At 35.1% G+C, this 144,179-nt stretch overlaps 1 protein-coding gene across 1 annotated transcript; it reads left to right on the top strand.

Annotated features, from left to right (window-relative positions):
• The first annotated feature begins 27,222 nt into the window (after positions 1 to 27,222).
• On the top strand, positions 27,223 to 126,650 carry LOC143252072 (sodium/calcium exchanger 3-like). The gene is made up of 8 exons (XM_076503678.1): positions 27,223 to 27,601; positions 69,157 to 71,270; positions 109,156 to 109,247; positions 112,217 to 112,368; positions 113,994 to 114,093; positions 118,128 to 118,244; positions 123,152 to 123,310; positions 124,547 to 126,650. Exons 2-8 carry the CDS (start codon positions 69,538 to 69,540, stop codon positions 124,921 to 124,923), a joined length of 2,730 nt encoding a protein of 909 aa, XP_076359793.1. The 5' UTR covers positions 27,223 to 27,601; positions 69,157 to 69,537; the 3' UTR covers positions 124,924 to 126,650.
• The last annotated feature ends 17,529 nt before the right edge of the window (positions 126,651 to 144,179 follow it).

Here is a 144,179-nt window from a genome sequence, read left to right as displayed (position 1 = left end):
CGTGCTTTTAAGTTGTAAATCACTCAGGGAACGTGCAGCTCACTTTATGCTATCAAATTACATTATCCGCGAACAATTAGAACTACTACACGCATCTCTCACGTGCACACCCTTTAAACATTTTTATTTTACTTAACCTAATCTTAACTAACTAAAAATATTATATTTACATTTTAGTTGCTTTTATAATTATACATAAGGAATGAACATGAAAAACAATAAATAAAATACTTATCAAATCTTCTTTTTTTGCTGTCAGTTCTTGAAGAGGGTTAACCCTAATATTTATAGTACTCATAGTATTGCAGTTAATAGTTCGTACTTAATTAAATAATGCTCCAAACAATATAAATTAATGACATACCTTTACTTTTACAAAAAACCTTGCAACAAATAAGTTAAAATGTAAGATTTTCTGATGTCCTCTGCCAGAATGTTCAACCTTTGTGATAACTTTTGCTGTCGGCTGACGTTTTTCCAAACTTGTTATGTTGTTCCCAGTCGATGACTATTCATTAATGTGAATATTGCAATGCCCAATTTACCGTGTTATATTTATTTATATAATTAAATTATTCTTTTTCTTTCTATTCTTCTTCTACTTGTTATCCATTTAAACATAAATGAACTCTTTTTTTACAAAGATTGTCCTTGTTCTCATGCCATTCTTCACTAATTCATACATTTCCACGTTCCTTATACGATATCAATCGTTAATTTTATTGCATCTCTTGCTCCAGAAGAGGACGTAATCCTGTGGTGGCCCGCCAACTATTTGGGTTATAATTAAATCAGAAGTAAAACATACATACAAAAAAACAACTCTGGTGTTTGACAGGAACCTCCCGAGGTTTGAATTCTCCCTCATTTCTATGCATTTATAATGTCTTACTGTGATCTCGTCTGATATATGAATATTCAGCTTGGATATCTGCTCCCTCGTACTACTACGAGAAACTGCTGGTTTTAAAGCGCTATGCACTTCAACAACTTTATGACAGTCATCTTGTATTTTTTCCTACATATTATCTACGTATTCTATGCTAAATTCATCAATAACTATAGGGTTCACTGTTACCATATATTTTGAAAATTGCTACATGATAATATATTGGTTTTTGTTTTGAATTTCAGCCAAAGGTGCTCAACGGCGATCTGCATCAGCTGTTCCTAATTTAAAAGTGATTACTAAAGGAGATACATCTAGTCAACACTACCAGCGTTTAGACTTCTCTTTTACTAATTATGAGTAGGATCAAACGTAACATTATAATGCTCCCGTCGGCTGAAAGGGCGAACATGTTCGGCGATGGATATTCCAATCCAGGACCCACAAACTGCCAGTCTATAGTCCTAACAACTAGATTTTGCCAGGTTCATCCGTATCATGACCGAAGTGCTGTCCTCGTGGGAGACTTGCCACTGCATATATTTCCTTTCTAAAGGCCTGGCATGGCCATATGTTTAAGGCGCTCGACTCATAATCTGAAGGTCGCGGGTTCGAATCCCCGTCCACCGAGCATGCTTGCTCTTTCAGCCATGGGGGATTTATAATATTACGGTCAATCCCACTATTCGTTAGTAAAAGAGTAGCCCAGGCTGAAAGGGCGAACATGTTCGGCGATGGATATTCCAATCCAGGACCCACAAACTGCCAGTCTATAGTCCTAACAACTAGATTTTGCCAGGTTCATCCGTATCATGACCGAAGTGCTGTCCTCGTGGGAGACTTGCCACTGCATATATTTCCTTTCTAAAGGCCTGGCATGGCCATATGTTTAAGGCGCTCGACTCATAATCTGAAGGTCGCGGGTTCGAATTCCCGTCCACCGAGCATGCTTGCTCTTTCAGCCATGGGGGAGTTATAATATTACGGTCAATCCCACTATTCGTTAGTAAAAGAGTAGCCCAGGAGTTGGCGGTGGGTGGTGATAACTAGCTGCCTTCCCTCCAGTCTTACACTACTAAATTAGGGACGACCTGTGCAAATAGTCCTCCTGTAACTTTACGTGGAATTAAGAAAACAAAATAAAACAAATCCTTCCTAAATTTGATTAATTACGCTTCTGGTATGTTCGATATTTTCTATACATTGACCTTTTGCCCTCATTTAACTGAATCATGAGCAACTCCTTCTTCATCATCAGTTTCCTGTATCCAGCCAGTGCACGTGCAACGGTACTGAAATTTCGTGAACCTTTGATGAATCATCAGCCTTCTAACTGGAATACAATGAAGATTAAAAAACAAAAGAAAACTGCATCATTAATCAATTTCACTGGACTAGTAACAATCGATGTGGGTTGAACACACAACTTTCATTTGATAAAGTCATGTAATGTTTTATTCCACATAAGTTTGCTACAAAGACGGATTTACGTGGGTATATCTTACACTAAAAATTTATTAATTTGAATCGACACATTAAACTTATATTTGTAAAAGCCATAGTTGCAGCAGGTCAGAGTGTGAATCCGGTTGCAATGAAAATCACGCAATGCATATTTCAGAATTGTGGGAACGTTTTCAGAGTGATATTAAGAGTGAAAGTAAGTTGGCGGTGGGTGCTACTGAATACTTGGTTTCCGTTTAGCTGGCGAAGATAACGAATAACCAAATAAGCGTACAAAATATCTTACTTTTATTACACATCACGATATTAAAAATAAAACCTAATTAATGGAACAATTAATCTTGTATTATGAAGCTACCAGATTAATTTATTTTTTATTATAACCACCATGTAGCTTCTTCTTGTAATTAACACATATAAATATCTAAAATGGAAATCGACCTGTTTGTTTGTTTTTTGAATTCCACGCAAAGCTACACGAGGGCTATCTGCGCTACCGTCTTTAATTTAGCAGTGTAAGACTAGAGAGAAGGCACCTAGTCATCACCATCCACCGCCAACTCTTGGGCCACTCTTTTATCAACGAATAGTGAGAATGACCGTAACATTATAACGCCCTCACGGCTGAAAGGGCGAGCATGTCTAGTGTGACAGGGACTCGAACCCGTGACCCTCAGATTACGAGTCGAGTGCCTTAACCACCTGGCTGTGGCGGGCCAAGAACATTTGAGAATTGCTAAATTTCAATTAGCAAAATTCTGCAATACTTTTCCACTGTAAGACTGACTGTTCCAGTTAACAAATAATTTACATGTGTTGTAAAAGTTGAAGCATGACTCGATAGACGAACCGTGATGAGTTATGAATGTTGATCTAGAAGTGTGTCAATGAAATATGAAGTCGTATGGTTATAGTATGATTTGATTTCTGGAAAGTTTCTCGTTCATTTGACTCACTACCTTTAACATAGAATGTGAATTTTGAATGGCTAATTGGAAGTGTTAGAATGGTAAGGTCTATCTTTTTTTTGTTTTGATGCTTTAGCTCTAGTTCGTGGTTTGCGTGCGCAGACTGGGAACCAAAGAATTCATGGTTGACTTGTAAATGTAACAGTAAGATTCTTCCTTTCCTAGAGACAGTAGTAACCCAAGAATTAACTGTGAGTGGCATCGACTAGCTTGTTTGTAGTTAAGCAAAAATGCCACACAATGGACTATCTGTGCCGTGTTTGTTTTAATTGTGAATCTTGAAAATAATTTCTAGCATTAAAAGCTCGCAAATTTGCTGCTGTGCCACCGAGGGACATTAATTAGTTGTATTCTGTTTAGTCTAGTGGTTAAAAGTTAGTGATGGGTGTCAACAAAATGTGTAACAAACTAACCGAGATGTGTAAAATTAATTTTTCTGTATATTATATAAAATAAAGACTTAAACCTAGACACTGTTGACGGAAGAAAGTGTTACTGAACATATAAACAGTGATAAAGAATAAAACCGATAAAGGGCGGATCGCATTCTTCTGTCTTAGAACGGAACTCTATCCACCCCTCATTCACGTCATTATGCTGGCTTCCTAAGATGATCTTAGCTTTAAGGATCATAATTTCATATCTTTTCCTAGTGTAATTTTTGAAACCATAATGATATGGTCACATAAACTGTCATTTTTTTCTATAATCGAAGCACGTCTTCTTGTTTTTCATGTCTGTGAATACGATTTATTATTGTTTTATTACTTTTATTATTGATTTATTATTGTTTTCATTATTTATTTATTATTGTTTTTATTATTGATTTATTATTGTTTTTATTATTGATTTATTATTGTTTTCGTGACAATGTCCAACTTTTTTCTTCTTTCGTTTTAATACACCAAATATTTAGTAATTTTCCTTAAATGTTTTACATTCAATAACAATCACACTGTAAAAACAAGAGCTTAATCATTATGAAATTACTGAAGGACATACAACAAAAATAACAAAACAATTTATTCAAATAAATAGATGAATAAATCCAGAGCCCCCGAATGTGTAAATGTATCACGCAATTGTTGTGCCATCTGCTGTAGCATTTGGAAAGTATTTTATTATGTTTACACTAAAAAGGCGATATATTACAGTGTTATAATAAAGGAGTTAACAGCAAATGTAGTTAGAAGTAATGTAGGTAGTTTCGTCCCACATAGAAAAAACTATAGTTGTATTTAAAGATATTGTAACATCCTACAGTGATTAATAGTAGTAAATAAAGATATATTTGTAGAATATTATGTTTTTCCCCGTTCGAACCCGTGTTAAATAATAAAGTAACAGTCTTAAAATCTCACCACTGTCTTCAACTGTTTTTCGTGTGGTTTAGATACGAATAAGGGAAGTTAATGTTCTTTTCGTGAGAGTTCTCAAAGCCTTTCATGGTACGAGGGTTAAATGTTTTCCACATTTGCTTCAGCCTATAAACAGAAATTCCTTGTGCTTAAAGAGGTTTTTACGTATTGTAGATTAAAAAAGAAGACATAAAAGGTTAGCCAGAGAAGCAGTAAGTCTTGACAATGTAGTCATTATATCCATCTGGCTTTACATAACGTCATCAAACTGGACATGCTAATTCCTTGTGGATGAAACTCATACATTTCAAAAACATTTTTGAAAGAAACCACAGGGCCTGGCATGGCCAAGGGCGTAAGGCGTGCGACTCGTAATCCGAGGGTCGCGGATTCGCGCCCGCGTCGCGCTAAACATGCTTGCCCTTCCAGTCGTGGGGGCGTATAATGTGACGGCCAATCCCACTATTCGTTGGTAAAAGAGTAGCCCAAGAGTTGGCGGTGGGTGGTGATGACTAGCTGCCTTCCCTCTAGTCTTACACTGCTAAATTAGGGACGGCTAGCACAGATAGCCCTCGAGTAGCTTTGTGCGAAATTCCAAAACAAACAAACAAACAAAGAAACCACAACTTCAAGTTCTACTGTTTGTTACATATAAAATGTGTATTAAATATTATAATCCTTTGAAGAGGGATCCAAGGTTAAAGCGATTCAACATAAGAATAGGCAAACGTAGTATGTTTTTTACATTATCAGGCCCGGCATGGCCAGGTGGTTAGGATATTTGACTCGTAATTTGAGGATCTAGGGTTCGATTTTCTGTCCTACCAAACATACTCGCCCTTTCAGCCGTGAGGGTGACAGTCAATCCCACTATTCGTTGATGAAAGAGTTGGCGGTGAGTGGGGAGGGCAGCTAGTCATCACCAATGCTAAATTAGGTGTGTGTTTTTCGTATAGCAAAGCCACTAAGGGCTATCTGCTCAGCCCACCGAGGGGAATCGAACCCCTGATTTTAGCGTTGTAAATCCGGAGACATACCGCTGTACTAGCGATGGGCTAAATTAGGGACGGCTAGCGCAGATAGCTCTCGTGTAGCCTTGCGCAAAATTCAAAACAAACCAACAAAAAAGCAAACCGATATTATCTTACCTATAACGTTTCAGAAGTATTCAAGTATGATATCAGTACATTGTGCCCATAGGTTTATACTTGGAAATAATCAGTCTGTACCAACTGAAATTAGGGTTAGTGGGTTTAAAAAAACAAGAACACGTAAGTATATTCACTCCATTCTAAATGTTCTTCACATACTGTTCTTTCAGGGAAAACATTTATAAATAAGAAATAGAATTACAGGAGTCTGCACATGAGATTTGGATGTGATATTTCTTGTTCTTTATAGAATACACAATTTCAATAAAAAGTAAAATTGATAACATCTCGAACTAGATTTTCGAGCTAGGTTTTCAGAACTCTTCGGAGAAGACGTCGACGATTTTGAAAAGTAAGACGAAATCATAATGTGCTATTTGTTATAAATATAACGTTAATATTTTGCTACGTATACTTTACATTTGAAAATTTTGGTCGTGATAGGCTATGGAATAAGACACAAAATCATATAAGATCGTTGAAGAATAATAGTAACCTTTTGGAATAAGTTTTAACGTCTGGTTAATTAATGAAAGAAAAAGTATGACCAGCACGTGATTCCAACAAACTTTTAAAAATGTAAATTCATGTTTTTTGAATTTCACGCAAAGCTACACGAGGACTATCTGCGCTAGCCGTCCTTAATTTAGCAGTGTAAGACTAGAGGGAAGGCATCTAGTCATCACCACCCACCGCCAACTCTTGAGCTACTCTTTACCAACGAATAGTGGGATTGAAAGTCACATTATAACGCCCCCACGGCTGAAAGGGCGAGCATGTTTGGTGAGACCGGGATTTGAACCCGCGACCCTCGGATTAGGAGTCGAACGCCTTAACATACTTGGCCATCCCAGACCATGTAAATTTATAAACAGAATGGAAGGTTATATAAGTGAAGATATATATAAGACTAAAAAAAATAACTGTTTATATTAAGACAATTTTATGATTATGAAAATTTATAAATATAAGTGTTTTACAGAACAATAAATACATATATACAAAATGTATGCATTCACATTTTTTTCGTATTATATCTATATTGATTTCTTAAATATTACTATTTAATATTTCGAATTTTCTTGTGATTATGAAATCACTTTTGCTAATAAAGAGTGTGAAAACAGTGTTGGTTAGGATTTCAAAATCAATTCAGAAATTTGGTTTGTTTTTTTAAATTTCGTCCAAAGCTACACGAGAGTTATCTGCTCCAGTCGTCCCTAATTTAGCAGTGTAAGAAGGCAACCAATCATCACCATCTGCCGCCAAATCTTGGATTACTCTTTACCAATGAATAGAGAGATTGACTGTAACATTATAACACTCCAACGGCTAAAGGGCGAGCATCGTTTGTGTGACAGGGAACCCGCGACTTTCAGTTTTCGAATAGAGACACCTCCCCCGATGCCGGGCTACTATAGTTAACCCTGGTTCCCCAGTGGAAAAGCGGAATGTACACTGGCTCACACAGCTAAAAACCGGGTTTCGATACTCGTGGTGGGCAGACTTTAATTTAAGAAACAACTGAGAAGGTGAGATTATTTGAGGAAATGAGTTTAAAATAAAACCATATGTCAGCTTAAAGGCTCAGAAACGTAAGTGAAATACAACATATAAGAAACATTACCACATCCTCTTGACTGTTGTTCATGTAATATTATATACGTTACTGAGCGCAATTTTTGTGGCGTTAATTAATCTGAGACGAACTATATGTATGTACAATTTAATGAAATCTTCTCATGTAAAATATTCACTGTTATTTATAACCAAGTACTTTAATGCTAGCTACAGCCAGAATATCGTTCAAAATTTCCCTTTAAAATTTATAAACTCAGTGAAACTAAACAAAATAAGTTTACACCTACCATACTTGTTACATAGTTGATTATATAATGATATTTCAATCTTTAACAGGGGCTTTATTTAACGGATGTGGGTCGAACCCTGATCAGAATACAAGGAACCTATGATATCAGGAACGACTAACATTAGCGTACTCTGTTTTAGTAAATGTGAATCATTAGAAGCAGAAACAGTTATATTAGTAGCGCATAGTTACACACCAGCGTGAAATACAGGCATCGCTAATAACTGACAGGTGAAAGAAAGCTTTATTGTGTGCACGTGTGCCACTGAACTAATGCGGTGATGTAAAAATATTGACTTTCTTCACGGAAAATGGCTGGCTTTTCTACCGAGTTATAATGTCTCACTGTGCAATATTTTGTATCACGGGTGTTACTTTCCAAAGTAAGTAATTTACTCAGGAAATTACAATGTGGTTGAGATTTAGTTAATTACATATTTCAACGCACATTCGTTTGTAGATGAACAATGTGAATGACCTCTACAAAAATCGACATACAGTGAAAGTTTTCCTATTGTACGTATTCTACGAAAATAAAACAACACAATTTGAGCTAAAACTATGAAGCCATGCAAGTAACAACTTTTATGCGAAACCTTGGACTGAAATAAAAAGTACGTTTTCATATTTTCTGTTACATGATTTAAGGTCGTATTTATTTTAATATGTATATATATATATATATTGTGATTCACCCTTGAGCCATCGGCAAGTCGTCGGACTTTTCTTTGTTTGTTTGTTTTTGAATTTCAAAAAAGCTACTGAGGGCTAATTGCGCTAGCCGTCCTTAATTTAGCAGTGTAAGACTAGAGGGAAGGCTAAAAGGGCGAGCATGTTTTGGTGCGACCGGGATTCGACTCGTAATCCGAGGGTCACGGTATGGCCATACAACGCTAAAATCAGGGATTCGATTATTTTCTGTGGACACAGCAGACACCCCGATGTGGGTTTGCTATAAACACACACACACAGTGTATTTTGTGCTTAAAAATTTTTCAATAATTTTACAGGGATAAATAACGAAATAATCAGATCTGAAATTAAGATGTCTTAATCAGTAAAACTCAGTAATCAGAGAAAGTGATAAGTGTTAAGTGCAATGAGAGTACATGATAAGTGTTAAGTGCAATAAGAGTACACGTGTTACCTTCTTATAATGCTTTTTTTTTCTTATTTTCTTATGTCTCTACCAGTTATGTCAGGTAAATTAAATCATCAATTAATGTATAATGAGAAACGTTTATAATAGGAATATGCCAGTCCCAGAGTGTCGGGCCAGCATGGCCAGGTGGTTAAGGCACTTGACTCGTAATCTGAGGGTCGCGGGCTCGAATCTCTGTCACACCAAACATGCTCGCTCTTTCAGCCGTGGGAGCGTTATATGCAACGGTCGCTCCCACTATTCGTTGGTAAGAGAGTAGCCCAAGAGCTGGCGGTGGGTGGTGATGACTAGCTGCCTTCCCTGTAGTCTTATACTGTTAAATTAGGGACGGCCAGCGCAGATAGATGGTCCTCATGTAGTTTTGCGCGAAATTCCAAAACCAAACCACAGTGTCGCAAGTTTTCGTAACTATAGACATACACATGCCATACGTTTGTAAAGAAAATTTGAGTTAACAACGTGTTTGGTATTTTAATAGGTGTCGCATGAAACGTTTGTTATCAGTGAACATTCACAAATATTAGTACAGCTTTCTCATTTTATCATATGCTTTTCTGAAGTTGATAATAGGTTATTTTAATTAAAAGGTAATTTTCTGTTCTTGTCTCGTATTAATATATCCTGGTTATTTTCAAAAACGACCTTTCGAACTCGAGTAACGGTTATTAATATAGTAATGTCTACTCTTTCCTCCTTTTTCTGTAAATAAAATACAGCAGCTTGTTTTACTATTTCTTTCACCCTTTATACTTATTTGATCTGCTTTTTATGGAATCGGTTTAGCAGTTTTTACAACTTTTCAGCTCGTTTTATTTTCAACTTCAAAACAAGGCACTTTAAAAATAAAACTCTCTTTTAAAACTTGTTTTAAACTATATAATTACAATTTAAAATTTCTACAACTTGTATAATCCCTGTTCAAAATCAAAGATAAAGATTACTTCATAAGAAAATATGTCTTGTTTGATTCTGTTATACCTTTCTGAATATATTTAAAATTTACAATAAAGTTAAAAATTATCAGTTATATACCTCACATAAAATAAGGTGTTTACTTCTTTTTGTCTTGCATTAGGATGAATTTCCGGCACCGGGTTTTAGGTCGATGAGGACCAAGGAGGGTCAGGTACTTTTTAGACCTGTTCCTCCCTCCTTAGTGCCTCCCGGTAGTACAGCGGTATGTCTCCGGATTTACAACGCTAAAATCAGGGGTTCGATTCCCCTCTGTGGGCTGAGCATATAGCCCTATATGGCTTTCTTATAACAAACACATATAAGAAACCCTCCTTAGTTAGGCCAAGCATGACTAGATGTTTAGGGCGCTCAACTTGTAATTTGAGGGTCAATGGTTCTAGTCCTCTTCATATTAAACATGCTCGCTCTTTCAGCTGTTTGGGCGTTATAATGTGGCGGTCATTCCCACTATTTTTTGGTAAAAGAGCAGCCCAAGAGTTGGTGGTGGGTGGTGATGACTAGCTGCCTTCCCTGTAGTCTTACACTGTTAAATTAGGGACGGCTAGCGCAGATAGCCCTCGTGTAGCTTTGCGCGAAATTCAATACAAGCTCTCCTTAGATATTGATAAAAGCACGCACAAAAAACAAAACAACTGTTAAATGCTGATCATAGGATTCCGCGAAGCAAAGCACTGATTAACCTTCGACTTTTCAAAACTGAATCCTTGAATAACATGCTAGCAGCACTTAGTGTGATATTAATTTAATTTTTTTTCTTTATTTGGTCACACGCATTAACGAACAGTTCATACGGAAGTATTTTGCTTCATTTGGTTGTGTATGGTCACAAACAGTTCCGATATTAAATCACGTGTTCTCAAGATACATCCACAAACTCGTATTTACACATGAATACCCTATTTAAATACATCAGTGGTATCTAAATCTTAGTGACAAATTTTGACGCCTTGGATACGTGGGCTTAATCTTAAAGTAGAAATTTAATGGAGAGAGATGCTTAGTCTAATGAATATCGTCTATGGTATAACGATGCATTTCTATTAACAAATCAGTTTTGTATAAATGTTAATTAAAGTAGCGAAAAGAGGAATCGACCACTCTGTCTTTGATTAAGCTTATGTAATTATGTAAAAATGTCGAGTTTCTTCATCTTGGTACTCTGAAAGCTGTAGTAAGTATTGAATTTTCTATGATTTGCAGTTTCTTGAGATTTGTTTTGCTGCATCCAACCATGCTGGTCTAATATATTTTTATAAGTTTTGATATTTTTTCTGTGATGCTTCTGTGTTTCTGTCTGTTAATATTGTGAGATAGTTTGCTCTTTGCCACACGTTTTCCCTATCTCGGCAATATGTCTGATCCAAGTTAATTTTGAATCATACATTAATCCTAAAGATGTTGCTAATGAACTGGTATGAATAAGAACTCCGTTTAGATATAATTTGGGAGAATTTTTACGTGTTCAAGTGATTTTGTGAACAAAAGTAATTTTATTTTTGGTATATTACTTTTAGTTCTATATTTCTGACGGTACTTCACTATTTGATTTAAAACTGGCTGTAAAGTGTTTGATGCTAGTGAGGATGTTTGAGCCCTTCCAGATAGCCACATTATTAGCAAACTGTGAGGTTGAACTACATACATCATGAACAGAATAGGACTAACTATCTCTCACTGAGCCCCAGCTTGGCCAGGTGGTTAAAGCACTCGACTCATAATCCGAGGGTAGCGGGTTCGAATCCCCGTCACACCAAACATGCTCATTCTTTCAGCCGCGTGGGCGTTATAATGTGACAGTCAATCCCACTATTCGTTGGTAAAAGAGTAGCCCATGAGTTGGCTGTGAGTAGTGATGACTAACTGCCTTCTCTCTCTACACTGCCAAATTAGGGGCGGCTAGCGCAGATAGTCCTCGTGTAGCTTTGCATAAAATTTAAAAAACAACAACACAAACTATAATATGTCGTTTGTGTCTGTTACCTACTGCTGTTTGATTTTGGCCGGTTGCTCCCGTGTTCTAAAGGTGTATTCTGTTTGATGTGTGTTTAAGATGTTTGGGTTTGTGGCTGGTTTCCTTCAAGGATCGATGCATACGTCATTTGAGCGGGTTATTTATTCTGTGGAGTTGGCAATATAGTTGTTTCTGTGTTAGTGTTTATTGTACCTGTCTTAGAAATGACTGTAAAAGAGAAACCAATTTTAAATAACTGTACAAGTTAAGAGAAAGAATAGAACAAGTTGTTATAGGAAATATAATATCCAGATAAAGTGAAATTTCTATTGTAAAATGTTATTATAGATATATACATGTGAAATAGCTGAAGGAAACGAATATACGCTGAGACTACTGGGAAAGAATTCGGTTTAGAAAACTGAACTAGTGAACGATTGCTTGTCATGTATTTATTTTAAATGTTTTTACAACCTGCGCTCATTTCTTTCCCAAAGTGTCTTTATATGGCTCAAGAAGGAATTTAATATCATAAGCTATCTAACAGAAAACCATAAATAACAAACCAGTTCTTATGAATAGAAACTGTGTCTTTTGAAGTTGCGGTCACTGTCTGATAATGTCACTACCTTCGTCATAAGAACCACAATTTGTAGTTCAGGGACTGTCATTTGTATTTCTACACAAGTGTATCTCCACCAGCTCGTGAAGAATAGCAGACAGATTCGCCCTCATGGAAAAAAAAAAAGATTCAGATATAACTGTTTGTGTTCGTGTTTGAAACGTGCCATTCCAAACAAAACTTCCTTCCGAACCGAACACGCTGTGGAGAACAATAATTTCTATAATGACGAAGTCTGTTTCAGTGGTGGTAAGAAACAAACAGTTTTGAATCCATTTATATGCAAAAACGGCTCGTTTGGGTTGAGAAAATATTTTACATAGAAGAGCAAACAACGTTTCGACCTTCTTCGGTCATCATCAGGTTCACAAAGAAAGAGGTAACTGACTGGAAGCTGACCACATGTTTGAAAGGGGTTGTGTAACTGAGTGTCGGAATGTAGAGGGCGGTATTAGATGTTGGAATATATAATTTTATTTATTTTATTATATTAATATAGGTTTTATAGGTGTTCCTTTATATTGGTTTATTTTGGGTTTAAGTTGTTGTATAAGTAAGGCTTCTTTAATTTTGCGTTTGTTTATGTTTGTTTCTTTATTTAGTATTTGAGTGTTTTCTATGGTTATGTTGTGTTTATTCGACTTGCAGTGTTCGAAAACGTGTGAAGGTGACTTTTTATGTTCTTTGAATCTGGTTTTCATTTTTCTACTTGTTTTTCCAATATAGAAGTCGTGGCAGTTATCACATTGTATTTTGTAAATAATGTTGGTGTGGTGTTTGTCAGTGTAGTTTTTACATGGTATAGACCTCAGTTTTGTGCCGGGTTTTTGAATAAATTTGGTATTAACTGGAATGTCATATTTTGTTACTAGTTTTTGCCAAATGTTGGTTATTTGTCTGCTGATGTCAGGAATATATGGTATACAGCAGTATATGGTTTCGTGATGTTTTGATTCGTAAAATATATTTACTTTTGTTGGTTGATTTTGCTTTCTGTCTAGGTGTGTGCGTATAATCTTTTCTACGGTTTGTGGAGGAAACTTATTGATGTTGATGAAGTATTATTTTATTTTGTTTAATTCATCGTTAATTTTATCTGGTGAACATAGTTTTATGGCTGTGTTTATTTGGTTTCTTAGTATGTTGAGTTTTTGTTTTGTTTCATGTGCTGAGTCCCAAGGAATGTATAGTCCAGTATGGGTGATTTTTCGGTGGATTTCTGTTTTGAATTGTGTGTCGGTTCTTGTAATTTTGAGGTTAAGAAATGATATTTGATTGCTTTCTTCCTGTTCACATGTGAAGTTAATGTTGGGATGTATAGAGTTAATGTGATTGAAAAAATTAAGTATGTGTTCTGTAGATTTGAATCCCGCAACCGTGTCATCTACATATCTGTACCAGTATAGTGGTGGATGTAATGCTGTGTTAATTGCTTGTGTTTCAACTTGTGTCATAAAACTATTGGCTAGAACTGGTGATACTGGGTTGCCCATGCTTAGGCCATTTGTTTGTATATAGTTTTGGTTGTTGAACATGAAGTTTGTCTTTATCGTGGTGAATTCTATGAGGGTTGCTAATTGGTTACTGGGAATGTCAAAAGTTGGATTAGGGTCTCGGATATAGAGTTCTAAGGCTATCTTGCAGGCTTCAGTGGTTGGAACTTCTGTAAAGAGGGATATAACATCGAAACTGGCCATTAAGGCTTTATGATTAAGTTGATTTATATTAGACTTGAAATTAAAAGAGTCTTTGATGAATGAGCTGGTTGATGTTACATATTTGAAGAATGTCCATGCTTTGTATTTACCAAGATTGTAATTAAACGATTCATATGTGGACATTATTGGTCGTAATGGACAATCTGGTTTATGAGGTTTGGGGATGCCGTATATTTGCGGTGTGCGTGAGTCGGTTTTACGTAGGTAGGAATAAAGTGTTTGTGAAATTGTGTTGGCTTTTTTCATTTGTAGTAGTAATTTGTTCAGTTGCGTCTCGTGTGTCTTTGTTGGATTTGTGTGTATTGGTTTAAATTTGTTCGTGTCTGATAGGATGTTTTTCATTGTTTGGATGTATTCATTCGTGTTCATTATGACTATAGCGTTACCTTTATCTGCTTTTAGAATTTTTATGCTTTTGTCTTGTTTTGGTTTTTAATGGAATTAATGTCTCTTTTTGTAAGGCTGTTTTTTAGCTTTCTGTTTTGTGAAATTATGTTGATGGTTTTGTGAGAAAATTCTTTGAAAAAATCGTTTAAGATGTTGTTTTTAGGTGTTTCTGGAAAATATAAATTTGTAATTTTACCTGGGAAGTTTGGCTGTTGGATGTCAATAAAATTATCTAAGTTGTCTTCTTTCTGTTGGTTGTTTTCTTGTTTTTGTTCTCTGTAGAAAGTATCACAAGTCTCCTGGCTAGGTTTTCTAAACATGTTTTGATTTCTATGGTTGGAATGTACCTAGGTGCTGTTGCGAACTTGAGTCCTTTGTTAAGTAGTTGTTTCTCGTCTGTGTTTAATTGTCGGTCGGATCTGTTAATTATGAGGTTAGTCAACGGTTTGTCGTTTTGGTGTCTTTTCTGTTGTTTGCATCTTAGTTTTTCTAGTTTTTTTGTTGTGGCAGATCTTTTGTCTCTGTCGTTCTTAGTGTTGATTTGGTTTATGTTTCGTTGTATAAGTCCGTAAATCTCTGGTTTAATGCAGCATGCCAGTTGATGGTCCAGGTTCATTTTTTGTTTTTGTAAGTCATGTAGTTCTTTGTATTTCGTGTTCAACATGGCTTTAAGTAGTTTCTTTCTGTAAATTTTGAATAATGTTTGTGTATTTATTATGTAAAATATTTTCTCAACCCAAACGAGCCGTTTTTGCATATATATTTCTCTACAAGTGGGTTTTCTCGACATCACTGAGTTTTGAATCCAACCTCGGTGGTTTCATTGTGATCCAGGGAATTCTAATAACAGCTTTGAATTTCTTGTAACATGTTTTTGTTTATTTGTTTTTTAATTTCGCGCAAAGCTACGTTAGTGTTTTCTGTGCTAGTCGTCCGTAATTTAGCAGTGTAAGGCTAGATGGAAGGCAGCTAGTCATTACCACCCACCGCCAACTTTTGGGCTACTCTTTTACCAACGAATAGTGGGATTGACCGTCACTGAAAGGGAGAGCATGTTTGGTGTGTTGGAATTCTAACCCGCGACTCTCGGATTACGAGTTGAGTGCCTTAACCACCTGGCCATGCCGGGCCGTCACATGCTTTACAATGATAAAAGTGTAAAATAAGAGTATTATAACCAAAGAAGGAAGATCAACACAAGCATTTTAAGCCACATGGTGTAGCATGTTGTATCAGGTTGAAACTTCTTTATCGGCCCGATGGTTAAGACACTCGACTCGTAATCTGAGGGTCGAGGGTTCGAATCCCCGTCGCACCAAACATGCTCGTCCTTTCAGCCGTGGGGGTGTTATAATGTCTCGGCCAATCCCACTTTTCATTTGTAAAAGAGTAGCCCAAGAGTTGGTGGTGATGACTAGCTGCCTTCCCTCTACTCTTACACTGTTAAATTAGGGACGGCCAGCGCAGATAGCCCTCGTGTAGATTTGCGCGAAATTCAAAACAAACAAAACTTCTTTACTAGCTTACATGTATTAAGATAAGCAATAAATTACGAGGATTGTTTGAATTTATCAACGAATAGTGGGATTGACAGTCAGATTATAACGCCCTCACGGCTGAAAGGGCGAGCATCTTTGGCACGACGGAGATGCGAACCCACGACCCTATAATTACGAGTCGTACGTCTTAACACACTTGGCCATGTTGGGCCTAAATTTGGAGGACTAAAAACTACTTATTTACTCATTTTTATTCGAATCACAGTCTCATGTAATAACGTTTGTTGACTTCTGTTAAAAGATTTATTGAAGAACGATTCTATGAATTTATCTTCCTATGCTTGGTAGCAAACTATAAATTATGATCAAGATTTTTATATTATGCATTATTTAATTTTAGTGTAAAAGTAAATATTAAAGAAACTCACCTAAATATCTACTCATGTGTCACAAGGTATGTTGAACGCAGCACTGGTTCAAATGAAATGTTTGTTTGTTTGTTTTGGAATTTCGCACAAAGCTACTCGAGGGCTATCTGTGCTAGCCGTCCCTAATTTAGCAGTGTAAGACTAAAGGGAAGGCAACTAGTCATAACCACCCACCGCCAACTCTTGGGCTACTCTTTTACCAACGAATAGTAGGATTGACCGTCACATTATAACGCCCCCACGGCTGAAAGGGCGAGCATGTTTGGCGCGACGAGGAGGCGAACCCACGACCCTTAGATTACGAGTCGCACGCCTTAACACGTTTGGCTATGCCGGGCCAAAATGTTTGTGATGTCAAATTTATGAATTATAAACACAAATTGCTGATATTGACAAGTTAGAATACAAAATAAAAAGCTTCTATATTTTCTATTTGCTGAGCTGTCACCGTATTTGGTGAATTCAACACACTGAGCATCGTTCGCCTTTCTTCATTTTTGGAAATAGCCCTTTCTTCATACCTACTTATACATATGACATGTTAATAACCAATCGGAAGCTCAGAATGCTTGTTCTCTTCATAATTTCACATTTGTTTTATTCAAATACAGGTTAGTGATTAGATTTGATAAGTTATAATGGTGTTCTATGGTATCAGTGAAGTAACTCCTAAATGTTTGGTTATTAACACGCACACACACACATATATATATCTAATAAAATTGTTCCACATTCTCCAAGTGCGAAGATTCTTAAGGCTGAGCAAACTAAGACAACCAGCAACCTGTACGAAGGTCGAACTATAAGGCCCTCAGTGGTATAGCGGTATATCTGCGGACTCACACCGTTAAGACCGGGTTTCGATACCGGTGGTGGGCAGGGCACAGAAAGCCCATGGTGTAACGTTGTGCTTAATTCAAATAAACGAAAACAAACAGTAACTAGAAGAGATAATTGGGTGCTTCATTTATTTATTTAATGTTCTATATCTTAAGAAAAATATGTTCAAGAACCTGTTTGTAAAAGTAATAATGTATATAAATATACAATTTGTAATAATTGAAATCTAACTCTATTTTCCCAAATAATACTACACTAACACACCCAAGATAGGTCACTTTGTAAAAAATTAAAGATAAGTTTTATATCATTTAATAGTGTAACATGGATGCACGTGCGCCGCGTCATTGCAACTTCTGTATTGTTAGCCAGACAGGCTGAAAGGTCAATTTAATAAAATAAATAAATGAATATAAATATATAATGTTATAAGATTTAACCTATTCAGTCTAAAATTTATATTTTAGTTTTATAATTTGCCGTGATTCCAGAACGAAAAAATACATAATTTATATTCACTTCCCAATTTTATATGGTGGTTACAAGATCGGTCGAATCGACTAAACCCATACAAAGATTTATTAGTGAAAATATCATAATATATAATTTTTTCTTAAGAATTGTTTCATAAAACTACCTGAATATAATAAAATTTTCATGTGAAATTTGACATTTTTCTGATGCACAAAAGTACTTTTAATCTTAAAATGAAAATTACCTTGCATGTCGAATATGCAACATGCTAAAATAAAAATAGCACGAGAAAAACATTGTTTAACAAACCTTAACACTTAATAAAAATATATGACATTTAGCGTATGAAAACCTTGTAACGTTTACTGCTAACCTACTAAATTTTGGGTACATACGATTACTAATTTTAAGTAACAGAATGAAAATTATAACAAGCATTATAAAATGGTAATGAGGTTTCTCATGTTAGTTTTAAAATTTTAAAAGCCGGCAAGTTCTGATTTCTCATACAAAGTTTCAACATTTTACGAAGTGTAGGTCATAATTTCTCTTATCCGTTTTAAACACTTGACGACAAATGTATTTTAATAGCTCACCGCAGTAGCTCAGTAGTAAATCTGCAGGTTTATAACGCTTAAAATCGCGTTTCGATACTCGTGGTGGGTAGAAAACAAAGAGTTCTGTGAGTAATACCAACGACTTAAATATCTAAGTTTATACAGATTAAATAAACTTATACAGGTTAAATATGTTTTATTTATATGCAAGTGACTAATCCAGTGAGAAGGTATTCACTTTTTTTCTGAGAATTCATTTTACATAGGAGATATTTTGTAAATATTGCTAACAAAAATTATAATTTATTTGAAAAGTTTAAGATATGGTTCGTATCCTCTGTTAAGTAGCAACTGTTTATCCTATTAGTTAAATTAATGGTTTTAATCATTTATTTATAACAATTAATAAAAAATGGTACAATGATTAAACTGATGTTTGAATAATATGCGTAGTATATTAAAATATAATTATCTTTACAAATTTAGCATTTCATAATTTTTTTTTGTATTTTCAGAATAAATTGAGATTAAAGATTAGATACTTTTGTTTGTTTGTTGAATTTTCGCGCAAAGCTACTCGAGGGCTATCTGCGGTAGCCGTCCCTAATTTAGCAGTGTAAGACTAGAAGAAAGGCAGTTAGTCATCACCACCCACCACCAACTCTTGGGCAACTTGTTTACCAACGAATAATGAGATTGACTGTCACGTGATAACGTCTCCACGGGTAAGAGGACGAGCATGTTTGGTGCGACCGGGATTCGAACTCGCGACCCTTAGATTTCGAGTCGAACGCTCTGACACGCTTGGCCATGCCGAGCCGGATAGGTGTGTAGCTTTCATATATTATTTCTTTGAGACACAAGATGTTGGTTGTCTTTTTAACTTAAAATATCTTAGTTTCAAGTATTATAGAACTATTGTACTATTCGTGTACTAAAATATTTTAAATTTCTTTATATCGAATATTTGTAATTTTTATAAAGAAAATAAAAAAATATTTATGGAAAAGTAAAATGAGTTCATCGAAATTAATCATTACTTTGAAAAAGGCAAAAGATATTCGTTTTCTTTAACTAAAAATATCTGACCGTTTGAGAAAATGAAAAACATTTTAAAGCTCACCAGTCTGAGTGAATCTCAATGTAATTTTCAATGGTGCTCTTTCCAAAGAATATCCTCCCAATAATTTATGCTTTGATAAGCATGCCAGCCTCGCCCTTCGTCTTTGCTGCAGCTCTACCTATGTATAAAACGTCATTTTGTAATTTGGTTTTAAGCCACTTTTTTGAGGTTTAATTTTTAAAGCATTTATATTTTAGGCTCACTTGTAAATTTTTCGAAGGAACGAACATATTAATTTTATATTTTTCCGATTTCAAATACCCAGATAAACGCAAGCGAGAGAGACGCACAGAAAACAAATGTTGAGCTATTGTGAGTACTTGTCTCGCGCGAGTTCCCCGCTGGTATAGAGGTAAGCCTTCTGATTTACAACGCTGAAATCAGGAGTTCGATTCCCCTCTGTGGACTCAGCAGATAGCCAGATGTGGCTTTGCTATAACAAAACACACACCACACGTGAATAGATCAAGAGAATGTTTAGGGTTATATGTTAATAAGGCTCCACACGTAAAGTTAACATCAGTGAGTCATTATAATTCCAAGTAAATGTTGTTTATCGTGGAAGGACCACTAAGTGTCCTAGTTCAGAGTCTTGACGAAGATTGGAACTATATAATAATCTCCCGTATTTTATTGAAATATCCCGTATAATAGGTAATAGTGCCAGAAGTTCATGAATGCTCTCGTTTAGTGAAACTTTCTTTTCTGATTCTTTTGAAGTGTTCTCAAGACGTTTATTGTAAAAGTAGGCTTTCTTTTCTGGTTTGGGTTTTTAATTTCGCGCAAAGCTACACGAGGGAAGGCAACTGGTCATCACCGCCCACCGCCAACTCTTGGGCTACTCTTTTACCAATGAATAGTGGGATTGACCGTCACATTATGACGCCCCCATGGCTGAAAGAGCGAACATATTTGGTGTGACGGAAATTCGAACCCCCGATTCTCGGATTACGAGTCGAGCGCCTTAACCACCTGGCCATGCCAGGCCAACGTAGACTCACTTTACGGTTGTGAAGTTTCTAAACATAAAGGCAGAGAAATATCTTTCCACTGTTTTCGTTTCTTGCGTTCACAAACATGAATATTATTAACTTGATTCGCAATAGAAACTTTGTTGATAAATATGTACTGTAAAGAACAGGAAATAAAAATGTCATCCTTAAATTAAGTTCACAGGTTAAAAAGTTAGCTGAGTTGCGTAAATAACGATCATATTGTTAAGTAGTCTGTTTGTTTATTGTAGATAAAGACCAAATTGAGCTTTTGTCCATCACGTGGAATGTAACCCCGAGTTTCAGCGTTGTAAGTCCTTAAACTTCCCGTTTTTCTACCTTGGATCTGTTGAGTATTATCGAATATTTCTATAGAATATTAAATCTAAAGATATGACTCTACATATTCACCTCTTTTCTCTACAATTTTGTGAATGTTACATGAACATAATTATTATCAAAATATTTCGTAAAAAAATAACATTTGTTATATTTCAATTATTTGTTTTTATAGTTGCGTTCATGCCAGGAGTATTTTTAGTAGTCTCAACTAAACACAGGAGGACTGTTTAATGCCCGCGCATTTTGTTCAAAACCTTCGTATACACGCTGTGTTTTGTTTTCAGGTTGTCGAAAGGCGTTTGGAAGTTAAATTATTTTCAATAAAGGAAGAACTGGTAGGTTATAAGGTTTCATTTTTTTTGTAGTTTACTATTAATGCAAATACGATTAAATCATTCGAAACTCAAATATCGTTTTCGTGTCTAATAATAATTTAACATTCAAGCTGTTTCCACCAACTGTTTCTCAAAGTGTCTTTTCACGAAATGGTTTTAAAATGAGAAAAAAAAAACAATAAACAAAAACCTTGTTATCCATAGAAGAAACATTACCTTTTTATGTTTTGTTTGTGTTTGCTGTGAAGGTAACAACAACAGAGCTTTTACTAACTTTATGTAGTTTTATTTCTTAAACAATAAAAAATCCAAACAGACTGTCTTCGTAACGTTCACTGTCGGCTATATAAAAGTTTTAGCGAAAAATTCAAACAGTGAAAGTAATTCCATAGCGTCGGGGTATAAGTTTCCCATTTAATGTTTTATCCGTCACATAGAAATTATGGAAAAATGCGGAAGACGCGGACTTGATATTTATAAAACGTGAATTTTTAATGTTTCTTTTTGATAAAATGCTATGCTTTCTTTATGGTTTTATTAAGATAAAAACAAATGTAAGTGTCAAGTTTCTTGATGGGACAGCGGTAGGTCTACAACTCTCAACTGTTTGATTCCACTTGGTGGATACAAAAGATATCCTGATGTGGCTTTGAACAACAACCACAAAAAATACGAGCACACACCCAATTGTAATATTTTTGGTCACAATATCTAAACAGGGATGCTTCAAAGAGTTTATGTGTATGCTTAATCTTTCAATAATAAGTTATATTTCTATGTTATACACATTGAGTACGTCATGTAACAACGATTTTGAGTTTGCAAAGCAATAAATCATGTGACCACAGCCGATAAAAAGTCGTAATGGAATAGAATGTACTGGATGTGAATTTGACATGATTCACCTACCCACGTGACGCCACCCAGAAACTAATCACTTTTAGAGAGTGTGTAACAGTATTCATGCTCTCATAAATACAATACCCTACAATCCGAGTGGTTTTGAAAGTTCGACCTTTCTTCATCAGGGTCAATATTTAGAATTTAAATGGAAAACAAAGGACATGGATCAAGTACGACAACAGGACCATCGAGAGAGAAATATTAAAAAAAGTCATACCTTAGTCATGATAAGTTAAATGTGGCGTCTTATAACTGGTTGGAATTCGTCGACACTGATATTTGAGGCAAAGACCATTCAGGTATCCAGTCATTCTTCCCGTTTAACTGTTGCATACCTGAAGTACCTGGAGAATAAAACGTGTATTTATGGTGTTCAAGCCGCCGAGACGCAGTACTTATGAACTTCATTTTGATCAGAATGTTGAAACAGCTGTTACGAAACCACCATTTTCGTACAATATATATGGATTATTAAAGGTTAAAAGGGAGGAGTGGTGTGCTTTGAACATGATCGATTTACGAAGAAGGATTTTGTAATGGAAACTACGCTAGAGGGGTACTTGTTACGTTGCACGGTTGTTAAATGAAGCATGACACGAGCAAACGTGGCAACATGGACTGCAACGAATTAGCATACAAAATCGTTTTAACATAACCTACTAAACCAACTAGGGCTCGGCATGGCCAGGTGGTTAAAGCACTCGACTCGTAATTCGAGGGTCGTTGTTTCGAATCCCCTCGCACCAAACATGCTCGCTCTTTCAGCTGTGGGACCGTTAAATGTGACGGTCAATTACATTATTCGTTAGTAAAAGAGTAGCTCAAGAGCTAGCGATGGGTGGTGATGACTAGCTGCCTTCCCTGTAGTCTTACACTGCTAAATTAGGGACAGCTAGCGCAGATAGCCCTCGTGTAGCTTTTGCGCGAAATTCAAAACAAAGAGACAACTATACAGTAACGAAATATACTAAAACATGTCGAATAGTACTGCAATACTTTTATGGTAACAAATGTCACAATGTTTTTTTTTTGTAATAGAAATTTCTGAGTGGATCGAACCTCCATTGTTATTCAATTTTGATGATGGATTTTTTACATAGTTATGAGAAAGTCAGCCTTTACTTATTGACGAAAGTGATGCGAAAAAGTGTAAATGACTGATAAGTACTACTATTATTTTAACTTGAAATTTTAAAAGCACTTTTCTTATAAAACGCCTACTTTCTCGAAGATTAGACGTTTTCACCAAAAAATCACATTGTTTTGAACTGACGTGCTTAATTCCCATAAAATGGATGTACAATATTTATGTACTGATATTTATCATGACGTATGAAAGTTACAGTAGTCCTAACACGAAATCTTCACTTGTTTCGGAACATAGTTCACACTAAATCCTTGAAACATTTTCTTCCCTATGAATAAACAAAGTTTCTTTGTTTGATAATTTTGAGCAAAGCTACACAAAAGGCTATTAGTTAGTTAGTTAGTTATCACCATTAGATTCCATCTAGGAACATAGGGCCGCAATCTCTTGCGGATTCTTCAACAAGTATTTAAGTGAGTAGGTTGTTAGCCCACTGCACCGAGCCGTCCCTAATTTAGCAGTGTAAGACTAAAGGGAAGGCAGCTAGTCATCACCACCCACCGCCAACTCTTGGGCTACTCTTTTACCAACGAATAGTGGGATTGGCCGTAACGTTATAACGTCCCCACGGCTGGGAGGGCGAGCATGTTTGGCGCGACGCGGGCGCGAACCCGCGACCCTCGGATTACGAGTCGCACGCCTTACGCGCTTGGCCATGCCAGGCCTCAAAAGGCTATTCTCACCCTAAATTTGAACTGACATTTGGTCAACATAACTCACCGCAAAATTGTGGAATATTTTTGTCTGATAGAACAGTAGTATTTGATAGTCAATATTTTAACACATGCCTTTCCACAAGAGCGAAGCACATTTGTTCAGACACAACGAGACACGAGTAACGTGTTACAGTATTACAATGGTTCAATTAATTTGTTTACCTCTTAAATTTAACATATCTCTTTAATGATATTTAGTTGTTCAAGTGACAGGGTATATTTGTGTGTTTATATCTTCTGTTAACGTGGATCTCTTTAATGAAGCTTATATTGATATTTAGTTATTCTAGTGACAGGGCTTATTTGTGTGTTTATATCTTCTGTTAACGTGTATCTCTTTAATGAAGCTTATATTGATATTTAGTTGTTCTAGTGACAGGGCTTATTTGTGTATTTATATTTTCTGTTAACATGTATCTCTTTAATGAAGCTTATATTGATATTTAGCTGTTCTGGTGACAGGGCTTATTTGTGTGTTTATGTCTTCTGTTAACGTGTATCTCTTTAATGAAGCTTATATTGATATTTAGTTGTTCTGGTGACAGGGTTTATTTGTGTGTTTATGTCTTCTCTTAACATGTATCTCTTTAATGAAGCTTATATTGATATTTAGTTGTTCTGGTGACAGGGTTTATTTGTGTGTATGTCTTCTGTTAACGTGGATCTCTTTAATGAAGCTTATATTGATATTTAGTTGTTCTGGTGACAGGGCTTATTTGTGTGTTTATGTCTTCTGTTAACGTGTATCTCTTTAATGAAGCTTATATTGATATTTAGTTGTTCTGGTGACAGGGTTTATTTGTGTGTATGTCTTCTGTTAACGTGGATCTCTTTAATGAAGCTTATATAGATATTTAGTTGTTTTAGTGATGGAGTTTTGAGTCTTTAAATCTGATGTATGGAAACAAAGAATTAACAAGGTATTTAATAAATATAAGACAAGCTTTCAAACGTTCTGTTTTATGACTAGCCTTTTTTTTTGTATTTGTTTGAGTGTAGTTGAGGATATTTTAATGGTTATTTCTTCTCTGAAACCCATGTAAGCAAGATGAGAACATTGTGTAAGCCTTCGTGATATAGCTTAGACGTAGGTCAGACCGTTACAGTTGAGTGCCCCAGACTGTATTTAAGGAGCATATAATGTATGGTTTGATTGATAGCTTGTCGCAGTTGGAAAATTGGCACGATTTTAGGATATGTTGTCACATTTAAAAGGTTGGTATGATTTGATGGATACATTGTTACCGTTAACAGAATGGCATGGCTTGAGGGAAATGTTGTGACAACTAGTAGTTTGGTATAGCTGTGTGGATATGTTAATACGGATAACAGATTGATATGATTTGATGGATATGCTGTCACAGTTAACAGCTTAGTATGGCTTGAGGGATATGTTCTCACATCTAGCAGGTTTGTATGATTTAATGGATATGTTTTTATAGCTCGCTGATTGGTTTTTCGGGAATATGTGTTCTGAGTTTTGTTTGTAAGTAAACCCAAAACTACACAACTGGCCATATGTGCTCTTTCCATCACGGTTATCGGAACCTAGTTTCTAGAGTACAAGCCCTCAGATATACCGCTTTGTCAATAGGGGCTCGCTTTTGTTTGTTTGTTTGGAATTTCGCACAAAGCTACACGATGGGCTATCTGTGCTAGCCGTCCCTAATTTAGCAGTGTAAGACTAGAGGGAAGGCAGCTAGTCATCACCACCCACCGCCAACTCTTGGGCTACTCTTTTACCAACGAAAAGTGGGATTGACCGTCACATTATACGCCCCCACGGCTGGGAGGGCGAGCATGTTTAGCGCGACGCGGGCACGAACCCGCGACCCTCGGATTACGAGTCGCACGCCTTACGCGCTTGGCCATGCCGGGCCATAGGGGGCTCGTAAATATGTATGTTCAGAAGTGAAATTAAACTAGAACTAAAGGAGGCTGATAAAATAGTGAGTATAGCTGTCCTACTGCATGGAGTGGAAAGGTACTGGACCTTGTCTTCTAAAACAAAACGAATATTGCAAGTATTTGAAATTTCATAGTATAGACGATTAATGAAAATCAGCTGGTTTGATTGAAAATAGTACTGATGTGACATTGGAAACTACACAATTGTTGGATATATGTTAGAAACGGAAGATGTTCTTATGTTTAATTAGATCTGAGAGAAGATCTATGGAGGTTGGTAATGGATAAGTTGAAGGAAGAGCGAGAGACAGGCAGATTAGAGATCTAGAACTTGAATGAGGAAAGTTGGTGCAAAGAGCGAAAAATAGAAAATGATGAAGAAACCATAGTCTCGTGATTGAGGATGACGTCATGCTCGATTGATTCCCTGATCTATTGTCAGCGTTGGGAGATATCTCTATTTCGTGTTGCAGAATGCTAACAGGAAGCCACTAGGACATCACTGAATTCATTTCAGTTTCGGAAAAGATAGAGAGAAAAAATTAATAGATTTAAAAGTAACGATAAAAAGGATATAAGTTTAATTTGGCTTTTGTTAAGAGCTACACAATTTTTACTTGTGTAGAGCGGAAAAGTGATCGCGAATGTACCAGTTCTACGCCGCGCCAGTACAAAATTATTGAAAACTCCAGGTACCAGAACGTTCTACAAAGTCGTGAGAAGATAGGAGACACGGTACGTGAAAGAGTGGCAGAAGCGAATGTTCACTCTGGTACGTAGTTAGGTGTTTGAATGTCTATACATAAGTTATGTTAAATTTGGATTTTATATCTGTTATAGTTTTTTATGTTTGGTTTATACTTTTGTTTATTTTGGCAAGCATTTAATTATTAGGTGTGAAACATTACCTTAAGAAAAACGTTTAGTTTAACGTAGAATATACTGTCATATTCAGGTTTTGTAATTAAGTTAACGAACTAGTATTTTCACCAGCTAACATGATTGATTAATTTATTGTTTTGAATTTCGTGCAAAACTACTCAAGAGCTATCTGTGCTAGCTGTCTCTAATTTAGCAGTGTAAGACTAGAGGGAACGCAGCTAGTCACCACCGCCCACCGCCAACTCTTGGGCTACTCTTTTACCAACGAATAGTAGGGTTGAAAGTCACATTATAACGCCTCCCACGGCTGAAAGGGCGAGCATGTTTGGTGTGACAGGGATTCTAACCCGCGACCCTCAGATTACGAGTCGAACGTCTTAACCCACCTGGTCTGCCAGCTAACAGTATTCAGTGACAAACATTCACCTCCGCCTACCCCATTAACACGTCTCATCGACTGACTATAAATAGCACACGTGACATGGCTCTGCGTGTTCCCCCTTTTCACATTTGGTTGCTTCCAATCTCCCATGATACCCTTCACGCAGGTTTTACTGCTTTACTTCCCTCAGGTTTGAGCACAGTCCAATAGAAGAAGTTACCTGGCTATCGTTTCTTTGCTTATCTACTGCCTGTGAGACGGAACAAGAAATGCTTCACATAAAACTGTCGGGTCCTTCCAACTTCAGCAAGTTACCACTTAATGTCTGGTGACATGTGGTTCAGTTTCCACACTTGACGTGTTCACTTCTCGTGAATCTAATAAACTGTTCATCGTTGATACGGAGCAGTGGATAAACTGAAATATCAGAGATGAGCCACTCAAACAACGTCTTACGAAAGTAGTTATGAGAAGTTACTCCAGTAAAACTACCATCAACGTATGAGTTTCAACCCACCCGATACAGCAAGGAAACTTTGTTTAAAGACTTTTAACAAGGTAAAAATGTTTCTTTGTCAACAGCTTGTAGCCTTAGCAGAAAAATACAAACGTGCAGGTTTTTAATTGGTTTCAAATAATGTCGGTCTGGGCATAATGACAAAACGAATAGTAACAATATAATTATTCTGTATAAAAGGTTAAACATCAGTTGACCTACTCCAAAATAATTTCATTCCTGATACTGTACATTTAGTTTAAGAAACTGCTTTTTAACATGTAGTAACTGGTAAAACTAGTGCTTTATGACGTGTAGTAACTGGTAAAACTAGTGCTTTATGACGTGTAGTAACTGGTAAAACTAGTGCTTTATGACGTGTAGTAACTGGTAAAACTAGTGCTTTATGACGTGTAGTAACTGGTAAAACTAGTGCTTTATAACATGTAGTAACTGGTAAAACTAGTGCTTTATGACGTGTAGTAACTGGTAAAACTAGTGCTTTATGACGTGTAGTAACTGGTAAAACTAGTGCTTTATGACGTGTAGTAACTGGTAAAACTAGTGCTTTATGACGTGTAGTAACTGGTAAAACTAGTGCTTTATAACATGTAGTAACTGGTAAAACTAGTGCTTTATAACATGTAGTAACTGGTAAAACAAGTGCTTTATGACGTGTAGTAACTGGTAAAACTAGTGCTTTATGACGTGTAGTAACTGGTAAAACTAGTGCTTTATGACGTGTAGTAACTGGTAAAACTAGTGCTTTATAACATGTAGTAACTGGTAAAACTAGTGCTTTATAACATGTAGTAACTGGTAAAACTAGTGCTTTATAACATGTAGTAACTGGTAAAACTAGTGCTTTATAACATGTAGTAACTGGTAAAACTAGTGCTTTATAACATGTAGTAACTGGTAAAACTAGTGCTTTATAACATGTAGTAACTGGTAAAACTAGTGCTTTATAACATGTAGTAACTGGTAAAACTAGTGCTTTATGACGTGTAGTAACTGGTAAAACTAGTGCTTTATAACATGTAGTAACTGGTAAAACTAGTGCTTTATGACGTGTAGTAACTGGTAAAACTAGTGCTTTATAACATGTAGTAACTGGTAAAACTAGTGCTTTATAACATGTAGTAACTGGTAAAACTAGTGCTTTATAACATGTAGTAACTGGTAAAACTAGTGCTTTATAACATGTAGTAACTGGTAAAACTAGTGCTTTATGACGTGTAGTAACTGGTAAAACTAGTGCTTTATAACATGTAGTAACTGGTAAAACTAGTGCTTTATGACGTGTAGTAACTGGTAAAACTAGTGCTTTATGACGTGTAGTAACTGGTAAAACTAGTGCTTTATGACGTGTAGTAACTGGTAAAACTAGTGCTTTATGACGTGTAGTAACTGGTAAAACTAGTGCTTTATGACGTGTAGTAACTGGTAAAACTAGTGCTTTATGACGTGTAGTAACTGGTAAAACTAGTGCTTTATAACATGTAGTAACTGGTAAAACTAGTGCTTTATAACATGTAGTAACTGGTAAAACTAGTGCTTTATAACATGTAGTAACTGGTAAAACTAGTGCTTTATAACATGTAGTAACTGGTAAAACTAGTGCTTTATAACATGTAGTAACTGGTAAAACTAGTGCTTTATGACGTGTAGTAACTGGTAAAACTAGTGCTTTATAACATGTAGTAACTGGTAAAACTAGTGCTTTATGACGTGTAGTAACTGGTAAAACTAGTGCTTTATAACATGTAGTAACTGGTAAAACTAGTGCTTTATAACATGTAGTAACTGGTAAAACTAGTGCTTTATAACATGTAGTAACTGGTAAAACTAGTGCTTTATGACGTGTAGTAACTGGTAAAACTAGTGCTTTATAACATGTAGTAACTGGTAAAACTAGTGCTTTATGACGTGTAGTAACTGGTAAAACTAGTGCTTTATGACGTGTAGTAACTGGTAAAACTAGTGCTTTATGACGTGTAGTAACTGGTAAAACTAGTGCTTTATGACGTGTAGTAACTGGTAAAACTAGTGCTTTATGACATGTAGTAACTGGTAAAACTAGTGCTTTATGACGTAGTAACTGGTAAAACTAGTGCTTTATGACGTGTAGTAACTGGTAAAACTAGTGCTTTATAACATGTAGTAACTGGTAAAACTAGTGCTTTATGACGTGTAGTAACTGGTAAAACTAGTGCTTTATAACATGTAGTAACTGGTAAAACTAGTGCTTTATGACGTGTAGTAACTGGTAAAACTAGTGCTTTATAACATGTAGTAACTGGTAAAACTAGTGCTTTATGACGTGTAGTAACTGGTAAAACTAGTGCTTTATGACGTGTAGTAACTGGTAAAACTAGTGCTTTATGACGTGTAGTAACTGGTAAAACTAGTGCTTTATGACGTGTAGTAACTGGTAAAACTAGTGCTTTATAACATGTAGTAACTGGTAAAACTAGTGCTTTATGACGTGTAGTAACTGGTAAAACTAGTGCTTTATGACGTGTAGTAACTGGTAAAACTAGTGCTTTATGACGTGTAGTAACTGGTAAAACTAACATTTTCCGGACCTAGACGGTTACTTTTAATAAATTATTGTTATTCTATAAGAAGTCTTCACATATTAATAGAATTGTTTTATTAAACTTCGTAAGCATTAGTAGACTTTAGAGCAACCTTACTAGGTCCAATGTATTAACCCTTGTGCATTACCGTTATCATGGAAATAACTTTATGACATTGTTAGAATCATAAAAGTATATTTTATGTATATTTACACGTTGATAGAACTACAGTAATAATCTTTGTAAGCTGCTAAAAGCAGAGTAACAGTATTGTAAACTGCTTAAACTATAGCATTACTCTTTATAAACTGCTAGAACCTTAGTAACATTGCTAAAACGGTAATAATAGTCTCAGTACATTGCTAGCACCATACCTTTACATGCTATGACCGTGACAGTAATCTTTGTAAAGTTCTTGAATCACAGTAGTAGTGATAGAACAATGGTAATAACTTTCGTTTATTTCTGGAACCATAAGGTGTGTGTGTGTTTTTCTTATAACAAAGCCACATCGGGCTATCTGCTGAGTCCACCAAGGGAAATCGAAACCCTGATTTTAGTGTTGTAAATTCGAAGACTTACCGCTGTTCCAGCGGTGGATTAGAACCATAGCAATAATCTTCAGACGTTTCCAGAAATGCAGTAATGACCTTTATACATTGTAAAAACAGTGGGAATAATATTCGTTCATTGCCACAACCCTATCAGTCAGCTTTCATAGTCCAAGAATCTAAATAAATCGTACGCTTGCGTTTGTCTTCCAGGTACTTTTCCCACAAATTTCTCAACCAAACGCTACAAATCTCATATCATTAGAAAGGCCTTTATAAGAGGAATCCGGATTGGATATTGTCTCTTCAATTCTGAATAATCTTACCTGTTTTGTTTAGTCAAGCTTTTTAATGCAATGAGCGTGCCTTAGTGTTAATACTTGACACACGTGCAATGTCCTTACAAAAATTAACATTACACTAAATACAATTACTATGGACATTCTCAAATTATTTAAGTCTAAAATACGCTTTCATAGTTCATTAAAAATCGTATGCATTTTCGTTGCTAAAGCCATAGTAATACACTTTACAAATTGCTAGGTCCGTGATAGCAGCCTTTGTATATTTTAAGAGACAATTTTAATATAAATCATGTTATATATTTATTAACAAGATAAGTATATCAGTAAGTAATAATGTAGAAATACAAAAAAATAAGTAAAAAATTGTTTTCCAACCAGCATGAACTAATCCGGTAGTTTCTTTCACATATAACATCGTACTGTCTTGTCAGATATTTGAGTTGTCTTGTATATCTTTAAATTTGTATATATTATAGTGTTTAAAATGTAATTATACTGATAAATAGTATAGAAGAGTTCGATATCGGTTAAAATTTGCATTTATTGAAATCAGAATTTAGAGGATTTATATCACTTTACTATATAATAAAAATGATTTTTTTTCTATTTCTTTCTCTACAATACTCATAAATACGCAAAATATTTTAATGAACATATGTTGTGAAAATAGACTGATGGGAACTATGCGTAATAAAACTACTTTGCTTTAGTTGTTGTCCCCTACTGGGACAACGATAAGTCTATGGATTTACAACACTAAAATCAGGGGGTTCGATTCGCTTTGGTGGACAGAGCAGATAGCCCGATGTGTCTTTCCTATAAGAAAACACACACATACTTACTTGTTTTGTAATATTTGGATATTTTATTTGTAAAATGTGAAGAGAGGTCACTCACTCCTCGTGGAGAATTGTGTGGGTGCATGCAATGTGAACGTGCTATGCTGTTGACCACGTTTATCTGTCTTAACTCGCTTCTGAAACTGTTGTGAAAAAAACAACAACTTTTCACGTCATGAAGTACATCTTCAAAATTACCACTAGAGGGAGTGCAAAGCTGATCAGATATGACCTGCAGAGGAAAGATGGATACTGGAATAGGAAAAGGAGGAAGGATTGAAAAAGGAGAATAAACAGTTAGGTAAATAGAAACTTAGGTTTAAAAAAAACATCCATCCGAATCATGCTGTTCTCTTACTTGGTCGTTCGGTTGCAGGTCAAACGAATTGGCTTTTGTAAGTTACATCGCTAATGACCTGTCATCTACACAATATTATTTTAACCGGTTTAACTACCTAATGTGGCAAGGGTTTAATTTCATCGCTTACTATTTTCTGATTTAACTGAGCTCAGAAGTGAAGTTTTTCCTATTTTAACATTCGAAGGTGGGTGAGGGCTGAACCAACTGTCTAACATAATAAAACTTGTTATTTTGAATCAATATGGGATAACCTTTGTTCAAGAGACAGCGAATATCATTTTGAGCCAAATATTTCTAAAACCGCAGAAGTTCTTTTTAATCATAGCTTGAACTGTGGTAATTAATTTTATTTATTACTGAGAACCATGGTATTGTTTGAAATTAAGCCATGCTAATCACGAGTATCGAAACCCGGTTTCTAGCAGTGTGACCCCGCAGACATACTGCTGCGCCACTAGGGGCGTTACCAAAATTATGCACCTACTTTCATTCAATATTAGAATTATAGTAATTACATTCGGACATCACAACACTCGAGCATATCTGGTACCATGTGCTACCAGATTCATGGTATTCAATTTCATTTGATTACATTACTAAAACCGATGTAATTACCTGCATACAACGTAGATGAATTACATTTTCCTTCACTTATTATATAATTTAAACTGTGGAAATTACCTTCATACATTGCTAGAATTATAATAAGTAACGTCATGCGTTATTAATAATTGTAACAGCTTCTTAGGACCCTGATAATAATTTTCGAATTTTTCAAATACTAAAACCGCTTTAATAGCATGTTTCCACTGTTAGAATTTGATATTATTTCTATACATTTTACAGACGGGTTAGCTGTAAGTCATTTAATTTTTCTTACAACAACGTGCAAGTCTGTAAGCATCGACTAAAACATTTAATTACATAACTTGTTATTTATTCTGTGGAGATAAAAACATGTTTTTCAGTATACTTATGCAAATTTGCAACATCCATATATTTAGTATAATCGTCACGAGTTCCTTCTCTTTACCTTCCTTAAAAAAATTATGCATTCTTACTCTATGATCTTTTTACACAAGACACACATTACCATCTTTTATTCGTTTTCATACGGTTATAGGCCCGGCACGGCCAGTTGGTTAAGGCACTAGACTCGTAATCTGAGGGTCGGGAATTCGAATCCCCGTTACACCAAACATGCTCGCCCTTTCAGCCGTGGAGACGTTATAATGTGACGGTCAATCCCAATATTCGTTGGTAAAAGAGTAGCTCAAGAGTTTGCGGTGGGTGGTGATGACTAGCTGTCTTCCCTCTAGTCTTACACTGCAAAATTAGGAACAACTAGTGCAGATAGCCCTTGAGTAGCTTTGCGCAAAATTCAAACCAAACTCTACGTTGAAACACGTTTACTTGTGAGCTATCAGTCTTTTTACCGACGCCTTCATTAGCATTGTATGATCCTACATATTAAGTTACCTAAGTTTCTAATATTTAGGAAAGCTAAAGCGTTTTGGTTACACCAAGTTACAACAATGCCTTTTATAAAACATCGCTTAGCAATAAAAGTATAACCTAATATTGCTATTAGTCTATCTACTGAACATATTGAATGAAATTAAGAGACGACAAAACTGGAAAAATATTTGTTGATTTCCTAATTTAGAGTCTCCATTCATTTAAAATATTTATTTTTATTAAAAACACTGGTGTTATAATAGAAATTAGCTTAATTCAGATACGATGAAAGTTTAATAATAGATCGTTATTTTTACTGGCATGATAAATTTTATGTACTTGGCTTTTGATTAATTGATTCCACACAACGTCTCTACTTTGAGTTTCATTATATTAACACTCACTACACTTATAAGGTTTTAACGACACACGCCCCACACGACTTGTACTTTCGTCACTAAACACGTAATGAGCAGACAGAAATAAAACTATTCTCTGTAGATAAATGCATTTTGGCTTTTATAACTCCCCCAATTTCGAGCGACCAAGTGTGACGTGACGTGACACACAGGTTTTTTATGGGCTACATGATATTTTAAAGCTACATGTTCAGTAAAACTCGTGTGGCTAAAGGTTTTAAACTGAATAATTTATAAGCAGTTTCTAAACAGCCTTAAACTACGCAGTGTGATTTCTTCTTAATGCGTAAATTTGTGAAATTATTGTGTTTTTCATCATACACAGCAAAGCACGTAAATAAGCTTCCTAATTTTCCTCTTCTGCAGTGCGCTAAACAGGTGAACTCACTTACTAATAGTTATCCAGTTTTCTTTCTGGGAAGATAGTTTGTAACAATGTGATAGAAACAGCTGTCTTCCTTGTTGACGAATAGGATAATAGGTCGGAGCTGCCTTTCATTTTGCACCACGAAATACGTGAACAAGAAAGTTGTCTGCAGAACTTCAGGCCATGCACAAGCCTTGCTTTGTTCATTGTTTGTGTCACCTGCATATGATTTAAGAAGAGCAAGGGATAGTTTGGTTAGGGCTGTCCCTTCCATTAAAGTGAGCTTATATACTAGGATAAATAAATACCTAAAGCCAGTCCATATCATATAACTATTTATCAGTTCTATCCTTAGTTCCCTTATATTAACTGTATCTTTCACAACTAGATGCATCTCATTCTAAAGACCAATTACCAAAATTGTTTTAGACTCATTCCTCGCAAAAGTTTATACTTGTGTCCCCGAGTTTTATCATTCTCATAGTTAAATACGAAATAAGACAATCCATTAATACAGCTAGTTTCCTAAATAATCTTAAACACCTCAAACCAATATTTTAATGCTAGTAGTATTTAATATTAGGTTTGCTTCGAGCCAGCAGATTTCAGCACACTTCTCGCTTTAGATGTTACTCAAAGAGATTTGAGGACTTCATCCTTTATATAACTTTAACATTTACGGTTCTTGAACTTGTTATTAGCGCTATTTTAATTGTGCTATTACTAAAACTTCAAGTTCTAAGGAAGTTAGAGTTTGTTTTAATTAAATTGTGGTTTAAGCATTTGGGTCTGTTTCATTTTATGTTTTTAACTTAACTTTTCAGGATTATTCTCTTAGTCTATTTCACGTTTAGCTTAAATGACAAGAGAAAACACACCGAAGTGGTAAGAACTGTTAAGTTTCGTTTTTTACGTTCTTTTGACAGCTCGACACGTTCACTAAAAGCCCTTTGTTTTACTTTTTTGTATTAGTGTTAAATAGATAACTTGGATTTTTCCATGTGTGTAACGTCTCTATGTAGGATGGTCAGAGTTTGGGAAGAAGCACTCCCCATACCTTGGTTTAGTGATCCTTTAGTTGACCTTATTATTCTGAAGTAGATTCTGAGCTGGAAAATACACAGAAAAGAAAGAGGAAACCTTGATGACGTAACCAAAAGATATGGTGGTTGCGGAGTCATGTGATCTCCTTGAATGGACAAACAGTCAAATTCTTTTACCTCTGTGAGTAGCGCAAGCTCAGCGCAGAGCAACATTTGTTTTTTGATATAGGATATAAGGCATACAACAAGGAAGAGGCTGAAGTAGAAATTAAGGAAGGTGGCCTACAAGTAGGTCGGCGTGATATGGGGAAGCCATTTTGTACAAAAGAGACTTACCAATGTTTCAAAACACTCTTATTGCAATTATGTTGCAGTTACAAGTCTCAGAAGGGCCACCCGCTAGTACAATGGTAAGTCTACGGATTTACGATGGTAAAATCATGGGTTCGATTCCCCTCGGTGAGCTCAGCGGATAGCTACATGTGGCTTTGCTGTAAGAAAACACACCCTTGTGTCTCAGAAGGAGAATGAATACCACTTGGTTTATCTAAAATGGCGGATGAAGCTCACCTTTCCTTGATAGTTACCGGACGTTTGGCGTAGATAGCCTAGGTGCTGCTTTGTGCCATAAAACACTAAATCAGTCAACCAATCCTTGCTAGTTACCTTACCACTGAGTAGTATTTCAAAATTAGGGACAATTATGCTTGAACCTTATGTGTCCCCAGACTAACCGTGTACTTCAAAAGCTTAAAAGTTTGGAAATATCATTTTTTCATTGGAATGTATAATAATTTTAAAGCTTCAAAATGACATTCACTCAAAAGTTTGAAAATATTTTATGACAAATAATTAGATATTGATCAATAGACATCTGATTCAACTTTACAAGAACCATGCAAGTAATTGTATATAGTCTAAATCCACGAGTTTTACGTGAAAGATAACCGAATATGTCAGTTATTAATTGCTATTTGTACCTATCTGTGGTTCCAAGGTCTCCCATTTTTTAGAGAAATCACTTCAAAAACAAACATATATCTCACCTTCCAGTTGGTGTACAGGTAGTTTATAAAGTAAAAGAAGGTAATAGTTCATTTATTCAAATAACAGGTCATTAACTATGAAATACCGATGATTTTCTTACTTTGTTTTCTAAAAAACTTCAACAAACAGTAAAAAGTAGTTACCTCAAAACGACCATCGTTTATTCAGGTGAAGCTTTCCAAACAGCATTTACTTCAAATAATGTTGTTGTATGTTTGTTTTTTTTTGTTTGTTTTTTAATTTCGCACAAAGCTACTCGAGGGCTATCTGTGCTATCCGTCCCTAATTTTGCAGTGTAAGACTAAAGGGAAGGCAGCTAGTCATCACCACCCACCGCCAACTCTTGAGCTACTCTTTTACCAACGAATAGTGGGATTGACCGTCACATTATAATGCCCCCACGGCTGGAAGGGCGAGCATGTTTGGCGCGACGGGGATGCGAACCCGCGACCCTCGGATGACGAGTCGCACGCCTTAACGCGCTTGGCCATGCCAGGCCCCATTGTTGTATGAAAAGCTTCAAGTTCTTCTGGATGAAACAAACAAACAAACAACAGCACACACAAAATGACGAACTCTGAAAATCCTAGTGCAAAACGTACATATATAGACCCATGACGTCTACAAAAGATGTTTCAGAAATTAATTCGTGCAAAAGTACAAATAACCGTCCATGAATTTGAAGTGGAAGATTAGAGGGCAAATAACTAAACAACAATTCTTGGGCTTTCCTTATCTAATTAAATTGTGGAATTTGAACAACGCTTATGTAGTGCGCACATGGTACAAAATTGCAAAGTATCTTTATGTGACAATTGGCTGTGGACTTTTAGCCCTCCAAATCCCAGTCAGAGCATGCTATGTTCTACACTACACCAGGTCCCTGAGACTTAATAGTTATTTTTAAAACCATTCTCTATCTGTAACTTCCTTTGTTCTGCTCCATTACCAGGGATGCATTAACAGTTTTAAAATGTATAAATTATAATCACTTAATACAAAAAACTTATAAACCGATTCTTCTGATATGGTAATCTTGTAGCATTATATTAATATTTCATACTAATGTTTATAGTACCTTAATAAAATAATCTTCCAACAGTTTAACTAGTTGATTTTTATCATCAAATGTCAATCCATTAGTTGCATTTCTCATGATTTTTATAAATAGCAGGTTTATACTGAAACATTACACTTTGATGATACAGAACGAGAAATTTCATTTTTACTTTCATATTTTCTTTCTACATCTTAACAATGTGCACCAAAGATAGCTTCGCTTCCAATAAGGAAGTGGCTTGGAATGTTTTGAATTTCGCGCAAAGCTAAACGAGGGCTATCTGCTGGCCGTCCCTAACTGTTTGGTAAAAGACTAGAGGGAAGGCAGCTAATCATCACCATCCACAGCTATTTCTTGAGCTTGTATTTTACCAACGAATATTTAGATTGACTGTCACATTATAATGTACCCATGGCTGAAAGGACGAGCATGTTTGATGTTGTAATGATTGAAACGCGCAACTCTCATATTACGAGTCCAGTACCCTAACCATCTGGTCATGAAGGGCCCGTGACGAACTGGGTATTGGTAAGCCGCACTAGACATTCAATAAATATTTAAACCTTAATATGTCTTCACCCTACTTAAAGATATAAAAATATTAAGCAGTTTAATCAGTTTCTTGTTTATACCGTTGTCTTGATATGCGAAGAAAGTAAGAGACAGAACTCAATAAGTTGTTTCAAAGAGCGAGAGATGACTTATCTGTGCTGTTAGAAATAACACTATATCAATATTATCAGGGTAACTTCAAAACACCAGATTATATCAACAATGTAAAGTTGAGTATTTGCTAATGTATCCTACATGTTTTCAACATATTACATCTTAAGAAGTAAAATTTAAAATTTAACCTACGTATCTCCACAAAAACTTTGGAAACCCACAGAAATGATTACGATAAACTGTTTAATAGAGCATAATAACAAAGTGCTAGTGGTGCTTGTGTTACCACAACGTTATTTAAAACAAATGTGGCCTGGAAAGCATCACTCGGGCTTTATACAATAACAGCTTGTGTTAATTCACTCGAATTATGTATGGAGGTTTTTTCCTCCATAATATACTATCAATTAGAGTCAAAGTTGAGATAAAGTTTGTGTTTAATTAAACTTAAAATTTGGAAAGTAAAAGATGAACATGGATTTACTTAAGGTTTTAAAGAACATCCATCAACTAGTCTTTTCACAAACAAATTAAAAGGCAGGGTTTACTAACTTTCTGAAATACCTATCTGTTTATTTGTTTCTGATTTTAGGCTACAAGCTTAAAATACATATACATATAATAAGTAACGGACTTCGTTTACCAAGCACCTCTTGTAGACATTCATTATTTTTTAAAGTTGAAAGGTTTTACAGGTTTCTCGCCCTACTCCAGTTAATGTTTAGAGTTTTTTAAACTTTTTCTAATAAATTTTTAACATTCATCACGTTTATTTCCAAGATCAAAACATCATAGAAATAATAAAATAATTAATATTTCATTTATTTATAAATCTGATTATTTTTTGTTCTTTTTCATGTAATAATGAATAAAGAGAACGGTTATTGGTACATATTCTGTGAAACTCTGGAAGGTACATTGTTGTCCTATCTTACTGTAAAATAGTTTATGAACCACAGAAATTAATAGTGATCAACATTTACTTCGGGCATTTGAAAATTCATTCATCATGGAATTTTTTTTTTTTTTAAATACCAGTGTAGATACTTGTGTTTTGTTGTTCCTTTCTCCTGGAAATGGCCCGGCATGGCCAGGTGGGTTAAGGCGTGCGACCCGTAATCTGAGGGTCGCGGGTTCGCATCACCGTCGCACCAAATATGCTCGCCTTTTAAGCCGTAGGGGCGTTATAATGTGACGGCCAATCCCCCTATTCGTTGGTAAAAGAGTTGGCTGTGGGAGGTGATGACTAGCTGCCCTCCCTCTAGTCTTACACTGCTAAATTAGGGACGGCTGGGGCAGATAGCTCTCGAGTAGCTTTGCGCGAAATTAAAAAACAAACAAACAAACAATTCTCATGGAAACATCTGATCAGATTGTTTGAATATATAAATGTATAAAATCATTTTCAAGAGTTTAGAAACAAAACTGATTATTTTATTACTGACATAATTATTTTGAAGCTAGACATCCGATAAAGTATATTTCGAAAACCCTATTTGAAGTTAAAAATTGGATTACGCGTAATAATTATTATTTTCTTTGTTGAGTGGTTACGTTGTTTGGGTAGGTTTAACGAAGTTAATTGTCTGTTCGAGAGACAAACTTTCATTATCTTGGTTCAAAGGTCAGCTCTCGGCTGTGACTAACTTGGAAAGCAACACTATTTGTCATCTCACGCGACCAAGGTTAAAAGTCGGTTTGTGACAGACAAGGAAAATAATTCACATTCCTCGTGCGCTGGATCGAATTTTGTTCTGAGACGATAAATTTAAAGCTGACTAAGACGTTAAAACGCATAGTTTGAGCAGTGATGTAATTATGGAAAAGTTAATCTCTACCAAGACTCGATTTAGTTTCATCTAAGTGCTAACGTCAGATATTTTGAACGGTTAAACTAAATATTATATGGAATAATTTTAGGCAATTTCAAATTTAACACGAACAACATGAAGATTATCCTGGTGTTCAGATGAGTGAATATGGACTAATTGCATCGTTAAAGCGACTGAATTAGGAACTCAAATCTTCAAGTATACTGACCTGCATGTAGTTTTGCACATAAAACCAAAACACACACGTTTGATCTTTTCAAGGTGACTCTTCAGAATCTTCTGTTTTAACGAGGTAATGTCAAGACACATTTAATGTGTCTGCAGCAAAAACAACCAACATGACACATTGATAGTTTAGCAATTTTCTACTTTATGTAGCTTGAATTACGGTAATACAAATTGTCAGATATTTTTGGCGGGTATGCTGGACCCTATCAAATAGAGGATTTCAAGATAAGTCATTAAGGGATGCACGAGACATAAAATATTCAATTTTGATTGAATTTCTTACTTTTGTTTTTATTCGTACCGACAGTTCGGAAACGTTATTTGATAGAAAATCATATCTAATTTTATAGATTCTTTTCAAATTTCGTACACCGCTAGATCTTTACAAAGTACAATTAGATATCAAATTTAGTCTGGATTTAAACAACATGTGCAAAATTATTCAACAAAATCTACTCAGTTTTGACCAAACTTTTGCGCACACCTATACAAAAAGTCACGTGAACCATCGGTTTAAATTTTTTTCTACAGATCTACCTAAGAGTAGAAGAAAACCATGTTTAGTTTTGTCATTCCGATTAGAAAAGACTGATTTAGAACAGCAAAACTGCCAACTTTTAAGCATAGCTTTGCTATATTTTATGAAATCCTCCTAATTAAAGAGTGTTTAGCATCACAGTATTAACCTAAATACTGTTACTTGACACGACGCTACAAAGTGCTTGCGGGAGATGACGTGAAACTTTAATCTATATTCTGTGGCGTTACTATCAAGGAAGTTATTAACACTATTTTATAAAGTAAACCACCACTATATATTTTAAATAATTTGGTGGTTTTTCAAAATATAGGCTTTTACGAATAATAGAGTTGCAATCCCAAAGCTAATGTTTGTTACTATACAATGTCACTTTGTTGCTTACTGTAGTTTATTGGCGTGTATTGAAAAAGAATCACTTGATTTAATCAAAAACACATCAGATACGGAAAAAAATGTGCAACACGAAAAGAGGACTGAGCATGATATTTAAATGAATGAAATCAAAATTTGTAGTCAAACTGGTAGCTACATTTACAACAAATACCCGTTCACTAGTTTGCAAGGCCTTATATTTTGTTTTACTCACAAGTATGCTTCAAGTTGAACAAATAACTAGGACTAACAAAATAATGAATGAATATCTGCTGTAAAGTTCTTATTAATACTATACGTGCAGCTACCAGTTTGACCACAAATTTTGATTTCATTTATTTAAGTTGCGCATTTATCTTTTTTTGGCTGCACCTTTTGTTAATACTTACGGTGTTTGTTACTATATATATATATATATGAACATATCTTGTACATACCATTTGTTCCAACTTAATGTTTAAGAACAAATAAATCCCCTGGTGGGTTTATAGTAAGTTTATGCACTTATATCATTAAAATCCGGTTTCTGTTTCTTTTTTTAATTTCGCGCAAAGCTACAGGAGGGCTATCTGCGCTAGCCTTCCCTAATTTAGCAGTGTAAGACTATAGGAAAGGCAGCTAGTCATCACTACCCACCGCCAACTCTTTACTACTCTTTTACAACGAATAATGGGATTGACCATCACATTATAATACCCCCACGGCTTAAAGGGCGAGCACATTTGATGCGACGGTGATTCGAACCCGCGACCCTCAGATAGCGAGTCGAGCGACTTACACACCTGGCCATGCTGGAACGAAACTCCAGTTTCACCGTGGTGGATAAAATGTACACAGCCCACTGTGTGTAGATTTGTACTGGAAAAATTAACAGCAACAACAAATATAAACACAACGTCAATTAATAAAATTGTAAAAAATATACACAAATAAATTAAAGTGAAAAACTAGGTAAAATCATTGTATTGTATGAATTAAGTTAGATTAAAATATAACTCAGTTTAAATTTATCAAACATACTTTTCTTCTTGTTCATTAAAACTTTGAGTACGAAACAATGTTACTTGTGGTGGTTTACATTTGAACGCTTAAAGGTTAAAATCTAAAGGCAGTGCTATATATCTATACTAATTTAAAAAATTAAGTGACCTGTCTAGATTGCTAGCGTATGAGGTTAGGTACGCAGAGGTCTAAATGAATTTGATGGTCGTGCAGGGCGTCTCAATGACTGTGAGGTTAAATCTATTCAACAACATGATACCCTCTAATTATCTCCAGTATGAAATACATTCGAGCCAAATGGTGTGATAAAAAAATGGAGCCGATTAAATTATCCAATGAGACACCAGACGAAGCAATTCTTTCCAAACCTAAGTTTCAGGGGACAAGTTTTAAAACTTAAAAGGGTGACGGTACCTAAACTACGAGTGTCTATAAACATATAGAAAATTCCCACAAAGAACTTTAAGACTGATATTTCAGATGGAATGACACATACATTTCCTCAATATATTTTACATTTGCAATGGGTCCGGCATGGTCAGTTGGTTAGGACGTTCGACTATTAATCTGAGGGTCTCAAGTTCGAATCCCGGTCGCACCCAACATGCCCGCCCTTTCAGCCGTGGGGCGTTATAATGTGACGGTCAATCCCACTTTTCGTTGGTAAAAGAGTAGCCCAAGAGTTGGCGGTAAGTGGTGATGGCTAGTTGCCTTCCCTCTAGTCTCACACTGCTAAATTACGGACGGCTAGCAGAGATAGCCTTCGAGTAGCTTTGCGCGAAATTCAAAACAAACAAACCATCTACATCCACTCTCCCTTACGCGTATAGTTACGTTGTCTATACTTCCCTAACTTTAAAGTAATTTTTGCATAGTGTATTGAAGTTTTAAGAAAAGCTTCCCCAAATGTACACATACTATTTTTTCAGTTAAATAAATACCGATTATTCGCTTCACTATCCTTCCTGTTATTCTCAGTGATCCGTGATACCGTTACCTGCCCCCAGCTAGTACAGCGGAATGTCTCCGGATTTACAACGCTAAAATCAGGGGTTCGATTCCCCTCGGTGGGCTCAGCAGATAGCCCGATGTGGCTTTGCTATAAGAAAAAACACAAACACACACGCTACCGTTACCAATATTACTCAACTACTGATACGCCTGTTTTCTTATCTCTAGTTAGTTGAAGTGGAATCAAAAGATTCATGAAATATTACAATAATTATTAATTAATTACATATCCAAAAGAAGAACACATGAAAAACAAGATTATCTTAAAGTTGTACGCAATATATTGTTTAAAGTGTTGGCGGTGTAGGTTTTTTTTTTTTGGGGGGGGGAATCTAACATTAATACATATCTATTGTATATGTTGTATTTTATTTTTGTCCAAATTCGTAAGATATCTAAGAAGGAAATCGCATTCGTTATTATATAAACACCAAAAACAAAGTCTAAAGTCTAAGCGTTCATATTCTGAAAACTATTGTAGAAATAACATTTCCACAGTGCTGTGAGCATCACATTAAGTACATTGGCCACATTTTTTACTGAGACTAGCACAATTATAAAATCTGAGGGTCTCTGGTTCGCATCCCCGTCGCACCAAACATGCTCGCCCTTTCAGCCGTGGGGCGTTATAATGTTACGGTCAATTCCACTATTCGTTGGTAAAAGAATAGCCCAAGAGTTGGCGGTGGGTGGTGATGACTAGCTGCCTTCCCTCTTGTCTTACACTACTAAATTAGGGACGGCTAGCACAGATAACCCTCGGGTAGCTTTGTGCGAAATTAAAAACAAACAAACAAACAAACAAAACAAACAATTATAAAAAGTTATGTTTAGGCCAAAATTGTGAATTTTTATTTCTCAGAAAGCAAACAAAACGTTGAACATAACGTGTCCCTTCACAAAGAGATTTGAGGACAAAGAAAAATAATGTATTTATTGGTGATTGTTTGCACGTTCCAAACATGGTCCAAAGTGTTGTTAACCATAGGTAACCATGATAAAGTGGTTGTTGTCTAGACTTTACAACCCCTTTTTACACTACTGATGGTGTTCTGCGTGACAGCCTTCGTTATGGATTATTGCTCTGAAGGGCATTGTTCATAGGAGGTCACCTTTGTGCAATGCCCTTAAGTCAATAACACCCCATCCTCTTTGCATACGTTCGAAAGTCTTTCATTTGTATTAGTTTCCCTACAAGAGTTCATATGAAATCAAAAAGCCAAGATGCTTGCGAATAAAATATGTATTGTTGTCTGTTCTTGCACATTTCTGAGGAAGTGACATGTTGATTTAGTCTTATGGCTGAATTTTATGTCTTGATGCAGCCATATCTATGAATAATAGGTGGTAATATACTCTGTTTAAAGACGTTAGAATAAAAGACCATTGGTATGCATAATTCATCTTGGCATTTTAAACGACACCTCAGATAAACATTTATCTTGTCGTTATAGCTGTAACCTTTAACCCTGCGTCATGATCTGTACCATTTTGTTTAAATGTTGTATTACCAATAGAATGATAACAATATGTTCTGACTTTCTTGCAGTTACTTAAGCAGCTATTATCCAAAAATATAAATTAACACATACTTATGTGTATTCTTTTATAACAAAGCCACATCGGGCAATCTGCTGAGCCCACCGAGAGGAATCGAACCCCTGATTTTAGAGTGTAAATCCGTAGACTTACTGTTGTACAAAAACTTCTACATAAGAATAAGATTTTTCTAGCACCTAAAAATTACTACTACCATGATCGTGTGCTAATCTTCAATAAATTCGACTGGTCTTCAGCTTGCAAAGTTTTATTTGATGAACAACATAATATTCAACTAGAAAATAAAATAACAATTATATGTTTCTGTTAAATATAAGATCAACTTGTGGCTCGGCATGGCCAGGTAGGTTAAGGCGTTCGGATCGTAATCTGAGGGTCTCAGGTTCGAATCCCGGTCCCACCAAACATGCTCGCCCTTTCAGCCATGAGGGCGTTATAATGTCACGGTCAATCCCACTGTTCGTTGGAAAAAGAGTAACCCAAGAGTTTGCGGTGGGTGGTGGTGACTAGCTGCCTTTCCTCTTGTCTTACACTGATAAATTAGGGACGGTTAGCGCAGATAGCTCACGAGAAGCTTTGCGCGAAATTAAAAAAAATATATATTAAATACATGGTTTATAAAATTAATATTTATATATTGTGTTCAATTCTTAACCGCTTTTTGTATTTTAAAACGACGTGTCAATTACAAATGTAGATTTATTTCTGTAATTTCTTAGGTTCTGTCTTGGTGATACAATAGGTGGTCAGTGGTGCCGCTTTATCGAAGTTTTGATACTTCAAAAAAAAACAAAAAACGCACCACTGAAATCTAATTTATACAATTATTTAATACCTAAATTTTGTTTTGATTGGTTCATGCAAACCGATCGCCATTGGTAAATTCGCGCAGGGAAACTAACTCAGAGCCGCTGGTTTCGCCATTATCTTTACCCGTATCTAAATGCCTGACAGAAACACACCAAACATGCTCGCCCCCTCAGCCATGGGAGTGTTATAATGTAACAGTCAATCCCACTATTCGTTGGTAAAAGAGTAGCCCAAGAGTTGGCGGTGGGTGATGATGATTGGTTGCCTCCAACCTAGTCTTACACTTCTAAATTAGGGACGGCTGGCGCAGCTAGCCCTCGTGTAGCTTTCCTCGAAATTCAAAACAAACCAAACCTAACAGAGAAACGAAACCTTCTATGTATTCTCAATGCTAACTTATGCACTAAAATGTTTAAATATATTCTGCGTGTGTGAACTTTAGTATATATATTTTGTCGGTTATCTTTATTTCCAGGCAACATTAGCTGGTCGGGTTAACTGATTTAATTGGGTAAGAACTGTAAGAACTTGCACATTAGTCCACACTGGTATCAATAGTTCTGGGGGACCTTTAAGCAATGCAAGTAGGTCTGGCATGGCCAAGCGTGTTAAGGCGTGCGACCCGTAATCTGAGGGTCGCGGGTTCGCATTCCTATCGCGCCAAACATGCTCGCCCTTTCAGCCGTGGGGACGTTAAAATGTTACGGTGAATCCCACTATTCGTTGGTAAAAGAATAGCTCAAGAGTTGGCGGTGGGTGGTGATGACTAGCTGCCTTTCCTCTAGTCTTACACTGCTAAAGTAGGGACGGCTAGCACAGGCAGCCCTCGAGTAGCTTTCTGCGAAATTCAAAACAAACAAACAAACAAGCAATGCAAGTTCAGAGACATGCTCTTTGGTTCGAAATACAGCTCCCAGAATGCATATCGAACGGCTTGATAAGTGTTGTCGTTTGGTAGAAACAACGTGATAGTACTTTAACAAGCGCAGAAGATCATCCAACTTTAGTAAGAGAAACAATATGTCAGTCAATAATAAGATGGGTAATAAGTTAAATATATACTGAACAGACACACATATATAAGAAACACATATAAACGTTGTTGTATTTTAATAGTAATTCCAAGAATTCAACAAAGCAAAGTAAAAAATTAAAATCTTACGACTTTATTGATCAAATAAATCTAGGTTTCAGGTTACTATGTTTTCTTTTATGGTGTTTCGTCTTATTTAATGAGTTAATGGACATAAAGTCATCTATCATTAACTATTTTTGTACGATGTCTCGTTTGAATTATTGAGTTAACGGACATAAAGTCATCTTTCATAAACTATTTTTTCTCATATGACGTCTCATTTTTTATATTGAGTTGATGGACACAAAATCACGAATCATTAATTAAGTATGTTTTTTTTTTTTGTATCGCTTTTTGTAACATTCACTGAGTTTACGGATTACAAGACGCATTATTTATTGCATGAATGGACAGTAAGTAATGTACTGTATTCTGTGTCTTTTTCCATGTGTTGTTTTTATAATAACTCATCAAATAAGAATAATCGATAGTGATAATCCGGATTATTTACGTAGGTTTGATAAATTGTGTGAAGATTATTAGGTAATGAAACTTTAACATTACTTTCTTGTATGACGCAAGATAAACATAAGTTGTACTTCTGTCACAAATTGTAAGTATGTTGAGTACAAAAATAGCACCAACTGCAGTGAGCACGAGGTGAGAGAGCTAAATTTTGCGGGAGTTCGGTGATGGATTGTTTTGCTAAACGCTAATGAAGATTTAGAATGTTAGCACGATGGCCAACGTTTTTGGAATTATTAAAGAATTAATTATCTTACACTCGTGCCTCTTTTTTTTTTCTTGTTCACACGTGCAGAAAAAGCCATAAAAATCAATGTTTTATTTACGACATGATAACGAGAGCAGATTAAAAAATACGAATTTAATAAACAGAAAAATACGGTGGAAAATCAAGGAAATAACTCACGAAAAAGAGAAAAATGGAAAATAAGAGAAAAGTGGAAAAAAGAATATAGAAGTAGATTTATAGAAAAGTTATGATGATGGAAGAGCAAATAAGAGCAGGAAAACTAGAACAATGTTAAAGAAAATCGACGCCACCCTAACCATTAAGATATTACTTGAAAAATTATAAGACGACAAAACAATCTGTCAGCAGAAGGTTTAAGACATATTCACTCCACTTTAACTTCATAATAATATATTTGGCATGCGATTTCTTAACTGCAGTTTGATAACTAATCTATTCCATATATTTATCATGTCGCCTTAAACACTTGAAAAAACACTCTTTGAATCGAAATCTAATGAAAATGTATATAATCAGTTCAATGTTAGTTAAATTATGAAAAGTTATTATTGTAGTTTTTTTCATTTTATTTTTATTTAAATCACAAGATTTTACAACTTAAATAATAGCTGTAATAGTCTTCATCAAGTGCTTTCTTTGTTTGTTTTGAATTTCGCTCAAAGCTACACGAGGGCTATCTGTGCTAGCCGTACCTAATTTAGCAGTGTAAGACTATAGGGAAGGCAGCTAGTCATCACCACCCACCACCAACTCTTGAGCTACTTTTTACCAACGAATAGTGGGATTTACTGTCACATTATAACGTCCCCACGGCTGAAAGGGCGAGCATGTTTGGTGGTGCAGTGTTTCGAACCCGCGACCCTCAGATTACGAGTCGAACGCCTTAACCCACCTGGCCATATCAGGTCGATCATCATTGGTAAAAGGAACTAAATATTAGTTCTTGTTTTAAAAAACGAAAACTACAAAATCGTACGTGTCACTTCTTAGGATCTACATGGCATATTTCCATATTTCTCTGCCGCTGTCCGTTTTTTGTTTGTTTCTGTGTAAATTCTGTCAACTAATCACGTTTTACTTTCTATCTATTATACAGATGTGATGCTGTTGCATCTTTCTAAAGTCTAAAAAATATGTAAGAGTTCATATTAGTTCTAACCGAAATACATGACAAAAAATACGTTAGAGTTCATGTTAGTTCGAACTGAAATACATGACCTTGCTTTTTGCTTTTCCGTATTCGCTATTTACCTTCTGTCATATCTTTATATGTCTACCGTATGTTTGTCCTTTTCTTCTCGAAATTCTGTGCATTTGCATTCATGAGACATATTATTCTGTTTGTTTGTTTGTAGGGTGTGTTTGCACACGTTGTCATATTACGTATATTTTTGTGATGTATTACTCTGCTTAAATATAGAAAATGCTTATTTCAAGTATCAGCAACTGTCTCTTAATAATACGAACAACTTGGTATTCTCTGTTTACAGCGTAGAGTGAAACAAGCGCATTGTTTTTTTGCTTCTACACGAAGCTCAATAAATTACAGACACAGGTACTAGAAAATGTTCAGTAACACACACCAGACTAGAACCCTAGTTAGTATTAGAGAATGTCTGTAAAGCAAATGCTTCATAGAAACAGTTTCTCATGACCACCTGGTTATCTTATTTTTCTAAAATGTACCATCTGTTTACAGCACTAGTTGATTAAATGACGTCATTTTCTATTTAGGCGGTAAATTATTCAAGCATCCTATCAGATCGTTTGCTTTGTTCTATATTCTTTTTAGGTAAATAAGTTTCTAATGTTTTGCGTGATAATTTAGTCACATTTCAAAACACAACGATTATATGCATCTGTTACTTGTGTTGTTTTGTTACATTAGTTTGTTTGTTTTGGAATTTCGCACAAAGCTACTCGAGGGCTATCTCTGCTAGCCGTCCCTAATTTAGCAGTGTAAGACTAGAGGGAAGGCAGCTAGTCATCACCACCCACCGCCAACTCTTCGGCTACTCTTTTACCAACGAATAGTGGGATTGACCGTCACATTATAACCCCCACGGCTGAAAGGGCGAGAATGTTTGGCGCGACTGGGATGCGAACCCGCGACCCTCGGATTACCAGTCGCACGCCTTAACACGCTTGGCCATGCCGGGCCAATCACATTGGTTAAAGGTTATTAAATAACACGTATTAAACTTGAACTCTTGAACTAAATTCTGTGAACGGTTTACATGGACTGGATCTAGTATGTGGTAGATACATTTTTGGGAGAGATTATTAGTATAACGTTTGTGCAACTGATGTTAAAAATAAAGTATATTCATATTAGTATTTTGAAAGAGGATCTTTTTATGGTCATATTCTGTTTGTTTGTAGGGTTTGTTTGCACACGTTGTCATATTACGTATATTTTTGTGATGTATTACTCTGCTCAAATATGGAAAATGCTTATTTCAAGTATCAGCAACAGTCTCTTAATAATACGAACAACTTGGTATTCTCTGTTTACAGCGTAGAGTGAAACAAGTGCATTGTTTTTTGCGTCTACACGAAGCTCAATAAATTACAGACACAGGTATATATATATATATATCTAGAAAATGTATATATATAAAGATGTTGTAAAAAACAGCACGATGTTGTAGTACAATATAATGATATATGGAAAAACAGCACGATGTTGTAGTATAATATAATGATATATGGAAAACCAGCACGATGTTGTAGTATAATATAATGATATATGGAAAAACAGCACGATGTTGTAGTATAATATAATGATATATGGAAAAACAGCACGATGTTGTAGTATAATATAATGATATATGGAAAAACAGCACGATGTTGTAGTATAATATAATGATATATGGAAAAACAGCACGATGTTGTAGTATAATATAATGATACATAGGAAAACAGCACGATGTTGTTGTACAATATAATGATATATAGGAAAACAGCACGATGTTTTAGTATAATATAATGATATATGGGAAAACAGCACGATGTTGTAGTACAATATAATGATATATAGGAAAAGAGCACGATGTTGTAGTACAATATAATGATACATAGGAAAACAGCACGATGTTGTGGTACAATATAATGATACATAGGAAAACAGCACGATGTTGTGGTACAATATAATGATATATAGGAAAACAGCACGATGTTGTAGTACAATATAATGATATATGGGATAACAGCACGATGTTGTAGTACAATATAATTATATGTAGAAAAACAGCACGATGTTGTAGTACAATATAATGATATATGGGAAAACAGCACGATGTTGTAGTATAATATACTGATATATAGGAAAACAGCACGATGCTGTAGTATAATATAATGATATATAGGAAAACAGCACGATGTTGTAGTATAATATAATGATATATGGAAAAACAGCACGATGTTGTGGTATAATATAATGATATATAGTAAAACAGCACGATGACTGGATAATGCAGTGATGCTGTATCCAAAATTCTACTTCTAAAAAGTGGGTTTCTCGCTATCAAATCCAAAAGCATCATGATGTGCTTGAAAACAGTTGGTTATTTTTAGAGGTTATGTCATTTCTATAACTGTAAAAAAAAACCAAACTATATTAGCTCAATATTACTCTATTGGATATAGGTAGTGATTATATTTACAATTTTGGAAATGTCTCATAATAAACTCCAAGTTGAATTGAAGAAAGTTAATAATTCAATAAGCCATTATTTTATGTTATAGCAAAGAATCAGTTCATATTTCTTTATTATACAAACGTCAAATTTTAGCATTATCTATGTTTATTGTCACATATCGTTTTTTCTGAAATTCAAAATGTCAGCAGAGGTACCTTAAAAGTGTCTTGAACTCACTCCCATCTATTATTATGTTTCTAGTTTGTACTTAACATGACGCTACCATCGAGAAGGTTCACGTCGTATCTCATTGATGATACATTAACACATTTCCAAAAATATTCAAATTTGTGTGATTTCAAGTGTCTTTTACACATCGACATTTAAGAATAGTTGATGCTATTAAACTCGAATTTGACGTGTTAGTTTCCTTCACTTGTGCCTGTATAACAGAACAGGGCCGCAGCTCACATGTAAGCCTGCTTGTAGTAGGAAGGTCTTGTGTATTATTTAGTGAAAATGTGATATAGGGAAATGACAAATTAGTGGGAAACAACACGATGTAATTTTAAATGACTTTAAAATAAGTTATGTTAATTTAATTGGGTAGTGGGAACCTACTGATTTAAAAGAAAGGTTATGAATCTAAAAGGTACAGTACCTAATAATTGATATATGTACATAGTGTTGTTTGGTATGGTTTGACAATCAGCCCGACAATGAACAATTGTTTCATGTTTCGTGTGATGAAATAAGTTCATTCTTCTTCTGTTGATATTATTAACTTGGTAAGATATCTGTTCATGCTACACGTGTAGCAGTAAGTGTAATCACTTTTGAAACTAAAGTATTATTCGCTGGTATTGTTTTAGACATCTTGCATTACTCGGACTGGTTACCCAACGAAAGTATCCTTTTTACCTATTATTAGGTAGTGGGGTGGGGTTCTGAAAGAGAATTGTTTGATTTTGAACTTCGCGCAAAGCTACACGAGTGCTATCTGCGCCAACCGTCCCTAATTTAGAAGTGTATGACTAGAGGGAAGGACACTTATCACCACTCACTGCCAATTCTTGAGCTACACTTTACCAATAAACAATATGATTTAACGTCACAAAGTCCTCACGACTGAAAGGCTAAGCATGTTTGGATCTGAAAGAGAGTCGTATCACTTTGAAAACAGACTTATGAATGTTGTAGGTAGGTTTAAATAACATAACATTAAGTTAATGTCATATTTTCATTTTATTGTATTCTTTAAAGGCTTTGAGCATTTTCGTAAAAACGAACATTTTGTAATAGTACGTCAAAAGTGAGAGCTTTAGTAATATTATACAACAAATTCTTATTTGGTGATTTAACACCTTCAATAAATGTATGCTGTTTTATATTTGGCTGCTAAAGGAATACGTTCTCTACCTCTGGATTCCAAGGTTCTATAAACTGCGAATTTATCTCAAACATTTTTAATAATTTCTTCCTTCCCAACCTAATTCCGAACATTCCACTTCTTGTCACACAAGAACAGCTGTATCTCCGTGTTGAAGGGGTACAAGTATTTATATCTCAGAAACTTGCTATAAAAACAACATTTGTTTCAAGCTAGATATAGATATACAGGAAGGTATAAATACATTCTTATTTAAGGGTATGCATAATAGAAACAACATATCTACATATGAAACTTGTGTAAATATAGAAACAACATATAAACACACGTGCGTTCATATACGTGGACGTGAAGCTTTTTATAAGGATACAAACAACATATTTACGTGTGTAGGCTCACGTGGTCAACGCAAAGCTGGTATAAGTATAGAAACAACGTACAGACATATGTACGCTCATATACGTAGACGTAAAGCTTAGGTAAGTATAAAGCTAATGTATTAACATGTGTGCACTTATATACGTAGACGTAAAGCTTGTGTAATTATAAAGTAAATGCATTAACATGTGTGCACTTATATACGTAGAGATAAAACTTTTTAAGGTATAAAAACGACGTGCTTACATGTGTGCGCCCATATACGTACATGCAAAGCTTACATAGGTATAGAATCAAAGTATCTACGTTGGCCTCAAAGCTGGCCTATTACAATGGTTAAAGTTATAACAGTTCTTTAAACCGTCTGTTAAAATATTGTTATGTTGGCTACGTAGTCCTATCGGTTTATTAAATCCTTGAATGATTTGTGGCCTTAATTATAATAACAATACACGAAACGAAGTGGTTTAATATAATTTTCATCATACCTAGTTAAATAAAAAGAACATACTTAGATAAAAAGAACATTTATGTTTTAAAATTACTGGTTACATAATTTTGCCTTTTCGTCACTGACTCTAGCCTAGCATCTACCTGTTGTAACACACCTTTTACCTTCAATCTATGAATTGATACTAGGCCTAGGCTTTAATAACCCTAATTTGGTTTGTAACGTTGATACTAAAGTCCTATTACAAGTCATCTCAACCTGTAATCCTGATAACTCGTCTCTGATCCAAGGAAGCTAATTTGTAACTTGTTATTCTTGCACAAGACATTATCGTGATGTCTTCACTCTTTATATTTATGACATCGATTTTCAACCGTTCGTACCATGAACCTTTGAATATCTTACTGAACACTAATCTTGAAATTAAGTACGAACAGTTGTGTCTATGATCATATTCTTAACCTTTTACTTGGACCTAACACTGGGCTGGAGGTCATTGACTTTGACCTTTGACTCTAGCATCCTAACAATGGTGCTTTAATCTTCAACTTGCGACCATATTTGCTTGCTACGCATATTTCAGTAGAATGCGAATTCTTATTATGGAGTCCTTGCATTTAGCGCGTGACTTTAATATGAGATTCTAACCTCTAAGGATTACAAGTAAATCATTGGAACAATTAAATAATATAATTCATTTTAGAACATTTCAAGTCTTCGGCTACCCGATATGAATAATTGACATGATAATTTGTCATAATAATATATAAAGAAATAAACTTGGCAAATTATTGATTTTAATTATAAAACACTACGGGCTTAAAATATCGTTGTAAACTGTTTATAAAAAATATCTGCTTCTAGTAAAGTAGAGTGTTCTATTGTAAGTTGGTAAACAGCTGCTGTGTAGATTACTTGTACTAGAATTAATGAAAGGAAGAAGACAACCGACAGAAACTCGCGTTTTCGGTATTTTTTATAAACACTCCTGAATGCTCATGGGCCTAAGTGCTTAAAAATTAATTTTAGAAAGCGACTTGTTCTGCTTATTTGATGGAGCACACAACTACTACATGGTCTGTTTTATATACAAAATAAACGATGCGATCCGTTACTGTATGGTTGTTATGAATCAACAAAAACCAATGAAGAGAAAATATATTCAAGCATATGTGAGGCAAGCACGTTGATTCAGAAGGGTTCGACGTAAATAAACCTTGCAGAATTCTGGGGAGTTCTTGTCATCCAATAAAATGTGTGTCCGAATGAGAGTATACTGATCTCTAAGACCACATTTTGAAAAATGTTTTTTTTTCTAAATACTTATAACCTACAAACTTAATAATAGTTATTTCTATACTTATAAACCTACAGACATTTTCGTAGTAGAGGTCTTGTTCAGAATAAAGCCGAAAGTCATTTTTATGAATTGGTTTAAAATAGAATATGCGCGCGAAGTTAAGGTTCGAGATTTACTAAAAGAACTTTCTCAAAAAGGATGCCAAATATCACTCACTTAGAACTATTTAACGATAGCGTAAAGTCATTTAGTTTGTAACACACATATGTTTTGTTTTGTTTTTACTTCGAATATATTTTCTCATTCTTTCTACGTATATTCATAATAACTGATTGATTTGATTTTGAATTTCGCACAAAGCTACTCGAGGGCTATCTGTGCTAGCCGTCCCTAATTTAGCAGTGTAAGACTAGAGGGAAAGCAGATAGTCATCACCACTCACCGCCAACTCTTGGGCTACTCTTTTACCAACGAATAGTGGGATTGACCGTAACTTGTAACGCCCCCACGGCTGAAAGAGCGAGCATGTTTGGCGCGACGGGGATGCAAACCCGCGACCCTCGGATTACGAGTCGCACGCCTTAACGCGCTTGGCCATGCCGGGCCTCTCAATAAATAAATAATAAGGAATCTTTCCCAACCATCTGAGAAAATACGTTTATCCCAACTGAATGAATTGTTTAGCCAGATAATAAACTTAAACGAAGCTGATGACTCATGATATTTATATAAATAAGCTTCTATCGACCAATTGAGCCAAGACAGCTGGTAAAAACCGGCTGAGTCACGATGACTGAATAATAGGTTTTTTTCTCAATTGGCTGAGTTATGTTACCTGATAATAAACGTAGACCAAACTGAGGAGTCATAATATCTAGACCTAAGCTTGCCTGAACCGGCTGAGTCAGGATATCGAGATAATAATCTTCTGTTAACTGTCCGAGTCATGATGACTCTATATAAGTTTTTCTCAACCAGCTGTATTATGTGAATAAAATGAAAAGCTTCTGCGTACCTGATGAGTCACGATATCTAAATACATAAGTTTGTCTCAACCGGCTAAGTGGTGATGGCTAAATAAACCAACTAGAAAAAAGTAAGAAATGATGGAACGCAAATCATTAACGAAATACAATATCTAGAACTTGTGCTCAATAGTATACAGGTTTCATTAAGGTTGACTTAGCATTCTGCGTAACCCGATTTTAGGTATTTTGTATATAGTTTCTCTACGTTAATATAAGTTTTAATACATGTTGTTTTTCTACTTTGATATAGATTTTAATATTTGGCTGCTATCTGCTCTGTGTGCACCGTAGTTTGCCCACGTTCTGTTAGTGTTGATAGTTTACTATAATCTGCTATGTATGTAGTTTCTCCATGTTTACATGGACTTCAGTAGCTGCCCATTAGCTACTATATGTGCAGACTTCTCTGGTGATAGAAGTTTTGATAGTTTGACATTAGTTATTATATCATAGGTGTGATATCAGTTACGTAGTTTCTCTACGTTAATACAAGTTTGGTAATTTATAGTCGTTATTATGTATGTAATTTTTATATGTTGATGTAAGTTTGATAGTTTGCCATTCATTGTTATTATGAATATTCAGCGTATGATATATAGATAACATATAAAGATGTTAATATTGGTATTATATTTTGTTATCAACCAAAGCGAACAGGCAATTATTTTGATTTTCTAAATTGACTAAAATAACAGCGAATTTTTCATTCTACGTAAAAATCGATATGTAATTTAGTATACTTTCAATGATTGTTCTGTAAACTATAGATTTTACACAAAAGGACCTAAATACCTCTCTTCTCTTTGTTTTATCTGTCATTACCTTATCACAATCATAAATAACAATACACCTAATATTTATACTACAAACCATGATGTTCAAAGGATATATATTTTAATATATGACTGAAGTTAGAGTATGCCTTTGATAATGGAGATTTATGTTATGGGATCTTTCTTTCCTGATACTCATTCTTTGGATATCTTAAACGTTATGGGATCTTTCTTTTCTGGTATTCATTCTTTGGATATCTAAAAAGTTATAGGATCTTTCTCTCCAGGTATTCATTATTTGGATATCTAAAAGTTATAGGATCTTTCTTTCCAGGTATTCATTATTTGGATATCTAAAAAGTTATAGGATCTTTCTTTCCAGGTATTCATTATTTGGATATCTAAAAAGTTATAGAATCTTTCTTTCCAGGTATTCATTAGTTGGATATCTAAAAAGTTATAGGATCTTTCTTTCCAGGTATTCATTATTTGGATATCTAAAACGTTATAGGATCTTTCTTTCCAGGTATTCATTATTTGAATATCTAAAAAGGTATAGGATCTTTGTTTCCAGGTATTCATTATTTGGATATTTAAAAAGTTATGGGATCTTTCTTTCCTGGTATTTATTATTTGGATATTTAAAAAGGTATAGGATCTTTCTTTCCAGGTATTCATTCTTTGGATATTTAAAAAGTTATAGGATCTTTCTTTCCAGGTATTCATTCTTTGGATATTTAAAAAGTTATAGGATCTTTCTTTCCAGGTATTCATTATTTGGATATTTAAAAAGTTATAGGATCTTTCTTCTCAGCTAGTACATATTTTGGAGATCTGTGTTGCGACATCAGTTTTATCAAACAACATATGTTTTGGGGGATCTAAGTTTCGGGATTTGTCTGCCCAGATAATATATTAATGATACCATGCGGTCAAAGAAACCTTCATAGATCGAATCTTAAAGTGAACCTGGTAATGGAAATTGGTAACTAAGTATACTTTTCTTACGTTCTTAGTTGTTAAGAATACAATGAATGGTACAAGCCTTTGGTACTCTCGCTGTTAACAACAGTTTAATGCGGTTTGGTCATCTTAGGAAATTCAGGTTAGAACTAAATACACATATTAAGCTAACAATACAAAACAAGCTCTGTAATAAAAATATAAACTAAAAATTATAGACTTACATGTACTTTAAGTTTATCGTAAAATTAAATATATTCGAACTAATACTGTTAACAAAAGCAGAATTAAACACACAACAAAGTGTACGTAATTTACTGAAAATATAAAACACGTGCTGTTGGATTTAAGCACTATCGACATTTAACATTTCTGAAACGTCTTGTGACCATTGAAATATCCATTAAAAAGGTCCAAAAACGGCCCCCCAGTGGCTCAGCGATATGTCTGCGGACTTATAACGATAAAAACCGGGTTTCGACACCCGTGGTAGGCAGAGCACAGATAGCCCATTGTGTAGCTTTGTGCTTAATTAAAAAAACAACAAAAAATCCAAAAATGTAACTTTAAAAGATCGTGTCATCAAGATGAGAAATTAAAAATAAAATGAATATCTGCTACGTAGGAAGTAATGGTATAAGGTTGGATATGTAGTCAGGATATAACAACTTTGAATGCGATACAAAGAAAACAGTATGTTTAACACACTACAAAAAGTGTTTGACACAACTGTTCTTGTAACTTCTTTCACTTATCACATGGAGCAGGTATACAGGAAGTCATAAATAAAGTTAAATCTTATGTAAAAGCCGAAACGTAAGCGTCATAAACCTGGAGATAGTCCAATGAAAATAATTATAAGACTTAGGAAAGAAAAATGTAACAATCTTAAATGTGGTAAATAAAGTTATTATCAATAACTTAATTAACTGGATTAATCACGTGGTGTTAAAATATTTACGAAACTGCTATGTAGCTGGTACCGTGAATACTTAATAAGAGCTCAAGCAAACGGAAGTAAAACTAATTATAGTCGATACATAAAAATTTATACCTCAGACAAATTCAAAAGGAATTAGAGTGTAGATTTTAACCTTTCTTCTGAAGGTCGTGATGTTCCTCTGTAAATGTTTTAAATCCGTAATCAGTAGCAATGTTACTGTCGAATTACTCACAGAACTGTATGGATTTCGTGTTTAGAATGCGATTGGAATAATCTCGTTTGTGAAAAGTGTATGGGCGTGAGAGTATTTTAATACTGAATAAATTATTTTGTATCTATTTGTGAGTTGCAAACATTGTATTTTATATAATTTGTATAAAATATTAGTGTTCGTAAATGAAAAGTTAATAGCTTGGAAAGTTGATAGTATCTCTTTTATTGAAAACTTTGAACTTGAATACTAGACAAAAGGTTCCGGTGCCTAAATCCAGATTGTTTGTTTTTGATTTGTGCAAAGCTATACGAGAGGTATCTGCACCAGCCGTCCCTAATTTAGCAGTGTAAGACCAGAGGGAATGCAGTTAGGCATCACTATCCACCTCCAATTCTTAGGCTACTCTTTTACTAACGAATAGTTGGATTGACTGCCACATTATAACGCTCCCATGGCTGAAAGGGTGAGCATGTGTGATGCGACGAGGATTCGAACCCGCGACCCACAGACTACGAGTCGAGCGCCTTAACTACTAGGCCATGCTGGGTCCTAGATTTCTGTTTTAATGTTAGTAAAAGAGTTCTTTTCCGAGAACAAACTCTGATATATAAACCGCATCAAGGAAACCTTAATAATATGGTATAGGAATATCACCACTATATCTTTAAGTACAATGAACGTGCAAATTTTACTAGAATATATCTTTCTAAGATTAGTTTTTGGTTTGGTTTGTTTTGACTTTCGCTCAAAACTACACGAGGACTATTTGCGCTAGCTGTACTTAATTTTGCAGTGTAAGACTTGAGGAAAGGCAGCTAGTCATCACCACCCATCACCAACTCTTGGGCTACTCTTTTACCAACGAATAGTGGTATTAGCTGTCACTTTATAACGCCTCCACGGTTGAAAGGGCGATTATGTTTGGTGGGACGAGGATTCGAACCCGCGACCCTCGGATTACGAATCGAGTGCCTTACCATCTGGCCGTGTCGGGCCTTTTCTAGTAAGTAGAATCAAACTGGAAAGGCAGACTTGGAATATCTTGCAGAGGCTTCCTTATCTGTAAGACATTGGCTTCCCATAAAAAAACTACTTAAGGAAAAAGGGCTACAACGCGTTTTGAAGGTAAACTAGGCATGAATATGGTCCAGGAGTACGTTTCCAGATCAACTAAATCGAATCTGATTTTGCATTTTCTGTTCTTGGCTTTTTTAGAACCCTATCATGAGGATGTCATGTTTACATTTCACTCATAGCACAGCGGGATCAAACGTGGGATTTGTGGTCCACTGCTACCAAAATTTGTTTCCGGGTACGTATTTCGCTTGGGTCAGCTGTAGCAGTAACTGGAATAATAGAGATATTTAATCAGTATACTGGGTTCTCTGTGAATGATTAGGGGTATCGTATGTTAGTGTATTTAAAGCCTCTGTGCCCCTTGAAATACTAGCTGTCTAGCTTTTGATAGTTTTGCTATCTGAACAGTATATATTGGAAGACCTCTATGCCCACTGGTGCTGTTAGTCCTAGCTGAACCGTATATATACACATAACAGTACTGGCTGTTTTCTATTTGAGCTTATGTGGCTGTCTTGTAAGTTATAATTTTACTAAATATATGTCTAACATATATATGCAAGTAGTTTCCTTGCTGACCATTTGGGTCGTTGGTTGTTTTTTTTTTATTGCAGTTGCCCAATTCTACAAAATAAGCGATTTTCATTTCGTGTTTTAATTAAAAAAATAGGGAGATGTTCTCCTAAATCCTACAGTAGTGGAAAAATTGTTAATAGGTAGTGGGATCTGGTTACCATATTTCTTGGGATTTCGCGCTTGTTACATCATTACATGCATTGTGCTGGCTAACACGTCCAAGTGTTAAAACAGATAACCTGAAATAAAAGCTTGAGAGACCGTAAGATTATTCTAATATTGAAGAAAGCAAACAAAAGCATGGTTATAATTGTTTAACTTATTCTAATATTGAAACACCTCAAAGAAAATAATAAATGCACGTGACATTTCTTTTGCTTGATTAAAATTAAACGTAGCACAATTTAATACAGATGTGTGCAACAGTATGTCTCTGATACGAACATTTATTGTTTACGTAAATGTACGTATAGAATTATACTTCAACTGATCTTAAAATTTGATATATGAAATCCCAGCTATTATATCTCCACATATCTTTCGTCTGTGATCTCATAATTTATGTAAACTCTGAATTTATTGAAGTTTCTAAAGTTATAAATCAAACCTTCCAAAATTTATGTATTATGGAAATAACTTCTGGATTGCTTTTTCTAGTGGCATTTTACAACTAAATAACTGTGATGTTACAATGGTTGATTTATGCACAGTTGCACAGTTTGATTTATTGGTCCCATCTGTTGTATCATTTGGAAGCAGTGTTTGTTTGAACAAAATAACCACACAGTCTTAATAAGTTTATCAAATTATTTTCTTATTAATTTGCTTATAATAGTGTTATAATCTTTTGATAGGTGCCCCCAAAATACATTCTACTGTCTTCAAACTTCAGCTTGGATTCGAAATTTATATTAAAGAACGAACATTAGAGTTTGTAGGAATAGAAATCTGTCCAGATGTCTAAGTAAAAGCTCTGTTTCACACGAGAGAATAAAAAATGTTTTATTTGAGTTTGCCTGAGTTATGAACTTACCTAAAACTTGTGTTATGTGAACTTGTCATGTACAGTAATGTGAAAAAGTTAGGACACCCTATGAGAGCCTGTGTACTTTTGTAACAATTTTGGAAAATTAGGACACCCTATGAAAACCTGTGTACTTTTGTAACATTTTTGGATATATAGATATTTAATCTCAATTTTAACAATACTGAGAGATTATAGGAATATAACGAAACAATTAAAACTGAAGAAAAGACTTTTCAAGATCTTCTGTAAATGTTATTCTACAAAAATGCATTTTCTAACTGAGGAAAAAGTTAGAACACCCCCACATTTATTCCCACTTAAAATGGCTCAACTCACACACATGTTTATCACACCAGATGCACATGATTAGAAGATCGTTACTGAGGATTTGCAATGAAGCTTGCCCTATTTAAACCTCAGACATTTAATTTGGTGTGCTCCTGACTGTTGAAGTGAGAGTGAACACCATGGTGAGAGCAAAAGAGCTGTCTGAGGCCTTCATGTTGATAGCTATCTCCAGGCTTTCAACTGGCATGTGGTACCTAACATTCTGCTGGTAAGGAAGCATTGCTATCTGTGGAACTCTTGTGGGTCTAAGTCGTGTCCAGTGTGTCACATCCAGGTGGAGTCTGTCTTACACAGATTGGTCCTCTGCCCAACGTTAGTAGAGATCTGGGACAGGGTTGCTCGCCTTTTCCGAGTCCCGCCACTCTCGGCGTAGACCATCCTGTACCACGTATTGGTCCCTGTTTCCAGCCATCTGGCCTTTTACTTTCAGTATGTGCTTACCATATTTAAGCAAGTCATCTGGCTTGCTCCAAACAGATTGGTTTTCGAGCAGGCGCCACTGTTGTAATTTTCGATGGTGGGAAGGGCCAGATATCGGCTGGTACTCTGCCTTGAGGCAGACTATCAGCACCTGGGTTCTGCTACGTTTTACCCACTCTGGCGGCCGGACGTCTCGCTCCTGTGTGCATTGGTGGGGTGTCGGGTGGAGATCGGATTCTGAGCTGCCTGCCTCTGCTCCCCTCTTTGTACATAGCTTTTCTCCATTTGTACATATTTAATGTCCTGTCTTTTTGTAGCAGCTTATTAATCGGGTAAGGGATTTAAAAAGATCTCAAAAGAGTTTGAAATCAGCCATTCCACTGTCCGGAAAATAGTCAACAAGTGAAGGGCTTTCAAAACAACTGCCAACATGCCCAGGTCTGGTCGTCCAAGCAAGTTCACCCCGAGAGTAGACTGCAAGATGCTAAAAGAGATCTCCAAACACCCTAACATGTCATCACGGGACTTACAGCAGGCTCTGGCTACTGTTGATGTGAAAGTGCATGCCTCTACAATCAGAAAGAGACTGCACAAGTTTAACTTGCATGGGAGATGTGCAAGGAGGAAATCTTTGGTCTCTAAGAGAAACATCAAGTCCAGACTGAAGTTTGCCAGAGAGAATGTAGACAAAGACCAGGACTTCTGGAATAAAGTTCTTTGGACAGATGAGTCCAAAATTGAATTATTTGGACACCAGAACAGAGGACATGTTTGGCGTAAACCAAATACAGCATTCCAGGAAAAGAACCTCATACCAACTGTGAAGCATAGAGGTGGAAGTGTTATAGTTTGGGGCTGCTTTGCTGCAGCAGGACCTGGATAGCTCAATCATAGAATCCATCATGAATTTTACTGTGTATTAGAGGGTTCTTGAGGATCATGCGAGACCATTTGTAAGAAAATTAAAGTTGAAACGGACCCTGCGACACGACAATGACCCAAAACATACCCGTAAATCCACCAAGAACTGGCTGTAAACTAAAAAATGGAGAGTCCTGGAATGGCCGAGTCAAAGCCCAGATCTTAATCCCATTGCGATGCTGTGGGGTGACTTGAAACGGGCTGTACATGAAAGAAACCCCTCAAACATCTGACAGCTGACAGAATTCTGCATTGAGGAGTTGGGCAAACTTCCTTCAGACCGATGTCAGACTGGTAGATGGCTACAAGAAGCGTCTCACTGCAGTTATTTCAGCCAAAGGGGGTAACACTAGCTATTAGGGGGTAGGGTATCCTAACTTTTTCCTCAGTTAGAAAATGCATTTTTGTAGAATAACATTTACAGAAGATCTTGAAAAGTCTTTTCTTCAGTTTTAATTGTTTCGTTATATTCCTATAATCTCTCAGTATTGTTGAAATTGAGATTAAATATCTATATATCCAAAAATGTTACAAAAATGCACAGGATTTCATAGGGTGTCCTAACTTTTTGATATGACTGTATTATTGGCTTCAAACACCTGTTCAAGTTTGAATGGAGAAGACATTTTAATATAGAGATTAAACCACAAGTCAAAACGTTGTTTACAAATATGTCCAGACAGGTGAAATCAAAACTGAAACATTCTCTCGAATATCAATCTCAGGACTACACCTAAAACACAATTTAAAAAGCTATACATTTTCCAAACACACAATAATACCCACAGTAGTGTATATAACTGATCATTAATGAAGCTGTGAAAGCAGCTGGGATATATTTTTAGAGTAATGTCAATGTCGCATAATACATTTTATAATCATTTAGACATTTACGTTGAGAACACGAACATGGCTTGAAGTAAAAAACTTAAAAGTTGAACATTGCTGTCGTTAACTACACTGGTACTCGGGGCTCTAACAAGAGAACATCTTTAGAGTGACTATACTGAGATTGTGCTATTAATTAGCATAAACATTGTGTCACGTCACAGCAAACAAATTGTGTTACCTGAGTTCAGATTTGTGTGCATGGTTATTGCAAGGTTATAAACACATATTTTTTTGTATGTTCGAACAACACAAATGACATATGATTTTAAATTTAAAACTGTACTTACTTTTACACGTTGTTTTACTGTAAGGTCATTCTCTTCGAACTAGCTGTGCCCCCCAGTGGCTCAGCGGTATGTCTGCGGACTTACAACGCTAAAATCGGGTTTCGATACCCGTGGTGGGCAGAGCACAGATAGCCCATTGTGTAGCTTTGTGCTTAATTCAAAAAACAAACAAACAATCGAACCAGCTGCAATTTCAATTGGTCAGGAGCGTATTATGAGGTGACTTTTTAAAAGATGTTTTAATGCAGCTGTGACTCTTAGTTCGTATTACGAAACACCTTAATTGGCTACCCTTATTATGTAAATATGCATGTAGACCGGAACATAATTCAACATACATTATACACCAGCAACTTCGTTTGTATTGCTTTGTTAACCCGTAATGATGGTGCCGCGTGTTGTTTCGACCATGTACCTATGTGGTAGGCATATGAGCACCAAACTTTTACTCCATAAAACACGAATCGTGTTGTTTTTAACACACCTTTATTATAGTGTATATCGGTGTATTACCTCTTCTTTTACATTAAGAACTGTATAGTACCGATTATAAGCCTCGATATAGTGTAAATAAACGAATAATATGTTGGCTATGAACATTTGGAATTCTTCATAATATCTTACAGTAAGTTTACCAGTGAACGAATTCCCTTCCAAGCACGTCCTCGAGTACCAGAAGAAGGCCCACCGTTATAAAAAAAATCTTATAAAAAACTTTGGTGAGGGTCAGTGTTAGTGTACGACTTACATTTTCTGTAGTTCTGATAGTCTATATGCAATTTTAAATTACACAGTAAAAATAATATATTTAAAAAAAGTCACAGCATGCAATCTAACTACATTTGTTGCACAGCATCGTGTACACTTGTTAAGAAAACTAAACTGTAGTTTGTACTGAATTGTGATATTATATACATGTATAATATAAGATTAAATTTGATCTTTAGTGTAGGCCTAAAAATTCTTTATATATTTTCTGGTCTTAGACATTGTATAATATCTTGATATCTGACAAAATGACATATCCTGATTAGCTTACCCAGAAGCTAACTATGCCAATGAAGGAGTAATGAAAAGTATCATTGTAGATTGACAGCTGCGCATTATAGCAGCATTTTTTATTTTGTTAACGAGATGCAATACCTGAGAAAAAAACAATAGGTATGCGTGCTACACGAAGTCCACATTGTCTACACTCAGAAAATGTCGCCCGGCATGGCCAGGTGTTTAAGGTACTCGAATCTGAGGGTCGCAGGTTCAAATCCATGTCACACAAAACCTGCTCGGCCTTTCAGCCGTGGGATCGTTAAATGTGACGGTCAATCCCACTATTCGTTGGTAAAAGAGTAGCCCCAGAGTTGGCGGTGGGTGGTGATGACTAACTGCCTTCCTTCTAGTCTTACACTACTAAACTAGGGACGGTTAGCGCATATAGCTCTCATGTAGCTTTGTGCGATATTCAAAACTAAACCAGAAAATGTTTTGTTGTTTTTCGTAATTTGTAGGGCATACTGCAGAGATATAAACATTTTAACTATGAAATTAAGCAAAACTGATTTATGACCTCCAAAAAATTATCTATGACCTCCAAAAAAAGAAACCTTCTTTTATTGTCCTTTATTTCGGAATTTTATTTTTATATTTGATGTTTTTGAAGCACATTAGTTATTCAAAATGTTTCCAAAATATATTTATTATGAGACTTCTATCGTCCGCATATGAAGTAATGTTTGTTTATTTCAAAATTGTTGCGCAAAGCTATATAAAGTGGTGTCTTCACATACTCACCATAATTTTGATGTGATAAAATAAAGACAGCTATTCAGCAAAAATCTCCTTCCAACATATGAGCAACTATTTTCTTACCAAATAGTGAGATTTGACTGTCACTTTTATAATGTTGGTACATTATACCAACAGCATCCAATGTGTAAAATGCGTTTTGGAGTTGTGAACCACGAACTTTTGAATTTATAGTTTTATCAAGCTATCTAATCCACATCAGTCCTATATTGAGTAATATATATTTTTTTAATTTCACTATCAGAGTTACACTGATAGTGTGGAAGAGAAATAATACTCCATTTTTCTTCTAAAAACATTTTTAGAATTTTATCGTGCTTATTTTACTGCTTATTCAGTATCACTGTAAAATAAATCAAATCAATAATTTATAGTTATAAAACACAAATATATCTAACGCATTCTTAAAATATAAATTAAAGATAAAATAGCGAATGTTTGTATTTATCAAATTTAAGAGAAATGTTTTTTTTTTTAATTTCGCACAAAGCTACTCGAAGGCTATCTGTGCTAGCCATCCCTAATTTAGCAGTGTAAGACTAGAGGGAAGACAGCTAGTCATCACCACCCACCGCCAACTCTTAGGGTACTCTTTTACCAACGAATGGTGGGATTGACCGTCACATTATAAAGCCCCCACGGCTGAAAGGGCGAGTATGTTTGGTGCAACCATGATTTGAACCCGCGACCCTCGGATTAGGAGTCGAACGCCTTAACACGCTTGGCCATGTAAAACACGTAAAACCAAAACTTTCATAACGAAAAATCTAATTAATTTTCTGCTTTATGTAATTGTGTTTAGTTTTGTTTTTGTTTATTTTGGAAAGGTAGTAATAGCAACTTTCTTTTTTCTTTACAGTTTTAACATTCTATCAGTTTTATATGTAAATTTAGCTAAATTACTCCAATACAATGGGATTATCGCAAAGATAAACAAACAAAATCCTAGAGACTAAAATGTGTAAACTGGTCAGCCTAAGAAATCTCAATTTACGTTCGCATTTATTTTATAACCAGTATTTTACGTAAGTACTTGTGACGTTTATGTTACTTACGTAAGGTTTGATAACTCTCTTTACTACGGTTGTAATAAAGACGCTAGCCAATTGTTTTCACTATCAAGTTGTTAATCTAAGAAATGTAAGTAGAATAAAAAAAACACATGTAAACTACAAAGTAACTCCGATTGTGCAGCCACACTTCAATGTGTTTGTATTATTCAATCTAAGGTACATAAATGAAACACTTTCTCTATAGCAAAATGTAGGTCTAGGTTTAAAATTCTCTTTCTATTTCAATTTACTGTTAGATTCCGTCTGTTTTCCAAAATTCCAACGATGAAGAAAGTGGTTGATCTGCAGTGTTATGGTTACCTTTGAGCTACATGAATCAACTGAACCCCCCTCAGCGTAACTTTGACCTTTTGGGTTGTATTAACCGAAGGTTAAATTAACCAAAAGTTAACCTGTCAGTTCTTAAGGTACCTGCAGCCTTTGTGTTAAATGTCATTAAAATCACACAGAAATATTTTCAGTTACACTCTTCAAACACGCAGAAAGAATGATGAAACAGTGCTGCCACTGTTAATCGAAGTTCAAGAAACCATGAAAAAATGAAGGTTTATTTTTCTAGAAACTTCGACTTAATGGCTCTCTTGAAGCTAATTTTGAAAAAGGAATATCGTGTAACTGTTTCATTTTTCATTAGCAACTAATTTATGAGAACAATTTTAGTTTGTGATGTTAGTATACCTCTAAGGTGTAAAACTTATCAGCGCAATTTCGTTTTTACATATTTTTATTTTCATCAAATTAATAATCCCAGGATTGCGGTTTCGAATCCCTGTCACACCAAATATTCTCACCCTTTCAGCCGTGGAGGCGTTATAAAGTGACGGTCAATTCCACTATTAGTTGGTAAAAGAGTAGCCCAAGAGTTAGTGGTGATGACTAACTGCTTTCCCTCTAGTCTTACACTGCTAAATTAGAGACGGCTAGCGCAGATAGCTCTTAAGTAGCTTTGCGTGAAATTTAAAAACTAAGAAACAATAAATGTCATTCAGTTATTATTTGAGATAAACTAATATATACAGATGTATAATTATTGCCACTGAAAATGATATCCAATGTGGTTTTATTCATTCTTCCAAATTTCTTTTATCAAAAAATATCTTTTAATACTATTCTTATTAAAATTTCAAATTTTAATTTGAAAATTAAAATTTCAAATTTCAAAAACTGAACAGTTATTCAGTACAGACTTTAATTTTCTCTCTACAAATTTAATTTGTTCTATACAACTTAGTGTGTCATTGAAGCACACATTTTTAAAGATATTTAGTAAAACAATTAACCTCTTTGTTAACCTGAAGATGACCTAGGAAGGTCGAAATGTTCTCTGCTTATCAATAAATGTGTTACTATTCATACCAGGAGTTCTGAGATACATTTAAGGTAAAAACACTTTATTGTTTGTTTGCAAATGTTTTTTTATTTATTTATCCTTGATTATCTAAGTCTGAAAACGTTTCCAGTCCATAATTTTTATGAAATATATACTTTGAATTCTATGTATAATAAATATAGCAGCGTAATATTAACACTAACTTTTTCAGCAACAGAGTCATTCATAATTTGTTTGTCTTGAAATTATGCATAGAGCTACACAATGTGGTATCTCTGCTCTGCCCACTACGGGTATCGAAACCCAGTTTTTAGCGTTGGAAGTCCGGAGACATACAGCTGTGCCACTGGGGGCGTCTTTTATGAAAAACATGAATATGAATTTTTTAGATATTTACGTAATCTTCATGGAGCTAAGAACTTGAGATAAGTCAAATAACTTTGTATCTTCGTATAAACTGCATTATCATGTACTTACGTAAAGAACACTTCAAGCACTGCGTCATCTTATTTTAATTTGTATAATGAGATACTCAACTTGCAGAGAACGGTGAATTTCGAATAGTGATGCACGCTCGCTATCTGTTAGAGAGAGATAATTAGTCGAAACTACCTTTGTGTACGCAAATTCTTTGAGAGCATTGATAAGTGTAATCTTTCAGACTTGATAAAGTACAAATATTTCTGATAGTTTACTCATTGTTTGGGTGTTTATTAAAGTGTATCACTTTTAACTCGTGTTTAAATCCTATCACACAACATACGCTAATAATAATGTAGACATCTAAAACTACTTGTTTATTTCAGTTTCCTTGAAGAATATGTAATTTTTGGAAAGTGTTTTAAGGTTTCAAATAACCCTTTTCCTTCTTTATTCCAGGTTGGTGAAGATGAAAACAGATCCCTGGCATTTTGGATAAAGAACAGGAGTTACCCGGATAACAAAAATGCGCTTAGAACACAAAATAAATTAAAATACTCACATATATGGTTGAGTTAATCGTTTCGTATAATATGAGTCTGGATGAGAAATACAGTTGGTGTTTGAAGAGAGATTAAACTTTCCACAAGCAGTGTTCATCAGTATTGAGTGTTCCTGTACGCAAAGTATATGTGGCTTGAAAGACGTGATCATTGCCACTAGATTTACCAGCTTTATCAGTAATGTATAAGATATAACGTAAAATTGACAATTTCTTTTTCTGAAACTGACTGGAAATATCCCTTCCGTTAAACATTAGCAGTTTTTCATCGAACTAGTATGACGTTTGTAACGGAATATCGGACCAAATGGTTCATCTCCTCGAGTTGGATTGTGTTAATTTTTTTTATCATTTTTACGACTTCAGTAGAAGCAGATAACTCTACTAAATGTAAGGAAGGGTTAATATTTCCGTTGTGGTTACCTAACCATAATCTTAGTACTGGAGATATCGTTGCCAGGGGGATCATCTATTTTATTGCTTTGTGTTACATGTTTGTGGGGGTGTCTGTCATCGCCGATCGATTCATGGCATCCATTGAAGTCATCACCTCAAAAGAAAAAGAGGTGGTAATCAAAAAACCAAACGGAGAAAAACAAACTATAACTGTAAGAATATGGAACGAAACTGTCTCCAATTTGACCTTAATGGCTCTCGGATCGTCCGCACCAGAGATCTTACTCTCAATAATTGAAGTGTATGGACAAAACTTCGAAGCGGGAGACCTAGGACCTGGTACCATCGTGGGAAGTGCAGCTTTCAACATGTTCGTTATCATAGGATTGTGTGTTTACGTGATTCCCAACAAGGAGTGCAGACGGATCAAACACCTGAGAGTTTTTTTCGTGACTATGATCTGGAGCGTATTTGCATACATTTGGCTTTACTTGATCTTGACTTGGTTTTCGTATGGTGTGATCGAAGTGTGGGAAGGAATGACCACGTTCCTATTCTTCCCAGCGACTGTGCTTACTGCTTACATCGCCGATCGCAAGTTTCTGATTTACAAATTTCTTTCAAAGAAGTATAGAATGAACAAGAGGGGAGTCATCGTAGGGGGAGAGGGTGAAAACGTTGAGATGCAAACTACGTCTAAAACTAATCACATAGTTGAAGGGGGTTTCAAGGTGTTCGAAGAAGAAGAGAACGACGAGATTCGAGAATTTGAAGAACACAGAAGAGAATACATTAACATTCTGCGTGAGCTCCGACGGAGACATCCACACCGCAACATGGAAGACATAGAGATGATGGCTCGCGAGGAAATTCTTAGTAAGGGACCGAAAAGCAGAGCTTTCTATCGAATACAGGCGACAAGAAAACTAACTGGAGGAGGAAACCTTATGAAAAGAAAGACGGAAAAACACGAAATGAAGAAAGAGTCAAGTGATGAGCAACTTGTGAAAGACGACAACGTTTGTATTTACTTCAATCCTGGGCACTACACAGTAATGGAAAATGTTGGGGAATTTGCAGTTAACGTTACTAGGGAAGGAAATCTGAGTAATACAGTTTGCGTTGACTTTGAAACAGAGGACGGCACCGCCGAAGCTGGCTCTGATTACGACCCAGTTGCAGGAACGCTTGTTTTCCGCCCTGGGGAGGCACAAAAACATATATATATTTCAGTTATTGATGACGACATATTTGAAGAAGACGAACATTTCTACGTTCGCCTTAGCAATCCTCGGTACTTGGGATCTGACGGTGGATTTGGTGGAATGAATGGGTCATTGGGGAGATTACGACAGTGTCCACCCTTACAGCTGGTAGCGCCTTCTATAGCCACAGTCATGATTCTAGACGACGACCATAGCGGTGTATTTGGCTTCAGTGAAAGTCAGTTTGAGATTGCTGAATCTTCCGGCACGTTTGACGTCCCTGTGTGTCGATACAGTGGAGCCAGGGGTCGTGTAGTAGTGCCTTTCAGGACTGTAGATGGCAGTGCCAAAGATGGAGTTGACTACGAAAGTATTGAAGGCGAGATTATTTTTGATAACAACGAAACAATGTAAGTTGATTTAGTTCTCTTTAATTCCAAGGCCCGGCATTTGTGATGAATGTTATTATGTTATATTATTATACTTTTATTGGTATCAAAATAGAACGAAACTTTCTCTATACAATATTTGTTTTACATGATATGTATTATTAGGTTTTTTATATAATATATTAATTTTCATTTAGGAAAAAAAAAACAACACATCACTTATTGACAGTACAGTTTCTATCTGGCCCGGCATGGCCAGGCGGTTAAGGCGCTTGACTCGCAATCCGAGGGTCGCGAGTTCTAATCCCCGCCACGCCAAACATGGTTGCCCTTTCAGTTATAATGTGACGGTCAATTCCACTCTTCGTTGGTAAAGGAGTAGCCCAACAGTTGGCGGTGGGTGGTGATGACTAGCTGCCTTCCCTCTAGTCTTACACTAGTGCAGATAGCTCTCGTGTAGCTTTGCGTGAAATTCAAAACAAACAAACAAAAGTTTCTATCTATTGATTCGCAAAGTTGTTTGTTAATACAAATACTTTGTTCTTTACGTTTCGCAACTAGAACTATGTAACATTATCTGTAGTATATATTACACAGTCTGGTCTACAAGAAAAAGGAAAACAAATACTATTTAATGGATAATGTACTGGATTGTGGATCTTATATTTCTTAGTTCGCGTCCCTTTACAGAAAGACAAAATAATTAACCATGTGACCATGAGTGCGTTGTAAGGGTCAAATCCCACTATTTAGCCTCACAAGAGTAGCGTAAGAGATGATGCTGACATTTCTGACCTCTCTTTAGTCTGCCACTTTAATAGCTTTGCACAAGTATTAACAGAAACAAATTACATTTCTGTTTCATAAGATAACATATATATGAATACCCTCGACGTGAACAGAAATGTTAAAAAAACTTCTGATTTATCATTCTAATATTCGAAAAATGATTTAACGGGTGAAATATATTAAATGAAATTTGACTGAGTTAAACTTGGAATAATGGCTATCACATCTATCACGCTTTTTCTAAATAGACATTATTTCAAACAAATAACTATAAATTCATGTAGGAAATTTTATAAGTTTTAAAACGTATTGCAGTCTTTAAACTTATTTATCAGTGTACCATTACTGAATGTTTTTATTTTATTCATTGTTGTTCACTGCTGGTATCTTACCACAACCTATAATTTTTAATTACCTGGTGGAGTTAATGTTATTTGATTTTTTATCATATAATTTTGTTCTTCACATTGATTAGATTAAGTAGTTAATGTTTACATAAATGCATTTTGTCATTGATATACTTTTATATTGAAATACTTATATTCTTAAGCTATGAAAAGAATAATGTATATGCAAACCTAGTCCTATTATGAAGTCTTTATTTTTTGCCTTAGGAACAGAAAATTTTATTAAATTGGTTGTTGAGAAAAAAAAAAAAATGTTGAATGATTATTTTTCAGAGTATAACTATTAAATAAAACATTTAAGGAGAATTAGTGCCTCATTATCTGATATTGTATTTTGTTTCTCCTACGGTATTACCTCTATGAGTAGTCGTAATTTAAGAAACGAAATTATAAGGTTGATTTTGGATAGTGCAGGAGAAAGGCTGATATTTCTGTATTTCCCCAAAAAAATATTAAAATAAAAGTATAAAGCTAGGAAAACTACTTTTGGGAACTTCTGGGGTAGGCCTAAATAAGCCTAGAGTTATTCCCTCAGACTATGCATGTGGTAGGAATTACATAATTTATCATGGTAACAGTGAAGCGCTCTAAACCGTGACGGATGTTGATTTACATTACAAAGCCTTCTTACCAAACAAGCCAAAAGTCATATAGATGCTTCATAAAATAACATATATATGAATATCCTCGACAGGAACGAACATATGAAAAAACAGGTTCATGATTTATTATTCTAATCTTTCAAAGATTAGTTAATAAGCTAAATATATTAAATAAATCTTGACTGAGTGAAACTTGGAGTAATGGATATCACATCTATTACACTCTTTTAAATGGACACTATTTAAAGTGAATAAGTAAAAATTCTTGCAAGAGTTTCTACAACTACAACAGAGAGAATTTGAATGTTCGTTTTACATCAAAACTCTACTGAGCTATTTACTGTGTCCCTCGCGAAGCACCGAACCTCGAATTTTAGTTTTGTAAGTCCTTAAACTTAGCACTTTCTCACCAGTGGATAGTAAGAAAAGAGAAATAAAACTGTAGCGTACAGTAGTGACAGTACAGCCAATAATAAAAATTACAGGTAAATATTCAGGAGGAAAGGAGACAATCATAATATGAATATACAAAGTTTAATGTGATGGATGAAATGAATGAGACAATAACCATATAAAAAGCGATACCAGTACTAGAGGTTAAAAATGACGGCTTAAGAAAGCTAATTTGAACTTAAACTTGAAACAAAAAAGGTGCATACTTAATATTGAAAGATGATATACAACGTGATCTAACAATTCATAGGTTTTCTCACAGGTATAATATAAGTACAAATACGTGTTTATTAGGGTAAACAAAGATCTTAAATGCCTTATTATACTTATCTTTGACTGAATAACTTATTGGACAATCATGAATGAAGTTACTATTGTAATTTTTACCTCGAACATTCACTTGGAAAATAAGTACGATAGAAAAAACACATTATTTATAACGTGTTTGTAATAAAGTACTATAATTTGCTATTTGGTATCTTTAGTTCGTGTCTAGCAGCTAAAATTTCTTGCTGTCAAAACCATTATTTCATTCAAATAAATAAAAGAATGGCATGGCACGGCCAAGCGTGTTAAGGTAAGGCGTTCGACTCGTAATCCGAGGGTCGCGGGTTCGAATCCCGGTCGCACCAAACATGCTCGCCATCCCAGCCGTGGGGGCGTTATAATGTGACTGTTAATCCAACTATTTGTTGGTAAAAGAGTAGCCCAAGAGTTGGCGGTGGGTAGTGATGACTGGCTGCCTTCCCTCTAATCTTACACTGCTAAAGTTGGTATGGTTAGCGCAGATAGCCCTCGAGTAGCTTTGCGCGAAATTAAAAAACAACAACAAACACTCAAAAAATATACAAAAATTTATTAGAAAGAATTTAGTAAGTAACATCAAAACTATATTAAATATGTAAACCAGCAAGCCACGTGAAAAAACACAGCCAATGTAGTAGAACGGAATGTATGTGAATTACATTTCAACATTGTTCGGTGTTAAGTTTGCTCATTGTGCAAACCTCTCAGTTCGTTTTGGTTGACACATGGCTACACGAATTTTCGCACTTTTGATCTTCTGATGTGGTAGTAATGTAACATCAAATACTGCTTGGTTTAGTAGGTTTGTTTTAAAATAAATAGGTCATGAGTCATTGGGCCCATAAAATAAATTCATAACTCTTCAAGTAACATTTTGGTTATCGTGTTTAATATTTATCCAACCATATTGTTATAATTAAATGTACTTCCATCTTTAGATGCAACTGGTAAGTTTACAACGAAAATGTTAATTAAAATTAAATGATAAGACAACCAGGTTTCACGATATATAATTAAACACTAATCCTGTTACACACTTACTGGTTAGGATCTAAAAATAATTCGTGTGGAAACACTTGATTGATTAGGTATACAAACCTTGAGTGCTTTATAGGTAACGTGGATAGAGCTATAGACACTACATAGCTGTCACTTATCACTTAGCTGTAGGTGGCGTTGTTTGTATTATGAAATCACGCTGCAGTTTTTATAAAAGAAGTGTTGCAGTGCTTATTGAGGTACGAAACTCGAAACACTTTAACAAGTAGAGCACTTCAGTTTTAAAACTGCTCTGCACCTGTCAGACTGTACAGGTTAATTATTTTTTTAGATATAACAGCGAAATAATGTTTTAATGTTTTCAAAATTTCAAGTAATATAAATTTATTCTACTAATGATAAATCAAAGCCATAGGGTGAATAAAACAATTTCAATAAAATATTCTGGTACTAAATAATATTGTAATGGAGTGTATGGTTAATATAACAGGTTGCGATGTTAATCAGTACTGAGGATAACACGTCAGGTTAGGTTATTAACAAAGTTTTTGTCATAATTATGAGCTTCATAAACCTACAGTTCTTCATCAGAAATATAATAGCTTAGTTCTCTCTCATAATTATATCACTATGTATTTTCCCATAATTTGTTCAATGCCATGTACATAGATAGGTTTACTAACGCTTGCGTTTGTTTTCCTGCGTTTAACGTATAACACATTATTTAAGATATAACATATATGCTTTCTCAACCTCATTTTCAGCTATTTTTGTAACAGATTAATTTAAAAAAAATAACTTCTATAAACTATCGTCCCAGTATGTCATCGAACTAAACATATTAGTTTTATCACAGTGCACTGTCAGTTAAGACAAACTCATACGTTCGTGACATTAAAATACTTATACTAAGGATCAGATAACAGTTAACAGCAGTAATATACTAAAGACTAAACACTGCAAGAACATACTAAACGTTAGTTAAGGATAAACGCGATAACAAAATACGAAAGTTTAGTTAAGATTAAACAAGATATGAAATTAGTTCAGAATAAACAGTGTAACAAGATACTAAACGTTAGTTGAAGACAAACACGGTAGCAATGTATAATACGTTAGCTAAAGATACGATATAAGGACCCTAAAATTCAACTACGAATGAAAGTGAATAGTTAGCTAATAATGACTACAATTTATGCTATTAAAGGTGTTGTAATGATAAACACAGCATAATGTAATGGAAGCATAAAAAGGAGTAACTACAGTAAAAAATAATAAGATATCTGGTTACTAAGCTGAAGATAATACAGTATTATCAATTCCGTAAAGGAAGGAAAAAGTGAAAATGGTATAAAGACAAGAAAAAGTGCCTATGATAAATATTTACGAAGCGAAAGTGAAGATAGAATATCAGATAAGTCAAATAAGACTGTTAGGTTATGTAATTTAAGGTGTAGAGATAGTAAAGAGGTATGACAATTAAAATAATTATATACGTGTGTGTTTTTTCTGTTTTTGATTTAAGCACAAAGCTACTCAATGGGCTATCTGTGCTCTGCTCACCACGGGTATCGAAACCCAATTTTTAGCGATGTAAAGTCCGCAGACATACCGCTGAGCCACTGGGGGGCGTAATTATATACTGACCGGACTATTAAACTATGAAAAATCAAATGCATTTATTTTATTTTTCTTAAAAAAACACTCGAATTCCATATGTTTGAGACGTCCTTATTATTATTGGACTAGAGGGAAGGGAGCTAGTTAAAACCACTCACTGCCAAGTTTTCGGCTTGTCATGTTAGGCAGAATAATGCAGGTTGATTGTCACTCTTATAATGCACTTGTGGCACCAAAGTTCTGAATTTACTTTTAATCTCTCTGCAGTAAGGGAACACAAAATAGATCACTGATCTGCAATCCAGCACACTGACCACTTGGCTAAATTCAACCCGAAGTTGAAATGAAAGTGACCACAACACAAAGTTCCAAGTTTGTTAGATGAACTGACAACGTTTCGTTTACCTCATCATAAAGTAGAAAGTTAATCTAATGTAAGGTTATAACCGTAAACTGCTTGATTATTTTGGTCAAGTAGTACAAAGACAGACTAATAAGTTTTATTTAAACGTCAGTCAGGACGGTATATTAAAAATCAAGCGTTCTATGTGACAGTTAAATTGATTGTTTAGACACAGAACAATAAAAACAACAACTCTGATTACTGGTGTAGATACTAACACTTTTACCAAAATAAAGCAGAGAACAACGTTTCGATCTTCTTAGGTCCTAGTGCCCTGAGATACATTATCACTTAAATGCATAAAACCACTCTTTGGTAAAAGAGTAGCCCAAGAGTTGACGGTGGGTGGTGATGACTAGCTGCCTTCCCTCTTGTCTTACACTGCTAAATTAGGGACGACTAGCGCAGATATCCCTCGAGTAGCTTTGCGCGAAATTCAAAACAAACAAACAATCAACATGTTCCCATGTTGCGTATTATTCATCTAGTTTACATCTCCATTATTAATGTAGTTGGAAGAATCTCATACAGTTTCTTCTTCAGGATTAAAAACAATATTGTTTTATCCTTGAATATCTGTAAATATATAGACAAGTTTAACTAAAAACAAAACATGATAAAAGCTTTACGCATGCCCGTCCTTTCAACCGTGGAGGCGTTATAATGTAACGATCAATCCACTATTCGTTGGTAAAAGACTAGCCCAAAAGTTGTCTGTGGATGGAGATGACTAGCTGTCTTCCCTCTAGTTTTACATTGCTGAATTAAGTATGACTAACACAGACAGCCCTTGTGCAGCTTTGCGCGAAATCTAAAACAAACAGACAATTATTTATACACACCCCAGTTACTGAGTATGCTTCTTTCTATTCAAATGCAATAACAAGAGAAGTCTACATAATAAAGATAAATTACTAATCCGTAAATTAAGGTTTTAATTAAACGGAATTAGTACATCGATTATTGGAACATAAATGACTCTTCCTTTATTATGAGTTATGATATTATGTTAAATTACGACATTGTTATAAATATCCCCGTATAGGATGTCCTTAATTATAGCAAAGTCCACATCGGGCTATCTGCTGAGTCCACCGAGACAATCTAACCCATTATTTTAGCGTTGTAAATCCGTAGACTTAACTCTGTACCAGAGAGGGACTCTTCGTATAGGACACGACGTTTACGAACATGACAATTATGTTATTGTTGTAAACATCTGACTTATATCTCAATTGTAAATTTGGATTAAGAGAACGTAGATTTTTTGACGGCTGGTATAGGTATTAACACTTTTACTGATAAAAGCAGAGAACAACTTTCGACCTTCCAAGGTCATCTTCAAGTTAACCAGACGTTCTGAGATACGTTTTTATTTCTCGTCATTAAGAAAGATTTTGTGACGATTTTACAGGATTACACAGAAAATGTCTAACTAAAGTTAACGATATCAGTCAGTCTTGTTAATGTTGGTGAAGTAATAAATAATTTACTTCGAAGTAATTCATAAAAGAAAATGATATTTACAAGAAACAAAACGAACTAAGCATCAAGATTAAAAAATAAATACGTTAACAAATATAAGATAAATAAAAACCAAACAAAGAAATGTTTTTTTAATAAGAAAACTTTAAATGATTTTATTAATGAAAAATAGATACGTCTATATAACTAACAACAACTCTAGAGGACAACTAACAACAACTATAATAATGGAAATGTAACAACTTTAAACAACTGTTTAAAGAAAATAATTTTAAATTATTAACATAATATGCTCTCATCCATTAACAAAATTTGTGATACTACTAAAAGATCTGTAACAACACAAGAAAAGTTCATGTGGACTTTTACTTTTCCTGAAACCAATATTTTGTTATTTACTTGGCGTAATTGCTACTCAGAGCTAATACGCACGTGCAGTCGAACAAATAAGAACATTTTTAGTTTGTTTTTCAACATTCGCTTTGCTAAGGACAAGCGTAAGACATCTACACAGTTGGATGTAGTAAAATATAAGCTTAGGGATATCTATTAGTTTCAGCGTTGACACTTTTATGTTCTATATTTTATTAAGTTATTCTTGACATTTAAGCCGACTGACAGAATTTAATTGAAAATTGATGGAAAAAACTGACATAATGAACTAGAATATTGGTTATCTCTATACACACTATATTTAAGGTAACAATCTTCACTTCTGTGGTCTGTATACACATATATATATATATATATAGTTATTTGGGGTATTGAAACCTTGTGATACGCATTGATATGTAAAATATTGAGAAGTGATTCGTTTTAACATAAATTTTAAGTTAAATTAACTCTCAAAACAGAAAAATAATAAACTAACAAAGTAATGAGTTGTTTTCAAAACAATCGTATTTGTGTTTCTGACACAATTTTCTTCCTTGACTTATTAAGCACTTATCGCTGCTACTAGATGGTTTTGTAAACTCTATTCTTCTGAGATTTCTTTGTTTTCTATAACATATTATTTACTCCCATGACATTTATATGATCAGTTTTCACGTCATGTCATTTTCTTAGTGAAACGCTTGAATATTTATGCTAACGTAACAAGCGTAAGGTGAAAAAGAATTTTGTCTTTTCTATTGATGTTTGTTTTGAATTTCGCGTACAGCTATACGAAAGCTATCTGCGTTAGCCGTCCCTAATTTAGCAGTGTAAGACTAGAAGGAAGGCGGCTAGTCATCACCACCTGCCGCCAACTCTTGGGCTACTCTTTTACCAACGAATAGTGGGATTGACCGTCACTTTATAGCGCCCCACGGCTGAAAGGGCGAGCATGTTTGGCGCGACGGGGATGCGAACCCGCGTCTCTCGGATTACGAGACGCACGCCTTAACCCACCTGGCCATGCCGGGCCATTTTCTAGTGAAACGAAAAATTTAATATTTATTAAAAATATGGATTGTATCAGTTTTCATATAGAGCTACTGGATATGAACATGTCTTTAGAAGAAACTTTGCAACAAGTAACTGAATTAACGACCTCAATGAAATAGAGCTCTAAAGTTTGTTTAGTAACTGTTAAATTTTGCTACAAAGGTCTCGCATTTCTCCTTTATTGAGATAATTTACGATCAAACTGAAGATGTTGCAATACACTCGAAACTATCGCTGTCTCTTTTGTGTATGTGTTTAATAAAATAACAGTGGCTAAAACCACACTGATAACTTTAAAACCGGTATCGTAGATGTAACGAAGGTACTTGTGTTATCTTCGAGAACTCTGAGCACGTAAATACCTTATGAAATGTTTCAGTACTTATCATAACAGCATGAAATATACTGCTGGACATCGATAATATCACCAACTTGCTACTCTGGACATTTTAATAGAAATACTTCAGTAAAAAAAAAAAAAGATAATTATATATTTATATTTCCTTTTTTCTAGTTTTATTCTACGTCTACTCAAAAAACAGTTTGTCAAGGTCCTAGTTTATTGTGCTTACGCAGTCACCAACAACTCAGAATATCTGTATAAAGATCTAAATTATATAGAAAAATTCTGTTTGTTTTTAATTTCGCGCAAAGCTACACGAGAGCTATCTGCGCTAGCCGTCCCTAATTTAGCAGTGTAAGACCAGAGGGAAGACAGCTAGTCACCACCACCTGCCGCCAACTCTTGGTCTACCCAACGAATAGTGGGATTGACCGTAACATTATAACGCCCCCACGGCTGAAATGGCGAGCATGTTTGGCGCGACGAGGATTAGAACCCGCTATCCTCGAATTACAAGTCGAGTGCATTAACCCACCTGGCCATCTCGGGCCTACTATAGAAAAAAAAACAACACTCTAACGTTCTAAAAAAACATAGTTTTCCAGTGAGCTCTGTGAATAACTACCTAAAAAACATTTAGATGTAGTTGGAAGTATCAATCAACTGATCAGTAACGTGCCTATAAAAACTTTATTGGTGATACTACTCTGGTGTGATATCAGTAAATGAACAACTATGCAAGCTTTGTTTCACAAATAGATTTACACACGTTTTATTAGACTACGATGCAGACTACAAAACATGTTCAGATTGAAAGACATAACATCGTTGTTAATAACATCAGATACTGTTTATGGATTTAAGTACACTAGATGCAGCCTTAGATATATTAAGTTTACCACCAGGTGGCTAAAGCATACGAATGCAAGAACATGCAAATTTCCTGAGTGATAACAAATCTACCACGTCAGAGTTCGCTTTTGGATATCTTGAGTTAATAATACATTCATGTGCGTTGAAGATCGTGTCCAAATGCATTGATGAGAGAAATTTGCGTATCACAAAAAATAATATTGCTAGTTCGTAAGTTAAGGCTTGAACTAAACAGACCTAATTCACCAAATGACTTATTTTTAGTTACGTAATCATTGCGATTGTAAGCGCATAGCCTTAAAAGCGAGATATTTCTAATATTAGCATATTCATCGTGTTTGTAAAGGTATTAACTTTACAGGCAAGATGTTTCTAATAATACTATAATCAACGTGGTTATAAATAGACGTATTTTCACTAGACGCAAATATTTGTACATGTATAGACTAATACGTTTTAGCGTACTGATGATAGTTTAAAAAGAGCGAGTCTTCTTAAGTTCCTGAAAATCATAATTTCTAGCTGTAACTGATTTAAGTGACATAGAGTTGTTATCATTTTAATACGCAATTTGTGGAGATTCGCGCTGAAAATGTATGAATACGTAATACTTTTTGCATAGTTTTGTGTATGGATAATAAGTTTATTTTAAAATACGTGGGGGCGTTATAACGTGACGGTCAATCCCACTATTCGTTGATAAAAGAGTAGCCCAAGAGTTGGCGGTGGGTGGTGATGACTAGCTGCCTTCCCTCTAGTCTTACACTACTAAATTAGGGACGGCTCGGTGCAGTGGGCTAACAACCTACTCACTTAAAAACCTGTTGAAGAATCCGCAAGTGATTGCGGCCCTATGTTCCTTGATGGAATCGAGTGATGAATGAATGATGATATGTATATACTGAGCTAAGCTCGGCACGACAAGGTGAATGAGCACTCGACACGTAATTTTACAGTGTAAGTGTTCACTGAAGTCAGGGCCCAGCATGGCTTGGTGGTTAAGGCACTCGATTCGTAATCCGAGGGTCGCGGGTTCGAATCCCCGTCGCACCATAAATGCTCGCCCTTTCAGCCGTAGGGGCATTATAATATGATGTTCAATCCCACTATTCGTTGGTAAAAGAAATAGCCCAAGAGGTGGCGGTGGGTGGTGATGACTAGCTGCCTTCCCTCTTGCCCTACACTGCTAAATTAGGGATGAATAGCGCAGTTATCCGTCGTGTAGCTTGGCGAGAAATTAAAAAAAACACAATATACTGATTTATTTACTGAGAATAATCTGTACTCTATTATAAATGCTTAAGACCTTTCTTTCTGCATTTATATATATTATTTTATCAGACTCGAGTACAGGTTTGTTCTGAGACTTGAGTATGTGACATTGAAACAATGAATTGTTTTTAAGCATTTTGAAGTAAAATAATCACATTTACAGGCGTTTTTACACAGAATTAAACAATATAAACATTTTAACTTACCAGTTATACGCTAAATTGGTTGAACCTGTTGTGTTAGATCAAACGAAATATGTGCTCGAATGTGTTTACAGAGTCAGACCACAGTGAGTAAAATGAAACATTAAACACTTCAACCTTTTATTACACTAATTCAACTTGACAATAAGTTATGTTTAAAGCAAAACCACTTTATCCGAGGCTATACTATGTTTTAACCTCTAAACCTTAGGAAAACACGAGAGTACAAAGGGTCACGAAAGGTCAAATCTTAAGTGTCACATATTGTTACACGGTACACGGAATTACCGCGTATATAAAAATGTTTTCGAGTCAATCACATCACGTTATACACATTCCATTCTAGTCACTGTTTTCATTTTATAAAAAAAAACAACTTAAGTGAACTTTTCAGTAGCACAACGACCTTTTAAGGTGTGTATTTGATACAATTTGCTATGTAGTGCTTGGCAGGTCAGTCCTTTCTCGTACTTTATGTGTTAATACTGTGATGTCAACTGAGAAAAAGATAACTAATTAGACATTTCACACCGAAGGCATAGAATTAAAGCATTTCTGTACAATAACCTTTTACCAATTTATCTGCTTGAGTACTGATTGTGCATTCCTGACAACTGAATGTATTTTGTGAATCACACAATGAGGACAACGAAACTTTACTGCTACCCAGTGCTACTTTGATAATATATCAATAAACACAACATAAGTTTAACTTATGTACGGATACAAGGTTGTTAATGAATGTCAGTTTCATGCACGTGTGTGTTTTCTTATAGCAAAGCCACATCGGGCTATCTGCTGAGCCCACCGAGGGGAATCGAAACCCTCAGTTTAGCGTTGTAAATCCGTAGACATACCGCTGTACTAGCGCGGGGCTTTATGTATGCACTGATTCACGCCCTAAAGGTTAATGCTATTAGACTTCTGTTGTCATGTTCGTATTTAGCTCTTGTATAGCTTGTATAGTCAACATGACATCACTGATTGTTGACTACAATATCAACTTCGATAAGTAGAACTAGTAGAAAACTGGAAACCAGTACAATACCGAAAACCATTAAAATACGGAGAATCAGTACAATATGGGAAACTATTACAATAGGGAGAACCTTTATAACATTTGTTTATATTAGGAAAGTTTCAAAAGTATCACAATAATGACTTTATATATTAATTACAAGTATAGAAAATGGCAAAAATAATTTGAAAAGTTTGGGAATTCTAGATTTCTCTTCTACAATTACTTGTCGAAGATGATTCAACCTCAGCCACGTCCTTTAGGAAGTAATTCTGTACCTTCGTATTCTGAAGCAATCGTGGTTGATTTCGAAACCCGATGTTTCCATTCTGTTCCTTTCTGGTAGATCCTTCTTTGGGGTCAGTTTGAGTAGAACTGTATGTACCTTAAGCACCTTTACTACAAGATGCGTGACTTTGGTGATTGACAATTCGTGAATAAAACAGGAAGAGATAAGCCTCTTAACAACTCCGTTAAATTTAACTAGACGTGTACATTACATGAATACGAGTGTAAAAGTTAAATAGAACGCCACTAAGCAATATAAAATAGATCGATGAGTCTATTTGTTTTCTTGAATGTGTCAGAAAATATATTTAAATATTAAATCGCAATTATCTCATTTAATTTTCAAATCCTAGGCTTTGACTATACTTGAACGTGTTTGTTTTCCGAAATTTGCGCAAAGCTAAACGATGGCTATCTGCGCTAGCTGTAAGGCTAGAGGGAAGACAGCTAGTCATCACCACCCACCGCCAACTCTTGGGCTATTCTTTTACCAACGAATAGTGGGATTGACCGTCACCTTATAACGTCCCCACGGCTAAAAGGGCGAACATGTTTGGTGTGACGGGGATTCGAACCCGCGACCCTCAGATTACGAGTCGAGTGCCTCACACTGCTAAATTAGGGACGGCTAGTGCAAATAGCCCTCGTGTAGCTTTACACGAAATTAAAAAAAAACAAAACTAACTGCAGTATATAAATATTTATTAAACGTATTAACCGTATCTCATCTGACCATAAACAAATTCAGGAAAATAAAAACTTATAACGTTGCTTTTTAAATTCAATCTACACTCATACTGCAAAATTTTTCATAAAAGAACTTAGTACACGAAACGCTATCTCTACAAATATATTGAATCGACACTGATATTTTCAGTAACACGGAAACGTTACAACAAAATTGGCTTGGTTAGTTTTATGTACTCTGGCTTTAATTTTATTGGAAAACTAGAATCGAAACACAATTGGCGCATGTCAGTAACATTCTTTTTTATGTTGAAATGGACTTGTAGAAACTTAAATATTAAAAAAATATTATGTGAATAAATGTTGGCCAATCTGAAATTTTAAAACAACTGTGGAACATGAGTGACGTATAAAGTCTAGTAGTATTATATGTTTTCTATACAAGATTATTTTGATGTGGATGGTAGTACCACTTGTATATTTAGGTTCTAGCCGCAGTCACCACTGTGTGTCAGCGCAAGAAGACAGACGTGAGCAAATAATAGTATATGATATATATATATATATGTCATAAAACGATCATTACTTTTGTGAAATTTTACTTGTGTTTAAATCGAAGAAATGTAAGATGGTTATTCGTTTTCTCCATAATACCTAAACTTTTAACATAAAGAACACAATAGGAGTATTATTGGAAATACGTACCAGTTTTTAAACTTTGTAGAGCAGAATAGAGGTTGAAATTTTATTTACATAAAACGACTAGCACGTGACATTGCTAATATTACGTCAATTTTGGATTGTTGTGCATGTCTATTTCCGTTATAAGTTTGTATTTGTGTGTGACACTACTGTCCTTGAGAGAAACGTGAGCCGAAACGTCGGGCTGGAATAAAATCATTTTTCCTTTTTGTAAATACAGCAACGTAAACCTTAATTCAGCGCCAACAGGTTTTTAGTTGTTTGTATCAATCTTGTACAAGTTTTAGATATTTTTTCACGAAAAAAATTCAAAATCGCGAGACTCTTCTATAATACTAAGAATTTCTTGTCACTTAACAAGCTGTTACATGTTGTTTGATGAAACCATAAGTATACGAAAACATACATTCTAACTTTAAAAATGTTTATTTTGAAAAGCGAAAATGAAAGCGCCGCAGGTATATTTTATTCTGACAAAATAGAATGGTCAATCAGCAGGTAACATTTCACGAATATAAATCCACAACACCTGACTGGCCTAGATCTTGACTGCGTATTCAGAAGTTTTGTATTTATGTCAGTCATAGGCGGTCACAAGGCACTGGCACACGAAGCTTACGCCCTCATTTCATTTGACAGCTCCCCAAATTCCCAGTTAGTATCTTGAAAATCAGAATAGAAGCCATGGCCAATATCGAACTGAAACACCAAAAATTCATGTGTCTGAAAGTTCCCGAATCATTTAAGTATCTAGCAATGCCTCTGGTCAGAGCCACAAAGTCCCTAAATTCGATTTACCAACCAAAGGGATGGCAGCCAATCAATGGCTCCATACTACCCATCATCTACGCTAAGGAATTAATTACCACACTTTTAACGCACCCACAGTTTAATGTGTGGGAATGATTTTTAGTATCAAATCGAATCCAGAATGGAGGGCACTATTATAGAGCCAACTTTCTTTGCTTAGCAAATAAAAATAGCGATTAAATATAGTAGGAAATTATTTGTAAAACATGGAACTCCTTAATGTTTTATAAGAAGTTCAGTACGTTGTGTTTACTTCTTACTTCGATTACCAGTAGTAGAAAAAAACATCAAAACCAAAACGATTATTTGCTAGACATGCTTTCTTCTGTAGTGTTTTTTTTTATTTTTCAGAATATTTATCGAACTCTCTATGAGTGTTTATTATGTTCGAACCCAAGCACATTTTTGTTAAGCTATAACCCTGGTATTAGGGTAAACATGAATAACTGATGTAACTTAGTAAGAATGAGCTTTAATATATCCTGTGATTTAGGGTTTTCAGGACATAATCTGTGTGCAACGTGCTTTGAGAACAAAATCAAAGCATTATTTGGCAGCAGTGTGTATTTTACTGGTACTTTAAGCTGTAATGGTACTGTACTATAACGTATTATCAGAAGTATTTTCAGCTATACTAAATCTTGATTATCAGTAGCATTAACATTAATCAACTATCTAAATAACTTCGGGAATGTATGCTATTTGTGTTGTAATGGAGCCTGCGTGCTTCCACGACTCTGGGAGCTATGCAGGCTGTAATGTAAGGTCTTCCTGGCCCAACAACTAATTCATTGGCTCTCCAAGTCATGGGGGTTATGCGTCAAATGACATTTGGGAATGGAAAGAAAGACACTTTAAAATCTATGAATGAGTCCTTATTTAAAAAAAAAAATTGAATAATGGGTAGGGTTCTCCTCAGAAGCACACACAGGTAATATAGCTGATTTCTCTGAAAAGGGCCTAGCATGGCCAAGCGCGTAAGGCGTGCGACTCGTAATCCGAGGGTCGCGGGTTCGCGCCCGCGTCGCGTCAAACATGCTCGCCCTCCCAGCCGTGGGGGCGTTATAATGTGACGGTCAATCCCATTATTCGTTGGTAAAAGAGTAGCCCAAGAGTTGGCGGTGGGTGGTGATGACTAGCTGCCTTCCCTCTAGTCTTACACTGCTAAATTAGGGACGGCTAGCACAGATAGCCCTCGAGTAGCTTTGTGCGAAATTCAAAACAAACGAACTCATTTTGACCTTTTCAACATTGCACGTTTCCATGCCAAACCATCTTTCTCTTTTTCTCGGTAGTTTTCTCTCGGTTTCCATCGATCTGAATTCGTTACCAACGTATTTCTCTGGTTCAATTAATTATTCATCGACTGCCCTGCTGTATTTCTATGGTTTTCTCATAATGTTTCCATAGTATCTGAGGTGGCTTCCTCGTAAGTTTTGTTTTCGGTCATGGATGTTCTATCTACACTTTATCGAATACATGTTTTGAAGATTCGGTCTTCCCTGGTAACTCCATGCGTCCCCCACATCTGGTAACATTCGGAAATTTTTTTTCCCCCATTGATTAGTATTCACTCTCATAATTATGACTGTTTAGACCACTGTTCTGTACATCATTCCTTCAATTTTAGAGACATCGTTAGCTAGCAGATGGCTGTTTCACCTCACTTCATTCACTCTATTGCTCTCCTGTCTTTCGTGACTTCCGAAATGTTTTCATTGATCTCAATTATCCATCCTAAGAAGCTACTTTGTTTTGGACACACTATACATTCTCCAAGAATGTTAATGGTTTTGCCGTTCTTTGCGTCATAATAAAATTAGATTCCATATATTCGGTAACTACCATACTTAACTTCAAACTTTTCTCTAGCTGTTCCTTCTATCGACTTACATTTTCTTCTAAATGTCATTTTGTATAGAGTACTATTATTTAGTTGTTGTTTTTTACAGAGCATCACGTCCACACTGTTATTTACTGACATCCTGCTGCTTAAAACGTTTATAATTCATCCAGAGTTTGGATCTTGCTTCCATTCCATGGGTCAGCCAATTTGTCGTGTTAGTGTTCTGATTCCCAACGTTGTGAAATATAATTTACAGATGATATTGTTTGACCTTCCTTTCCATGACACTGCAACCTTCGTATATTTTTCAGAGAAATTTTGTTTGTTTTGGAATTTCGCACAAAGCTACTCGAGGGCTATCTGTGCTAGCCGTCCCTAATTTAGCAGTGTAAGACTAGAGGGAAGACAGGTAGTCATCACCACCCACCGCCAACTCTTGGGCTACTCTTTTACCAACGAATAGTGGGATTGACCGTCACATTATAGCGCCCCCACGGCTGAAAGGGCGAGCATGTTTGGTGTGATGGGGATTCGAACCTGCGACCCTTGTATTACGAGTCGAGTGCCTTAACTACCTGGCCATGCCGGGTGGGTCGAAATAAGAAGTTTCACAAAGCTTCCCCCACAATCAAATATGACAAATGCAAAGATAATTTTAGTTGCCAGGATACAATCTATGTTTATGTACTGCAACGTAATTTAAATATAAGATAAAATAATTAATTGAATATAATTTCTTTTATTTTACTGACGCCCTATATTCTGATCTTATCAGAAATATTTTCAGATGTACTAAATCTTGACTTTCAGTAGCATTAACGCTGATCAACTCTGCTATTTAAGCCGTTTTTTAAAAAATTGCAGTGTTTGCACTTCACAGCTTCAATCGAGCTGAAAGAGGGAATGAAAACTTCCAATGTTTTTCAGGACATACTATGTGGCACAGAAATTAGTGTAAATTATAGAACCTTTCAAAAATTGTTAGGAGAAGCCATATATCATAAAGATATTATTGTTTGTGGATAAAGGTTGAAGACGAGAACTCTCGCCGTTAATCATTTCAAGCTATTTTCATTGACACTGGTATAGTACAAATATTACAAAACTGAAATACATTAATCGATTTGTGTGTAATTTCATTGTCGATTCAAGTATTATACAAAGTGTTCGCTTATATCATCAGGTACTTTGTTACGAAACCTTTTGGTTTATGCAACGATACTGGAACCAAATGACTCAAAATGAAGGAAGGCCAACAACTAGAGCAAAGATAACTCATTCCATCTGATACTATGGCGAAAAATGATGAAAACTAATATCGTGATTTATTTAACAGCAAGCAATACAAGAATACAGTCGGAAATCAGTCGCACGCATAGGTATAAAAGAAAAAAGCGAAGCTGAAATGAATTCGCACGTGAAAAAAACATAACTGGTGGGCTCCTACTCTTGCTCGCGTCAAAGATTGTAAGCTCCGGTGACCGTCGTGTCAATTGTTAAACTCACTCTTGTTACTGGTCATATCAGTGGGTTCCAGTGACCGTTTGTTTAATTGTCCTACTTCTTTCACAGAATATAACTGAGCTCCAGCAACCATTGCGCCAATTGTGAAACTTCTTTTACTAGGTTTGATTATATGAACAAAGCGTCAATATATCAATGCTATTGAAATGGTAGTAGTGTGTCTGAAAGTCCATACGTGAATAACCCACTTCTATATCCAGACCACTATTCAAAATTTACAAATAGGAATCTCACATGTTTATTTCTGTAACATTTTTACTTTGAATTATACTATCAATGATATTGTGTAATTTCATAAGTGACATTTTAAACGTAGTAAAATGAGGTTGGAATCTCGTTTTTAAAATAAGAACAATACTAAACACGTAATGGATATAACTGTCTTTATTTTTGACAGAAAAGAAAAGAACATGTCATCAACTCTGAACCTGACACACTTTGGATTGATTTATTTCTAAAGACTATTAACACAGCTTATGACTATTGGGTTTAATTTAGAAAGACATAATTGTGATCAGGAACCAGAAACGTGTTACACAAAAGATTGAGGGCCTGGCATGGCCTAACGCGTTAAGGCGTGCGCTTCGTAATCTGAGGGTCGCGGGTTCGCGCCCGAGTCGCGCCAAACATGCTCGCCCTCCCAGCCTTGGGGGCGTTATAATGTTACGGGGAATCCCACTATTCGTTGGTACAAGAGTAGCCGAAGAGTTGGCGGTGGGTGGTGATGACTAGCTGCCTTCCCTCTAGTCTTACACTGCTAAATTAGGGACGGCTAGCAAAGATTGCCCTTGAGTAGCTTTGTGCGAAATTCACAAACAAACAAACAAAACAAACACAAAAGATTGAAATTGAGTTGAAGTTTAAAAAAGCAAAGAAGCTCGTAGAAGGTAAATAGGACGAACAGGAAGTGCTAGGTGGTACAAAGAGCTTGTATTTACTCAACGCCATGTTTATTTATTCATTTACACGACTAGATATAAATATTTGCTAAAGCAAAGCTCTCGGATGACAGCCCAACTCATGAAACGGTACCGACTAGAGACAGGTTTGAAACAGATCTTAAGAAACACAAGCAATTAGAAGCTCTTCTGAGGTTGAATAAATACGTAACGATGTGGAACGAGCGTAGTGCCCTTACAAACTGAGTAAAATTTGTCAGAATATCATGGCAGAGTTTGGGAACTGATAGAATAATTGGAGGGAAAATATACGATATATCTACAACTTAGCAGAACTTTTCTTAACTTACAAATCAATTAACGCTTTGAAAGTTGCTATACTAGAAGTGAGAAACCTTGAAGATACAACACCGAAAACGAAAACAATGTAAATTTTAAAACTAGGAATGAAAAATTCCAAAATTATAATTATAAATATAAAAATCTGTAAGTTAACATAAGAAATTTAAAATTCCAAGGTAAGATCGTCAGAAATGAAAAGCTTAGAAGCAACTGCATCGGAAATAGAAAACTTTGAATTTTACAATTAAGCACAAAGCTACACAATGCGCTGTCTGTTTACTTACTTTATGGATTTGGTTTGTTTTGAATTTCGTGCAAGGCTACACGAGGGCTATCTGCAATAGTTATTCCTAATTTTGTAGTGTGAGACTAGAGGGAAAGGAGCTAGTAATCACCATTCACCGCCGACTCTTGGACAACTCTTTTACCAACAAATAGTGGGATTGACCGTCACATTATAACGTCCCCACGGGTGAAAGGGCGAGCATGTTTAGTGTGACGGGGATTCGAACCCGTGACCCTCAGATTACGAGTTAAGTACCTTAACTACCTGTCCATGCCGGGACAATTTTAATTTAGTAAGATATCTTCCAGTAAAGATTTGGACGTTAATTGTGCTTAAAGATATACTGATGATATTCCTATACCATATTATCTTGATACAGTTTATATACCAGTGCTTATTTGGAAAAGAACTCTTTCACTAACATCAAAACAGACAATATGGGATCCGGTATGGCCTAGTGGTTAAGGCACTCGACTCGTAGTCTGAGGGTCGCGGGTTCGAATCCTCGTTGTATCATACATGCTCGCTCTTTCAACCATGGAAGTGTTATAATGTGGTGGTCAATCTCACTATTCGTTAGTAAAAGAGTAGCCCAAGAGTTGGCGGTGGGTTGTGGTGACTAGTTGCCACTACTTACACTACTAAATTAGGAACCGCTAGCGCAGATAGTTTTCGAGTATCTTTGCGAGAAATTCAAAAACCAAAACCTCATCATCCAGGTACCTTCTACTTTAACGATAATTTCGGCCGTTCGTCTAATAATATTTTTCGTGGCTCGGCTACCTATGGAGATCTAGGCTAGTAATCTATAGTTTATAAACTGAAATAAGAACGCAAATATAATCTTCATAATAATAAAAATAATAAAACTAAATGTATCAAATATCCTAACAAGTATTAAAGCTTTATTTACGGATAAAATAATTAATATTTTTTAAAATTTTGTGCTGGTTAGAACAAAAAAAACTGCATTTCGTTAGGTTTACTTACTACCGTCAGGTGGATAAAATTGAATTCCTGAACAAAACCATTGCGCCTTTTTGTGTCACGAGCGATATTACATTACTGGTCAACAAATAAAAACAAAACAATCAGAATTGTTACTTACATGAAATTAAAATAAGTGTATAATTTTACACCTGAATATCGTCTATTACCAAGTTTTTATTTTTAATAAAGAGATATTCTGTTGTTTATATTATTTTATTTGCGTATAATTTTAACATCCGAAAACACAAAAATGTTTATTTTGAGCCACGTGCTTAAACACGAGGGAAAGGGCTTTTAAATCTCTATTAATCTTATACATAATTTTCAGCCGGTTTCTCCAGTGTAAGTATTATCACAGACTTTACAAGTAATTTGATACAAATCTCCTGAAATGCCCTTGTCAATAAATTTGTAGGATACAATTTGACCCAGTTTTCTTACTGGTGTGAAAGAAAATTGCTGATCGAAACTCACGTGTCTTGGGTTCTGGATCTGTTATATATATGATATTTTTGAGGCCTTAAAAACATTCTCTTTGAATGATTACTTTGATAGTTTAATTTCACACTTGGATCCACTGCATCCTAATGTTATTGTTACAGTTGAAATCCAAGTTGATAAATTTCTTTTTTAAAGTTTATGATAGAAATGTTTAATATGATCGTTTTTCGTAAAGATGCACATTCTGGAATTTGTATTCACTGAATTTCTGTCCATGATTCAATACAAGAAATAGGAATAACCGAGAACTTCTTTTGAACAGCTAAAATATTTGCTTTTTTCGTTAGGCTTTTTCAACAGAGGTAACTGCTTTAAAACTATAGCATACTTTCAAAACGAGTGTTTTCTCTCAGTAACGAATAAAACTTTGTAGTTTCTAAAAACGAATCATGGCTTGAAGATAAAATCAAAATCTTTTAATTGTGTATTTACATATATACCTAGACCCTCACATGCTCTCGAAAAAAAGCCAAAAAGGTTAGTGTTAGGTGTTATAATCTATCTCGGATGAGTCTCCTATTTATTATGTTATGTACGTTCAAATAGCCAGAAATTTGAATGTAAATTTAGAAATTAATTCTATATTATTTTCCAACAAACCTGATACACACAATCTTATTTATTAATACAAATATGTTTTAATATATAAAAACAATACAAATTGTAATAACCGATATTACGAATAGTTATTGCGAATAATAATATATATATACAAAAGGTTTACAAACTTACAAACAATACTGAGTCTTCTACCTGACTTGGAACTGAATCTTTTATTGACGGTTCACGATGAGCGAATTAATTTTAGGTTTGATACACAGGTATATTTCTCTTGACGTGAAGCTAGTTGGCGTTCTCACCCGCGAGTTTTTCCCTAACGAAAATATATAATATTCTCGTAGAAATACTAATGTCCAAAGTTAATACACTGAAGCTAAACGGTTTGGAAGGTTCTAAATCTATAGAAGTTTCTGGTCAAATATCTGTAGGTTTTCGACTAATAAGTGTTTATCACAGTTATAGCTTTCAGGGTTTATAATATACTAACTGTAGCACACCAACAATATTATAAAACTGTCTCTTAGTAACAATGGATACAAGATTAAAAACTAAATATATCTTTCCATTAAAATACAAAAATCCGCTATTGTTTGATGTTTAAAAAAATATAGTTACACACGTTAAGGTTCTAAAAATAGTGAATTGCCGTTTTTATGCTTCCATTCGTTTTACACTGATCTATTTATTGTTGCTATGACGTTGTAATCTAGTCCATTTTACATTACATATGTATAACTGTACACCAATACAGATCTTGACGCGTCGATTTATAAACTTCGGGTGAGGTTTTTGAAAGTCCATTTGGCAGCAATGCAAAAAAAAATTATGTTCGTTCTTGTACTCCCGAAACTTCTACAAATTTGGAGAACAGGCAAGATTTTTGCGATACAGATTTTACAATATCATTTACGTGCATTTCTAAATGTCTATTAAAATGAAACAAACATAGATATCACAAAAATATATAATATTAATTTCGTTCATTAGAAACAATTTAAAAATACAACATGGATTTCGTTGTGACATAAGATATAAATATTGGTCTTAATATATATTTTAACACTACATTCTTTATTCGGTGTCTTAAGGTTTTCTCAAGGAGAAAAAATCTATATAAGTATAATAGTACTATCTGTTGTATGTCCATGGATCTGCACCTAAATAGATAGCAGACATTATGGTATCTGATGATGAATCCTCACAAAAGTTGACATGGAGGTTCATTGGGTCGTGGGAAGATACATGCATGCTTGCGGTTTAATATTTTGTGTTTTAAAGTTTTTATGGACGTTTGTGCATTTTTTTTTACAATTACCTATAAGAGAATTTACATAACTTTCGTCTACTGCAGCTAGTGTATAACAGTCTTCCAACCACACGCCATATCTATTGCAGACAACGAGTTTTGAGCAGTTCAGAACTCCTTAAGCACGCGCACATAAAAAGACATAGTAGTGATCAAAACAATATAAGCAAGAATTTATGTAACATGAATGTCTTTTTTAAAGCTAACAGAGCGTAATAAATTATAATATTGCCTCGCTAGCTGAGAAAATGTGTTCACACCTTAACACAGATAATATTACTTAGAAAAATAAGTTGCAACAATAATAAATATATGACAAGTAAAATAATTAGTTAAAGCTGACATAACTTGAATAATGATTTAATTTTATACCTTATATGGAACTGTTATAAAACAAAACTAGTATAAATAGTAAACAACAAACTATAACTGTTCAACACTACCTTAATATCTAAGAGGTCCTCTGATTGGACAGCGATAAGTATTCGCATTTACAACGCTAACATTAAGGATTCGATTCCCCTCTGTGGACACAGCAGATAGCCCGATGAGGCTTTGCTTTATCAAGAAACACACAGAAAGTGTAAGAGATTAAAGTGTGCAAGTGGAAGTTTTGAAAAGATTGTGATATTCTGTGAAGCTTTTGAATCGCAATTAGAAGCAAGAATATCCTTGACTTTTTTGTGATTTCAGTCATTTTTTGTTTAAAATACTGTAAGGCGCACCTATGGATAAGAAAGGGTAACTAGTTTTTCAGTTTGAAATGATTCTCATACTGTCAGAAGTAAATCATCTCCTTCTCGCTATACATAAAAAAAACGATCTGGATACATCACGGGCAAACATTCAGTTTTTGTCTGTATTTTGACGAGTAATCTTACTTATGTTTTTTAGTACGACGGATTGGGTCCTTGAAAATTAAAAATTTCTCTTTGTGTTAGGCTTAAAGAAATTTCCTCGTGACGTAGGTAAGAAAGACTAACCTAATTTTTCTTTGCTATCTAGTCTTTCTTCACTCTGTTATAACTAATCTTATTTATACTAGAGGGTGTCTTTGATCTTACATTATAGAACGTTTCACAGAAACAAAATACAAATTGGCAGCTGTCACCGGTAAAATAAGAATCTGATGCTACAGTTACGTATTTTCTCCATATCAGAGAGTGTAAGAGGTGTTACTGTTTAATTCTGTATGTATTTTTGTGAGGGTTACTTTAGCTGTCTTTGATTTACGCTTCATTTTTCTCTCAGGGAATACGAAAGTATGAGTTTCGCTAGCTATTAGTAACTCTTGGTCACCGACGACTAAAGATAGATATGCTAAAAATATACTTTACAGTTATACATGTAAAAATACTAGTCATTTCCATCGTTCAGTGCCCAACCTGAGTTGCATTCAGTTATATTCTCTGCACTGTAAGTGAATTTCAAAACAGCACATGACGTGTTTGCTTCCCAGTCGTTCTAATATTTTGTTCTTTACTCACTTAGATATAAACCTCTTTAGTATGTACGTACTGGTTCATTGTAACTTCCATCTCATAAAGTTATAGTTTAAAATATTTGACCTTATTGAAGCAGTGATTCTTAAATGATCATGTATTCACGTTTCTGAATGGAAGAATCTTTGGTCTTTCTTTAAGTAATAAAACTTAATCTCTGAGGAAAGCTTTCGACGTTTCAACGGTTATTTCTTAACGTGGATATTTCGTTTTACAATTTCTCCTATCATTAAAATCTCGTAACAAACACACCATAATGAAAATGTTATTGACCAAAGACGACAACTAACTGTTTATTCCTTGGCTCACACTGCTTTATTTGACTGACAAAATAACAGCTATAAATTAAGATGATTTCATAAACTGACAACAAAGCTCAGTTTGTTTGTTTGTTTTGAATTTCGCGCAAAGCTACTCAAGGGCTATCTGCGAGTATCTATCTAAATTAGCCGTCCCTAATTTAGCAGTGTAAGACTAGAGGGAAAGCAGCTAGTTATCACCACCCACCGCCAACTCTTGGGCTACTCTTTTACCAACGAATAGTGAGATTGACCGTCACCTGATAACGCCCCCACGGCTGAAAGGGCGAGCATGTTTGGTGCGACCGGGATTCGAACCCGCGACCATCGGATTACGAGTCGAACGTCTTAACACGCTCGGCCATGCTGGACCACAAAGCTCAGTAAAATAATTATAAAACTCATGAACGTATAAAACAATTTTTTCAAAGATACTGCTAAATACGATAGACAAAAGCGTTTTGATTCAGCGAAAAATAAAATCTGTAAAGGAGGTTACTTGGAACGAAAGGCGAGGGAAAATTATTGTGATTTTCTATTCATAATTACAAATACAGTTTCTAAACGGAGATTTCATAGCATGCTTTTGGTATATTCAGGTAAAATCGTTTTCCCTACAGCTAATAGATAAGAAAACCCACAAATAACAATAGACTTAATCTGAATATAAGGCGATGCTCTACATTTAAAACAAGACTGACTTTTAATGTTGTTAAACGTAAATTAACGAGTCTGGAGAAATGGTAAATGAAAGAGCAAAATTTTTATTATAACAAATAAAGAGAAAGCACAAATGGAATGATAGTTATTTCTACTAGACTGTGTTTATCTCCACAGCTTTCTCTATCTCTTTAAGTAAGTTTTTGCTCTACAATTTACTAGTAGAATTGGTTAAAGAAAGGGAGTCTATATTTGGCAGGTCCACTCGCTTTCTTTCCTTAGTCGACAGCGTCACTTTGTGACATTTGTTCTCTCACAGCATCTGTTGGCTGTTACATTTAATCAGCATCAACCCAACCAGCAACGGATATTAAAGAGCTAAGCCTAGAGTAGACGTTATTTATTGTTGAGAATAAATAAATAAAGCTACTAGAACGAGATAATTTTAAGGATTTTTTGGATCATGTGTTGTTGCCACTGCAGCATGGAAACTGAATAATTGCATTAAAAATGAAGAACTATCTGAAGAACGTAGGCAACATATGACATGTCTGCACATTGTACTTGCAGCTCTGTGTAGGGCACATCCTCTAAATACATAAAAAGTTTATTCGTGTACGTATGAATGTTTTTATATAACAGAGTTGTTATTTTAAGCTGTACGTACAACGATATCGTGACCAAAGTAAATATTAGTAATTCATCTACTTGGTATGAGACTTATTGTACTGGAAATGTTTTCAATTTTAGACATTATGTGTTCTGTTATTCGTGGGAGATACAGCTGACGATAGATACCACGTACTCTATAATACCAGTGTGGATATGTAAATCCAGAAATAGCTAATGAACGTTTACATTTCGTTACTGTGTCGTTGAATTTAAACAAATAACTAATTTTATTAAATGTTTATAAAGTGTATCTGAATTGAAAAGGTAATTAAATTAATTAATTTACTTTTGAAGTTAACATAATGTTTTTTTTCCACTGTGGGATGGAAAAACAGTAATAAACTTTTTGAACACGTCATTATGTAAAAGTTTGTTTGTTTTGGAATTTCGCACAAAGCTACTCGAGGGCTATCTGTGCTAGCCGTCCCTAATTTAGCAGTGTAAGACTAGAGGGAAGGCAGCTAGTCATCACCACCCACCGCCAACTCTTGGGCTACTCTTTTACCAACGAATAATGGGATTGACCGTCACATTATACACCCCCACGGCTGGGAGGGCGAGCATGTTTAGCACGACGGGGGCGCGAACCCACGACCCTCGGATTACGACTCGCACGCCTTACGCGCTAGGCCATGCCGGGCCACGTTATGTAAAAGTAAAGACATAGTTGTTTCTTTACTATTTGTTTATCACTGACAGTTACTGTGAAACATTTTAAAGTTTCTCACCACCTGTACTACGATACGTATTACATTTTATCTTGGATGAGCCTCTATTTTATTATGTGACGTATGGAATTTCAAATAGCCTGAAACTAAGTTAAATGATAATTTAGATTTAGAAGTTAAACAAATGTAGATATGCATTAACTTTCTGATACCTTTCAACAAGATTGATACACCCAGGTTTCTTTACTAGTACAAATATATTTTAATACAATAAACGTATAAAGCTTATAAACAATATTGAATCTTATATCTGGTGTGGAACTTCCATGATATATTTTTGAAGGCTCACAACGAGTGAATTCATCTTGAGTTGATGTTGATACAATTCACTTAATAGAGAGCTAGCTAGCTCTGTATTCTTTGCTTTTTGGTAGCCACACGTCGAATTATTCTCTGCTGAAGTTGTATAATGGTTTCGTAAAAGAAATGCTTTTGTCCGATGTGAACCTTTGAAGTTAAATGGTTTGTAATGTTCGAAATTTATAAAGGTTTTGGTCAAATATCTGACGTTCCCGAACCCGAATAATAAGCGTTATATAAATTACAGTTACAGCTTTCGAGGTTTATTGCACACCAACAATAACAAACCAGTAATATATTCTGTCCTTTGGAGCATTACGTTGAAAATATTTGTAAGCGTGAGGACAGTTTCTAGAAATTTCAGCCAGCACAACAATACAGGCGAAAAGCAAGTTCTTATGCACACATAATATATTGTTGATTCTTGAAACTGAAAACCTTGTACAATTTTAGTGGATAGGCGGGAATTTCGCAGTACAGACTTAACAAAATGAGTTACGTACATTTCTAAAAATAAATTTAACTTAAACAATGATATTACAATAGATATATGTTAATTAATTTGTTAGACCTGCTACGAGATTACAGTTTTTCTATATTTTTAAAAATAAATACGTCAGATATAAAAGAGCACTGAATGGTTTCAGTTCTTGAAAATTACTGTCTGATATTAGAATTCAGAGAATACTGAAACAAAATCATGTATTACTGATATGTCACAACAAGCATAAACCCCTAGTGGCACAGCAGCATGTCTGCGGACTTACAACACTAGGAAACAGATTTCGATACCAGTGGTGGGCATAGCACGGATAGCTCATTGTGTAGCTTTGTGCTTAGCTTCAAACAAACACAAATTATGTCTTTATTCTTAAAATAGTGCGCCATCTAGATGTTTACTCGGATAAAAACGAACAACTTCCCTCAAAAGAACAATAATATGTGTCTGAAATCTGGGTTAGTTTAATGTTTTTACAGGATAAATGAACTTTTTATTGAATTATGATTGTGATTATTACTATATATTTATACAATGATACTTATATAATTGTATTCTATTAACAAAAGGTGAAGAGCTAGTCATAAGTTTGATTTTATAATAATTATTAATAACTTACTTTAAAGCTATTAAAGGATAAATCAGCCTTTCACTAAATAACGATTATTATTATTTGACGTTGAGTGTATTCACATTTTACATTAAAAATAACAAAAAATAAAGTTTTTAAACCATATTTACTGGTGAATATAAAGGAAATACACCTCGTAAAGAAAACTGACGAAAGGTTCTTCAGTGATTTGACGAATGACATTCAGCTAATAGGTCACGTGACCAGCAGCTGACGACCGTGTTGAGTATGGCAATACGTCTTCAAATATCTTAACCACGACAATTTTTAAAATAGTAAACTTTATCCGATATCTTTGTGTTATAGCACAATATACGATTAATTCTTACATACCTTACAGCGAACAACAAAAATGTTTGAAATAGAAAATTATATTCTATCGACAAAATATGGTGCCATGGTTATGATTTTATAATTTTGACTTTAAAAATATTATCCTTTATTACTCCGGATAAATTACACAGCTATGAAATAAGTACATTGTACGTAAAGATAAGTATTTAACATTCGATACTCTCTTATTCTTTTCCGCTTCATTACTAAGTATCGAGTAATAAAATGGTAAAAAAAAAGTCGCTCGATAAGAGAAACTTCTGTGAACTAATAAAACTCAACACTTTATAAAATGTTTAGAAACTAGCATGTCCGTTAGTTACTTTACATGAACGACAGCTGATTTGGAGGAAGTATGACCCATTTAGTTATCCTTTTATCTAACACTCCTTTTCTTCTATGGCCAAGCGTGTTCAGGCGTGCAACTCGTAATCTGAGGGTCCCTGTCGCGTCAAACATGCTCGCCCTCCCAGTCGTGGGGGCGTTATAATGTGACGATCAATCCTACTTTTCGTTGGTGAAAGAGTAGCCCAAGAGTTGGCTGTGGGTGGTGATGACTAGCTGCCTTTCTTTAGTCTTACACTGCTAAATTAGGGACGGCTAGCGCAGATAGCCCTCGAGTAGCTTTGTGCGAAATTCAAACAAACAAACAAACAAACCTTTTCTTCTATCCTGGTACTCCCCTTCAATGTTATCGTTTTTGTTATTCATGGTGGTGTTTGAAAGGTAAGTCAACTTATAAAAGTTTCTTTAAAAAAACTCATAACAAATTTTAAAGCAATTATTGAAACTTCATTTAACTAAATTTTGAAATATATTTCGATCGAAATCAGCTCTCTGATAACAATGGATATTTTTCCGGAAAGTGAGTCTTCAAGAGAATCGCAGAATTGTTAGTTGAAACATTTAGTGGAACGTAGTTTATAATATCAGAGCTTTTAGTTTTTTACAGAAATATGGGGAAGTTTGAAAATTAAATTTTCACTATTTTTGTTCAGATCTCACAACGCTAAAATTTGGGATTCAATTCCCCCCCCAGCAAATTCAGCAAAGATAGCCCATTTGTCACCTTTATACTCAAATAGACTAAACAAAACTGTCAAAAACTGGCTTTAGTTACAATGATTAATTACGTGATTCACAGCACATAGAAATCAGAAACTAAATGCATGTAGAAATAAGCTAAAACTGAATGAATCTGAGAACTGCGCCTCCGAAGACAAACGTAAAACAAGGGAATATAAGTGTATATGCTGAAAATTATTTACAAATACACCGTTTTGATGCAGTGAGGACCAAGACTTGATAGAAGTTAGGAATAATTACACAAGCAAAGTAAATCTGAAATTAATCAGTATAATGTCTAACATACATTACTTATATTTTGTGCTTTAATCGCCAGCTGTCAAATTTATGTGGAACCTTTATGTATTTACGATATTTTGAAAAAAGAAAGAAAGAAAGGAAATCGACCAAGGAAAATCGTAAACCTATCGAAGTTTATGGGTGTTAGCAGCTAAATGGGTACAAACACGCGTAGATACAAGAGCCCTCTATTGTTCGTTCTTTTCCAACAGCTGCGCAGTTACATAAAATTAGAAAGATGTACTTCAGTTGTGGAGAAGTGTAGAAAGCTAAACGGTGCTTCGTGTCACATTTGGTTGGATACGTCATAAAACTACAGGAAGATATCGTTTTCACTGATGCAGGTCACAATTTCACACAAAAATAACACATTTATAGGATGTGTGCATGGTAAAATCACTAAAGAAATATTTTGTTCCAGTAAGTTAAAGTTAAGTTGTAACTGAGTTGAACGAAACCTCGAAAATGTGTTCGGTTTGAATTTCACGCAAAGCTACACAAGGGATATCTGAGCTAGTCGTCCCTAATTTAGCAATATAAAACTAGAGGGAAGGCAGCTTGTCATCACCACCCACCGCCAACTCTTGGGCTACTCTTTTACCAACGAATAGTGGGATTGACCGTCGCATTATAACGCCCCTACGGCTGAAAGGGCGAGCATGTTTCGTGTGACCGGCACTCGAACCCGCGACCCTCAGATTACGAGTAGAGTGCCTTCAGCACCTGATCATGCCAGGCTCTCGAAATTGTGTATCGTTTCTATCATTTCGAACAGGCGAGTTGTATAAAATATGTACGTTCTATAAGCCAGATTCCATTCAAAGGAAATGAATGTAGTTTTTCTGCTCGGAAGTTTGTCTATTTTATTTTCTATTTATCTACTTTCTTTTTCAAGTACCTTCACTGAAGTACCCTCACTGTGTAATAGACGAACTTTCAATAGCTTGGTAACAATGAATAAAAAATTAGAAACTAAATACATCATTCCATTAAAATGTAAAAATCCACTAACGTTAGATATCAATAAAAGATATTAGAGTTCTAAAAATAGTGCGTGTTTATGTTTTCATTCGTTTTGTAATGATATATTTACTGTTGCCATGACATTCAATTCTACTCCATCTTACATCACATATGTTTAAGTTTACACCAGAATAGATCGATAATTAAGTGTTTGGAAAGTATTTTTTCTCGATTCTAGGTAACACGTAGATTAATCTATTTGTTAAAGTTGAAATGTGTATCAATACATCCTTAACGGCTGCTTGATAAGAGAAGAAAATCCATTGTATAACCTTCTCTTAGCTAACTTACGATATGAGAAGTTTAGATTCTAAAACAAAATGAGTTTGATAAAAATCTTACTTTAGTGTCTTTTTGAGGTATACATGTTGCTGCGTACGTTTATTGTTTTTAGAATTGTGTGTCGAATCTGGTACTCGCAAGCAGTACAGAAGTGCATTTAGCTGTAACTGTCACAAATTTTGAATCGGCAGACTATTGGTAAGGCAGTTTATTAACAACATCAATCGTCAAGTACGGACTACGCTCATTAAATAGTAGAATTTGACTGTTACTTTTATGACATATACATGCTCCAAAAGTACGGAGCGTGATTTTGAAGCACCAGGACGGTGTTCACGGATTCTGAAGCTCACAGTTCGAGTACACGCTGCTTCGTGTTTCGTGGCTTCTATATATGTAACTGATGTGTGTTCGCATAATTTTTCCATTACTGTTCGTATAAAGGAGTGATATTGAATACATAAATTTATTTTACATATAAATTTAGATGGAAAGATTTTTTTTCCGGGGAGAATATATCTAAGTCCTCTTAAAAACTCAATTACTGGAAGAAAACAAACAAACACACTTCGATGTAAAACATTATGAAGCCGGATAAGGTTGCTAGTATTTATAAAAAATTGATGCGAGGTTCTTTTATGGTTCTGACTTATTAATTTTGTTCTGATATGTCGACTACGATGTACATAAATTGTTATTGAATATTTAAAAAAAATAATATTTTATTTAATATAAATAATTTTACTTAAAACGTAATAAAAATAACAGAGAATATAAATTAGTCTAAGAACTACTTAAAAGATGTATCATGGTTTAGGTTAAATAAAGAAAGTGTCATAAAGTTGTAATGTAAATATATATTGATTAATATTTCGTTATTAAGCCTTATAAATGCCATTGTCTAATATAACCAATATTAATATATTAACCAATATATATTTCGTTATTAAGCCTTATAAATGCCATTCTCTAGTATAACCAATGTTAATATATTAACCAATATATATTTCGTTATTAAGCCTTATAAATGCCATTGTCTAATATAATCAATATTAATATATTAACCAATATATATTTCGTTATTAAGCCTTATAAATGCCATTATTTAATATAACTAATATTAATATATTAACCAATATATATTTCGTTATTAAGCCTTATATATGCCATTGTCTAATATAACCAATATTAATATATTAACCAATATATATTTCGTTATTAAGCCCTATAAATGCCATTGTCTAATATAACCAATATTAATGTGTTAATCAATATACATTTCGTTATTAAGCCTTATAAATGCTATTGTCTAACATAACCAACATTAATATGTTAACCAATATATATTTCGTTATTAAGCCTTATAAATGCCATTGTCTAATATAACCATTATTAATATGTTAATCAATATGCATTTCGTTATTGAGCCTTATAAATGCCATTGTCTAATATAATATTTGATTAACCTAAAACGCAACAAAAATTCTTCCTGAAATTCATTATGAAGATTTCGAAATTTTATTGTTACGTTCTATGCTAAGCGTAATGGACATTGTTCCTTACCTTTCTGATAAGTAGAGTAAAAATAACAACTGAGTCTTTTATGATTGGGTAAGTTACGTTTATCACACGCCGGTTTATGTACTGTAACCGATGTGGACAGTATTTTTCGAATACGTGTGCGAAAGTTCTGTAATCGATACCTAGAGATTTGACTTCTAAAGCTCAGACTGGCAGACAGAGGCAAAGTGCGGAATTTTAAAACAGTCAATAACCGTCATATGTTTAACCTTCGTAAAACCGCCTTGGTGTGGTCTAGTGGTTAGCTTGTTCAAACCATGAATTCGTGGATTCTAGTTCACGCTTCATCGATGCATAAAGCGCAATTGGAAAATGACAGCTAAATCCAACTATTCGATCAGAGCGATCGGGGCTCTTGGCTAGCTGTCTTTTGTTTAGTCTATCAGATAAAAATTAGAAATGTCTAGGCGCAAATAGACCTTGTGTTGCTCTGAGTGATAGATTTGACACAATGCACTCGGTAAAACAATAAATATATAGAGGAGGCCGTTCTAATCCAGTTTGAATATACAATTTGATCTCACAATAAATGTAAAATAATATGAAACTTTCAATAAGTTTAAGTATCTGAGAAAAGTTAGTTATAGTAGTAAGTGGACTGTTGTTTAAAACATAGTTCTAACAGTAGTAAGTGGACTGTTGTTTAAAACATAGTTCTAACAGTATTAAGTGGACTGTTGTTTAAAACATAGTTCTAACAGTAGTAAGTGGACTGTTGTTTAAAACATAGTTCTAACAGTAGTAAGTGGACTGTTGTTTAAAACATAGTTCTAACAGTAGTAAGTGGACTGTTGTTTAAAACATAGTTCTAACAGTAGTAAGTGGACTGTTGTTTAAAACATAGTTCTAACAGTAGTAAGTGGACTGTTGTTTAAAACATAGTTCTAACAGTAGTAAGTGGACTGTTGTTTAAAACATAGTTCTAACAGTAGTAAGTGGACTGTTGTTTAAAACATAGTTCTAACAGTAGTAAGTGGACTGTTGTTTAAAACATAGTTCTAACAGTAGTAAGTGGACTGCTGTTCAAAGCATAGTTCTAATAGTTGTAAGTGGACTGTTGTTTAAAACATAGTTCTAACAGTAGTAAGTGGACTGTTGTTTAAAACAGTTCTAACAGTATTAAGTGGACTGTTGTTTAAAACATAGTTCTAACAGTAGTAAGTGGACTGTTGTTTAAAACATAGTTCTAACAGTAGTAAGTGGACTGTTGTTTAAAACATAGTTCTAACAGTAGTAAGTGGACTGTTGTTTAAAACATAGTTCTAACAGTAGTAAGTGGACTGTTGTTTAAAACATAGTTCTAACAGTAGTAAGTGGACTGTTGTTTAAAACATAGTTCTAACAGTAGTAAGTGGACTGTTGTTTAAAACATAGTTCTAACAGTATTAAGTGGACTGTTGTTTAAAACATAGTTCTAACAGTAGTAAGTGGACTGTTGTTTAAAACATAGTTCTAACAGTAGTATGTGGACTGTTGTTTAAAACAGTTCTAACAGTATTAAGTGAACTGTTGTTTAAAACATAGTTCTAACAGTATTAAGTGGACTGTTGTTTAAAACATAGTTCTAACAGTAGTAAGTGGACTGTTGTTTAAAACATAGTTCTAACAGTAGTAAGTGGACTGTTGTTTAAAACAGTTCTAACAGTAGTAAGTGGACTGTTGTTTAAAACATAGTTCTAACAGTAGTAAGTGGACTGTTGTTTAAAACATAATTCTAACAGTAGTAAGTGGACTGTTGTTTAAAACATAGTTCTAACAGTAGTAAGTGGACTGCTGTTCAAAGCATAGTTCTAATAGTTGTAAGTGACTGCTGTTCAAAACATAGTATTTGTTAATAAAACCACAAACAACTCACCTTTCGCGAGGAAGGGTTGTGTTTGTTTGTGTTTTCCTACAGCAAAGCCACATCAGACTATCTGCTGTGGCCACTGAGTTGAATCGAACCGTGATTTTAGCGTTGTAAATACAAAGTCTTACCACTATCCCAACGAGGGAATGCAAGAAAAGGAACACATGAATGAATCAAAAACGGCAAAACAATAAAAATACACATTCACAAATGACACTAAACTAAACGGCAAGAGCTGGTTATGGTAACTTATTGTTGTCACGATTGTATGTACGAGGTCTGTTCAAAAAATACGCGGACTGTTTGAATTGCGCGGCTCCAGTTGGTTCCAGGGGAATCCGCTTGGTGTCGCTAGGTTTGCACAGATCAGCTGATTACGACGCCATTTGCCGATTGCAGATATCTTCATTTGTGTATTAGCTACGCGGTTTTAAGTGAAGTGCGATTTTTTCGTTTGGCGGATTTCAGAATGAATGACCTGAAGAAGCAACGACTTGCTGTGAAATTTTGTGTTAAACTTGGAACATCTGCGACTGAAACTTTTGCTATGCTTAACACGGCTTACGGTGATGTTACTATGAAGAGTACGGCATGTTTCAAGTGGCATGAACGTTTTAAGGATGGTCGACAGTCCATTGAAGATAATGAGCGTCCTGGACGTCCTTCCACGTCAACTGACGACCCACACGTCGACAAAATCAACACCCTGGTGCAAGCAAATCGACGTCTGACTGTCAGGGAGCTTGCTGAAGAGTGTGGGATATCAGTTGGATCTTGTTACAATATTTTGACCGAAAAATTGAAGATGCACCGCGTTGCTGCGAAATTCAGCCCTCAGAACTCGTGAGTTTTTGGCCAAACACTCGATCCTTGTTCTTCCCCACCCACACCCCTACTCACCTGACCATGCTCGTTGCGATTTTTTCTTGTTCCCCAAACTCAAAAGACCCTTGAAAGGAAGAAGATTTGAGACGATTCCCGAGATTAAGGCAAATGCGACGAAGGAGCTGGAGGATATTACAAAAGAAGCGTACCAGGACTGTTTCAACAAGGGGAAACACCGTTGGGATAAGTGTGTGCGTTGGGGAGGAGAGTACTTTGAAGGGGTCCCAGACCTGTAACTTCTAAATAAAGTACATTTTGTCTTATGACGTCAGTCCGCGTATTTTTTGAACAGCTCTCGTATAACCTCTCGTAAGTATGTGTGTAATATTGTGCACAGTTGTTTTAGTTTCTGTATCGCATTTTTTCGTCTTCAGAGTTTAAATAATGCATCTCGTAAATAGCCTTTTACATTTACTCTTTGTTCTGCAAAATTATTGAACTTTTAATCTACAAAATGTCTCGATATTATGTTAACAGATTTGTTCCGATTAGTAAACATTTTAGTTAACGTAAAACCAGGACATTCTGTATTTGAATGAAGTTTCGCCATACTGCTAACTTTGTAAAACATTTCGGCCGGCAGCCCTTCATCAGCTTTCCGATGGAAATGAAACTGTTAATACAAAGTTATTCACAGCTGCTTGTTACTATTACAGTATAGCAGATTATTAAACATACTTATACAACATGCAGTACATAGTACAAACAAGCTTTCGAAATAAACCAGTATGGAACAAGAAAGATCTTATACTTTCTTCACAGCTATTTTCAGTAACTTACCATTAATTTCTATAACCAGAGGGCGTTCGAAAGATGGACCTTTCTTCTTCAGGAGCAAACAATTTGCCTCTGAAGTTGCGGGTTCAAATTACCGTCGCACCAAACATGTTCGCCCTTTCAGCCGTGTGGGCGTTATAATGTGACGATCAATCTCACCACTGGTTGGTAAAAGAGTAGCCGAAGAGTTGGCGGTGGGTGGTGATGACTTGATACTTTCCCTGCTGAATTAGGAACGACTAGCGCAGATAGCCCTTGAGTAACTTTGCACGAAATTCGAAACAAACAAACAAACAAGCCTCTGAAGAAGAAAGGCTCACCTTTCGAAAACGCTCAGGTTAAAGGGTATTGTATTTTTGCGTTAAATTCAGTTCATGAATCAACGTGTTTTCTTTACATCATGAAGTTACCATGAATTTCTTTATTTATGTATACGAATAAGAACAGCGTTGTTTAACACTGTTCGATTGTGGTTAATAATTAATATTTTATTATTAATTCTCTTTTTAACCGCTAAGTCGAATTTTTAATTATTAATTATTTCAAGGAGGAAAAGGAACAAAGACAATAAACGAAAATTAATTAATATGGGATATTTAAAATAATTATTATTTCAACGATGAATGGATGCGTGACTTGTTAAAACGATAATATCACGTAATCAAGTGATTGTTTCTTTGTTTCAGAAGTTTCACTCTAAGTTACACCAAGGGATACCAGTGTATAACCGTCCCTAACTTTGAATTTATAAATCAGAGGAAAGGCTGCTAGTCAACAGTATCCACGCAAACTCTTGATCGAATAGTAGGATTTGCCATTCATTCTTTTCGCGGACTCACATTGCAGACACTAATCATTATGACGCGTTCGATTCAAGGACGATTGCACCCTTTTTCTTGTCAAAATATTTAATCATTCTTTTCCATGCCAAAAACTTGAAACAGAAACGAAACGACCAGTGTTCAGAAAACAGTCGCAAGACTTTATTTTCGGAACTTATGTTTTGTATTTTTGTTAATGTATAATTCGAAATGTGCTTTTGCTCCACATTCTTTTTCTATCGAATAAAATTAATGTTATTAAAACGGAAAAACTAAAGCACAATACTTACTTTCAATTTCCCAGTAATAGCACGTGAGCCTCGTGAAGTAATAGAAGCTAGCTATCTGAACTTTTCTTTTACAAGGGAATTGAGCGTGACCTAGTGCTTGTCGAAGTGCCTGAGGTTTGAGACTGGATGTCGTTAAACACGATATGTGCTTGTACCTATCAGCGCGTCATAAAAGTGACTGTTATTGTCATTATGTGATTGAAAAGCTTTAAAACGCCCTTTGGGCCAAGGGTACTGCTGTGTAGCTTCTTTACTTACGTTAATGATTTTTTCAAAATTAGTGACGGCTATACAGGAATTTTAGCCTAACCTTACTTAAGATGTATTTAGTTTGTAAATGTTAATTTTTTCCTGTATTTTTACTAGAAAATACAACTGTTAACTAATTAGTATAAATACGGTATACTGTATAAGGGAGAAAAGCTTTACATGGAAACTTTTAAGATGTTTGCATTTTACTTTTTAGGAACAATATTCCTATCCATATCATTGACAACGAAAGTTACGAGCAAGACGTGGTGTTTTACTTGGAGCTTGGAGATCCCAAACTCGAAGAAGGTAAAGCAGGAATTTGTATATTACATGTGTAACGAAATAAGAAACCAGATGGCGGTTGTGGTTACTAAAGTAATTGTGATTTACTAATTCATATTTGATGAGGAATTTCTTAAAATAGTTTAATATCAAAATTAAAGGAAACTTGCAATTATTCATTTTATTGAATTTTTAATTTGCACTCACAAGAAAGTTCCCAAGAGAATCATTCCAGGATTCCAAATTTGTTATATCTTCGTTTATACCTGAACTACAACATTAAGTGCATTTTCTCAGATATAAATGTCGAGTTTAATTTTTTTCTTTAAGAGAAACAGTTATTAATGGATTGATTTACAGTCAATGTAGAAAATCTTATTGAACAAAAATACTATTCCTATCAGAACAAATTGGATAAACAAAACGTGGATTTCGTTCCTGATTCTGAAACTCTTCGTGATTAACGTTATAAGTTATCGGCCAGTTTGTAGAAAGTTCATAACGGCGATGGTAGAATCCATGATTTTAATCCAGTTTTGGTAAAGCAATGAAATTGTCCCTTCGAAAGATGCACATGATATGGCCATTAGTAATGAAATTGTCCTTCGAAAGATGCACATGATATGGCCATTAGCAATGAAATTGTCCCTTCGAAAGATGCACATGATAAGGCCATTAGCAATGAAATTGTCCTTCAAAGATGCACATGATATGGCCATTAGCAATGAAATTGTCCCTTCGAAAGATGCACATGATAAGGCCATTAGCAATGAAATTGTCCCTTCGAAAGATGCACATGATATGGCCATTAGCAATGAAATTGTCCCTTCGAAAGATGCCCATGATAAGGCCATTAGCAATGAAATTGTCCCTTCAAAAGATGCTCATGATATGGCCATTAGCAATGAAATTGTCCCTTCGAAAGATGCACATGATAAGGCCATTAGCAATGAAATTGTCCCTTCGAAAGATGCACATGATATGGCCATTAGCAATGAAATTGTCCCTTCGAAAGATGCCCATGATAAGGCCATTAGCAATGAAATTGTCCCTTCAAAAGATGCTCATGATATGGCCATTAGCAATGAAATTGTCCCTTCGAAAGATGCACATGATAAGGCCATTAGCAATGAAATTGTCCCTTCGAAAGATGCACATGATATGGCCATTAGCAATGAAATTGTCCCTTCGAAAGATGCCCATGATAAGACCATTTCATTACAAGTAACCAAATAATCCACGGAACATAAATCAACAATTACTAGTAAATCTTGAAAAAACCTTGTAGTAATTTGCCTATAATTTGTCTAAATTATGCATACGTAAGATTTTCCACAGCAATGATCAACTTCAGATGATTTCTTCATGAAGTACCAAGACACTGATTGCTTTTGTCCCAGGAATTGTTATTTCACTTACTGAGAATAAAAATTCAAACGCTTCCAAAATACTTTCAGTTTTGAAGATGTAAACAAAAACAATGTGCAAGGGACAGGTTTGAATGTATTAATCTGTCTTGTCCAACAGTGGCCCCTTAATGGCGTGAGAAGTGTAAAATACATCCACGATGCTTAGGGTTAAAATAATGACCAATTGTATGCTAATTTTATACGGAGTTCTTGTTGCTGTACATGTATTTCCCATCAAGAAGGTTGTGATTATTAGAGAAAGCTAAGTCAGTATGCGGTTTTACATATTAATCTACTTTGCATCTTGGGCATATTTTGATCACTATTAGGAATCATTCGTTAGACGTTCGGTAGTATAGTCGTTGAGAAACAAGGCGCCTGTGGTTGAAACATTTTAACGTATATAAGGGAAATTCACCTGAAAGTTAAATAATAAATTATAAGCTTGCAGAGTAAGAATAACTGAAAGTTAAGTAACAAAGTGAAACATTAAAACAGGAAGAACCACCTGAAGATTAAGTAACAAAATAAGAGAACATAAAAAAAGAACTACCTGATGATAAAGTAACAAAGTACAAGATTATAGAGGAAGAACCACCTGATGATTAACAAAATACAATATTATAGAAGAAGAACCACCTAACGATTAACAAAATACAATATTATAGAAGAAGAACCGCCTGACGATTAAGTAACAAAGTAAGATTACAAGGGAATAACCATTCTAAGGTTAAGCAACAAACTACGTAATTAAAAGAAATAACTACTGGAAGGTTACGTAATGATGTACAAGATGAGAAAAGAAGTCACTTTATGGTTAATGAACAAAATGTTAGAAAGAAAACCTCACCTGAAAGTTATGTAACAATGTAGTATTGTTATATAAAATAAAGCATGTAGTGTAAATTTTTCTATATATAAAGTATTTAGTGTGTCTTTTTGTGTATATATAAACATTTTACATATAATATTATTACATAAAGTAAAGTGCGACATTTTCAAGAAGAGCATACTGATATTTGTGTAATTCGTATTCATTCATACAATATTTTGAACTGAAGTAATGAAGCCTAAACGAGCAATTTCATTCTTCATATGTTAGGTACTTATCGTCTGCACGAGAAGTTAGCTCATTTATGTTAACTAACGACATAAGTTCTATATTATATTATATTATGTTGCTCTAAAAGGTGAGTGGAACAACAATTATCGAATCTTCTGATAATTTAGAAGTTTTTTGTTTACACAAACGATCCTATTTCTCTGGTGTTTATCAAGTAAAGTGTTCTACAAGTGATATTAATGTTGAAAGAGTTTAATACATTTTAACATAGACCGAAAACTAGACGTTTCACTATTTACCTTTGCAAATGAGTCCCTTACGATGTCAGTTTATTTCGGTGTAACTTACTGCTTAAACGTGAGATCCATTAGCAACTTTCAGTTTCGTCTTACTCAAAATACATTTATGATTGTTAAACATCCTGTTTACCGGAACCTTAATATAATATTATGAGCTAATGAAGATAAAACATTATTCTTCCAAGCGCAAACTAATATGTGAAGACTAAATAATTTTCACAGATCTTCTTAAGGAAGAAATGGGCCAGAACGTCAATGATAATTTCCAAAATTCAGAGCTAACAACAGCGGAGAAGATTGCTCTGCTGGGAAAACCACGTATAGGCGAGCAGTACAGATGCACCATACGAATTAAGGAAAGCAAAGAATTCAAGGTAAGAAACAAACCATTATTTAAAACAAAATTCAGCACACCTCATGGGTTCAGTAATAAATTTTTCTTTGGATTAAATATGCTGTTTCGTATTTTACGATTTGACGAATTTAGGGTTTGTAATTTAATAAATGGAAAGTTTTGTTTAGAGTAGAAGGCTATGGCATTTCTCACGTGCAACTTTGCATCTCAGTAGATTACATGGTCAGTAGTTAAACAAGGAAGAGAAAATTAATTAGAAAATGCGTACAAAACCTCAGATGAAAGATAATTACTGTATGTTCATTTGAGTTTGAACTTCATTTTAGTTGTTTCAAACATATGTTTTTAAACAAATGTTCAGAATTATTTTTTGTTAATTTAAGAAAAAAAAAAAATTTTCGTGTTAATCATAATATGAACGTATTAAACTTTCTAATGTGCAAGAAATTCCAGGTTTTTTCAGAATAATGCATCAGTAACTAATTTTTTTCTAAGAACGTATACTTTCAAATTCTATATTAGAAGTTTTTCTTATAATTTACTTAAACATGTAATGTGTTGCTTGTCACGTTGCAGTACACACTTTACGTTGAGTAATTCCTCTGGTCACGAAGTTACTGAACTGCCGCTCGTGGTTCACGTTCGAGTATCATGTTCATGAACATCATTCTTTATTTATAATTTAGTTACTAAAACTAAGAACCCCGTTACATGCAGTACAAAACTGATGTTATTTACTTGAGATAACATTTCAGTCACTAGGGTGCAAAGTGAAACGTTGAGTATTGAATACATATTAAGGTCTTTCATACCTTCAACTATTCAATATACCAAGGTGGACGAAAAATAAAACTACTAAAAACATCCAGATGTATTGTACATGTAAAAACGGCTGGTGTGGATAGAGAAACCACTAGCAGAGGAGCGAACAACGTTTCGATCTTCTTCGGTCATCATCAGGTTCACAAGTGGGTTTTCTCGTATGTATTGTCTTGGCCAACAAATCCGTTCTCAGTGTGTAGAAACAGGTATACGCAAATACATTTGGAACTACATCGTGAAAGTATACTTTATGAGACGTATATTGACCGTAAAAAATAATAAACATTTTGAAGGTCTTAAACAAGTCATACGTTTCATGGAATACAATAATCAACAGTGCTATGCTAATTGTAGATATATATTAATGCTGACATAATGCCATTTTCTTCGGTCTTTTTATAATTTTAAAAATCTAAAAACAATACATGTTTCTATTGGTTATTATAATAATTGTTCTTGTTATATGCAAGACTTCGACGAGATGTGCTCATATTTGTTTAGATTGCATGTGTATAATAGTTACATACATAAGGTAAATTTTTAGTTTGGGAAGCCAGCTAGGCTCATGGGAATGGTAAAAATACAACTATAATATCGGTTGATACCCAATAAGAGAGACAGCCGCAAACTTCCCTTCAGCTCTAAAACGATGCGTTCTTCAAGAGTATATATATATATCGAATATAACCTATTACACTGAAGACAAATGGATAAGATAAACTGACGATGCTTGAAATTATTATTAATATAAAAACTGTGCACGTGAAACAAATATTTAATGAGGAATCTTATAATGACATTTTCTTTTGTTTTAATTATTAGAACACAGTCGATAAACTTTTCCAAAAAGCCAATGTTTCTTTAGCCCTTGGGACTTCTTCTTGGAAAGAACAGTTCATTGAAGCAGTCACCGTTAGTTCAGGTAAGGAATTTTTTTTAAATATTTGCACATGGGATCAATAAGAAAAATACATTATTAAAGGACAAATACAAGAGTGTAATTAATACTTCTTCCAATAAACACAGTTGAGAGTTTGTTTGTTTGTTTTTTTAATTTCGCACAAAGCTACTCGAGGGCTATTTGTGCTAGCCGTCCCTAATTTAGCAGTGTAAGACTAGAGAGAAGGCAGCTAGTCATCACCACCCACCGCCAACTCTTGGACTACTTTTTTACCAACTAATAGTGAGATTGGTCGAAACATTATAACGCCCCCACGGTTGAAAGGGCGAGCATGTTTGGCGCGATGGGGATGCGAACCCGCGACCCTCAGATTACGAGTCGCACGCCTTAACACGCTTGGCCATGCCAGGCCACAGAGTTGAGAGATTGAGCGGTCTGTTAGGTATTCGTGGTACACGTCCTGTTGCTCCAGACATACGTTCTGCTAATGAGAATGGTGTTCACATTCTTCTGTTTAGTCAGACAGGAGCAGCCCAAGAATTGGCGATGCATGCCTTTCCTGTAAGTTAGGCCTGGCATGGCCAGATGGTTGAGGCACTCGACTCGTAATTTGAGGGTCGCGGGTTCGAATCCCCGTCACACCAAATATTTTTGCCCCTTAAGCCGTCGGAGCATTATAATGTTACGGTTTACTAACGAATAGCCCAACAGTTGGCGGTGGGTGGTGATGACTAACTGCCTTCTCTCTATTCTTACACCACCTAATTAAGGACGGCTAGCGCAGAAAGTTCTCTTGTAATTTTGCACGAAATTCAAAAACAAACAAACAAATCTTCCTTCGACATCATATGGTAAAATAACAACCTGTGTTCATTGAAAACCTACAGACACCCACTACTATTTGCATTTTAATTCTAACATCCCATACATATAAAAAATAACATCTCAAAATCCCAGTTCATCAGGATACTGGCCCAACATAGCCAGGTGGGTTAAGGTGTTCGACTCGTAATCTGAGGGTTGGTTTGGTTTTTGGAATTTCGCACAAAGCTACTCGAGGGCTATCTGTGCTAGCCGTCCATAATTTAGCAGTGTAAGACTAGAGGGAAGGCAGCTAGTCATCACCACCCACCGCCAACTCTTGGGCTACTCTTTTACCAACGAATAGTGGGATTGACCGTCACATTATAACGTCCCCACGGCTGGGAGGGCAAGCATGTTTGGCGCGACTCGGGCGCGAATCCGCCACCCTCAGATTACAAAGCGCACGCCTTAACGCGCTAGGCCATGCCAGGCCCCCGTAATCTGAGGGTCGCGGGTTCGAATCCTCATCCCACTCAACGTGCTCGCCCTTTCAGCCGTGGGGGCGTTATAATGTGATAGTCAATCCTACTATTCGTTGGTAAAAGAATAGCCCAAGAGTTGGCGGCGGGTGGTGATGACTAGCTGCTTTCTCTCTAGTCTTACACTGCTAAATTAGGAACGACTAGCGCAGATATCCCTCGAGTAGCTTTGCTCGAAATCCAAAACAAACCAAACGAAAACCTAGAAGATGTCAATTTAAAATTAGGAATGATTATGCACAGATAGGCCTCGTGTAGTTTGCTTGAAAATTTGACACATAATTTCAGGAAAGGGGAAAAAAATAGTTCTGATTTATCGTATTTCTTTGTGCTTACTTATACGACGTAATACATCAACTCGATACGTGTATTATAATGACTACGGCTTCTTCTAATGATGCAAGATATAACCAAAACTAAAAGCTCTTATGACATTCGTGAAGCACTAACCATGTCTTTTAACGCACCATATTATATTTTACACTTTCAGACAAATGAACTCAATCGTGAACACATTGAATATTGAAAGTTGTACTAAGATGTCAATTTCAGTTTGTTTTTTTTATTATACAGGTTTCACAGATGAGCTAACAACTAAGTTTCATTCCCTAATTTTCTGTAGTTTAAAACTTTTTCATTGCATATTTTTTATCTCTTACTTGGTGCTCATGTATCTGATTTATTTGGCATCTATGACTCACGCCCTCTAGTGTGACAGCGGTACGTCTGCGAAGTCACAACGCTAGAGACCACGTTCCAATAGTCGTGGTGAGCGGAGACAGCCCATTGTGCAGCTTTATGCTTAGCTTCGAACAAACTGTGACTATTTTTAATGTAGTTTTATTTCTTTTTGTTTTTTATTCTATTAATTTTTCTATATTTCTTCTCTTTAGTTTTCCTTTTCAGTTTTACTATATCGCCAATAACAAAATGCTCGCCCTGTCTCACTATATATATATATATATATATATTTATTTGAACACGCGTGAAATTGCAGCTTTTAAAACATTATCTTATTATCATTAATTCACCAGTTTCTTCTCAGTTATTTGTATAATTACTATACATTGTATTTCAGATTGTGATACTGGTTATATTTCAGTATTCATAGCACGATGGCGGAAAACAAAATCGGGATAAAACATTTCCCGTTATTCATTAATTAATTCATTAATTATCCCTTCAACATAGTCAAGGATTACACTTCAGCTGGCTCTGGAGAAAAGTAGAAACACCCTAGCCTGTGTTCAGCTGAATTGATCGGTGTAGCTGGTTCACCCCGTTCCAAGAACCACAAGTATTTCTGGTTGATAAGCACCTTCTAATACTTGTAACTGACGTAAACCTATCTTATCGTGATAGACTAGCCATAAACCACTCATTCACAAAATTAAAATCAAAATAATCAGAGTAGTTCCTTTGGCTGACTGTAAAACTGATCGATATTCATTCAACGGCTAATTTACTCCAACGACAATAGCCAAACAAAACTGTACACTCCTAAGCAGTCATTTAAAGCGGTTCCTTTGGTTAATACATTTGAAACGAATCAGCATCATTAAATTTCCTTCTACAAGAACCTCTTTCTGGTGCTTTCTAGAAGCTGTTATTTATGCTTGAAAATATACAATTAATTCAGTGATAAACGTTTTAGTTCTTGCTAATAAGATAACTATAAATACTTTAAACATAATCATGCCTTAGAAACAAAGTAAACTATTCTTGTCCGTTTTTACTCTAATAGACAAACCGTGTTATGAGTCGTTATAACCACATTTATTTTAAGAGTCTCAACTACAGATTCCTCTAACTAGCTGGTAATACCCTTCCTTCACTGCACCACTATAGAATATTACACTAACTTTGGGGCCAGGCGGTTAAGGCACTCGACTCGTAATCTGAGGGTCGCGGGTTCGAATCCCCGTCGCGCCAAACATGCTCGCTCTTTCAGCCGTGGGGGCGTTATAATGTGACGGTCAATCCCACTATTCGTTGGTAAAAGAGTAGCCCAAGAGTTGGCGGTGGGGGGTGATGACTAGCTGCCTTCCTTCTAGTCTTACACTGCAAAATTAGGAACGGCTAGCGCTGATAGCCCTCGAGTAGCTTTGTGCGAAATTCAAAACAAACAAACAAATACTAACTTTGTACAGTCATGTGAAAAAATTAGGACACCCTATAAAAGCCTGTGTATTTTTGTAACATTTTTGGATATATAGATATTTAATCTCAATTTTAACAATACTGAGAGATTATAGGAATATAACTAAACAATTAAAACTGAAGAAAAGACTTTTCAAGATCTTCTGTAAATGTAATTCTACAAAAATGCATATTCAAACTAAGGAAAAAGTTAGGACACCCTACCCCTAATAAACACTTTTTATCGTAGTTTGAGAAAATTCGGTTGAAATTTAAAAGAGCACAAATAATTCAATATTAATCTTGACATCGTCTGTGTAGCCACGAGCGCAAAAGCAAATGTAGCGCATTTCAGCTGAAAACGTCGTATAACTGTGAATGATGGCTGTTTGGGACAGAGCTTTCTTTTATATCGGGAATACAGTTCGATCAGCGACAGCAGGCGGATTAAAAACACGCTGCTTGTTGGGGTGTAGTCTTGTGTTCGTTAACATCAGACTTGTGTACTTTTGAGTTTGTTCGAGCTATGAAATTTGTACCGCCAGGAGGTACAGTATTCATTTAATATTACAGGTGATGACGGGGGAGAAAATGCTGAAGACGAGGGAGAACGCCCTTCTTGTGTGAACTACGTTATGCACTTCTTCACCATCTTCTGGAAAGTTATTTTCGCTTTTGTTCCACCGACAGGTAACAGTTGTTACGATATCTACTTTTAAAAATCTCTAAATTAAGCTGGAATTTATTTAAGAATTGTTTTTTATTTCACGTTAGCATCTGACTTCAATATTAAGAAATTACATACGAGTAACTGAATACTGAATATTTGCTGTGTAGTTATTATTATTTCTCTTTTATTATGATAATCAGATTTTTGTCTTCCCTCGGCGCGGTATGGCCAGGCGGTTAAGGCACTCGACTCGTAATCCGAGAGTTGCGGGTTCGAGTCCCTGCCCCACCGAACATGCTCGCCCTTTCAGCCGTGAGGACGTTATAATGTACGATCAATTCCCTTATTCGTTTGTAAAAGAGTATCTCACGAATTGACTGTGGGTGGTGATGACTAGCTGCCTTACGTCTAGTCTTACACTACTAAATTAGGGACGGCTAGCGCAGATAGCCATCGTGTAGCTTTGCGCGAAATTCAAAACAAACCAAACGAAACCTGTCTGCCCTCAAAAACGCACGCGCACTTTACTATTTAAATGCACATGCATTTCAACGGACGTAAACAAAATGCGGGTGTTTTGTACAACAGCGTATGAATTAAAATAAACATCCTATAATAACATTTAATTCTTGATAGCATTGTTATGAGTAAAGTATACTCCTGACTAAAAACCTACTCAAACTACACCGTTAAGTTGTATCTTTATGGATTATAGATAGTATTTAATGAAACTTAACTAATGTTAGGCTTAAATCAAGTGGACTTCTAAATATTGGTGTCTAGGATTGGGATTATTTATTATTATTCTAGGAATGATGTATTTAAAGAAGTATTTTGCAACAAAGATACGAATTTGACCACTAATGGTTTGCGGGCCTCTGTTAGTCGGAATATAATATTTCCCCGTAGCAAAATATAAACTAAAACTTTTCATTCAAAAACAGAATAAATTAAATATATTTTTAAAAACCTATATTAGAGAATTTTTCATTGACTTAGAATATTAAACTTTGTTCTTCGAGAACGTGATATTGTTATAATTATATTTCTCACTATTTGTACTAATGATAAATTACATTTGGTTTCAACTGCTGGGCGATGAGTCTGTGGACTTAACAACGCTGTAGTCCAGATTTCGATATCTATAGACCATCGTGTAACTTTGCGCTGTACATGAAACAAAGGGTATTGGCTTTGTAAGGTTTGACAGTGTAGAGGTTTATCCTGTGTTGCTTTTCTTGTTAAAATTAAATATTTAGATCACAATACTTGTTTCTAGTGATTTCATATGTAATATCTAATACGTATTTGGCTGGAGCTTTTCTCACATTGCGAAAATTCTACGAACCCTTCCTATTTATTGCAAATCAGGCCTAACTGTTTTTAGAAACCTTATGAAATGTCAGTATATTTGTTTATTTTCTTAACCGTTCAAGAAATAATATTTCAAAGACAAAGAACCTAATACTTTTATTATGTGTTCTTAATATTATTTCTATTATTGTTAACAAAAATTATTTCCAGAACTGCTATTATTATAAATTATGTTAGCGGTTACTTGCATAGTCATGTTAATGTTTTGTTTTGTTTTTATTTCGCGCAAAGCTACTCGAGGGCTATCTGCGCTAGCCGTCCCTACTTTAGCAGTGTAAGACTAGAGGGAAGGCAGCTAGTCATCACCACCCACTGCCAACTCTTGGGCTACTCTTTTACCAACGAATAGTGGGATTCACTGTAACATTACAACGCCCCCAAGACTGAAATGGCGAGCATGTTTGGCGCGACCGGGATTCGAACCCGCGACCCTCTGATTAGGAGTCAAACTTCTTAACCCATCTGGCCATGAATAATAATAATACTACCGTCAAAACATTACTTTGAGAGGGAGACCACATAACCGTCACTCAAACAATAACAGGAGACATTTTGAAATGGTAGTGTATTTTCGCATGCAGATTAAAACTTGAATATATATAAGTTTCTCATCGTTCTTTGGCCCTAAAGCTCCAGAGTGGCACAGCGGTATGTTTGCAGACTTACACCGCTAAAATCCGGGCTTCGATTCTCAAGGCGGCCTTAGCACACATAAACGTTTGTGTAGCTTTGTGCTTAATTCCAAACAAACAAACAAAACGACTCTCCATAAAACCAACTTTACTTTTAATCCTTGTGCATTAACCACTGAACTCGTTGTTTGATAAGTAATGTTTGTCAAGACCCTCAGGATATGAGATCCGGAAACTATCTTGAGTATATATATATATATATATATAATTGAAAGTCTTAAAGACTACCTTGGTTACATTATGAACTGATGTTCAACTGACATAATCAACTACTTTACTTCCTTTGATCAGTATTCCAACCAGCAGCCTCAATAACTTTTAAATCAGTATCTTTTAAAACTCGATCTTTCTTATTTTTTCAGCAAGACCCAGCATTGTCAGGTGAGTTCAAACGTTCGATTTCTAATCTGAGGGTCGCGCATTCGAATACCCGTCGCACCAAACATGCTCACCTTTTTAGCCGTGGGGGCGTTATAATGTGACGGTCAATCCCATTATTCGTTGGTAAAAATGTAGCCCAAGAGTTGGCGTTAGGTGATGATGACTAGCTGTCTTCACTCTGGAGTTACACTGCAAAAGTTGGGACGGCTAGCATAGATAGTCTTCGTGTAGCTTTGCGCGAAATTCAAAAACAAATAAACTTCTTCTAGCTACCAGGAGAGACCTGGTATCCTTTGTTTTCTGGATATAAAAAAACACTGAACGAGTCGATATTGAAATTAAATTGAACATCAAATACTTTAGAGCAAACTGGCAAATAACCTTGTTACATAAACTTATGTTTTGTCAGTTCCAGCTGAAACTAAGCTTATAGAGATGAGTAAACGGCATAATGTTATACATACAAAACTACCATAGTTCTACTGGTACATAAAATCCTTATTTTGCAGTAGCGATTAAGATACATTTCTGATTTTTTAGTTGTGATAATGGTATAATCCTGATTTTGTAGTTGTTAAATGGTATAAATCTGATTTTGTAGTTGTGACAATGGTATAATCCTGATTTTGTAGTTGTGACAATGGTATAAATCTGATTTTGTAGTTGTTACAATGGTATAATCCTGACTTTGTACTTGTTACAATGGTATAAATCTGTTTTGAAGTTGTGACAATGGTATAATCTTGATTTTGTAGTTCTTACAATGGTATAACTCTGATTTTGTAGTTGTGACAATGGTATAATCCTGATTTTGTAGTTGTTACAATGGTATAATCCTGATTTTGTAGTTGTTACAATGGTATAAATCTGATTGTGTAGTCGTGGCAATAGTATAATCCTGATTTTGTAGTTGTGACAATGGTATAAATCTGATTTTGTAGTTGTGACAATGGTATAAATCTGATTTTGTAGTTGTGACAATGGTATAAATCTGATTTTCTAGTTGTGGCAATAGTATAATCCTGATTTTGTAGTTGTGACAATGGTATAATCCTGATTTTGTAGTTGTGACAATGGTATAATCCTGATTTTGTAGTTGTTACAATGGTATAAATCTGATTTTGTAGTTGTTACAATGGTATAAACCTGATTTTGTAGTTGTTGCAATGGTATAAATCTGATTGTGTAGTTGTGGCAATAGTATAATCCTGATTTTGTAGTTGTGACAATGGTATAAACCTGATTTTGTAGTTGTTAAAATGGTATAAATCTGATTTTGTAGTTGTAACAATGGTATAAATTTGATTTTGTAGTTGTGACAATGGTATAAATCTGATTTTGTAGTTGTGACAATGGTAAATCTGATTTTGTAGTTGTGACAATGGTATAATCCTGATTTTGTAGTTGTTACAATGGTATAAATCTGATTTTGTAGTTGTGACAATGGTATAAATTTGATTTTGTAGTTGTGGCAATAGTATAATCCTGATTTTGTAGTTGTGACAATGGTATAATCCTGATTTTGTAGTTGTTACAATGGTATAATTCTGATTTTGTAGTTGTGACAATGGTATAATCCTGATTTTGTAGTTGTTACAATGGTATAAATCTGATTTTGTAGTTGTGACAATGGTATAATCCTGATTTTGTAGTTGTTACAATGGTATAAATCTGATTTTGTAGTTGTGACAATGGTATAAATTTGATTTTGTAGTTGTGGCAATAGTATAATCCTGATTTTGTAGTTGTGACAATGGTATAATCCTGATTTTGTAGTTGTTACAATGGTATAATTCTGATTTTGTAGTTGTGACAATGGTATAATCCTGATTTTGTAGTTGTTACAATGGTATAAATCTGATTTTGTAGTTGTTACAATGGTATAATCCTGATTTTGTAGTTGTTGCAATGGTATAAATCTGATTGTGTAGTTGTGGCAATAGTATAATTCTGATTTTGTAGTTGTGACAATGGTATAAACCTGATTTTGTAGTTGTTAAAATGGTATAAATCTGATTTTGTAGTTGTAACAATGGTATAAATTTGATTTTGTAGTTGTTACAATGGTATAAATCTGACTTTGTAGTTGTGACAATGGTATAAATCTGATTTTGTAGTTGTGACAATGGTAAATCTGATTTTGTAGTTGTGACAATGGTATAATCCTGATTTTGTAGTTGTTACAATGGTATAATTCTGATTTTGTAGTTGTGACAATGGTATAAATCTGATTTTGTAGTTGTTACAATGGTATAAATCTGATTTTGTAGTTGTGACAATGGTATAATCCTGATTTTGCAGTAACAACAAACAGTTTTATTGAGTTTGATTAACCATGTTTTTTGTATTTCAAACAACAGGATAGAAGTGTGAAAGGAAACGAACAGAAGACGTTACGTACAGTTTAGTAATTTATCTGGATTGTCACAACTGTCGTCTTTGTTTTCGTCTTATTTTCATAAGCTGTTTTTATTTTACAGATTATTTGGATGGATGGCTTTGTTTCATCACTTCTATCTGCATAATAGGGCTTCTCACAGCCTTCATCGGTGACTTTGCATCTCACTTCGGTTGCACCTTGGGAATGAAAGATCAGGTTACGGCTATTGCATTTGTTGCTCTGGGTACAAGTATTCCAGGTAAGTCAGGATACGTTTGCACCGAAAATGCCATATCAGGGCACTATTCTGGTGTAATAAATATTTCGTGGTTTTTTCAGATTAAAATGGGCGTAAGATTAGCATAATTTGCTGTTATGCTATTGTTCAAGAGAAGATATCAATTGAATTAAGAATACTTCACTTGTATATTATTGAAATAAAAATTATTCAATTTAGATCAGTCCTTTTAAACCCTTAATATAAAAGTTAGTGAAAACCTTATTAATAATATAACCCAGACAGTTATACAAAGAAGTTTCACCAAAACCAGCGCTACGATATATTTGTTTGTTTTCTTTCTTTCTACCTCTCTTGTATATAATACTGGGATTGCTGAGCTGTATAACCGTTACAAGCGACCTAGCATCCTTTTTCAGCTGACCAGTAGGTCTGCGTGACACCATTACTACCATATCGTTTGTAGCGCTCGGTACTAATGTTCTCGGTATTCGGATTCAAGGCATGTAATTCTGAACGTTTGCAATATTTTTGAAAATCTAATTATTGTTTTGCCCTTTTTGATAGCTAAATTTAGTAAGCCAGGGAATTGTATTAATGTTGCCAGAATGTTTTGATAATCGTCTTCTCATTGTGTATGTTTAATATCCTGATATTACAAACGGAAATCTTACTGATCGATATTTTAAAAACAATGCATCTCTTTCAACTGTTTTACTCAATAACCAATTTCAGTACCTTGAATCCCATATTTTTTTCATTTAATAACAAAAATTATACGTTGTTCATTTTTAAATTCAAAATCGGAGTGATTTTTCGATATTAACTTACAACAAATAGCTCAAGAGAAAGACGAGTTTAGGATCTGGCATGGCCAGGTGGGTCGCGGGTTCGAATCCTGGTCGCACAAAACATGTTCGCCCTTTCGGTCTTACACTTAGGTTTTTGGTACGTTTAAAATTATAGCCTTCCTTTAGTAATCCGAGGGTTGCGGGTTCGCGCCTGCGCCGCGCCACACATGCTCGCCCTCCCAGCCGTGGTGGCGTTATAATGTCAATCCCACTATTCGTTGGTGAAAGAGTAGCTCAACAGTTGGCGGTGGGCGGTGATAACTAGCTGCCTTCCCTCTAGTCTTACACTGCTAAATTAGGGACGGCTAGCGCAGATAGCCCTCGAGTAGCTTTGCGAGAAATTAAAAAAACAAACAAGCAAACAGACTGGTGTATGTTTTATTAACTAAGTATTTAATTATTTCAGACACGTTTGCAAGTAAAGTAGCTGCGATAAACGACCGTTACGCTGATTCTTCAATCGGAAACGTCACAGGAAGTAACGCTGTTAATGTCTTCCTTGGTATCGGGATCGCTTGGTCAATGGCAGCTATCTACCATGCTGTTAAAGGCGACGAGTTCCGCGTGAATCCGGGAAGTTTGGCTTTCTCCGTGACGTTATTTTGTGTTTGCGCCTTCATCTCTTGCGTCATTCTTTTTCTTCGTCGCTCCAAAGTTGTTGGAGGAGAATTAGGTGGACCCATGAAGTACAAACTACCGACAACTGTTACCTTCGTCTTTTTGTGGCTTTTCTATGTGCTAATGTCGAGTTTGGAGTCCTATGGAATCATTCCGGGTTTTTAAACGTGAACAAAGTTTTAAGCTGCAAGGATTTAACATGAACAAAAACCAGAAGAGATACATATGAGTTCGTTTACATGAAACCTGCAGCAAAGAAGAGACAATTTGATCTATTAGAGAGACATTTCTGTTTTCATGAAATCTCTCTCTTTCATTTAATCTCCAAAGGAACATAAAATGGACGGGTGTTTTTGTAAGTACCATGAGAAAAAAAAAAACGGCTACATCTTTCCACCAATTAATTGTTTCTTTATCATCTTCGATCCCCTTCTACAAAACAAGTAATTGTTTCACTTTCGTTTACATTTCCTAACAACAGAAGAGAAAGGTTAATCAGTGTCTTTGGTCAATTCCAATTGTAGCCATGCAGAGTTGTCTACTTTTATAACATTTATTTGTTATTGTTTATTTGTTTTTTTTATAAATTTTGAACACATAAATGATGAACGCATGCTTAAAATTAGAGCTTAATATATTTATCCGAGCCAGCCTAAATATTCTGCTATAGATGCATTAATTTTGTGGTGTACGGTTTAAGTTAATATTGAAAGCATGATATTGAAAAACAACATTAGATATAATGTTACACTTTATTAAAAACTTCCGATATTTTGCACTTGTTATTACTAACAGTTAAGTGTTTTTGTGAAGCTGAGCTTTTGTATTTCACTTAAAAAAGTTGTTGCGTTTTCTGTAGCATTCAGAGCTTCCTGTAAGAAAAGAAAAGTATTTTTTTCAAACAACTCGATATTCGTCCAGTCGTTGGAAAGTGCCATAAAACGCATTCAAAGTCGTTCTTGTTGAACAAGGAAGTTTTGAAACTTTGTTTTTGGTTTTTAACTGAATTTTACATATGTGAATAAGGTGCGAACTTCTGTAATAAAATAATATCGTTTTTACGTAAGTGACTGCACTTGCTATTCTAATTGTTGACGGTAGAATACTTCTTGAGTGTCTTGTGGAAGGATCAACAATGCTTCTTCAAGTTTCACCTTGTTTGTACCAGGTGTCGCTCTCTACCATAGGATGCAATGTAACCTGATATATGTGTGTGTTTTATATGAATGGAAAACATACAGGACATGTGCAGATATTTGATTATATACCAAACGCTTCAAAATGCCATTTTTACGTTTTTAACATTGTAATCACATTAATAAACTTATTTATTTTAGTATAATTATGCTTTTAACCACTAGACGACTATCTCATGTAGTTTCAAAGTTAAGGAATTCGTATGGAGAAGAGAATGAAGTTAATTTCAATATGGATCATAACTGCTAAATCATTTCGTCTTGTGTTTTATCCTATTAAGTGTTTTTGTAGAGTGCAGTGTAAATCATAACAAGTGTTCAACATGTAGAGTCTCGTGGTTAACTGATTTATCTGAAAGCTGTCCTCTGACAAGTCGTTTGAGATACGTATTTAATAGGTAGAGAACTGCTGGATGTTCATAAGGATATTCTGCCTCAACAGAAACTTAGAGCTAGAGATCAGTAATCTGTAGATAATACCGACCTAGGAACAAAATAGGAATATTTAAGTAACAAAACTTAAAAATATTTATGTACATTAATGGTCGATGTATTATGTCTGAACTTTAAAAGAAATAAGCTTTTATTTTCCATAAAGGATGAATATGTCAAGTCATGTTACCAAGGAAATATACATGAATTATATAAATAAAATTTACCATGTTCAAAAAACAAAATAAATCATACAAAAAGAAATGTTTGTGCTTGTTTTTATTAAATACAAAGATATACAACAGGCTGGCTATGCTGTGTCCACCATGAAATATGGAAACCTGATACTTAGCATTGTAAGGCCTCAAGCTTACCATTGAGACACCTGCGCGCAAAAAAAAATAAAACTGATAATTTAGCTAAACTAAACATTTCACAGTTGTTTGTTCAGTTTAGCATAAATCTACAGAATACGCTATCTGCTTTCTGCCTATCTCGGGAAACTGAACTCAATACTTTAGGGTTATAAATCTGTAAAATGACCGCTGTCCCATTGAGGACAGTATTTCATATTTAAAACAAAAACTATAGATGATACGATAGACAATACTTAAAACTCAGGAATTATACGTGAAGGAATCGAAAATAAAAATTATATTTAAAATTAATATTAGTTATAAAATAAACAAAATGAAGTAAATATTAACATTTAATAAATTTTGAATGTACCAATAAGAAAATTTTTAAAATTAATTAAATCTAAATATAAATGTTAAAGTGAATTTCAGGATACAAAACAATGTGAATAAAAGTTAAGTGAATTAACTGAACAAAAATATTAGGAAAATTATATTAATAAGGAATAATATGTAAGGACCCATAAAATAAATAAATTTTAAAAACTAAACATAGATATTAAAATTGACATTAAAATTAATGTCAAACTTTATAAAACCAAATACATAAATATGAATAGAATAATTCAAAAACAGCTATAAAGTTTGTTCTTGAATTTCATCTCAAGCTATTAGGACTTTCTGTGGTAGCCATCCTTAATTCCGAAGTGAAAGGCTAGAGAAAATATATACAGTCAACATGACCAGATACCAACACTTGAGCCATTTTTCAATAATAAATATTAGGCTTGACAACCGTACTATGATGTTCCTACTGTTCAAACGAAGCGTACAATTCACTACAGGTTTCGTTCCCGTGAATCACAGATTGTGAGTGAATCGAGCTTCTTAAGTATCATATTAAAACATGTTGAGAAAAATAATATTAATACGAGATAACATGTTATGATATAAAATGGGTAATTTTTCGAAAGTAGATATATATAATTTTTAATAATCAAAACAAACATAAAAACACGATTTCAGTAACAGAATCAAGGCAGTTTGGAATTAAGCACAAAGCTACACAATGAGTGCTCTGCCCATCATGAGCATCAAAACCCAGTTTTAGCATTGTAAGTCTCCAAACATATCGCTGTGCCATTAGAGGCAGTATCAAGTAAACGGAAAAAATATACTTATTTATTTATCTGTATTTTTTAGAACATTTTAACAGAACATAAATTATATTTTTAGTAGAGTAATTTATTTTAGAAAAATAATTCTGCATTAAAGATAGTGCAATAAAATCGTTTCTGCAAAAGTTTCGTGAGGATACAAAAAAACTAACTTTAGTTGCTAATTTTAAGACAGTTTTTCTGTTACTTATTATAAATTTAGAACTTTTAATGGTCCATGAACTTCATGTATATTAAAACTTAAATTTAAATTTACAGGCAAACAGAACAGAATTTATCCTATCACAGGTGGATCAGGTATAAGAGCAACTTTAAAATAATTATTAATATTTCTTTAGTTTTTAGATAATCAAAATTTATTATCTATCACACACATTATAAGTTTTACATATTGCAGATAAATTTAAAATATATAACACTTACATATTAAATTAAAAACACCAAAGTTGTATTAAAACATTTTAAGTTAAGCTAACTTATATCTTTTAAAATTCTCAATTTCTCCACTTAAATAAAATGATGTACATGTAAAATCAGTTCATTTAATTCATTTGCTTATTTCTCTGATTCCTCCTATTTAAATCTACAACCACGCTGACGATACCTCTCTCAGGACCGCGCTACTCATATTCCAACTTTTGTAGTCGAAAAAAATCTTGCTTATTTTGTTTTATAGGGCAATGAGTTATATGCACTGTACCTAATAAATCTTCAAGCTACAAGTAATGTGAAGACAATTTGCAAATGCAACTAAACAAAGTCTAAGGGAAAAATTAGTATGCAGTTTTCCCATAGTAACAACTTCAAATATGTTTTTTAACGTACTAAATACTGTAACATTTTCAATGAAAACTTATTTTCATCGAATTGACTAGATGGATAAATATTTTTTTTTACAAAAATATTTCTACTATAATGACTATAAGATATGTAATTTTTTACACAAGCTTTTTAATGATTTTATTCGCTGATCATAATTGTTCTCGGTGTGCCTTCCTTTCCTTTAAAATTTAAAACACATCAAAAATTGTCCACCGAATTTTACTTTACTATTATCCATTCGCGTATATGCAAACTATGAGTTTATGATTTTGTAATAACCCCATAACAATCCATTGTCTGTTAAGTATGTTTGTTTTTTGGAATTTCGCACAAAGCTACTCGACGGTTATCTGTGCTAGCCGTCCCTAATTTAGCAGTGTAAGACTAGAGGGAAGGCAGCTAGTCATCACCGCCCACCGCCACCTCTTGCGCTACTCTTTTACCAATGAATAGTGGGATTGACCGTCACATTATAACGCTCCCACGGCTGAAAGGGCGAGTATGTTTAGCGCGACGCGGGCGCGAACCCGCGTCCCTTGGATTACGAGTCGCACGCTTTACGCGCTTGGCCATGCCCTGTTAAGTATGACTTGTATATATGTTTGCTGTTCTTTTCTAGGCAATATTACTCAATTTGTGTCGATTTTTGTAATGATTTCCAAAGACTGTCCATTCTCGTAATCCAAATAATTAGTTAACTAAGAAAAGGCTTAACCATTGTAATTATAACATCATTTTAACAAACCAGAAAGAAGTATTATTTTAAGAAAGCTCTTCAAAAAACACACTTTTTGTTGTTCATTTTTTATATTGCAACAACATTTGTTTATTTCTTTAGTTGAACAGTTTCTTTCCAGCGACTTTGTTGCTATATCATCGCATACAACCTGGTTCAAATGTCGTAAAATTGGAGATTAGCGAAAGTTCCACAGACTTTATACTCAATATACACATTAACAAGTCGCTATAAATAGCTCAGCTTGTATGGATCGTGTGTAATTGATATCCCAGAATAAGTAATCCTGTCCAAATTTATCCGAAATCATTGTAGCACTAATCACAGTATTTAAAACAATAGTCTGAAATCCTAAGATATCAGGTAAAAGTCTATAATCTACATTAATTTATTAAAATAAAATATCATTATTTTTTAGATAAGTGTTTTTTTAAATATAATAGGCCCGGCATGGCCAGGTGGTTAAAGCACTCGACTTGTAATCTGAGGGTCCCAGGTACAAATCCCCGTCACACCAAACATGTTCGCCCTTTCATCCGTGGGGGCGCTATAATGTGACGGTCAATCCTACTTTTCGTTAGTAAAAGAGTAGCCCAACAGTTGGCGGTGGGTGGTGGTGACTAGCTACCTTCCCTCTAGTCTTATACTGCTAAATTAGGGACAGCTAGCGCAGATAACCGTCGAGTAGCTTTCACGAAATTCAAAACAAAACAAACAAACTTAAAGCTAATGAATCGCAAAATTTTACGTTCCAGTTAAAAATCAATGAAAAAATTATTTGAAGATACTTAATAATAAATACTTAATAATAAAGTACTTAATGCTTTGTAAAACTTTATAAACGTTTACGTAGTGCACTTCTAAGAAGTAGCTAAGCCTTCTATCGTTCAAAACATCATATTCAAAGTGGCACTGTACGAGATCTGTTAAAAAAATACGCGGACTGTTTGAATTGCGCGGCTCCAGTTGGTTCCAGGGGAATCCGCTTGGTGTCGCTAGGTTTGCACAGATCAGCTGATTACGACGCCATTTCCCGATTGCAAATATCTTCATTTGTCTATTAGCTACGCGGGTTTAAGTGAAGTGCGATTTTTTCGTTTGGCGGATTTCAGAATGAATGACCTGAAGGAGCAACGACTTGCTATAAAATTTTGTGTTAAACCTGGAAACTCTGCGACTGAAACTTTTGCTATGCTTAACACGGCTTACGGTGATGTTGCTATGAAGCGTACGGCATGTTTCAAGTGGCATGAACGTTTTAAGGATGGTCGACAGTCCATTGAAGATGATGAGCGTCCTGGACGTCCTTCCACGTCAACTGACGACCCACACGTCGACAAAATCATCACCCTGGTGCGGGCAAATCGACGTCTGACTGTCAGGGAGCTTGCTGAAGAGTGTGAGATATCAGTTGGATCTTGTTACGAGATTTTGACCGAAAAATTGAAGATGCACCGCGTTGCTGCGAAATTTGTGCCTCAGAACTTGTGAGTTTTTTGGCCAAACACTCGATCACTGTTCTTCCCCACACCCCTACTCACCTGACCTTGCGATTTTTCTTGTTCCCCAAACTCAAAAGACCCTTGAAAGGAAGAAAATTTGAGACGATTCCCGAGATTAGGGCAAATGCGACGAAGGAGCTGGAGGACATTACAAAAGAAGTGTACCAGGACTGTTTCAACAAGTGGAAACACCGTTGGGATAAGTGTGTGCGTTGGGGAGGAGAGTACTTTGAAGGGGTCCCAGACCTGTAACTTCTAAATAAAGTACATTTTGTTTTATGACGTCAGTCCGCGTATTTTTTGAACAGCCCTCGTACGTTAAGTAAGGTGCACGGAAATTGCGATTTTTTGGAACACATTTTTAAACATAATCTATATTTTATTTGTTTATTTATAAAAAAACCAATATAAACGTTTATATCTTCAAAGAAAAAATACATTATTTGAGTTTGGAATTTCGCACAAATCTACACGAGGACTATCTGCGCTAGCCGTCCCTAATTTAGCAGTGTAATACTAGAAGGAAGGCAGCTAGTCATTAGCACCTACCGCCAACTCTTGGGCTACTCTTTCACTTACGAATAGTAGGAATGACCGTCACATTATAACGCCCTCAAAAATGAAAGGGCGAGCATGTTTTGTGCGACGTGAAGTCGAACGTCTTGACCCACCTGGCCATGCCGGGCCATTATATAAGTTAATCTTCATTAAATCTTTTAGCTTTGATTTACGACACTCTAGAAGTAGTGAAATCCAATTATTTTTAATATTGTTGCAAATTTATTCTATGGTTGGGCAGATGTTTTATTTGTTAAAAATAATGTGATATTCAGTCAATTTAAGAATAAGAGATATATCTATTTATTGTTTAATGTTCCTACAACAACGTGACTCGTAAGTTTGTTTGTTTGTGAATTTCACGCAAAGCTACACGAGAGCTACCTGCGCTAGCCGTCTCTAATTTACCAGTGTAAGACTAGAGTGAACGCAACTAGTCATCACCACTCACCACCAAATCTTGGGCTACTCTTTTACCAACGAAGAATGGGATTGAACGCCACATTATAACGCCTCCCAAGGATGAAAGGGCGAGTATGATTGGTGCAACAGTGATTCGAACCCGTGACCCTCAGATTAGGAGTCGAACGCCTTAAACCATCTGGCCAAGCCGGGGCCTGACGCATAATTATGATTTTATAAATAAACCGATTTACTTTACATGACCGAGTTTTACTCGTACTTTCATACACTCAATTATTGTTCCTTATTCTCTCACTTCTCATTCAGTACTTTACTAGATATTTATATTTATACGTGTGAGCCAATGTCTAGATATTAGTTTAAGTTATTAGATCATTGCTGTCGCTGTCGTGATGAACGTTTTAGGTATTCATAAAGTACTTTTATGAATTTCGATTGATCTCAATGTCATGTGCTTTCTAGTTCACACTTAAATTAAAATACTATAAATATTGCTCACAACTATATAAATAACAATATCAATCCGTCAGCACAGTGCTGGATTCAGAAAACACTGTGCTATCCTCACACAAATCTTGTTGTGTCTTTTTAGAACCAGAACACATGACCCTAGTTTAAACCAAACTCGAAGCAGTGAGTTTTATATGGTAATTTAAGATATCTTAGTTGTAAAATATCGAATAGTGTGATGTCTGTGATGCTGTGCGGCAGGGAAAACTGTGTTGTGATTATTGGAAATCACTGAGGTGTGTTAACATCAGTTGACGGTTCGTGTTGACGAACTATATATATGTGTGTGTGTGTGTTCTAATTATAAGTCAAACAATAATATCAAGACCATATTACAGTTCAAAGTTGGTTATAGTTTTGCAAACGTCACAACGAGTGTTTGTGTGCTTGTGTTTTCTTAGAGCAAAGATACACCTGGCTATCTGCTGAGTCCATCGAGACGAATTGAATACCTGATTTTAGCGTTGTAAATCCGTAGACTTACCGCTGTACCAGCAAGGAACACGTCACAACAACTTCGGTTTGATTTGAATTTCACGCATAGCTACTGGAGTGCTATCTGCGCTAGATGTCCATAATTTAGTAGTGTAAGACTAGAGAAAAGCAGCTAGTCATCACTACTCACCGCCAACTCTTGGGCAACGTTTTTTACTAAAGGATAGTGAGATTGATTCTGTAACAAAACCCCCGCTGTGAACCAGCAGTAAGTTTATTGATTTATTACGCTAAAATACAGGATTAGATTTCCAGCCATGGACAGAGCGCAAATAGCCATTTGTATAGTTTTACGCTAGAATTGATAGACCAAACTGTCTGCATTTTTAAAGTCGAACTGTAAGTTATACAATATAATTAATTTACACTTGTATCATAAGGATTACGCAATCCTATTATAAGTCATAGAACACACTTGTGATTGCAGAAAAATGAGTGTGATAACGAAAGGAGCCCATTTGAGTCCATACGAGTCTGTATGTGCAATAGTTAAATCTTCTGAGTTCGACATTTGGCAATATCCTGAACAAATGGAGTCCACAAGTGACAACGAGATCAAGAAACGACAAGGTAGGGGTAAAATACTATCCGACAGGAGTTGTCCCTTTGAGAAAACTGGTTATCTCAACTCTTAGTCAGACCTTACAGAATTTGTTTGGAAAAATAAGCAGGCACAGGAGATCCTATAATTGTTTTCACGACATTTCGAGAGCTACATGCCATGAAATTTCACAAAAATAATGTTGATAATAAAAACAAATGCCCTTTGTCGATTGGCGTGGAGCAAGGCACGACAAACTTGGCCCGTGGATCCAGGAAAATCAGTCCTGTGAAGCAACGTGTTCACAATAAATGCGCTACTTCTCTGATGGATGAGTTTGGACATAGAAGATTCCTGGAGAATGATTATTACCTGAGTGTGTTGTTCCAACAGTGAAGTTTGCAGGTGGCAGCATTGTGGTCTGGAGGTGCTTCTCATGGTATGGACTTAGGTCCATTGATTGTAGCAAATGGATCCCAAATGCTGAATTCTACATTGATGCTCAGGACAATTCTGGGTGTCTTACATTGCAACAGTTTTATGGTACAGATTCTTACACCTTCCAACATGATAACTGTCGATGCTACAAATTAAGGATTGTAAACATGTGGTTTGAAGAGAATAACATCGGAACATTGCAGTGGCCGGCACACATCTCCGACCTCAACTTGATAGAATATCTTTGGGGTGAAATGGAAGGCAGACGTAGATGGCCATATTCAGTAATGGAGCTAACTAATGCTTTAAAAGTGCAGTGAAAGACAATCCCACCAGTTTATTACCAGAAATTAGTACACAGTCTTCCACGACGCACTCAATCAGTCATTATGGCCAAAGGCGGGTCAGCAAGTTATTAATTTGCTGGAATAAAGACGTATTTCATTCATAACTACTCCTGTCCATTGAACGTGTAATTTGGGGTACCTTCGTTTTATACCTGACAAAAAAAAACCCGACTAGTATTTATAAACCTTGAATCAGTTACTTAAAAGTTGGTTTAGATTATGTAAAGCAAAACATTTGGATAAATAGGTTAAGTGAAAACATTATTTTATTCAAGAAGAATCGTGGGTTTGATCTTAATAAACATAAAGATGAAGCGTACAAAGATGTTGGACTGAAAAGTTCTGGATAGATGTTTGTACGACTGTTCTTACAAACTGGATCAAGATATAAATAAAATATAAATAAGTAAATAATTATTGTATTTAACAATTGTATTTAACATTTCCAATTTGTAGAAATGGTGTAACTTATCTTGTGGTAGTTCCATAAAATGGTGTTTTTGAAATTCTAGCCATAATTATTTATGTTGGAGTGAAGGGTACGTCACTTATTAATGAAAAATGTTCATGCTCGTGAATAAACGTATATATTATTATGTTAGACTACTGGTGCTTCTGTCTAAGATTAGGGTTAAAAAGACATGTTTATGGATAAACATGCCAGTAACTATGAAAGACTATTGATATATTTCTTATCAAGGTTAAAATTATTGGTAAGCTTGGCAGTTTTGAAGGTCAAATAAATCCATAATTTTAATCTATACTAATTTATAATGGCTAGTTAAAGGTCTAAACTGAAAATTTCATGTATATCTGCTAAACAATGAAAATGCTCAGCTAACTTGTTATACAAAAGAAAAATAACCAGAGAAATTTCAAAATAACTGTAGAAATAACAGTTGAGATAAATTGAAGTTTCTTAAATCTTATTTTATTTGAGTATAAAAATAGGATATTAAAATTTGTAATTGAAATACTTTATATAATGCTTGATTTTTTAAATAAAATATTGATAATCTATTTCAAAACACTTAATTCAAAGATAAGACTAATTGTACATCTATAGTCATTTTATCACACCCAAGTAGAAACCAATAAATGTTCTTATTGTAGTGATACTGTAACATCACAGTGGAACAACGTAAGCAGGTCTTTCATCCAATACACAAGAAGTAATGTCACTGGTTTTATGGGAAACGGCCCCGCATGATCATTTGGTTAAGGCACTCAACTCGTAATCTGAGGGTCGTGGGTTCGAATCCCCGTCACATATAACCCTCCTTTCAGTCGTGGAGGCGCTATAATGTTACAGTCAATTCCACTATTCGTTGATAAAAGAGTAGCCCAAAAGTTGGCGATGGGTGGTGATGACTAGCTGCCTTCCCTCCAGTCTTACACTGCTAAATTAGGGACGGCTAGCACAGATAGCCCTCGTGTAGCTTTACGCGAAATTCAAATCAAATCAAAGTGCAACTTTTAGCTCATAGTTTGTTATTTTTGACTTATTGTAGATTTAATTATATTTTTGGACTCTAGAAATCAAACCGTTTCGACTGATGTATTTGACCTCGATCAAGGTTTCACAAGTTAATTCATTCTAATCCTGCCTAAAAGAATTTCAGTTCGAGGGTAGATTATTATGGATTCTGATGAGTAATAAAATAGAATAGGGTATACACGCGCCCCAAACTTGGTATTGGTGGCGCGTGAAATTATGGCTAATTAAAAACAAGGTCTCGTAGTTTAATTTACTATAATTCAGCCTAAAAGCTTTTTCAAGTGCCGCAGTCATTAAGCATTCCCTCTTGTTTGTGTATATATACATACATATATATGAGTCATATAGAATAGGAATTGTAAGCACTATTGTGTATTGTTGAGAAAAACAAGTTTGTCTCATGCCTTTTATTGATTGGAAAAGAGAATGTTTGTTTTGTTTGTTTTTTGGAATTTCGCACAAAGCTACACGAGGGTTATCTGCGCTAGCCGTCCCTAATTTAGCAGTGTAAGACTAGAGGGAAGGCAGCTAGTCATCACCACCCACCGCCAACTCTTGGGCTACTCTTTTACCAACGAATAGTGGGATTGACCGTCACATTATAACGCCCCAACGGCTGGGAGGGCGAGCATGTTTGGCGCGACTCGGGCGCGAACCCGCGACCCTCAGATTACGAAGCGCACGCCTTAACGCGCTAGGCCATGCCGGGCCCAGGAACAGAGAAAGACATTCAATAAAAGTTGTATCAAGCGAAACAATAAACAACACTTATATTTGTATTTTAATGTACGGAGCTGCAGAACAAAAGGAATATTAAAGTTGTTTTGATAAAGATTCTGATAATTTAATCTCTGGAACTATACACTGACTAGCGCGTGGAAAGAATATAGACGTTATTTAACGACTTATTTTCTTTAGTGACACAAAATGGAAGTCATGGGACTAATAACTCTACCAGTCACTAACTGTGTTACACAAAAGTTTTCATGACAAACTATAATTTGTGGAACAGTTATTAAACTTGTATAACTGTTTCATATCAGCTTTGTTGATAGGCGTGTGGTTCCACTAAAAGGATTACACATCCACCGATACTCTGTAACCTATAGAATAGCTTTGACAATCATATATAATTTACAAGTGACTTTGTACAATCGTCAAACAAATAGATGTTCTACCAACCAGTTATATATTCGTTGATGAAGATTAATCTAGTCCAGTGTAATAATAACTTTGCCAATAAACTTTCAAGCTCTATAATAATCCAATCATCCAATAAGACGATTCTGGTCTTGTCTAACAAAACTTTCTCTGCAAGCGTTGAAGTTGCAGAGTGAGATTTCACCATCAAATAACACCAATTGGTTGTGTTTAATTAGTCTTCATTCAACAAACCACTAAATAAGGATAGAGTGTTTTCTGTTCAATAATTTAGTTTATTTTTAATCATTTAACATCTTGGAAACAATCAATCAACCAGCGAGTGGAAGGAACTTGTTTCTCTGTGAATAACTTTGTTGATATATAGCAAGCTAGAATCTCCTGAACAATCAATCAACCAGCGAGTGGAAGGAACTTGTTTCTCTCTAAATAACTTTGTTGATATATAGCAAGTTAGAATCTCCTGAACAATCAATCAGCCAGAGAGTGGAAGGAACTTGTTTCTCTCTGAATAACTTTGTTGATATATAGCAAGCTAGAATCTCCTGAACAATCAATCAGTCAGAGAGTGGAAGGAACTTGTTTCTCTCTGAATAACTTTGTTGATATATAGCAAGCTAGAATCTCCTGAACAATCAATCAGCCAGAGAGTGGAAGGAACTTGTTTCTCTCTGAATAACTTTGTTGATATATAGCAAGTTAGAATCTCCTGAACAATCAATCAACCAGCGAGTGGAAGGAGATTGTTTCTCTCTAAATAACTTTGTTGATATATAGCAAGCTAGAATCTCCTGAACAATCAATCAACCAGCGAGTGGAAGGATATTGTTTCTCTCTAAATAACGTTGTTGATATATAGCAAGGTAGAATCTCCTGAACAATCAATCAGCCAGAGAGTGGAAGGAGATTGTTTCTCTCTAAATAACTTTGTTGATATATAGCAAGGTAGAATCTCCTGAACAATCAATCAGCCAGAGAGTGGAAGGAGATTGTTTCTCTCTAAATAACTTTGTTGATATATAGCAAGGTAGAATCTCCTGAACAATCAATCAGCCAGAGAGTGGAAGGAGATTGTTTCTCTCTAAATAACTTTGTTGATATATAGCAAGGTAGAATCTCCTGAACAATCACTCAGCCAGCAACTGGAAGGAGATTGTTTCTCTCTGAATAACTTTGTTTGTATAGAACAAAGCTAGAATCCCCTGAACAATCACTTGACCAGCACTAGAAGGAACTTATTCTTTGCCTAATAACTTTGTATATAACAAATTAAATTTCATGAACAGTCACTAAGCTAGCTACACTAACAGAAAAATATCAAAATTGTAAACAGTTATGTTTATGTAGTCCGTCAGTTATGATGTTTCATTTATCAGAAATCGAACAAAAGTTTCAAGTTAATCTGTTACACTTATTTTCAAATTAATGTGAAGCTACAATGATGTTTTTCGTCTATTGGTTATTCCCTTAAAGGTTTGTTGTTTCTGTTTGATATATAACAGAAAATAAATTAGTCTTAAGAGAAAAAGGTCTTCAAAATGAAACAAGAAGAAACTGATTCTCAGATTTTTTTCTTTCCCTATAATATAATAAACTCTTTCATAATAGCAAAATATAAGAATTTAAAACAGGTTAAGAGAAGTGAACTGTTCCCATCTCAGAATAACTGAAAAAGAAATGGGTATTCTGCAAAATAAATTTGCTTACAATATGATAAATCTGTTCATAACAGAAACATTTTAACTGAAAAGATAAGAACTTCTTCCATATTGATACAGATGTTCATTTACCGTGAGAAGAACATTTATACTGATCATGTTCTGAACATTAACTCTGTCGAATGCTGAAGAGGAGTTGCTTAGAATGGAAACAAAGCTTTCAATGACAAATATACAGACATATTTAGCGTTCTTTTGTCTTATAAATTACTACGCCCAGAGAGTTTTTTTTTGTTTTTGTTTTTTTGGAATTTCGCACAAAGCTACTCGAGGGCTATCTGTGCTAGCCGTCCCTAAGTCATCTTCGTGAGTTCATTAATATATAGTTAGTTAGTTATCGCCATTAGATTCCATCTAGGAACATAGGGCCGCAATCGCTTGCGGATTCTTCAACAAGTATTTAAGTGAACAGGTTGTTAGCACACTGCACCGAGCCGTCCCTAATTTAGCAGTGTAAGACTAGAGGGAAGGCAGCTAGTTATCACCACCCACCGCCAACTCTTGGGCTACTCTTTCACCAACGAATAATGGAACTGGCCGTCACATTATAACGCCCCCACGGCTGGGAGGGCGAGCATGTTTGGCGCGACTCGGGCGCGAACCCGCGACCCTCAGATTACAAAGCGCACGCCTTAACGCGCTAGGCCGTGCCGGGCCCCACGCCAGCCTAATTGCTTAACATTAAAATGTAACGTCTGAATCGTTATTATTTAGTCAGTCATAATATCATTAAAACGCTTTCTGTCAACTTACAGCAAATTATAGCGAAGGATGGCTGTATCCAGACCAAACAGGCACAATATTTGATAAAAATGTTAACCTAAAGATGACCTAAAAAGGTTGAAACATTGTTCTGTATTTTATTTTAATCAATGTTTTAATATTCATACCAGCCGTCTTTAGAATACACTTTTACTTCAAGTGGGTTTTTCTTCATCATGAAATAGAGAAATTATTTTCCAAATGACATCCCATTCTCCTTAAACCCTATAACTTCTTGTACTTCCTTAACATGTCAATGTTGTTTCTCTCTGACTTTTTATGAAAGTGTAGAGTAATGGGAGAATGTATTACCTTAGGAATATTAACAGTTTTATCAGTTTCAGACACTTTGTTTTCAGGATTAACCTCTCTGTAATACGTTCCTGAGCTGTAGGGTTTGTTTCGCTTTCTCCACTTCTGAAGCAGGTCTGGCATGGCCAGGTGGTTAAGGAACTCAACTCGTAATCCGAGGGTCGCGGGTTCGAATCCCCATCACACCAAACACGCTCGCCCTTTTAGCTGTGGAAGCGTTATAATGTAACGGTCAATCCCATTGTTCGTTGTAAAAGAATAGCCCAAGAGTTGGCTATTCAAACAAACTTTTGAAGCTGGCTCAGCATCGAGGTTTAACTCTTCTTACTTTACTGAGTAGTTTTATTTTTATGAAGGCTCTACTTGTGGTTTCAGTAACCATGATCATCCTTTGTTCTGGTGCTCTTTCTTTTTATTTAATACGGAATTTCACGTAATTTAAGGAAATAACTCTCTTCTCCCTTGGATCTTAGAGTTAGTTTATATCACTACTCTAGAACCCAGACTTGTTGGCATTAACATTTTACTGTATTTACCTCATCTAGATGGACTTAAACTTTTTTATGGCCAAATGTATGGAGATTGGTAACTAAGTGAAGTAAGTTTTGTTCATCTTTGTTCAGGTTCGTCACGAACATCAAGACAAACACGAAACAATTCTAAAGATGTGTTTACATATCTACAAAACATGAGATAAGCTGAAATTCTATATAAGAATAACAAGAATTTATCTTGTGTTTCTCAACCACGTATCTGATAAACTGGATAAAGCTGTATATTGTACTTTTTTATCCGAAAATGCACAATATACTCTTTTGTTTCATGTCATTCTCAAGAAATTTACATATTCTATCTCAAACTTATTTAATAATTTATTTAGGACCATATGAGCCATATCTCAATACAACCACAGCTTCTTGGTTTAGTACGATACGTTTTTCGCTGCCTTGTAAGGTTGTATATCAACACAATAACGAGCTTTGTATATAATATAACTGCGGCAACCCTAGTGGTCCAATATCGTACTGCTGTGCGCATTAACTTCTGCAAATTTGCTATATCGACCTCTAGTAGAAACACTTTATATGTTCTTAAAGCAGAGATTTTCAGCTGTTGAAAGGTTGAATATACCAGTACATCTTCCGGTTTTCTGTACATAGTTTGAGTAGATTAGTGATTTTTTCCAAAGCTATCTGTTTACATCTTTAGCTTAAAGATAAACTACGGGACTTTAACATGTTTTGTTCTACACTGAGTTCGTTCCTTTTCAAAACATTCCTTAGAATAATTCATGCTACTGGGTTGAGTGAGGACTGGTTGATTGCATACTTGGATAGTTAAATCAAAGGTTCGAGGCTCACGTTTTGCTGTCGTGTAAACACCCTTCGCTCTTTGGAGCCCTGAGTGCACCATAAGAATGACGTTTAAATTCAACTATTGGGTGAAAAAAAGATGCCTAGAGTTCACAAGTTAATAACTGTCTTCGCTCTTGTCTGTCAGTTTCAAACTATGAGAGGTTGTGCACATATATCTCTGTATAACTTTCCAGGACGGTAAAAACAAACATGTTACATCGAGATCTGGGTAACAACTATATAACAGTCAAGTGTTTTAGGATTATCTCAACATACAAATGATCTCGGAGTAAATCATAACATTTAGCAAAATATTTGACGAAGATAAGAAAAGATTCAGAATAATAAAATTATTTTGAAATGTTCTCTGATGGTACATCGGTAAGTCTACGGATTAACAACGCTAAAATCAGGAATTCGATACTCCTCGGTGGACTCAGCAGATAGCCCGATGTGGCTTTGCTATAAGAAAACACACACACGCACTCATTTCGAAACTGTTACAGTTTTAGCTGCAACTCGCCTAAATAACTATATAGATAAATGAAATAATATTTTAAAGTGTGTTTGTTTGTTTGTTTGTTTTGTATTTCACGCAAAGCTGTATGAGGGCTATCTGTGCTAGCCGTCCCTAATTTAGCAACGTAAGACTACAGGGAAGGCAGCTAGTCATCACCACCCACCACCAACTCTTGGGCTACTCTTTCACCAACGAATAGTGGAACTGGCCGTCACATTATAATGCCCCCACGGCTGAAAGGGCGAACATGTGACAGGAATTCGAACACACAACCCTCGGAATTACGAGTCGAGTGTCTTAATCACCTGGCTATGCCGAGCCCATTTTAAAGTCTTACTCTGGACTTGACCTTAGTTATATGAATGTTAAAACATGAATCAAGTTAATTAGACTCAACCAGTAGCTGATGATCAGTACCAATTACTTCCAGACAAAGACTCTCCAAATACACAAACTTAACTTATAAAATATAACGAATATTTTCTATTGAAGCTATATTACCACTACTGTGTCCAAGTTAGTATTATTCTTGTGTTTCAGACAAACTCTAAATTTGTCATTAAAGCACTAAAACATAGGCTACTTTCGGACAAATTTGGGACTCTTGAACATAATAACAAATATTTCTTTTATACAATTTCACAATGCATTGCAAAAGATATATTGTTGTTGTTTAGAATTAAGAACAAACCTACACAATGGGCTATCTGTGCTCTGCCCACCCCAGGTATCGAAACCCGGTTTGTAGCGTTGTAAGTCCGCAGACATACTGCTGAGCCATTGGAGGGCGCAAAATACAAATATATGTATATATATATATATCAGAAATTCTACTGCCTAGAAACAATGTTATCAAAATAAAAACACGGTGTTTGCTGGATTGTATGGAAAATCTGAATAAAACCCTTTTATAGTTACTGCATTAGCCGATAAGTTAACAAAATTTGTAGCTCAGTACAGTAATATGCGTGTTTTTTAAAAAAATGAACCTCTTAGTTTTATCTTTCTCGTGTTTGTCAAATATTTGAGGCACGTTGAAAAAGATTCGTTAGTATCTTTACAAAAGAAGAGATTGTTTCAAGCCGTGCGCTAATGCTCTTATACTAAAGCTTGTTCGTGTTTGTAAGTGAACTGGCTAGACGCGCCTTTCAACCATATATATATATATATATATAGGTTATAAAATCCTGTTTCATAAATATTTGATATATTGATCGATTTTCTTAGAGGAGTAGAGTAGCTTATGCGAGAAAGAACATTTAAGTAAGTTGTTATTGTTCCGAAAGTAAACTTACCTCTACCGAACGTTACTGAATTCCTAACGAGACACATTTTAATTGAAGTTTCATTATTTGACTATCGTTCTGTGTAAAAAGAAAGGAGAAAAACCCATCACCCTATTCACCCCAAATCACAATGTGTTGAGAGATGTCTTCTGTTTAATGTAAGAGGTTTCAAGTTTACTAAACATATAAGATATAGCTTATTAGCTGCATCTGATTACTCTGTGTAACACAAATTTTGTTCCTGGATAGTACGTGTTATTTCTTAATTGCTTATGTTGTAAAAGTACATAAAATGGCCATTATTCCCTTCAAACTTTGCTTTTGTGACCTGGATAATGAAGTTTAAAAATTAGCCTATTTTCTGTGTAAAAATGGCAAATTTGCACATTTTAATTTACATGAGGTCAAATAAAACAACATATGAATCAAGATTTACATGTATTTATACTAAAGTTATACAAAAATGTTTAGAAATGGGTAGTTTTTCGAGATTTGCGACTGTAATGTAAATCACTTTTACGAATCAGATCCCAAATATAGTCTACCATCATGTTTTTGTTATACGTTCCCAGGTCACAAAAGCAAAGTTGGAAGAGAAAAATATGTCTTTTCCATTCACTTTAGTCATAAGCAATTGGGAAATAAGACTTTCTGCCCAGGAACAAGAAAAAGTTAAAATTTTGTTACATAGTGTTATTATTGTATATATATATATAATCTATTTCATATATGCATATGTAAAAGATAAAGACTTATATATATGAACCTATTTCCTTGTTTACGACTGTGTTATAAACGTTTCGATGAAACGGGCGCTGAGTTATGTAACATGCGAGAAAATCTCATTAGTTAAACTCAGTTTTAATCAAGAAAAATCGATAATTTAAGCAGGAATAAAGCGCAACATCTGCTGACACCTTTGTATCATTTAGCTGAACACGTCGTTAAACCACATTGTGTTCTCTGGCACTATACTGGAAGTCAATCGTTGTATGTCACAGCACGCAGGCACTTAACAAAGTATTAGTCCGCCATATTATATTAGAACATGCTGGTATTTAGCAAAGTATCAATCCACTGTAGTATGTTATAACATGTCGAAGATAAAATATTAATCCTATATAGTTTGTTCGAACATGTTGGACTTAAGCAAAGACTTAATCTACTAAAGTATATTAGAAGGTGTAGGTCTTAAACAAAGTATCAATCCACTGTAGTATATTAGTTTTTAACACAGTATTAATGCATTTTACAAATGTACATGTATTTTCTCTT

This window comes from Tachypleus tridentatus, chromosome 6 (assembly GCF_004210375.1).
Source record: "Tachypleus tridentatus isolate NWPU-2018 chromosome 6, ASM421037v1, whole genome shotgun sequence".
Classification (NCBI taxonomy): domain Eukaryota; kingdom Metazoa; phylum Arthropoda; class Merostomata; order Xiphosura; family Limulidae; genus Tachypleus; species Tachypleus tridentatus.
The sequence above is the reverse complement of the archived record's forward strand: the minus strand, read 5'-3'. Positions and strand labels throughout refer to the sequence as shown.

What these genes read in the sequence shown, in the direction of transcription:
- LOC143252072 (XM_076503678.1), top strand. Translation starts at nt 69,538, where the DNA reads ATGACGTTTGTAACGGAATATCGGACCAAATGGTTCATCTCCTCGAGT. An exon ending in TTTGATAACAACGAAACAAT is followed by an intron (nt 71,271 to 109,155) that starts GTAAGTTGATTT and finishes TTTACTTTTTAG; the next exon opens with GAACAATATTCCTATCCATA. An exon ending in TCTGGGTACAAGTATTCCAG is followed by an intron (nt 123,311 to 124,546) that starts GTAAGTCAGGAT and finishes TAATTATTTCAG; the next exon opens with ACACGTTTGCAAGTAAAGTA.